The sequence below is a fragment of the Triticum aestivum genome, chromosome 3A, assembly GCF_018294505.1.
Source record: "Triticum aestivum cultivar Chinese Spring chromosome 3A, IWGSC CS RefSeq v2.1, whole genome shotgun sequence".
In the NCBI taxonomy this organism is placed as follows: Eukaryota; Viridiplantae; Streptophyta; class Magnoliopsida; order Poales; family Poaceae; genus Triticum; species Triticum aestivum.
Window position 1 is genome coordinate 12,601,454 of NC_057800.1, and position 144,179 is coordinate 12,745,632.

Here is a 144,179-nt window from a genome sequence, read left to right on the forward strand (position 1 = left end):
AGTGCTCGAGTGAAATAGTAGCATGTTCTGTGATCGTGGTTCATAACATCTATATCAGAGGCTTTTATCCTTGGATAAGCTGGCAATTCTCCTTCATATGAGTTAGAAAAATCTATAGCGTAGGGTTATGAATTAGTAACATGTAAGATTTTTTTGAGCAAAGGCTTGGTGAAGTGACCCACCTGTTCAAAATATGCCCTATATATAGGTAGTAATAAATGTTATCATTTATTTCCATGTTTGTAATTAATGTTTATATTTCTGTGCTAGAATTGGTATGGTTCTTGAATGTGAGATTCAAAGGAAAACTATTATGCATGTGTGAATACGTAATCAGAAAATAGGTTCCTAGTCTCGCATGTAAGACTAGATCATGTGTTGCATGATGATCCCGTTTTTCTGATCATAGCAACAATGATGTCAGCAACAAGGAGAGCACATTGTTGGTCGAACAATGGTATTGAACAAATCCAATTAAATGATATACTATGCAACGCGCAAAAGTAGGAAATGTTTACCCATAATCTAAATTGGTGGCGCGCCATTCTTAATCCAAGCCAACATTATTTTTGTTCACTTACTTCGAGCTGTAAGTCGAGCTTGCCTACAACAATGTGGTGAATGAGCCAGCCTGAGAAACATAGCTGCATGTGACGTTGCTTCATTCACTATCTTTCGATTGTTGTTTGTTTACGTTGTTTTACTTTTTATTTTTTACTTCTATTTTGAAATATTCTCAAATATAAATATTTACATTTATAATGTTTCTATAGTGTTTAATGTTTATGCGGTGTTCAAACCAGGTGGAAAACCGATCAAAAAACATCACTAAAACTGCTCCCCCATGAACCATATTGGACCGGCCCATCTGCCTCCGGGTACATAGCTGCCGTGACACGATATTCCAGCCGCTCTAATGGGCCAAAATCAAATAAAGCCTAACCCTGTGCCGGGCAGCGCAATCTATTAGTTCGGCAGGGGAAAGATAACCAGGCTAGCCAGGACCTCCTATATACCACTCGTTGCGGCAAGCAGTCGACATTTCACACAGAAGCAGCCCGTCTGGGCCGGCTCATGTTGCGGGTGCGCCACATTCATGAGGTTAAAAATCGCGAAAAGGAAAAATGACTGCCACTGGAATCAAACCCTCGTCTTCCTATTGATGCACGCGATGAGCTAGCCACCACAACTAGCTAGTTCTTATCCTAAATTGGCAGTGCAAAGCTAAAGAAACTAACTATAGTGACAAAACTTAAAATATGAATTCGCAAAATTACGATGAACCCAGGTGTGCGGGAGGGATCGAACATAAATATCCTATTATAAAAATCAAAACAATTGGGACTTTTCAGAGATTGGATGCAGTTACAAATTCATGATCTGGCAACGGCACCTTGCACTTATCAACACAAGTAGCTAGCCACTATAGTTTCAAAGATTTTGTGTCACAAAAGGTAGCCCGACATATATGAACTATAAGTCGCAACAAAGAAAGTATTTTAAAAAAATCAAATGTGACTTCCTTTTTGGAAAAAGTAAATAGTTTTTGTAGCGGAACCATTTTTTAATTTGTGAATTATTTTTTAAAAACTACTACCTCTGTCCCATAATGTAAGACGTTTTTGCAGATACGTCTTATATTATGGGACGGAAGGAGTAGAACACTGTAAGAAAATGGAACTTTTTTGGGAATAAAAAAGGAACAAAATTGAAATTGCGAACAATTCCAAATTTGTGCACATTTTTTTTTAAAATTAGCACATTTTCAGAATTTATTTTTTTAAAGCACAAATTAATTGAAAACCAGAACATTTTCTGAATTTTTGAACACATTTTTCAAAAATAAAACACAATTTAAAACCTGAATTTTTTTTCAAAAGCAAACACTTTCTGAAAACTTGGACTTTTTTTTTTGCAATGTGTGAACAATTTTGGAAAAGCAGGAACATTATTTTAATGCCAGAACATTTTTTGGAAAAAAAACAAGATTTTTCTGAAAATCAAGAACAAATTTTGAATTTTTTTTTTTGAAAAACGATCATTTTTGTGATTTTGAATATTTTTTCAAAGAAGTAACATTTTTTGAAATTTAAGAACAATTTTCTAACATGAACTTAATTTAAAAAATAAAAGAACCTTGAAAAGTAAAAAAGAAACAGAAAACAAAAAAATAAAAGAAGAAAAAGAAACAGAAACAGGAAAAAACCGGAAGAAGAAAAAAACCGGTTAAGGGAAAAACCGGCTGGCTAGGCGCTAGTGCACTGTATGCGCAAAAACTGGGCCGGCCCATCGCGTCCCTGCTCGCTCTCTATGCAAAGCGCTGGCAGTTTGACGCAGAGCGCATCAAATAGGATATACCGGGTTAGCTCACTGCTTCCTCTCCTTTTGGAAAACGAAAAAAAAAATATTCTGGCACTAAGAAAAGAACGTTTTTTATATAATGAAATCCAGAACCCCTCAAAAAAATATAATGAAATCCAGAAAAAGGATTTTGATCTAAAAAACTAGAAAATAGATTTAGTTATAAGAAAATAGAAAAATGTTTTTTACTGCCCCGCTCCAGCCCCAAAAAGGATGTACATAAAACGATTCGTTTCTTTTTTCAAAAGTACAAAGCTTTCTAGAGCTTACATTTTTAACAGCTTATTAGTCAGAAAGTATAAATACATGGTTAAGAATACAACTACGAAAAAAATAGTGGTTTTCGCGTGGTTTGCACATCCATATGTCTTCCTGCAACCACTAAACAGCCTAGGAGGCAGGTCGTACGTCGTCCGTCGGGAGAGATTCTTCTACTCCGTAATTTGGAGAAAATTTGCAATTTTACAAACCATATGTTTTCAGCTCAACAAAGGGACCACATGATGCTACATGGATATTTATGCTGCAAGGGGAGCCAAGCACAGCACAGCCGTAGTAGCTTTTGTTCTTTATTTTGTTTTGAGTTTGCAGTACAATACCACTTGAGTATTGTATCTTCTCCACAGTGATTTGTTGGTGCCGCGTCACTATCGGTCTCTCCTGTACAAGAAAGAATCAGCATCCATCGATCCATTATCACGACAGCGGTCGTGACAGACTAGAAACGATACGCCTGTCTGTCTTCCGCTGCCACGTGGACCTGCCATCGGGACCCATCAGTCAGGTTTTGTCTCAAACAGCTCTAATCGTTCGATCAGCGTTTTTTGAAAACTGTCATCCCAATGTTGATGGTTTTTTGAAAAAAAACCGAATGGTGGCGGTTTTGTAAATTAGGGTCCTCAATTGTGGTGGTTTTTTGCAATTTACTCCTATACAAATACAAAGGGCGGCATTTTCATCCATAATGCAGGATTCGGCCGAGTCACTGCTTTAGCAAACAAACAGAACTTTCTGCCGGCCTGGAAACAAGCCGGTGAACTGTGAGAGCGTGAGTCCATTAATGGCTTAAGATGGTAGTAGCAGTTAGATGCTCCGAGCTGCATGCATGGCTGCTAAAATGGAGGAGCTTGCTGGCTCCATGTGGGTTGTGGCTGCATTGGCCCCCCAAAACGTGAGCCACTTGGGGATTTCCACGTCCGGCCAAGCAAATCATCATCTGGGCACACTATTTCTTTTGGAATCATATTAGTATTAGTTTTCAGAGCTTTAATTTCTTTCCCTCTTGTGATCTGGATGTTTTGGAGGCTTCCGTCGTGCTGTCCTGTTGGTACATGATCACTTTTAACAGGCTGACATACGTATGAGCGCATTGTAGCCTAGTGCCGAAAAAGTAACTCTAGTTAGGCCTCCTTCGTTCATATAATAGAAATTTTATGGGAATAGAAAAACCATAAAAAATAAAATGGCATGTATTTCAAATTTTATAGGGAAAGAGACGTCATTTGGTCCATATGATATGATTTTTCTTTCATACGATACGATACTATATACTCCCTCCGTTCCTAAATATTTGTCTTTCTAGACATTTCAAATAACTACTACATACGGATGTATGTAGACATATTTTAGAGTGTAGATTCACTCATTTTGCTCCGTATGTAGTCACTTGTTGAAATGTCTAGAAAGACAAGTATTTAGGAACGGAGGGAGTAGTTAGGCCTCCTTCGTTCATATAATAGAAATTTTATAGGGAAAGAGATGTCATTTGATTTATACGATATGATTTTTCTTTCATTGAGTCTAGCCTGATTTGTTTTCCTTTCAATTACAAAGGACTCGTATACTATACAGAAATATGATTCTATTCCTATAAACCAAAGAGCTCCAAAGAAAATGTTCTTATAAAATTTATATGCTTTAGAATTCCTACAAAGTTCATGTGAACCAAGGGAGGCCTTAGTGTCGAAGTGTTCGAAGACCATTATTCATCGACAATTAAACATGCGTGCAGCGTGCCCTCCATTCTTGGGTACGAAATTGGAGAACGATGGTCTTCCACAACACAGATACATCGGAGCGGAGGTCCACTGAATTTAGAACATGACGGAGGGAGGAGAGAACATGGGTCATAGATGGGGCAAGTACCTTTAGTGGACACCCCTACCCATGTAACCCATGAACGGATGGATGGCCATGATTCATTTTTGTACGTCATCACTTTTTAAGCACCCTTAGCTATCTAGCTGATTGATTTGTGTGCTTTGTTTATCTTCGATGAAACTAATTTATATACTTTTAAGTTGTAACGGCACGCACATAACCCAAAATGTGGTCCGGTGCCTACTACACCACATCATGGCCTGGTCGCCTTCGCGAGGGAAAGACTGATAGAAACTTAGGTCACGATTGACACTGATCGCCAACCTAATCAATTAATCACTTCCGATCAGCAAAATCAACCCAATGAAAATGCAAGGACAAAAAACTGGTTAATGTAAACTTTACTATGCATTTCTTAATTAACATGTATTAGTTATCTAGAAACAATATGAGTAACTTGTTTTTGCGGGAAGAAACATTGTGCGTTAGTCTACAACGCAACCTATTAGCAACTCTACAAATATAACGAGCATGAAATACTCATGGTACAGACATGAATGTAGGATATATAAGTATATACAATAAAAACACATATAATCTCAAAAAGAATTATTTTGTAGTTAGACCATATAAAAAAATCCGGCACAAGAAACCTCCATGTTTCAAAATCAATCAATAACATGAGATTAGTAGAAGTACTAATTTAGCTTGAGAGTGACTCTTAGATTTTTTTTTGCCCCATCAATTTAAAGAGTAACTGTGATTATTATTGAAGAAAAATAAATGACAATGCATGTAAACTAGAATAAATATTGGATTTCTTCTTAATGGGGTAGCACATAATGACTTGGTTAGCGAGACAATGTTGGAGATCATCAATTACAATGTAGGCTGCAATACTAGGTATTAGTGTTAGTGATAGTAGTTAGTGATGTCCCAACTGTGGTGTGTCGGGCACTGGGATCCTAGCAAAATACAAAAGCGATGGAACACAAATATTACAGAGATAGACACGACCACATATAGTTCGATCACAAATAGAGAGAAAACATAATAAATAATATCAGATCCGGAATGTTTAATCCGTTCGAAGTTGATATTTGAAGCAAGGACGTACGTGGAGTGGAGGAAGTAGCCCTTTCATTGTCATGCCACTTTGTAAGCACCCTTTCTAGCTCGCTTAGCTAGCCGATTGGATTCGGTACTAGCTTGTTGGTCACTTTGTAAGCGCCCCTAGCTAGCTAACCGGCTGAATGATTGGTCAGAGTGCTCTGTGTGTCAAGCTGTTTCTGCACTTGTAACGGCACGCACGTAACCTAAAATGCGGTCCGACACGTCATGGCTCGATCGGTCGCCCTCACATGATATGACACTGATCGCCGACCTAAACCAATCATCATTTTCTCTCCTGCTAGCTACGACCTGTCTTCCTCTCACACCGCAGTCCGCCGGGCCACCAATCATAGCTGGGGAAGCTTCTCCCACAATGCATATTCAGATCTTGTTGATCAGTTTCGTGTTGGTTTGTCTTTGAGTTCGTAATGCATCATCAACTTGACTAATTAAATCCATGAATCGCGGTTCGAACAGCACAAGCTAGAAAGTAATGCATCATCACCTTGAATAATGGTGAACGAGCTAGCTAGCTAGCTCCGATGGAGTCAACGTGTGGCGCTTTTGCTCTCGCGCGCGCGAGTCTACACGATGCCGCCATGGCAACCACCGAGGGCGCTCGGCGTCGGCCAGTCTGCAGGTTCTACTTGTGCACACGCCTTTGTCATTTTCGGCTGAGCTTTGCAGCATGTTGCGAGAGGAGTTCGTCGGTTTGCCGTGCCGATCGTTCCTAGCTAGCTCTTGGACAACGCATTGGCACCTACTGCCTTTGCATCAGCAGCGGCGGCGGCGGCGGCAGTGCGGTAGATAGACGCTCTGCGTCAATGGATGTGAAAATTTAGGTCAGGCATGCGGTTCGTTATTTCGCTCTCTTTTCCATATTTGTTAGCCATCAAAGTGTGCAATCGTCACCACGCTGTAAGTAAGATCAGGAGAAGATCCGAGTACACTGAAATACTACTAAATCATAAGCCACAAACTGAACTGAATGAGATTCCAGCAACATTTTTCTTCTAGAGCACAAATCGCGTGTCCGCGTGTGTCGACTGATTACATGACAACAAGCTGCTCCTGCGTGCGTCGATGAATGCATCATGCATGCATGTATGTACGGTATAACATACGATGTGCCACGCAATCGGACGTCTCAACGAACAGTCGACAGATGCGCCTCTGCCAATCATCAGCAAGTACAATAAAAGTGTGGTAGGGTATATCTGACGACGCAATGTGGCATCAAAGTCACCAACCCGTGCACGATATCCGGAGACCGAATGTGCCCCGACATTGACGACCCACCTTCCAAAACCCCGTGACCGTAACGGCCAAGCTAACCACCAGATACATAGATCAGTGATCAGACCAACTGGCACATCACTATGCGAGCGTGTTCATCCTACCTACGCACGACCTTTCAACGTCGGCTAACTGCTGACGACGCTTGTGATATACACTACCAGCTCTTCTTTTAGAACAACAGGAAAGCAATATCTCTTGATCGATCTGGTGCGGCGTGTGTACAGTACTGTTTATTATACTCCTACATTATTTGGGAGTTCGAACCGGAGCAGCTAGAGCAAATATCGATTCTTGGTGACCGGCTCCCCCCCCCCCTCTCCCCTGGCCCCCGCGTCGCTCCCACAGGGGCGACTCGGGCGGCGCCAACTCTAGCCCACCGCCGGCCTCCCTCCCCCTTCTCCTCTACCTCGTCGCCATCGGAGGGGGTCGCCGGCACGCCGCGCGGCCGTCGGGGAAGGTGGCGGCGGGGATTTGCCTGCTCCGTCGCGCGGGGGGGTTCCGGAGCCGAGGCGGCGGCCTTGGGTGGTGGCGCGACGCTGTCCTCAGCCAACGGCGACCGCGGGTGCTGGCCAGCTGCCTTGGCCGCGCGGGCGGCAAGGCGGCGGCGGGTTGAGGCTGCTGGACGCCGGGCCATGGGGGCGCCCGTCCAGATCTGACGCCTTCGCCTCCAACGCTCGGGTCCCCTTTCAGATCCGGTTTTCGGTCGTCCCATGATGCCGGCCCCGGATTTGAAGATGGGGCTGGGGGCAATGAAGTACTCGGAGAAATCCAGGTCGATTCAACCGGCCACGACGGCGGCAACGCCCGTGGGCGCCGTCCCCTACCTGTAGGCGCCGTTATGGTACTCCCCTCCCCCTTTTGCCTTACTCCCCTGCTCGTTACCGGGCGAAAGCCAAAATCCTTCTGGATTGGGCGGCAGCGACGCCTGTGGCGTCATCACCTTCTTGAAGGTGCCGCCTTTGGTGAGTTTTGGGGCGTTGGCGAGCTCGCTCCGTTGGTAGGCGTTTGGCGGCTGCGTTCGGAGTCTGCGATGTTTGGGATTCCTCCATTGCAGCTTTGGCATCATCAGTCTCGCCGTGCATTTGCTTCTCATCGTGTGCATTTCCCTCTCAGTGCCCAGGTTCCCCTTTGTTGAGCTCGGAGCTGCATGTTGGCGGTGCTCTGGTTTGGTCTTCCGGTGGCAACGGTGGCTGAGGGAGTCCTGGATTAGGGGGTCTCCGGACAGCCGGACTATTGGACTATGAGATCCGCCGGTTTTGACACCGACATTGGTGCTTTCATTGAGAGTTTACTCAAAGATTACATCTTTCGTACATAGCGCATATGAACAGCCGAACAGAAGGTAATATTTTAAATTCAGACAAGCGTTGCATAGCGCATATGAACAAGTTTTCATAATACAGGATCACACGAGCAAGTTTACTCAAAGATTACATCTTTCGTACACTCGTCCGCTACGAGACGAGCACCCTTCAGGACACCTTCATAGTACATCTCGGGGTGGCGATGCTCCTTGCCCTGCGGTGGCCCTTCCTTCACCAGCTTCAAGGCGCCCATCTTAGCCCATTGCACCTTCACACGGGCGAAAGCCCGGCGTGCACCTTCGATGCAGACGGACCGCTTGATGACTTCAAGCCATGTGAAGGCATCCACAAGCCGCCTCACCAGGCCGAAGTAGCTGTTGGAAAGGGCGTCGCTAGGCCACATCCGGACTATAAAGCCCTTCATAGCCTGTTCGGCCGCCTTGTGCAGCTCGACCAATTGCTTCAGCTGGTCGCTCAGAGGCATCGGGTGTTCAGTCCCAGTATACTGAGACCAGAACAGCTTCTCTGTTGAGCTTCCCTCCTCGGCCTGGTAAAACTGGGCGGCATCCGACACGCTGCGGGGAAAATCTGCAAATGCTCCTAGAGAGCTCCGAATTCAGGTAAGTAACAAGTAGTTCACTTTCACATGCTTGCTTTGCATATAGAATGCCTTACCCGCCGCTATCTTCTTCATCGCATCAATCTCTTGGAGGGCCTTCTGTGCTTCGGCCTTGGCACTCTTTGCACTTTCAAGGGCGGTGGCAAGCTCGGACTCTCGCGTCTTCAAGTCAAACTCCAATGCCTCGTGCTTCGTCACGAGAGCGTGGAGCTCTTGCTGCACCTCGCCTACCCGTGCCTCATGCCTTTCCCGCTCGGTGCGCTCCTTGGACGCTTTGTCTTCGGCCTTGGATAGCGCTTGCTTCAGGGTCGCCACCTCGGTCGTGGCCCCTGGCAAATTTGCGATGATCCTGTCATTTTGCAATCGCATTCTTTTTATATATATCCATAGACTAGGTACTACTTACATTTGTTCTCCTCGAGCTGCCTCTTGGCAAGGCCGAGCTCTTCCTTGGACCCTCCGAGGTCCTGCTTCAGTGCAGCGGAGGCCAGCAGCGAAGCCTGCATATGCATATAGACATACTTATATTAGACTACTGCGATATTGTTTGATCCTCTGTTCAGCTTTTCTTTGTGAACACCGAACAGAGCATCAGGGGCTACTGTCTATGCGGTAATATTTTTCCTATACACTTAGCTCAAAGCCTGTCAGAAGGCTGGCACAGGCTTCAGTCAGTCCGCTCTTAGCGGACTGAACCTTCTGGATTACCGCACTCATAATAGTGCAGTGCTCTTCGTCGATGGAAGCGCTGCGAAGCGCTCCCAGCAGAGTGTCCGATGCCTCTGGATGGATAGAGGTCACCGGCACAGGTGTCTTGCCCCTCTTGGAAGGAGGCCGCCTGCCTAAGTCCGGAACCACTGGAGGTTCCGGCGCGGTGTTCGGCTGAGGGCCGAACTCGGAGCCCTCGGGAGCCTTGCTCCCTCTGCTCCTGGAATCTGGGAGGTCGCCTCGAGGTGCCTCCGGGAATGTCTCCCCTTGACCCGGTGCCTCTTGAGACAATACCTCGGCGTTGTCCGTAGGGCAAGGGGAGGTGGCGGTCGGAAGTGGATCGCTATCCATATCCGACGAGCCCAGGGAGCCGTCTGACGATACGTCGATACGGGCTCGTGGCGGTCTGCATAATCATAATTCGGCGTTAGGAGAAGCAGTGCGACAAAGGTATGATATGAATTACTCTGGCATCCGAATACTCATGACTTCGCCAGGGGCTTGGCCCTGAGCAGCCACTCGTCTTCGCCTTCGGCGGCGGTGGTGGAGTAGTCTGGAAGGAGGGTCCTTCCCTTCTTGGACCCTTCGCCCCCCCCCCCCGGTTGGGGCAGCCTTCCTTTTCTTGTCTCCCCCGACTGGAGGGGGAGCATCTTCATCTTCCTCCTCGTCTTCGGGGGAGGAGTGCGTCGTGGAGTTATCGTACGACAAGTCCGATAACACCTGGCGTCGGGAACTCTTTCGGGTTTCCTTGGCCTTCTTGGTCTTCTCCGGCACCTTGTAAGGAGCCGAAGTCAGCATCTCCGTCAGGAGAGCGTCCACAGTGTCTTAGGGCAGAGGGGCCGGACAGTTAATCTGCCCCGACGTCTCCACCCAATCCTGTCAAAGGGATGGAGCTCAGCCCCGCACATGATTAAGCTAGGGGAAATAAAATATCCTATCGGATGTATAGAACTCACCGAATGTGCTCGGCGCTTCGCGCTTAGCCCGTGGTCCTCGATGAGAGAGGGAGGGACCTCGGCGCCCTTGAACAGCACCCTCCAGACGTCTTTGTGCGTCGTGTCGAAGAGCTTGCTCAGAGTCTGGTGCTGGGCCAGGTCGAACTCCCACAAGTTGAAATCCCGTTGTTGACACGGGAGGATCCGGCGGATGAGCATGACCTGGACTATGTTGACAAGCTTGAGCTTCTTGCTTGCCATATTCTGGATACATTTCTGGAGTCCATCCAGCTCCACCGATGAACCCCAGGACAGGCCCTTCTCTTTCCAGGAGGTGAGCCGCGTGGGGATTCTGGATCGAAACTCGGGGGCAGCCACCCAGTTGGTGTCGCGCGGCTCGGTGATGTAGAACCACGCCGATTGCCACCCCTTTATGGTCTTCACGAAGGAGCCTTCGAGCCATATAACATTGGGCATCTTGCCCACCATGGCTCCGCCGCATTCTGCTTGTTGGCCTCCCACCACCTTCGGCTTGATATTGAAGGTCTTTAACCACAGGCCGAAGTGGGGCCGGATGCAGAGGAAAGCCTCACACACGACTATGAATGCCGAAATGTTGAGGATGAAGTTCGGGGCCAGATCGTGAAAGTTCAGCCCATAGTAGAACATGAGACCACGGATGAATGGATAGAGGAGAAACCCCAGTCCGCGGAGGAAGTGGTGGAGAAAACTACCCTCTCGTGAGGTTCAGGGGTAGGAACGATCTGCCCGGCAGCGGGCAGCCGATGCGCGATATTCGCGGTTAAGTATCCGGCTCCACGCAGCTTCTTGATGTGTCCCTCCGTAACGGAGGAAGCCATCCATTTGCCTCCCGCTCCGGACATGATTGGAGAAGGTTGAGGGGAAGGATGTGGACTTGGGCGTTGGAGCTCGAGTGCACAAGAATGGATGAGCAAGGAGGAAGAAGGTGTGGGTAGAAAAAGGTTAAACATTGTTCCTTTATAAGGGCGGCCGAAACTATGCGCCCCACTAGCCTGATAAAACTCGCTTATCCCCCAAGCGCCGTAATCGATGGCGCGGTTGGGTTACCCACACCTGTATTGATGGAAATTCCGTAATAAGGGGAACACGATCTCTGCTTTGACAAGACGTGTCAAGAAACTGCCTCGCGTTATGTGCGGGGCTGGTTAAAAAAAACGGTTCGAATAATCACCGGGCCATGGCATAATGTCATGTTGCCAAAAACAAGTCAGCTGATTAGATTTGTGGAAATATTATTCTCTCTACGATGGTATGTGGAACTTATTTTGCAGGGTCGGACACTATCCTTGTATTCAAATTCTTTTGTGGTGTATTCGGAGGAGGAACCCGCCTTGCAATGCCGAAAACAATACTGCGCGCCGGACTCATCGTCATTGAAGCCTGGTTCAGGGGCTACTGAGAGAGTCCTGGATTAGAGGGTCTCCGGACAGCCGGACTATATCCTTTGACTGGACTGTTGGATTATGAAGATACAAGATTGAAGACTTCGTCTCGTGTCTGGATAAGACTCTACTTGGCGTGGAAGGCAAGCCAGTCAATTCGGATATGTATATCTCCTCCTTTGTAACCGACCTTGTGTAACCCTAGCCCCCTCCGGTGTCTATATAAACCAGAGGGTTTTACTCCGTAGGACAACATACAATCATATCATAGGCTAGCTTCTAGGGTTTAATCTCTCCGATCTCGTGGTAGATCAACTCTTGTAATACTCATATCATCAAGAATAAATCAAGCAGGACGTAGGGTTTTACCTCCATCAAGAGGGCCCGAACCCGGGTAAAACATCGTGTCCTCTGCCTTCTGTTACCATCCGCCTTAGACGCACAGTTCGGGACCCCCTACCCGAGATCCGCCAGTTTTGACACCGACAGTGGTGGTTACTCATCTTAGCTCTTGGGAGAGCGGCTGTATCTTCCGATGGATCGGCGCCTCGTGCCAGGCGAGGGGGCAGGGAGCCCTTTTCAGGGATGGAGGAGGTCGTATCCGTTTCAACCGCAGCCATGGAGCTGACAATGTGTTACTCCCAATCTGCTAGTTGTGTCTCCTCAAGGCCCTCTTGGTGTCACTGAGCGGTGGACTGCGATCGGTGGTGAGCTTCATCCTCTTCAAGCTGTTCTTGTGCTTTAGTTTCTTCATCTTTGCTTGTAGGATGTATGAAGCTAGTTAGCTCTTGCAGAGCACTATGTATCTCTTAGCTGTTTTGTTTTTCTGTTTCTGTTAGTGGGTTAATGATGTAATCCTGACCAGTTGATGGCTTTATTAATTCAAAGCCGGGCTCGACTTGAGCCTTCGTTTTAAAAAAAACCGCAGCAGCTACACGTACGTACTGGTCCGAAATTATGGACACGAACCCCATCACCGTAACAGTGTGCGAGACGGCAACGTGTGAGCCAACCGCTGGGAAAAATCGAGCATCGGCTACGACGGAAAACGTGTGAGATACACCAGCCAACTTTGCCAGGCTTCAGACACGAAGCTACATATCAGCCTGTCAGGGGCTGCTCTTACTTCGTCCCGTTGCATGCACAAGTATGTTCATCCTATGTCATTTCAGCATCGGCTAACTGCTGACGAAGCTTGTGGTATAGCTATATTCGATTCGATGCAGTCGCGCAGGCTGGCAGCTCGGAGTAGGGCGAGTTTGGTTGCCTTCATCGAGTCCAACCAGATTCGTGTGGTACAGTATCTTTTTAAACTTTGGTTGTTTGGTTCCCCGCATACACTGTTGAGCCCGTATAGCATGATTTTTAAAGCACCTTAGGTCTGCCCCGTTGGGAACGGCTGAATCGACAGTTTGTCAAAAGCCAGGCCCGAGCGATGGTTCGAGGCGCACGTGCATGGCTCTCTGGAGACGTGTGTCTCGAGTTAATCCCTCTCTCTCTCCCTAATCCTCAATCCAACTCTGCAGCTCCTTGACGCTATCGCGCCCTCGCCGGAGCGGTCGAGCCGGCCCCGCCCCGAGCCGCCGGTCGTCGCCTCGACGCCAAGCCGTCTCCGCGACCGACGAAGTGGCCTCTGCCTCTCGCCGTTTGTACCACGAGTTGCGCCTCGCCGCCGCGGGCTTGCCTCTACCATGCCCTCAACTCGCCGGCTAAGCCGCCTCAGGCCGGCCACGCCGCTTCAGCTACCGACCCGAGCCAGTTGCGAGTCACCCGGCCAGCCGCCACCGCTGCGGCTTTACCCCCGCGCCGATGGAGGGACCTGGTTGTGGCCGCGCTGTTGGGGCAAGAGGCCGCCCGACCCGGACTGCGCGAGGCGGCTCGTCCGCTCCGCCATATGGCGCGCGCCGCTACTGGTGCCGCTCTTCGATCGGTGCTACCTGCCTTGCACCCCTTCCCTCACCGGGAACCCTGTCTTCTTCGTCATCGACGACCGCGTCCTCTACTGCGGCCTCGACGTCGTCCACTTCTTCACCCGGGAGTCGTCCTTCCAGCCAATGGACATCTCATCCCCACTCGCCGCGATGCCCTCTTCCGGCACGAGCACGCCGTGCACACACCGCAACCTCAACACGGCCTGCGGCGAGGCCCCGTGATGGATTGAGTTCTGGAGCGACGCCGCCTCCGACAGGTGCCGTCGCGACTCATCGTCCTCTGAAACCTCCACTGCTTCCACATCCTCATCAGGCTGCTGCTCGCCACCTCGGGGGTCGACGCCGCGCTGGGTCAATGACTACCTGGATTGCTGCCCCTAAAGATCGCCGCCAAGGTCCAGCACCTTGCACGTACGGTGGCAAGGTCGTGACCAGCTGATCCCGCAGGCGTCGGCGGCTAATATTTTTTATTTCTTTTCCCCTCGCGCGGACGGTTTTTCGCTGTCGCCGGCGACGACGAGGAGAGCGCGGGGGAGGCAGCGAAGACGAGGCATCCGACGAAGAGGCTCTCCGAGAGGTGACGGGCGCGGCAAAGTCCTCAATAACGGCCAGCTCAAACTCGTCCACAACCGCGGCGAGCCGGGCGCGGCCACGGTCGCCCGGGAGCTGGTGGTGGGCACGATGGGCGGTGGAAGCTCCGGCATGCTCAAAGTGTTCGACAAAACGAGATGCCAAACCTGATGGGTGTTAAGCTTTGTTGTTAACTCCTAATCATATGCATATATGCAAGCAAACATCGGGTAAAAATTGCATCTCGATAACAAGACCTCTAATGCAGGCAATCAATCAATTGGTCATCTACATTTTTGGCTCTATTTTTCCTTACCCAAACCCTGCCCAGCCTGGCTCATTTTTGCTCTCCTAGCCAGGCCCGATGGAGAAACTAACCAAACACGCCCGTATTATTTTGGGGGGAGCAACTACCTACACGCACAGGTCTGAAATTATGGACGTGAACTTCGTTACACTCTGCGAGATGGCAAACGTGCGAGGCGCCAATCGCTAGAGAAAGGCGAGCACTGGCTGGGATAGTATCGTCGTCGAGTCATTTTTTATTCGTGGAAACCCCTTTTTTTTCTTGAGAAAATCGTGGAAACCTGTTGTGTACCCATCCATGCAGGCCCAAGACCAACTGAACGGGTCCTGCGTAGTGTTTTAAATATCAGGCTATGGCATATAACGGCAACCTTTATAAACAGTTATAGCTGAGCTATAGCGACAAATTGTACATAAAATTATTTAACGACAATATACTCAAACAACTATAGCGGAGTGTGCTATAGCAGGCTATTTAAAACTATGATCCTGCCTGATTCGGCCTACCTTTGCTATTGAGGAAGATTGGAGCGGTGCCATCCTTCGAAATCACTAATGAAGAAGCACTATTTGTATCATCTCAAATAAAAAGCACTATTTTGGGGGGCAGAAATAAAAGGCACTATTTATAAAGGTCACTATCACCTTCTAAGGTTACAACAAGTGGCGCACTACATGTGCATCACTTGTCACAACCTGTGAGTTTTTTTTTTGTTTATTCAAAATATTTTATCTTTTAAATCACGCATTCAAATCTTAAACCATTTTCATTGTTGGATTCCTCGCATCGAGATCTTCAAATCTATATCCCATGTTGATAGGATTTGACGAAGTTTTTTTCATCAAAAAAACGGACAAAAAAATCGAACCAGGAACCTGTTCACTTTTTCGAAAAAGGCACAATTATGTGTCTCGCGGAAGAAAAATCCTTGCCTCCATCAGAAGTAAATCTTTGTCTTCCACAGAAGAGAAAAAAAAACACATTTTTTCGTTTTCGAGAGGCACGACCCTTGAAAGCAAATCTGTGCCTCTCGCTGAAGAAAAAACTTGTTTTTTCGTTTCATGTTTTTTTTTCTGAGAGGTCATGCCTCTTGCGGAAAAAAAATAGAAAACACATTTTTTGTTTCCAAATTTTTCTGATTATTTTTTGCAATATTTTTGTCCAAAAAGCTAAGAAAGTTCGGTGAAAAACCGAAAAGCCAAAAAAATCGTCTAAAAAACTGAAAACATGTGCGGAAAATATTAAAAAGTAAAATCGAAGGGAGTATCCAGAGCGCGACACGTGACGGCGATTGAGAGCGCACCAAGTGACGCGATCTGCCCACCAAGGTGACCCTTTGGGGGTTCCCTTATGAGTACTCCTTCCTTAGTTGCTCCCGCATCCCTTGCATTTGTTTTTTCCGATAGGATTTTTCTCTTTTTTTCTTTCTTTTTCCTTTTTTTCTTCTTGCAGGGCTCTTTTTTTTTTCCTTTTGCATGATGAACAGATGCTGATATGACCTATACACGGCAGGATAGGTCAAAAAGCTTGTTCATACACATGTATATATTGGACAAGGATACGAAGATCGTGCCGCGCACCGATGCACGTCATGCAACAGACACGTATAAAATACCAATGGAATACTAGCACCGCACACAGATTGCCAATTGATCTGGGCATGTTTTCTTCCCCCTCTCAGGGATAGGAGAAGCTTCCAAACAATGATATCTGGGTTTGCCACACGTACGTACGGTGTTGAAATTATTAGTTCCAAGCTGATAATTCGGTTGGTGCTGTATCAATGCATCATTGTGATCGATGATTATGTATGCTTCATGACATGATTGCAGAACAAAAAGAGAAAAGCGAGTGATGCGTGTATGGCTTGCACATCCATCCTTGTGTCTTTCTGCATTCCTCCAGCAACCGAAGAACGATAGTTAGTCCTGGGAGACAGCACAAGCACGTACGTTGGGAGATTCTTCTACTACGCTTTTTATAAAGCGGAATTTGGAACTACGTATGATGGATTTGGATCCTAATGGTTCCAGTCTTGCCAAACAAAAATGAAAATTGTTAATAGATATATGATGGCACATTCACTTATTCGTTTATATGGATTCATGCTGCTTGCCAAAGACACGCAGAGCAGCTGCACCTTTTGTTCCTTATTTTGTTCAGAGGCTCCGGCACAATAAGTATTATATCTTGTCCACGAGTCCACAGTAACTGGTTGGCGCTGCATCAACATCAGGCCTTGCCTGTACGTGCCTGAAAGTCTGAAACTGGCGGAGGAATCACAGCGTGGAGCCGTGGACCGATCCATCCATTACGGCCGGCAGCCACGCCAGACACCAGTAGAGACTAGAGAGAGACAAATCCGCATGTGTTTCTGAATGGGGAAGAGGCATTCTGCGCAACATTGGTTAACTAGATTCCATGGATTTACTGCAGGATTTCAGGACGCAGTTCCCCCGAAACGTGCCAAACAAATCGTCTTCCGCCTCATTTTTTGGTGCTAGTATCGTCTCCTATTAATTTCCAGAGCTTTCTTTCCCTTTTGTGATTTGGACGTGTTGGAAGCTTCCGCCGTTTGGCCCTTTGGTGCACGCCATTTGACTAGCTGACGTCCACATACGCATGGTATAGTTGTCTGCCAAATGAAGAAATTACTCGTAGGGGTGTGCGTTCTTAGAGATGAGTCTGCATATGTACTGTGTTTGTGTTGAAAAAAGAAGAAATAACAAATAAAAATGAGATATTAGTGTTTTGATTGAAGAGAAGGCCATGACCAGCAACTCAAGACGCGTGGCAAACTGATGAGAAGAGGAGCATGGTCCTCCACTATGTGCATACACCGGTAGCGTGCCCCGGGATTTACAAGGGAGGGAGGGAGGGGAGAACATGGCTGGGTCATGCTCTTGCATCAACCCCACACCCACATACACATGGAATCTTTAACTATACTAAACTTGGCAATAAAAAGGGAGGATGCACTATTTGTTTTTACAGTACTCCCTCCGTCCGAAAATACTTGTCATTAAAATAGATAAAAAGGGGATGTATCTAGAACTAATATACGTCTAGATACATCCCTTTTTACTTATTTTGATGACAAGTATTTCCGGACGGAGAGAGTACTTATTAAGTAGTTCATGATTTTTGTATTTTCCTACCGAATTTGTGAAAAAAAAACTTTGAACAAGGCGTTCTTACGAGTAGGGTACGCTACGATGATAAAATCATATGATATGTATTTTTATTTGTTCGTGGTCGAACTTGATGAAATTTTGACCACACGCTCTCTACCCGTTTTGGAACGGCTGTGGTGTAGATACGTATTCGTATCTGCTATTCTGCAGTAAATACTACTAGGAATAGTACTCTGCTACAAACTGAATATTGCGTTGTCGGTATTATTGGTGCTTGCCTTGCCTTGTTCCACGGGACAGCCGCACAAGCAGCAAGATAATACTTATAAGCAGCCACCCCATTTTCTTGCCAGACAAGAGGCTACCACGCTCGGCTACTTTCTTCTCCATCACCAAGCTGCATGCCCATAGAGGACCTAGCAGTTCACGGCAAGCCGTTTTGCTGTGACTGGCCGGCCCTTGCATGCCACGGACGGCGAGCTAGCTAGCCAGAGGAGCTGTCGTGAGCGGTGGTTGTCCACGTACGGCGGCATGAAGCAGCAGGGCTTCGGCGGCGTGCGGTTCGAGTCGCAGCGGTTCCGGCTGCTGTCCATCGTCGTCGGCTGCTTCCTCATCTCCGTCACCTTCCTCCTCTCCACCCGCCCCGAGTCCACCGTCTTCGACACACGTGAGTTGCCTTCTCTCTCGCCGGCATTGCATGCTGCTCCGGCCATATTTTTTCCATTGCCGGTTGCTCTGGATTCTGGAACTGAAGAAGACTATGGTGCGTGCAGTGAGCCCCAAGATGGCGTGGTTGGAGGAGACGCGGAGCACGCCGGTGAGGTCGGCCGTCAAGACCGTCAACCCCTCCTCCTCCTCCCTGCCCCGCGGCTTAGGCCGGGATTTCCTGGTGGACGTCGCGCCAAAGCAGGGAGACGCCCATGGACGGCAGCCGGAGCAGAGCGCCGGCGAGAAGACAGAGACGGAATGTACGTAGCCAGCAGTCGCAACTAGTATCATATTTTGCCGGCCACAAGTACTATTTTTGTCTGCATGAAGTTAATTTTCTAGGAGTACTTCTTGTCGCAGGGGTGAAGGACACGGTGATAATCCAGGAGAGCAGCGCCGTCGCCGCCGAGAGGGCAGAGCAGGAGGAGGCAGAGCAAGGCCACGGCGCCGACGCCGGCGCCGGCGAGGACGCTACACCAGGTACGTTCGTTCGTGCGCGGGACGAACTGAAAACATGGCATCGACACGAGCCCACGACGCGAGTGAAAATGACGCGAATAAATCATGGAGTGTGTAAGACGTTGACGTGGTAACCGAACTGGCATGGCATTGGCAATTTGGCAGGTGCGACGGAGGAGGTGGTCCGCGACGACGTCGTGCGGCCCACGGCGGCCGTGATCACCGCGCGTCCGGCCGTGGAGACGACGCCGACGCCTGCGACGACGACTCGGCACGACCAGGACCAGCTGCTGCCAATGCCAGGTAAGAAGAAACCAACTAACCGGCCAACCGAACCCATCGTGCACGCACGGCCGGTCGGCACGACGTGGAGAATTCCAAAGTCCATTTGACACCTTGACGTGACACGCGGCACGGTCTCTGCACGTTTTGTTTTTCCAGAGGGGGAGACCCGTAAGGCCGGCGGCCGGATGATGAAGCTCCATGCCGAGCCGGCGACGACGGAGCAGCACCAGCTGCCGACGCCGGGGAGGTTGGAGACGCCGGAACCGGAACGTACGTGGCAATCGCATTTAATTCGTAACATTAACTAACGTGGCCACATTATTTAACGAACTGATTAACTAACGTGGCGTGCGTCATGCTTGCACAGGTGCCGCCCGGGACCAACCGCAGCAGCCTCTGCCGCCGTTGTGCGACTTCTCCGACCGCCGCAGCGACGTGTGCGACTTCACCGGCGACATCCGCATGGACGCCAACGCGTCGTCGTTCGTCGTGGTCGTTGACGCCGCGACGGCCGCGCAGTCGCACAAGGTGCGGCCGTACCCGCGCAAGGGCGACCAGACGTGCATGGGCCGCGTGCCCGAGATCACCGTGCGCACGACGTCCTCGTCGTCGACGCCCCCACCGCCGCAGTGCACCAGGACGCACGGCGTGCCGGCGGTGACGTTCTCGATCGGCGGGTACACGGGCAACATCTTCCACGACTTCTCCGACGTGCTCGTCCCGCTCTACAACACGGTGCACCGGTACCGCGGCGACGTGCAGCTGGTGATGGCGAACGTGGCGCCCTGGTGGCTGCTCAAGTACGACAAGCTCCTCCGCGAGCTCTCCCGCCACGCGCCCCTCGACCTCGCCGCGGCCGCCGCCAAAGGGGAGACGCACTGCTTCCGGCACGCGGTGGTGAGCCTCCGCGCGCACCGGGAGCTGATCATCGAGCGCGACCGCAGCCCGGACGGCCTCGCCACGCCGGACTTCACCCGGTTCATACGGCGCGCGCTCTCCCTGCCCCGCGACGCGCCCACCCGGCTCGCCGACGGCACGGGCCGCAAGCCCCGGCTGCTCATCATCGCGCGGCACCGGACTCGCATCCTGCTCAACCTCGGCGACATGCTGCGCGTGGCGGAGGAGGCCGGGTTCGAGGCGGCGGTGAGCGAGTCGGACGTGGGCGACCCCATCTCGCGCGTCGGCGCGGAGATCAACTCCGCCGACGTGCTGGTGGGGGTGCACGGCGCCGGGCTGACCAACATGATGTTCCTGCCGCCGGGGGCGACGATGGTGCAGGTGGTGCCGTGGGGCGGGCTGCAGTGGATCGCGCGCATGGACTACGGCGACCCCGCCGAGGCCATGGGGCTCCGGTACGTGCAGTACGAGATCGGCGTGGAGGAGAGCTCGCTCAAGGACACGTACCCGAGGGGACACAAGATCTTCACCGACCCGACGTCGCTCCACAAGAAGGGCTTCGGCTTCATGCGCCACACGCTCATGGACGGCCAGAACATCACCCTCGACCTCGGCCGCTTCCGCGGCGTGCTCCAGCAGGCGCTCGGCAACTACCTCGCGCAGTAGACCGACATATATCATATAGTTTTTTTTGAGGGGGCGACATATATCATAGTATATAGTTAGAATGAATGAATACATCGTCCGTTATAGTATGCACCATGTATATGTATACGTATACACACACACATACTTCCAAATATTTCTCTCCATTTCTCGTTAATTGTTGACAGCAGACTACAGTATCCTCTTGCTACGTCTTAGGAGGTGAGTACATGAGAGCGTATGAGCATTGCGTCTGTACTCTGTTAAAAAATAAATCAAAAAGTTTAACAGATTTGATATTTATATGAAATAGTTACCTCACATCTAACTTTTTAACCACATGATTTAGACATTAAGATTACTCCTATGTGCTCGGAGGCTACGCTCTGGTTGCCACGCCCTGGAGGCCCCTCCTCGTCTTCCGTGGTGCACTTCCTTGTACGTCCGATGCCGAGTCCAGAGGAGCCGCTCGGTAATGCACTGGATGTTCTGGTTGAGCCTATGGTTGAGGTGTGCAATGTTCTTGCCAATGTGGCGCAAACTAAAGCGGTACCATTATCTCTGGAGGATTTTCTCAGCAAGGTTGCTTGTCCGCTCCCACAACCTCTGCTTGGGACCCCAGTGCCTTCGCATGGGGAGAAGAGTGGCGGGCGGCAGAGCGGGCGTCTGGATAAGAAGAACAAGGCGTGTAACATCCCGACATCCAAGCGTGCATAGTATAGGATGTTGGCGGCTTTTGATGAGCTGTCGGAGGTCAGCAAAGCAGAGGGTCCCGAGCAAAAGATGCAAGCATACCTGGACATGTCTAAAAAAACCGTTCTCACCGCAAGTGATCGAGGTGTTGAGCTCTTTGGTGAGGATCGCGGGGAAGTCAAAGTTGGACCTCTCGGGATGTTTTTCGCAAGATAATGTTAGCAAATGATTCTTTGTGGCCGAGACAAAAGAGTCATTCGATTTGAACAGTTTCCCTTCGGCGAGTGGCGGTCAGTTTGGTTGCACTTGACCCTCGCCTAACTACTTTGGGCCTAGGTGCTCGGCTATGGCGATGTTCCTTGACGCTGCATTTTTCTTGTCCCTGTCCCCAAGTTCTAGTGCCTCTTTTTTTCGTTTTGTTTTTTCTTTCTTTTTGGGTTTTTATTTGGTTTTCCCTATTTAGCTGAATATTAGGTTTTTGGGTCCAGTTTTTCTTATAAATTGGACCAACTCCCTTCTTCTTAATGAAATGCAGGAACTCCCTGCCCCTCTCGAGGTGTTCTCAAAAAAACCTATGCTCTTTTTTATCGATTGATGTTGTTCCCGTACGCGTCACTTGCGCGAGGGCCCGTTGTGGCCGTAGGTCGCTGTTTCTTTTTTCACATCCCACATCCCCTCGTGCGTTGTCTTCTCTCTTTTTTTCCTTTTTCTTTCATTTGTTTCAAATTCATATTTTTTTTCAAATTCATGACTTCTTTTGTTTTTTTCTATTTTTAATTTTTAAATTCATGATTGTTTTCCATCATTGTTAGTTGATTGTCCACCATCAAACATGGGCTGTCTTTCTTTATTCGAGTTGTAATTCTACCCTCAATTTGCAACTGGGGTCCGACCTTCTTTTGTCGCAGTTGCAACCCACCCTCGAATCGCAATTGGGTTTCAACATTTTTTTGGTCTCAATTGCATGTGCACCCCGACTCGCAATTGGGGCCCGCCCAGTTACAAGTCCAACCTCAGCTCACAACTGAGGTTCAACTTTGTTTGATCCAGTTGCAAATTCACCCTCAATTCGCAACTGGAGATCGGCGTCGAGGAGAGCTCCGGTACGTGCAATACGAGATCGGCGTCAAGGAGAGCTCGCTCAAGGACAAGTACCCGAGGGGCCACAAGATCTTCACTGGCCCGACGTCGCTGCACAAGAAAGGGTTCGGGTTCATGCGCCAGACGCTCATGGACGGCCAGAACATCACCCTAGACCTCGGCCGCTTCCGGGGCGTGCTTCAACAGGCGCTCAGCAACTACCTCGTGCAGTAGACCGACATAGCTAGAATGAATGAATATATTGTATATGCACAACGTATATGTATGCATACATACGCTCTGCAAGATTAAATGTTGACGGCCGACTACATTATCCTCTTACTACGTCTTAGGAGATGAGTACATGGAGCATACGAGCGTCTGCGTCTGTATTGTGTTAAAAAACAAATCAAAAAAATCATTATGACTGTGCGGGCACGTCATATATAGATGCAGTTGGAAAATAATGGAATTCCCCACTATTTTGAGGCAAAACACACATACACACACAATGCAATTAAGAAACACGCATTTTTTTTAGGAAATAGAAACATACTCCAAAAGCTAAAATTAGCCCCAGACAGCATCGTCTCGGAAGCCCGGCAAAGCTGGGTATCTCACATGTCACATGTTTTGCCGTCATATGCCAGCCAGCGCTTGAGTTTTGCTTCCGCAGCCATCTTGCGCACAGAAACGGAGTTCGCGTCCATAATTTCAGAAGCAGTACGTGTAGGGGTAGCTGGTCCTCGATCCATAGTACTAACACAGTAATATGTTCTTTACTACTCCATTCGTCCAGCGTTTTGGGCATTATACTGACTAGAAGTTGTCGCGTGCTTTGCTGCCCCATCCTTGTTTTATGGATTCTACTTTTTTTTAGATGTACCATGATTGGTTGCTGGGCTTCAGGCCTTAAGTATGCTAGGCTCGGTGTTTTTCCTTGCGATGGGACCGTCTTTGACTTTTGTTGGACGCGTAGTTTAAACGCAATGGGAAAGATATATACATGTATTTTCAAGGAAATTCACAAAAGCGCTGAGGAAATAAGTACCCATTGCTAATATCATTGCATGGTTTTATGTTCTAATCTCACTTTACGGTTGCTCAACTGTTGCACAGTACATACTTGTAAACTTATTTACAGTTTCGAGTGACGAGACGATCGAACAGTATATATGATGCTTGGCAAAAATAGAAAAGAGAGCGACATAACGGAACCGCCCGCCTGCACCGATTTTTCACCTACCGCGCTGCTGATGCAAATGCTGGTGGAAAATGCACTGTCAAAGAGAGCTAGGAACGCTCGGCACGGCAAGCCACCGAATGCACCGCTGATATATATGTGCCATCGATTCGTCAACCCTCCCTCGGCGGACCAACTCCATCGTCTCATCTCGCAAACCTGCAAAGTGCGGCTGAAAATGACAAGTCCATCGGTGGTTGCCATGGCGGCATCGAAAGTGCAGCTCGAACGAGAGCAAAAGCACGGCACGTTAACTCTGAGGTGTGAGCTAGCTCGCTCGTTCGTTCGACCCGGCGGCGAAGCCTCTACTTTGTACTAGTAGCTTCCGGTGGAACCGCAATGGATAGATTAATCAATCAATTTAATCAAGGTGCACGACGCATTACGAGCTCAGAGACAAACCAGCCAACGGGATCTTAATCTGAACTTGCATTGTGAGAGAAGCTACCATGCATACCTTTCTCCCTGCGGCTGTAGGGCAGGCCGACAGCCTTGTTGATAGCTTCCCTGGCTAGCTATAATCGGTACAATCCTTGTTTAATAGAACAATGTTTGTTATTGGAAACGGTGCTAGTACGCGCTTCTGGGAGGATACTTGGCTCGGCGAGACACCCTTGGCCATTCAATATCCGTCTTTGTATCGTATTGTTCAATGACGTGAGGTGTTCGTTGCAACGGTATTTCAATCTATCCCCCTTAATATTCAGTTTAGATGGTCGCTAGCGGGCAATCGTTGGAAAGAATGACTCCGTCTAGTTAGGAGATTGATGAAGGTTCAGCTTTCTCAACAACTCGATAAATTGCGCTGGAAACTGACTAGGTCGGGAGTATTCACAGTTAAATCAATGTACATTGATGTTATTAATTCGGACTCCATTCCTACCTCCAAGAATGTTTGGGATGTCAAAGTTCCTTTGAAAATAAAAGTGTTTGTGTGGTTTGTCCATAAATAAGTTATTTTAACCAAGGACAACTTGATAAAGCGTATTTGGACAGGACCTACTAAGTGTAGTTTCTGTGATCGGGATGAGACGATCAAACACCTCTTTCTTGATTGCCCGTTGGCCAAAGTCCTTTGACTGACGGTCCATATTGCTTTTAATATTACTCCACCGAATTCTGTCAACGCGTTATTTGGGACATGACTTAATGGGATTGAGCCTGACTTAGCGAGACACATTCGGGTTGGAGTTTGCGCTTTGATGTGGACTATCTGGAATTGCAGAAATGATTTGATTTTTAACAGAACATCACGTATTCATTTTTTGCAGGTTATTTTCCGGGCCACGGCACTGATCCGTTCGTGGTCGCTACTCACTCCAATGGGTGCATTTGGTTAATGGATCTACCCGCTGGGAGATGGTAGCTCGGGATATCTTCAACCGGTTTGAATGGCGGTCATGTAATAGGATAGGCAATTAGTTCACCTATCTATCTTTAGCCAGCCGGTTATGACGTCTTTTCTTGGCTAGTTTGTGTTTCTAGCCCTATTTGGCTCTGTGTGAGCTTGCTGTTCTTTTTTTTCTACAGTTGGAGACTTCGGAACCTTATTGGAACCTTTTTATTTGGTTAATAAAATGGCCGTATGCATTACTCTGATACAGAGGCCGAAGAGATCCCCTTTTCGAAAAAAAAGAAGCTATAATCGGTACGGTGGACCTGGAATGCGACGAGAGATTGATTGATTCAGGTCGGCGATCACAGTCATATCATCCTGATCACTGGCTTAGTACTACTTCATTCCATCTTTCTCTCGCCAAGGCGACTTTTAGCAGGTTGCATGCCTGCCGTTGGTTGCAAGTACATAAATTAGTTTGCTTCTAGAACACAGAATTACCGGGAAACTGATCAGCTAGTTAGCTAGCTTGCCAGGGGTGCTTAAAAAGTGACCCCGTTACCCAAATCAATCAACCAGCTACTTAACTACCAAGTGACCTGACACACGTAGGTACGTACTACTATCTCAACTTTGAATGGTGGGGATTGAACAAAAAGTATGAGTTCCACTTGGCGCGACATATTTGTCACACTTTGATAGTTCCGATGGGCAGTGCCCGTGCATTACAACCGGGATACACTGTTGGTTTGAAAGCTTGCTTCATATCAACGCGCTCAGAACAAGTACAGTAAGGTGACATAAAGCAGACAATATATAAAGACTAAAATATTACATCTTTGCTTAGTTGAAGGAGATATATAAGGAAAGAGAAGGAAAGCGAGCCATAGAATAAGAGTCGGCTTTAGCACGAGACCTAAGACGCTTTGGGAGATTGTAAAATGGACCTATTATTAGTAAAGTAGTACATATTTAAAACTTATTATTGTACAAGCCGACTATTAGGTTGGCTCTAGATAACATGAAAACTTCTTATAGCCGATTGTTAACTGTATTACTAACCATGCTCTCGGTATCCAAATTTGAAGGTGGCGACCCACTATTCGGAGCGTGATGCAGAAAACATGAAGGCCGATGCCGGTATGGCAAATCCGTTGGACCTGTTTTGGGGCCTCAAACATCACACAGGCGATTATTATGATGATCCGACTGATAATGGCAATACTACTAGAGTTGCTATAATACTTCCTTCGTTTCTTTTTAATTTGCATATCAACTTAATAAAATTTGACCAACTTTTTAAGAAAAATAACAACATTCACAACAGAAAATCAATATCATTAGGTGGTTGATGAAATTAATTTTCACACACACACACACACACACACACACACACACACACACACACACACACACACATATAAACTTAAATATTGTAGATGTTGATATTTTAAATATAATTTGATCAGACTTTGCACACTTTGACTTCAAACAAATCTTATATGTTGAGTAACAAAAAACAAAGGAAGACCCCAAAAATGTTCGGACGATGATTTTCTTGGCACGACAAGTCTAATTAGCCTCAGGACATGGACGTTTTAGGGGAACTGTGTCCGAAACCGAGCAGCAAATTCATCGAATCCAAGCTCCGCTGTGGAAAATGGCTCCTGCCGAAAAACATGTGGATTGTCTCCTCTAGTTCTGCGTGGCTGCCATGATGGATGGATCGGTCGACGCCAATTCCTCCCTCAGGTTCAGGTACAGGGTGAGACGATTAGTGTGGACTTGCGCAGAGGAGTATAGTATTTGAATGGACAGAAGGTGCGGCTGCTATGCGTGTCCTCGAATGCAGCATAATTCCATCTAGTAGTTGTATATAAGTACAGATATGGTACGATCCTATGGCGATCAAATTCATTTCATATTGGAGATTTTTGGAACCACGTGGATCCAAATCATTTAACACTTTGTTCCAAATTCAAACGGAGATGAAGAATCTCCCAGCGTACGAGCGGCCTCCCCTGATTTATCGTTCTTGGTTGGCCGGAGGAGTGCAGACAGACACACAGGCCGATCGATGTGCAAGGCGCACACGCATCGCTCGCTTTTCTCTTCTTGTTCCGACTCATGTCATGCAGCGAACCGAATCATGGATCACAAAGGTGCACTACCAATCAATCAGGTCATCCTGAATCGATCCTTGGGCATCTGGTGGCAAAGAGACCAACTTGGAATTAACAATTAGCAACAGTGTAAAGCACCTCTGAGATCGCCAAACTCGCCACAGACGCCTTTGTAGTCTATTTGTGACATTTGACCTGATCTATTGCACGACACAATCTTTTTTTGACGGGCAATGGCAGGTGCTCTGCCTTTTCATTTAGGAGAGGGAAAAACTGTACATATAACACCGAGAAGGTCGGAGTTTGGAAGAAAAAAAGAGGAGCCAGGTTACCAGGAGGCAACCAGACCCGGGGAAAAAGAACTAAAACTCCCAAGCCCCAGCAAAGAGGCCAATCTCATCTCTAATCATCCTATGTACTCCAAGCGCGGATGCCGTCTTCTGTTGGAAAACCCTTCTGTTTCTCTCATTCCAAAGATTCCAAGCGATGTATGCCGCCACGGTAGAAGCATGAAGATTATCATGCAAGATCTTGCAACTGATTGAAGTCGTCCACCATGATTTAATAGAAGTGGCATCAAGGGCAGCAGAAGCAACTTCAGGGTGGGAATAGTGAAAGGATTGCCAAATCTCCTTTGCAAAAGGGCAATCGATCAAGATGTGTCTCGCAGACTCCGGAAGCTGATCACAAGTGCTGCAGCGATCGTTATGTGGCCATCCTCGAGCCGCCAGGCGATCAGCAATCCACAACCTGTTTTGGAGCAAGGTCTAAATGAAGAATCTGATCTTAGGCTCGGCCTTGATTTTCCAAACCTGTTCAAGTTGCGGCATTGCAATCCGAGTGGTGAACTGTATATTGTAAGCGGATTTGGCGCTGTATCTTCCATTCAAGGAGTGAATCCAAGAAATTTCGTCCTCCTGGTCAGTGAGAAGGACCTGCTGTAGGGCCGTCCAGAGGTTCAGGAGGGAGTCTAGAGTCAGAGCGTCGTTGATCCTATGCAGCCCAGCCATCCATTGATTATCATGTAGGCCGTCCTGTACAAACAAAAGCTTTCGACGAGACAACTTGTACAGAGTAGGGGCAATATCCATCGGAGCCATTCCATTCAGCCATCTATCCGACCAGAAACACGCTTTCCTACCATCCCCAGATGAATACTAGTGCATGCAGCAAATAACTGGCGATCAGTGTGGTCACATGGGGTTGGGGTGCCTTTCCAAGGACGATCGACACAGTCCCACTCATACCATGGCCACCGCAGACGGAGGGCTCTGCTGTAAGCAGCGATTTCTTTGATACCAAGGCCCCCCACCGATTTTGGAGCACAAATGCGCTTCCAGTTAACCAAGCATTTCCCACCATAAGCCTCATCCTCAACATTCCAAAGGAATTTTCTTCGCAGCTTATCAATTTGCCTCTCAGCCCATTTATCCAGTGCAAACGCAGTGAGGTAGAATGTAAGTGTAGAGGTGAGGACCGAATTAACAAGGAGTAGTCGGCCAGGTCTGGTGAAGAACCTTCCTTTCCACGGTCGTAGGCATCCGACAATCTTATCCAGCAGTGGTTGTACCTCAACCCTTCTCGGCTTTCTAATTGAGAGCGGTAGCCCAAGGTAGCGACACGGTAAGGCCCCAATAGTTCCTCCAAAACCCTCCAGGAGAGAGGCGATGTCAATCCCTTCGCAACGGACAGGGTAAGACACACACTTTCCTTGGTTGATCTTGAGCCCGGACACGTCACCAAAGAAATCGAGAATTTGTAGCACGGCTTGAATGTCCAAACTAGACGGTTGAATGAAAAGAGCAGCATCATCAGCATAGAAACTTGCCCTTAGCCTAGCCGAGGGCGTCGACAGTGGGGAGAGGATCTCCAACTGCGTGGCTCTGTTCAAAATTCTTTGGAGGGGGTCCAGGGCTAGGATGAAAAGCATTGGCGACAGGGGGTCTCCCTGTCGGAATCCTCGTCGGTGCTGAAAAGGCAAGCTAGCAGCTCCATTGAGAAGCACCCTAGAAGTGGCCGAGGCCAGCAACATACAGATCATGTCCCTCCATTTTTGCCCAAACCCATATTGTTCCAAAACTTGCAACAAGTATCCCCAACCAATCAAGTCAAACGCCTTTGCGAAATGAAGCTTGAGGAATAGCAGCTTCTTCTTCTTCTGGTGGGCATCTTTGATTGCATTCTTGACATAGAGAAAGTTATCTTGGATGGATCTGCCTCGAATGAAAGCGCTTTGGGTGACCGAAATGATTTTGTGAAGCTCAGGCCCCAGCCGATTAGCAAGCACCTTACAGATGATTTTAGCAACACTATGCATCAAGCTGATCGGTCTATAATCAGAAGGTGTTGTCGCTCCCTCTTTCTTGGGTATCAGCACCAGGTTGGCATAGTTAAGAATCTTTCATTGGTTGCCCTTTAAAAGAAAAAGGCTCTCGAAAACCTTGATCAAGTCATCTTTGATTAGTAGCCAAAACCTCTTATAGAAAGCCCCAGTGAACCCGTCGGGTCCAGGTGACTTCTCAGCATGCCCATGAAAAACAGCAGCCTTGATCTCTTCTTCAGTGAAGGCCTGATCCAAGTGTTGCAGCTCAGCCCGCTGAATGCCTAGGGAGCCCCAATTCAGATGCGAACCATTGGGTGCAGCTTGGCCAATGAGATTCTTGAAGTGATCTAGGAGAATATTTTCCTTCTCCTTATGGTCAGAGGTCTCGCCGTGCTGCCCAATAAGAGTGGCAATATGATTTTTCCGGCGTCTGCCATTAGCCCTTAGGTGGAAGAATTTGGTACTAGCATCACCCAATCTGATCGTGGTTAGCCTGGATCTCTGTTTCCATTTATCCGTTCTAAGGCAGCAATTCCCAAAAGTTTGGACTTAAGGTTCCTCCTAAGGGCCCACTCCTCAGTAGTGAGCTCTCTATGCTCCATTGCCAGGTCCAGTTGGAATATCACCTCATTTGCAATGTCAGTGGACAAGCTAGCCTTCTTTCTCATATCCCTATTCCATTTCTTAAGGGTCGTGGCTGTTCTGGAGAGCTTAGCATTGGAAGTTTCTAATTGGGTCTGAGGAATGCAAAGGTTTTCTCCAAGCGTCAGCAACAATTTCATCCAGGCCCTGCAGCCCCAGCCAGAAGGACTCAAATCTGAAAGGCTTGCATCTTTTAAGCTCCATCTTCTTCATGATAAGCGGGCAGTGGTCAGAGATAGCCGTTGAAGCAGGAGACAGGTGGTACTGAGGGAACATAGTTTCCCAGTCGACAATGAAGAGCAGCTTGTCTATCCTGGCGAGAGTAGTTTGTTCTCTTTCATTGGACCAAGTAAAGCGTCTTCCGAACAGAGGCATTTCCCGAAGCTGCAAGGAGTCAATCAAGCTTCTGAACCGGCCAAGCATTGGGAGATTAATGAGGTTATTACTCTTGTCAGCAGCCCTTGCAATCAAATTAAAATCACCAATAATCAGCCACTCCTTCTTGACGTGTGGCTCAAGATCCCGAATTTCTTGGAGGAACACAATCTTGTCAGAATCAAGCTGGGGACCATAAACGGAGGTAATTGACCAGGACAGATTGCTGGATTTGTCAGTTATCGTCCCAGTGATGGAATGAACACCTTGAGCAGCCAGCTCTCTAGAGATGGTAAAATCATCTGAACAAGCAATCAAAATTCCACCCCTCGAGCCTGTAGCAGGTAAGCAGATGAAATTATCACAGAATTTGATACCAGCAGCTTCAGTAACAAAGGCCCTGTCAATCAGCTGAACTTTGATTTCTTGCAAACAAACAATGTTGCAGCGCTTCTCAGCAATCAATTTTGCAACCGCTCTTCGCTTGGCAGGGCAACCCAAGCCTCTCACGTTCCAATTAAAGATGGCAATATCCATGGGAAACTAGGAACACTCAGACACAGACAGAGAAGATAGAGGCAGGGGCTACAACTACAGATACAGGTGAGCAGAGTCGCTCGCAGACTCAGCCGCAACGGCCAAACTAACAAGCGGGGGAGGACTAACATGGTAAAACAAAGAGCACACTTCCAAACCCTAGAAACCAGGGCTAGACCATGGCCGCCGCCGGCAGCACCTTGCTTGTAGCCGCCTTCCTCTTGGCAGGCAGGCCTGCATCCACCAGGGCAGTGACCGCCTTCATGAATTCATCAGGCAGGGGCTTCTTGTACAAGTCCTTGTAGCGCTGGACTGCGTCAGGGGCATCTTTGGTACCCTCGGGGCAGTACCCACTCTTTTTGAGGAGGACGAAGAGGGCCTTCTCCATAGGAGGCAGGTCTTTGGTTGGCTTGGCTGCCAGCCTCCCACTGCATCTAGTGGCGCCGATCCCGACCGCACTCATGGCAGCGGGGGGAGCGTCTGCCGGAGTGGTCGGGCTCGGGTCTCGTGGCGACACCAAGGGGGCCGGCGGCGTCGCCGGCGGCGGATCATCTGGACGTGCAGGTTGAAGCAGGGGAGGAGGGGTGAAAGCAGAGAGCTCTTGGAGGAATGCAGCCAGCGGGCCGGCCTCCTGGGCTGTAAGGTCCTGGATCTGCTGCAGGCGTTGCGGAGAGGAGGCAACTTGGCCCAACTGCGAAGGGGGCGGCCCATTGAGGGGGAGCGCTTCACAAACGGCAGGAGACGCATGCAAGCAGATGGCGTCATCAGCCAAGTCGGCGGAAGGGGGCACGACGCACGCCATGGGCCCACCAGGAGCATCGCCACTGGACCGCAAGGGCTCGGTCCCACCGGATGCTGGTTCAGCAGCAGGGCCCAGCGCACCCATGCCCAGAAGACAGGAAGGATAAAGAGCCTCGGCCACAGCACCACTTTTTGCGAAGGAATGGCAATCTGTCGCCTGTCCCATCTTGGATCAGAGCTGAACAGGGCCATGCAAGTGCCCCAGGTCCATGCCCCGCTGGTCAGTCAGCACAGGCGCTTGAGCGGAGGTGTGGAACGGATCTGAGAGGCCACACTCTCCCACCGTTAGGGTAGCATCCAGCAACGGAACCAACTCAGAAGGCCGAGCCGCCGGCGTGTCCATTGGGGGGGATGCCGCAGCGGCGGCCGGGAGAGTGCGTCTATGGCCACCTCTAGCGCCGCCCGAGCTCGGCCCGGCAGGCTTCGGTTGTCGTAGGTTCGCTGAGACCATTGCGCACGTTCGCCACCATTGCTGCCATTCCGATCATGGCGTCTGCCATGGCCGCCGCCTGCGCCCCCCTCACCATCGTCATGGGGGAAGCGGAGCCACGAGAGAGCCGGCATCCTCGAGGGCGGTGGGGGGAAGTCGCCATCTTCAAAGTTAAGGTACCAACGGTATCCCCGCCGCGTCGGCCAAGGGGGGGTGGAGGAGATCTCGGAGGGCAGGCCGCTGATGTCGCTTCCGTCACTGCCAAAGCTCTCCGGGCTTGAAGAAGGGTGGCGAGTGAAATCTATCACTTTGTCAAGATGAATAAGAACGCTGTGGGCGAGGAGCTTGATCGATCCCCAGCGCGCGGGTGCCTCGTCAAACATGCTAAGGTCGGGGTAGTGCATGTCCGGCAAGCCCACCTCTCTTGGCTCCTCAAGGCGAAGGATGCCACGGGTGCGCAGCTTGGTGACATCTCCCATCCAAACCCAAAGCCTAACGCAGCCAGATTCTTCCTCGGAGCAGATCTCAGGGTCCAGCCCTTCGATGAGGTCGGCATGGTCGAACAGCGGCTTGACACTGTCGACGTCCCAGGCGTGCTCAGGGACGCCCTCGAGGCACACCCGGACCTTGTAGAGCATCTCCGCCCGAGAAGCCCTCCGGAAACGCGACCAAGCCGTGAGCAGGAAGGAGAGCCCACCCAGGTGCAACGGCCCTTGGATGGCCAAGGCGGCGTCGCGGTCAAGGGCGTCGTCGAACACGGCCAGGAACTCGTCCATGGCACGCAAGGAGACCTTCACCGCCTCAGCGTCCACCTGGAACCGCAACGCGATGGACCTCTTGAAATCTGCCAGCGGCAGCGTGAATGGCCGGTGACCAACAGCAGTGGCCACAACCGCCTTCCGGCAAAGGGAGCGCTCCGCATCAGCCAGCATGGCGGAGCGGGGAGCCGTAGCCACCACCAGGCCACCCCGGGATTGGACATCAGCAGCAGGAGCGTCCATGGCTCGAGGCGCAGATTCTTGGAGACGCACTGCGAACGGAGGAGGAGGGCCTGGAGGCGGCGGAGGGAGCGGCGCGTCGGCAGAGCGGGGGTGCAACGGGGAAGGAGCGGCCGGAGGGGGGCACAAGCGCGCCTTGTGACCCCAGCAGCCACACAGCAAACACCTGGCCTTAGAGTGGCAGTCGGCGATGCGGTGGCCCTTTCTCAAGCAGCGAAAACACTTGCCCCACGCTTTGCGGAGGAGGAGGGATTTGAGCTGCGAAGGCGGAGAAGGCTGGCGAGGACGAGAGGGCTTGGGGGGCTGAGGAAAAGGAACAGGCCGGCCTCCCTTCCCCACCAGCCGCCACCCACCGCCATCAATGCGCCTAGAGCGAGATGGGTTGGCATCAATGCCGCCAGACACCACAGAGGAATGGGGAGGCACAGAAACCACAGACCGAAGACGCGGGCACGCGACCTCCACGGCTGCGACAGCAGAACAGGGGATTGAAGGCGGAGCAGGAGGTGGCAGAAGGAGGACGTCGCGGAAGGAAGGGGAAGGCTTTGGTGCTGTGAGAGCGCCGGGGGCAGAGGGGAAAACGAGCAGATCCGACAAGGGGTCGCGAGATTGGGAGGAGGGGGAAGGGGCCGCCATGGACGCGAACCTCACGCTGTACATAAAGTTCTGCATACACCGCGAGTGCAAGCTGGACGACAAGCTTTACGAGGAGTGCGGCTGCTGCGCGCTGCTGTTCCCCTATCCCAAATGCTTCAAGACGCAGGAAGAGTGCCAGGCCAATTGCCCGGCCTGCCACCCACACTGCCCCCCCGAGAGCCCAGCCCCAGCCCCACCGCCACCACAATCCCTACCGCCACTCCCACCGCCTACCCCATCCCTATTCCCACCGCCACCGCCCATCGCATGAACACATATAGCTTTTGCAAATTGCAAATATGTACTACATAAGAGGTCATAAGGGAGCTGAATAGATCAGTGCTGCATCTAAGAATTAAGGCCGCCATGTAGTACTGATGATGATCTCACCAGTTATGTTTGGGAACTAGGTGGCATGCCGTCGTGAACGATTATTGCTACCTAACAGAGCTTTACTCAATTCCATTTCGGGTGATAAATAGCATAATTACTTTCTATTACCATGAGCCCAGTCAGTGCTAAACCACATGTAATCCAGACTCAGACTACGCGAAACTATCCAGTACATGCATGCACCCTATTTACCTCATCAGAAGAATAAAAGAGTCAAGGACACATGAACTTAAAATCTTGAAGAAGGTCCAGGGCACGTAGGAGAGTAGGCCTGAACCTGTCCAGATCGAGCCTCACGTCCTGCGTCATCACCACCTCTGCAAGCGCCTTCCACCCCTGTGCATGGATGGCCATGGGGTCCCTGAACACGGCATGGTCCCTCGGGTACCGTCGGGCCATGCCACGCGCTGGCTCACCGTAGAAGTTGGTGGCCATCCACTCCATCCTGCCCCACGGCACGATCTGTACCACCACGGCCGCGCCAGGAGGAACATCTGGTTGGTCAGGCCTGCGCCATGGACCGCCACCAGCATGTCGCACGAGTTCACCGTCGCCACGAACCTCCTGATGCTGTTGCGCCGTCACAAGAATGAACTCTTGACATGGTGATGTCCATAGGATGCTCCGCATCATCCCCTCCCCCTTGGGAAAGATCCGACCTCGGATCGAAATCCAAATCACCATAGGAAAGAGATGGCGTCGCCGTGTAGTAGTGGTCGATCACCAAGTTCTCGTCATCTTGAAGCTTGAAATGGGCACTCTCCAATGTTGCACCGCCTCGTGATTCCTTCAAAAGGAGCAAAGAGAACAAACACTTGGAAAAACAAATGCGGTTAGCGTTAGTGCAAAACCAAGCATTCAAGAGGTGATTCACCCAACAAGTGTTGTCATCAAGCATAGCATATGGTGTGACAAAGGATTGTGACATGGCATGTAAGCACATAAATTGAGCACAAAGAAGGACATCATGGAAACAAGCATGTAAATGTGAGGTAGTGATGCAAATATGTGTAACAAGAGAAGAAGCATCTACCTCAATTTCATAGCAAGCATTCATAAATTGCTCAATGAAAGGTCTATGGTAGGCATATGAATCATTCACAACACCGAGTAAAATAAAGTGTCTAAACACATGGGACAAGTGCAAGACAATCCAAGCATAATGTGCATAGGGTGTAGTGAAGATAGTATGTCACTCAACACAATAGAAAGAGCGAGTATTCATCATATATGAGGCAATCAAGGCAAGCATGTAGCAATCATTGGGACATGACATATGTGAAGAAACGGCATTGTTGCAACCAAACATGTGATAGGAGCAAGTAATCCAAGAATTGGATGCAACACACAAGACATATATATCATGATGCATGGAATGGTGAAAATGACAAGTCGAAGCAAGATCTCTAACAAGTGTGCAATCAAGTTGTCCAAGTATCATGGTGCAAGCAACACAAGTAGTATGATCCACAATATTCATGCTCATGGTTTTGGGATTCTCAAAAGAGAAGGATATCATCTTGAAAGCATGTCCTTGTGCGTCCTTCACAATGCCGAAGTACAAACAAGTGCGATGTAGAATCGTCGTGGTAGGAGGTGGTTCGCTCTCAAGAGCTCGGGTTGTCAACTCACGTGACGTGGAAGTTGACACAAGGTCCAAGCATCCTACACATGCACACAACAAAACAAAGAACGTATGCGCATGGTAGATAAACACATCATCCATCATGATGGTTCTCTTCTCTTGCACATAACCATTAGAAGCACAAGTGCGTGAATAATATAATGCAACAATGGCAATATTCATGGCACTAGGTATATGGTGCAAAGAGGTAAGACAAGTATGCTTCACAAGGGATATGTCAAAATCTCCAAACATATGTGAGAATGCTATGGGGGCAATCTCATTAGCAAGACTAAAATCATGGTTGCACTCAATACATGGAAAATCATCTAGCATGAGAGAGGCAACATATGGAGATATATGACGGCAAGCAATAACAATCATGTGCAAAGCATGTAGATGGTTGTCACCAACCGCATGAAGTGAACAGGTATGAATCATCGGTGATGCAACAAGGCAAGCAACCATAGTAATCAAGTCGTCCAAGCTAGTAGTGCGAATATGCAATATACTAGAGGAAATCATGGCAATCATGTCATGTGAGCAAATAATAGGCATAGACAATGCACATGACATAACGCAAGCACGAACACAAAGCAAGATCATAGTATAATCATAGGCATGGGGCACAAAGCAAATATGGCAATAACAAGTTATATCTCCACCAAGCTTGCAAATACACATACAAGTAGTAGAATCAATCATCATGTGTAATGCAAAGCATGGGTCACAAATGCATGGCAAAGGCATGGGAATGAGCATATCCCCTTGTGGTACATCTGCATCCACATCAGCACGGACGTCCCAAGAACTCGTCGCCCTGGTCCCGGGCTCGATCCCTGAACATATTGATACTAACACTATTCAGACCAAATAGATGGGAAATGCAGTGAGGAATCAAGGGAACTCGGGGACCTCAAGGATGGACGATTCTTGGTCGATCCGCCCCACCTTCGCCTCTTCGCCGGCGCGATTATTCCTCAGCACGGAGGAAACGCAGTATGGTCTGCAGGGGGTCTGTGATGATCGGTTACTTACAGGGGACCCGTGGCGAGAGCGGGGCGGAGAGAAGCTTGGCCATGCCGGCGCAAGCCACGAGGACGAGGAGACACGCCGCGAGCTGTCGGAATCGGAGGGCGAGCTGCCTGGGCTCCAGCTTGCCCAGGTTCTTGGCCATGACAATGTACTGCAGCCTTGTCTTCCTTTCTCTCGCACTAGCGGAAGGCTTCGCCGCAATGGCTCTGCTGCCCCTGCTGTGCTGCGGTTGGATGGCCATGGCTTGCCGAGCTCTGGTTCAGGGGGCAGTGGAGCGAGGAGTGTGTGCGGCGCCACGACATGTGTGGAGGTGGCACATGCTGGAAAGTGGCAATTATTATGCTTGTGTTGTACTCCCTCCTTTGCAAAATGAGGTAAATACATTACAGGTCCTACAACTTGCACACGCGTGACGGTCAGTTTAGTGCACAAACTTATAAAATACATATTTCTGGTATTCAAACTTGTGTGGGCGTGCAAATACGGTCACATTTCCCGTACGTGGGTGTATTTGTTGCCTACGTGGCATGCTAATGTGGCCAGGGCCCATTGTCAGTGGCTAGTACACGTGATGTTTTTTTTGCAGAAACACCCTTGACTTCTTTTACTTTGTACAAAAGCACAATAGTTGCCCATTGGGTCCCACCTGTCAGTATTTGCTGTAAATATATTGGGCTGGGAAAAATGGACAGATCAAAAAAGCAAACTGTTTGTAATGGCGCTAGCGGCCTAACCACCGCAACTGATCATGCTTGCTGTTTCATTTGGACTACTAAGGTGTATCACCTCTTGGATAAAAGTACACATTCTGAACATATTTTCTTTTCTCTAGATTTTCAAATTTAAAATTATTCAGTTTCAAAGAAAAATTCCGCTGATTTGTTGGAAACAAAATTACATACATTCCTTCAGCACGACATCTTCTTTTATCTAGATTTTTTATTTAAAATTATCTGAATTGAAACAAAAATTTATTTGATTTTCCCAGAAAAAATTACGTAAATTCATTCGGATTTATATTTTCTTTTATCTAGATTTCTGATTTAAATTTTTTTGAATTCAAACAAAATTTCTACTGATTTGTTCGAAAGAAATTTACATACATTCATTATGAACTATATTTCTTTTATATATAGATTATTCAAATTCAAGCAAAAATTAGATGATTTGTCCGAAAGAATTACTTACATTCATTCTGAACCATATTTCCTTTTCTCTAGATTTTCAGACTTTAAATTATTCGAATTCAAACAAAATTTATTTGATTTGTCCCAAGAAAATGTGTATATTCATTGTGCACTACATTAACGTTTATCCCTATTTTTAAATTTTCAATTAGTTTAATTCAAACAAATATTTAGTTGATTTCTCTGAAAAGTTTATGTACATTATTTTTTACATATAATTTTTTATCCAGATTTTTGAATTTATAATAAATTCTGTTTATTTGCCTGAAAGAAATTGACGCATATTCATTATGAACTATATTTTCTTTTATCTAGATTATTCAAATTCAATCAGAAAATTAGTTCAGTTGTCCAAAAAAAATTGCGTGCATTCATTCTCACCTATAATTTCTTTTATCTAAATTTTCGAATTTAAAATTATGTGAATTCAAACAAAAATTTCGTTGATTTGTCCAAAAGAATTTACATATATACATTCTGCACTATATTTTTATCTAAATTTTTAATTTAAAATTATTTGAATTCATACAAATATTTAGTTGATTTGTCTATAAAAATTATGTACACCTCATTCTGCACTATATTTGGTTTTGTCTGGATTTTTAAATTTAAAATTACACGGATTCAAAGAAAAATCTAGTTGATTTGTCCAAAATGTTTATCTAGAATATAAGTAATTTTCCTAAATAAAAAAATAAGAATACATAAGACAAATTGTGTTTATCTATTTAAATGTCATTGTGGCTGAGGTTTTTTTTCGAAACTCATTGTGGCCGGATGGTTGGTGCTCGCCCACTCGGCGAGCTTATGTGGTCATAGGTTCGAACCGGTGTCTTCCCCTTTTCTCGTTTTTGTTTCTATTTTAACTCTTACAGTCTGTCTTATATAAAGCTAATTGTATTCTATGAACGTGAACAATATGTCGGTCAAGTGGTAGGCGATTCGTAGCAGGTCTTCTGTTTCATATGAGGATTTTTTGCATAAATAAATAAAATGCAAGGGTGCTTTCTGAAGAAAAAACATGCACACGGATTATCCACTACTGATAGTGGGCCACTGTCACATTGGCACGCCATGTGTGCACATGATACGGGTGAATATGATAGAAAACACTGTATATGAACGGAGGGACAAGTTAGATTACCAGAAACACGTATTTTACAAGTTTATGCACCAAACTGATCGTCGCGTGCAAGTTTCATGACTTGCGGTGTATTTATCTCTTCCAAAATAGATGACCCAACTTTGTACTAAAGTTAATACAAAGTTGAGTCATCTATTTTGGAACGGAGGGAAGGTCATATATTAGTCGGGTATGAAGTTTACACTTATAGTAACCTAAGCAACTCCCATGCGTCGACCAAACAAACGGACACATGTTTTGTCCATTTTGTTTATCCATTTGGGTTGGTTGCCTGCTCGTCGTCCGGTCCTTTTGTGTTTGGGTCGGACGTGCACCCAATGCGCAGACTCATTTTCGTCCTCGCGACCGACCTGCCGTGTTTCTTTCCGTGTTGAAGAGCGGGTTGAGGGTCTCAAAATAGTCCTCCCACAGTTGGAAAATGGCCGTTCTCTCGGTTGGGATTCAATGCCGGAGTGTGCCTTGGGATCGAGCCCCGGAACATCGGTCGCTGCCTACTAAGGTGGTCATGGACGACCAACATAGCAGCCACAAGCTCATAATCGTCGGATGAGGAATCATCCGAGTCATAAATGAAATTATGAAAAAAAAGAACTCGCCGCCGGAGTCCACTTGTACTTGGCGGGCAAATCGTTGAACATTCTGCAGGCGTCGTCGAAGAAGCTGGCTGGCGAAGAGCCTCGCGCCTCCCCTGGACCTAGTAAGAGGCTCTGTTAGTGTCCGGAGACGAGCGAGGTTGCCGCGCCTTGTTTGCTTCAGGTAGGGCTAGGGCGCGGGGGCGAGGTGGTGCTAGCAGCGACATCGGGGAAGCTGCAGCGAGATAATGGTGGCGGCGACGTTTGAAGGTGGTGTGCTGCGGGGGTGGGGGGTATGTGTGTGCGGGGCTGGCCTGGGCACCGGAACTGGGCGGCGACGATGACGGGGTGACGCGGCCGGGTGTGCTGGCTGTCGATGGGAGGAAAAAAGAATGGTATGTGTGCCACGGACTAGCGGGTCTGGGGAGTAGTAGGCGGGCGTCGCGCGTGTCCGTTTTGCGCCCATCGACGCAAATGAGGCCCAAATTTTAGGCTGGAATGCATCGCCCGACGGACAAAAAGCGGACGCGCGTCCATTTGGGCCGGCACGTAAGGCCGACTTTTGTGTTCGTTTCGATTCAAACGGGCACATGCAGACGAAATGGGTTGACGCGCTGAAGTTGCTCTTACAGTAAGGGCATCTTCAAAGCGGACCTCAAACTGTCTGCATTCGTCCGGACCGTGCTACGTCTTGAGCTTGCGTTGGTTTTCCCCGAAGAGGAAGGGATGATGCAGCATAGTAGCGTAAGTATTTCCCTCAGTTTTTGAGAACCAAGGTATCAATCCAGTAGGAGCCCACGCTCAAGTTCCTCGTACCTGCACAAAGCGATAGCTACTCGCAACCAACACGATTAGGGTTTGTCAAGCCCTTCACGGTCACTTAAGAGAGTGAGATCTGATAGATAGAATATTTTTGATATTTTTGATATAAAGATGCAAAGTAAAAGTAAAGGCAAAGTAAATAGCAAAACAATATAAAAGTGATGAAGATTGATATGATGAGAATAGACCCGGGGGCCATAGGTTTCACTAGTGGCTTCTCTCAAGAGCATAAGTATTCTACGGTGGGTGAACAAATTACTGTTGAGCAATTGATAGAATTGAGCATAATTATGAGAATATCTAGGCATGATCATGTATATAGGCATCACGTCCGTGACAAGTAGATCGAAACGATTCTGCATCTATTACTATTACTCCACTCATCGACCGCTATCCAGCATGCATCTAGAGTATTAAGTTACAAACAGAGTAACGCCTTAAGCAAGATGACATGATGTAGAGAGATAAATTCATACAATATGAAGTAAACCTCATCTTGTTATCCTCGATGGCAACGATACAATATGTGCCTTGCTGCCCCTTCTGTCACTGGGTAAGGACACCGCAAGATCGGACCCAAAGCTAAGCACTTCTCCCATGGCAAAAACTACCAATCTAGTTGGCCAAACCAAACAGATAATTCGAAGAGACTTGCAAAGATAATCAATCATGCATAAAAGAATTCAGAGAAGATTCAAATATTATTCATAGATAGACTTGATCATAAACCCACAATTCATCGATCTCAACAAACACACCGCAAAAAGAAGATTATATCGAATAGATCTCCACAAGAGAGGGGGGGACTTTGTATTGAGATTTAAAGAAAGAGAAGAAGCCATCTAGCTACTAACTATGGACCCGAAGGTCTGAGGTAAACTACTCACACTTCATCGGAGGGGTTAGGATGATGTAGAAGCCCTCTGTGATGACGGCCCTCTTCCGGCGAAGCTCGTTTTTGCTCTCCTAGCCAGGCCCGGTGGAGAAACTAACCAAACACGCCCGTATCATTTTTGGGGGAGCAACTACCTACACGTACAGGTCTGAAATTATGGATGTGAACTTCGTTACACTCTGCGAGATGGCAAACGTGCGAGGCGCCAATCGCTAAAGAAAGGCGAGCACTGGCTGGGATAGTATCGTTGTCGAATCATTTTTTATTCGTGGAAACCCCTTTTTTTCTTGAGAAAATCGTGGAAACCTGTTGTGTACCCATCCATGCGGGCCCAAGACCAACTGAATGGGTCCTACGTAGTGTTTTAAATATCGGGCTATGGCATATAACAGCAACCTTTAAAAATAGTTATAGCTGAGCTATAGCGACAAATTATACATGAAATCATTTAACAGCAATATACTCAAACAACTATAGCGGAGTGTGCTATAGCAGGCTATTTAAAACTATGATCCTACCTAGTTCGGCCTACCTTTGCTATTGAGGAAGATTGGAGCGATGCCATCCTTCGAAATCACTAATGAAGAAGCACTATTTATATCATCTCAAATAAAAAGCACTATTTTGGGGGGGGGGGCAGAAATAAAAGACACTATTTATAAAGGTCACTATCACCTTCTAAGTTTACAACAAGTGGCGCACTACATGTGCATCACTTGTCACAACTTGTGAGTTTTTTTTCTTTTTTTTGTTTATTCAAAATATTTTATCTCTTAAATCACGCATTCAAATCTTAAACCATTTTTATTGTTGGATTCCTCGCATCGAGATCTTCAAATCTATATCCCATGTTGATAGGATTTGACGAAGTTTTTTTCATCAAAAAAACGGACGAAAAAATCGAACCAGGAACCTGTTCACTTTTTCGAAAAAGGCACATTTATGTCTCTCGCGGAAGAAAAATCCTTGCCTCCATCAGAAGTAAATCTTTGTCTTTCGCAGAAGAGAAAAAACACGTTTTTTTCGTTTCCAAGAGGCATAACACAGTATTATAGAACTACTAAACTCAGAAAAATCATAATACCAGCCAATGCATGTATAACTGAGGGGCATGTCAATTATGGGACTGAATGTGCGGCCCCAGATCAGAAAACTGCAAACCCAAACATGCACAACACAGTATTTGGTGGTGCCACACTCTGAATTTTGAAACATGCAACTGCAGCTGAACAGGGGAGATGATAAATGGAATGCCTCTTTTCCTCACCTAATCTTGGTGAACTTTCTGATGGATCACTGCCAGATCTTGCAAGAATCCGAGAGGCACTATCCCCTTGTGGTACATCTACATCCACATTAACGTCCCAAGAACTCGTCGCCCTGGTCCCGGGCTCGATCCCTGAACATACAGATACTAACACTATTCAGATCAAATAGATGGGAAATGCAGTGAGGAATCAAGGGAACTCGGGGACCTCAAGGATGGACGATTCTTGGTTGATCCGCCCCACCTTCGGCCTCGTCGCCGGCGCGATTATTCCCCAGCACGGAGGAAACGCAGTATGATCTGCAGGGGGTCTATGATGATCGGTTACTTACAGGGGACCCGTGGCGAGAGCGGGGCGGAGAGAAGCTTGGCCATGCCGGCGCAAGCCACGAGGACGAGGAGGCACGCCGCGAGCTGTCGGAATCGGAGGGCGAGCTGCCTGGGCTCCAGCTTGCCCAGGTTCTTGGCCGCGACAATGTAGTGCAGCCTTGTCTTCCTTTCTCTCGCACTAGCGGAAGGCTTCGCCGCAATCGCTCTGCTGCCCCTGCTGTGCTGCGACGGGATGGCCATGGCTTGCCGAGCTCTGGTTCAGGGGCAGGTGGAGCGACAAGTGTGTGTGTGTGTGTGGCGCCGCGACATGTGTGGAGGTGGCACATGGTGGAAAGTGGAGTGCATATCTGGTGATACGGTGGGTGATATGATCCCATGATACCGAACCATGTTGGCCGTTGGATCTGTACTAGAGGCACAGGATTGAGCAGCACCAGTTCGCATTGGAAAGTATGCCAAAGACCCCCCTGGGTTATTCTATAATTCACGAAGGAAGTGCAATCACTCTGTTTTGTTCCCTCTTCTTCGATACGATTCGTTCCCCACCGCCGCCGCCTAGATGAAGTCAACCATGGGAAAATCCCACCGCAGCCGCCAACTATGGGACTAGTCCCACCGTCGCGGGATGTGGCGTCCCGCCACCGCCGGTTTCCATAGCCGGTGTATCTCCGCCGGCAGTTGTGCCGGTCCTAGCGGTCAAAGCTCAACCCGCATCCTTCAATTGTGGCGTTGCCTCCAATGGCACGGCGGCCGCAGACTTGCCCCACTCCAAGTTTGACCGTGGCCCGTTCCCAAGGAAATGCAACACAGATATGAGAAGTCAACCTGGTTTGTTCATTCTCTAATCTCATAGCGTTCGGGCAAAACATCTAATTTTTGGAATATAATATTGTCTTGTGAAATTTTCTCCACAACGTAGTCCTTAATGATTGTAGAAGGCTGCCATGAATGACTCTGCAAATGTCTTGGTGTATTTGGATTCACACTAGCAAAAAAAAGGTTCTAAAATATGCATATTTTGCGGTGACAATCTGCAAGTAAAAAAACAGTACCTATCTCGCAATCCTAATAGGTTGTCACTAAGCCATTGATTTACAGAACTAATGTACGTCACAAAGCTTTCTTCATTATCATGGTGCAAGTTAGTGCCATCTCAATTTTCTGTCACTCCTGCATGTAACGTGAGATGTGTGTTAGTGTTATAGCTGATTGCCAGCATAGTTAAGCTTCACTTTTTTTTATATGTTCAAGCGGTGTTACCAACTGATATCTAAATAATTTTTTGTATATTTCAGTTGCGCCAAGTAGCCCATGATGCAGTCGACGGAGAGCATTGGTCAGAGCTGATCGACTACTCCAATTGTGCTTGAAGATGATGCCAATAGCATTTCACGGTACATAAGTTGGTGCATTCAATAATTGTGCCTTGTTGTATGTACCATATCATTTGTTTTTTTTTTCTGTACCAAAATTTACCTTACAATATATATATATTTAAAATATTACATTTAACGAGGATATATAACGGAAGAAAATAGATAAGAAGAAACCTAGTGTTTGAACAAAAAAACGATGGGAACGTAGAAATTTTACCTGCATACTTGACGAAGAACGAAGAAGCAATGTCTTGTGTAGCATTATTACATATGAGAAACATGGTAGCCCTTGAATGTACTCAAAGAATATTAGAATCCTCTGGCTTGTAAGAAGATAAGACATTGTGAAACAATGGGCTGATGAAGAGCTTTCCGCTGCTAACTTTGTCAAAGGAATTTGGGATTGAAACTCCTTTCTTGTAAATAGCTTTGACTGACAGTTAAAATTACAGTTGCACCAAATCATAGCTATTATGGTGATAAAGCGGGTGCTATCATTTAATTATTTCATGGTTTGTACTAGGTCAATAACTGATTTTTTTTACATGGTCTTATAAGGTCAAGAAACATCAAAGTCGATCAAGAGAGTTAGGTGGTGTGGCATGCATGACTGTCATTTGGCATCACAGAGGTGTTTAAACATTGAATGTATTTAACGTTGGAGTATCTTTTTCTAGGAAAAGAATGTGTTGCTCTAATTCTTTATTTTGTCATGTACTCCCTCTGTCCCGAAAGGTAAGACGTTTTTTAATACGGACAACGCTACACCTACGTAAATTCTTTTACGTATCTTACGAAAAGGCTTAGGTGGAGATATTTGATTGGAAAAGAAAATGGAGGGGGCCCCACCCCCTGAAAATCAGGGGGGGCTGATTAGTTAGCGATGGAAGGCTTACGTAGCTTTTCGTAAAGCCATACGTATGTCTAGCATTTTTGTTTTAATACTATCATAGTATCAAAAAATGTGCTGGAGGGAGTAGGTATGATTTTTTGTCCACCACCGGACGGCGCACAAGTACTCATCAAGTGATCTGGAGTGAAGTTGTTCCGTCTAGCCACGTAAATCTGTGAGCTATATGGTACTGTTGTAAATATATAGTATTTTGTAAGGTCATGCTAATTCCAAGAAAAAGAATTTTATTTGTTGAAGTGGTTTTGTTTCTAGTGATTTTTGGATGCTGTGAATGAATGAATGTGCCGTGTCTTGGAAATGTATGTTCCCAGTACTTTCACGTGATCAGATAGCGCTCATGACTATTGTGTTCCCAGAATTACCAAAAAAAAAAGATATTGTATTCCCAGTGCCTTGCTACAAGTCATTCTTATACTCCCTCCGTCCAAAAATACTTGTCATGAAAATGGATAAAAGAGGATATATCTAGACGTATTTTAGTTCTAGATACATCTATTTTTATCCATTTTGATGATAAGTATTTTTGGACGGAGGGAGTTGGAGAAAGTGAGCAATGCAAACTGAAGGCAATAGATTTTCTTCTGCTTGTACTTGTCAAGAAGCTCAGTTTTTGGAAAGATTTTGAGAAAAAGGCTTTCGTCCCGATCTCTTGGTCGCATTATAGCAAGTAAATATGTCACAAAAACAAACTCTACATGGGTACTTGCAGTGTCGTCCTAATAATTTGGTGTTAGTCTGATTAATCCATGCTTATTGGTTTGATACAAACTAGATCACCTGATGTGTGCCATGAGTCCATGACCCACTAGGATGCGGTGTTCAGGACAGGAGTTACTGGCGAGAACGTGATAACTGTTGGTATCTGAAGGAGAAAAGTGTAGATCTGCTGTGATTTTGCAAGGACAGACAAGGGGCTATATGTAAATTTATCAGTGAGTTGATCATGTCCCTTCGATGCAGATCCAAAGGACTACTCAATCGTGGAGCAGGGTATCATGTGAACGACCGTATCACTGGATATTTTCCCGTGGAGAGTGGCAATAATTATGCTTGCGTTGTAGGTCATATATTAGTCGGGTACAAAGTTTACACTTACAATAACTTAAGCAACTCCCACGCGTCGACCAAACGGACACGCTTTTTATCTGTTTTGTTTCATTTGGGTTAGTTGCCTGCTCGTCGTCCAGCCTTTTTGTGTTTGGGTCGGCCGTGCACCCAACACGCGGACGCATTTTCATCCTCGCGGCCGACCTGCCGTGTTTTTTTCCGTGGCGATGTTTGAGGAGCGGATTGGGGGTCTCGAAGTAGTCCTTCCACAGTAGGAACTAGATAGGAATTGCGGCTTGCCGCACCCCACCTGCCCAGCCACATCCAACCTGGTATGCGACGTTTTTTATTTCATACGTTTATAAGATGAAATGCAATAGTGTAACGGTTCAGTATGTTACAGCAAAAGTGCAAGGTTCAGTAGGTCACGACAATTTGTTTACAATATATATTACACAAGGCAACAAAAAAGGGAATAACTATGCACAGTCTCTATAGGCAAAGTGTATAAGAACATGTGTTACACAGAATTTTATTGTCTAACATTTTTGCAGTTGCACAGGTCACATGTTACAGATAGATAAGGAGACCACATGATAGAACAAAAAAAACTAATGAGCACACAAGCCTTTGTTTTCTCCCTAACAGACTGACTGCTTTACTTGCGATGATAGCATGCAGAACTTTGTGTTTGTTGATGGTGGAACTTGCACAAGTAACTCCACACTTAGTCTGACAAAATGATGGCGGCTGTCCGACAAAATGATGGCGGCTTCCATGTATCCATGGAGCCGCCAGACATGAGAAGCACAAAGAATGAAAACAGGAGTAAATTGGAGATGTCATGAATATAAATTTGTCAAAAAGTGCAGGATCAATGCACAATATTTATCAAACTGAAACGTGCTAATTGGTTTGAAAGTACAACATTCACTTAATTTTATGTGTAAAAAAGGAGTGCTTACATGATTGGTGGATGTAAGTGTAAATGAGGCAATGTAACTACAATCATCTATGATGATGCCTTCACAACAATAAAAAATACTCAGCAAGGCCTGGAGACTCACATAAGGACATAATCTCCATTAAAACTTGATTTTCAGTAGGAAGCGCCAAAACTCAGATCAATGCATAATATAGTAATAGTGGTTCAGTGTAAAGCAACAATTTAGGGGCAAGCACAATATAGATATGATTCAATACAAAGTACTCCCTCCGTCCCAAAATAAGTGTCTCCCTGAGATTTTAAATTGGGTTAACAGGTTAAGCATCTTTTAAGTTGAATGATAGTATGATGCCAAACAGAACATGCTTGTTAGAATGCATATTGAATAATACAAACTGAATTTCAACTTGGGACCATCCGATGTTAACACATATAATATTTTTCGACTTGCAATATAACTGTACCAAACCACAAGTGTTTTTCGATTTGGATATACATGGGACCAAAAAATGTAACTAAAACTGCAACATGATATGACAACTACCACAACCAAAAAGAGAGCACGGGCATGCTCATGTTTAAATCGGAAAGAGAGAAAGAAAAAAAATTAACTGCGCCTATAACAAAGAGGGAACAGAAGAGAGGAGGGAGAGGGGTAAGGGACCTTCCATGGCGTCAGCTCTAGCCGGGGAGGGCCGGGGCAGACAGGCGAATCATGAGAAGGAGGCTCCTCTCTACCGGTGGAGAAGGAGCAGACCTCGAGAACCCTTCCTTAGTTCCTTTTACTGTCGGCGTCGTCCCGGTACAGATCAGACATAATTTAAATTCCCTTGCATAGAAATGCATCAGGTTCAATCTCCTTGAATGAGGAAAAGTACAGGTGGTACAGTACACAGCAGCCTTGATAGCCCTTGTGTAGAAAAAAAATAAAGTCTCCCATCTTCCAACAAAATATAAATTGCAACCCTACAGTTTTGACATGTGCATCGACATTAATGTTTGACTTAACCAAGTAACTAGCAGCGCTACCCTTTCGGCGCAGGTCCATTTATTTGATTTTTTGGAACAGTTTCGACACACTGCATGAATATTTCACATCACTATGCTAGTTGAATCGTGGAGTTGATGTCAATCAACATAAGTGTTATATATCAAAGTAAGTAAGCTGGCCATTAATAAAGCATGGAGCTAAAGTAGATCAAGTGGGCTACCTTAACGCCTTCTTGATTCCAACAGATCTTGTATCCATTTTGAGGCCATCAAGTAATGAATCAAACTCCTACAGTTATAGCGCAACGTCGATCATAAAAAATGTAGATGCGGGATTCTAGTAAGTGCCAAATCATGATTCTTTATAGCTGCAAGTACCTCCAGCCAGCAAGCATGCGCGCAGCCAAATCATGAATCTTTATCACCTGTACTTGCAAAATCTGTGAAACAAGGATGTTTTCAGTTAGTTGAAGCTAGATATGGCATGCAACTTGGACGACTACCACACATACCATGCATCAAAGTATGAATTAGTATGAAACTGATCATCAACTTGGTCCGATTTCTTGGAAATCCTTTGATGCATTGATCATCAACTTCGTCACCCTGGGTGAGGAATAGTTATTCTTCACCCCCTCTATTTTACCATCAATGCATCGTAATTTTACGTTTCGTAAGTTGTCTTATTTTCGACGCAAAAAAAGACCGTAAGAAAATATATAATTACCGTAAAAAATATTTTATGTTATGTAAAATTACAAACGTAAAAACATAGTCTAAAATACACATAAACTGCAAAAATTTCTTGTTTTATGACATATATTTTTATTTTCTTATGTCAAATTTTACGTAGTGAATCAATAGGAATGTAACTATTTGAATTCGAAACGTAATTTAATTATGAAATGATCGTAATATTACCTCGGGTGAAGAATAACTTATTCTGCACCCTGGGTGATGAATAGTAACACTATATATATATATATATATATATATATATATATATATATATATATATATATATATATATATATATAGATATAGATAGACACTAAGAAAAAGCAACAAGTTTTACAATTCCTTTTTCATCATCCGTGTAAAACTCAAGATGCATGCCAAAGAAGCCCAACAGCTAGCTAGTTTATACTAACAAAAATAAATCCTTGAGATGTAGGAATCAGGCTATTGAGTAGTTGGAAAATCCATGAATGATGGATCCACAAACACTCGCAAGAGATTCTTTTCCTGATGGTCTCTTCAAGAGAGATTAACTTCACATCACCAGTGACATGTAATTTGGTATGTTCAACTACGTAGTAAGTATATAAGTGATATTTTCTGTTGGAAATTTATCACTCACTGCTTCATGTAGAGTAACTTGAGTTTGCCTGAATCAAAAAGTGACTTAATGAATCATAAAGAGGAAACTAAACATCCAAACCAGTTTCGGTCAATCAGGGGATGTACATGTAGATTTGGGGGGTAGGAGGGGCAGGCGGGTAGCTCACCACGTATGTCGCTCGTAATCCCCATCACGTGCAGCCGTGCAAGAAAGGAGGCAGGGGCTGACCGTCCTTGCTCCTCTGGCCGCTCTCCATGACTACGGTCCACTCCTGGGAGAAAAGAAGCACACGCGGGGCAAGCACTTGGTGGTGGAGAAGCAGCCTGAGGTGGACCAGCCGCGGATGTGCCGCCGTGGTCGCTAGGACCTCTCTGCTGCACCTCCTGCAGACTTCTGGCAATGCCCTCGAGTCTACCGTGTCTAAGCCGACGACGCCCTCGGTAGACTCGTGTCGAGTGCTTTTTTACCCAACCTGAAAAAAGAACATACCTAGCAGTGGCCTGGTTACACATTTCGTTTGGAATGATGGGGCAACATCTATCAGCATGAAAAATTAATTATCAGCATTCTATCGTATGAAAGTAGGACCAATCAGAACATAATAAACCACATCTGAAGCTTGAAATTTTATACTTTCAAAGGAAAATTAACTCTTGGTAAAAGAGCAACACTCAATGGAGTAGGACCATTAAGCAAGCAAAACTATAGAGGCAAGCATGATGCAAAACTAAACCCCATGGTTACATAGAATGACATTTTGAATATGAATCAACTATACGTACACACTAAAATTATGCCAATTGATTCCCTCAATGATGATAACAGGATATGCACATATTTTAGAAATTAAGTAATTCCTTAATATTCAGAACATCAAATATTCAGAAACCATATAGGAATCCAATGAAAATTAAGAACTATGACCGTCACCAGAGACGCATTTTTAGGATGGTACGGAACACCGATATATTGACTCAAATTAGCATTACTACTATAAAGGATAGCCATAATTCAGGAAAAAAAACTTCAGACATCCAAATATACTTCAAAAAAAGAAACATAACATCCGTTGCGAGTGACCAGAAGAGAAAGACCGTGATATTTTAGTCGAGGAAGACCAGTTAATAAAAATGCTTGACATCTTAAGATCAATATCAGTGCAATTTGAGTAGAGCATTAGCACCTAATCAAGTAATGGCCATTTATTAGCAACACCCTCTGCACCTAGCAACTACACAGTCATCAGGCTGCACTGGATATGGCAGGATTGTCATATGGTCCAAGTATGAATACCTGATCACATAATGGGCTTTTATTAACATAGCGTAACCTAAGGAATGCATGAACTCAAGAAATAAATAAAAAACACAGAAAGCTTATTGATGCATTTCCCTTCTGGTAAAACATATCAAGAGGCAACATGAATGATTGAAAGGACCTGCAGAATTTAAATGGAAGCACACCTTGGAGGATAGTAAAGTAGTGCCAGTAAAAAAATTGTAGCTTTTCACGGATAAGGAATAAAATTCACATCTACTGGATATCAGATGGGAACAAAATGGAGGAAAATAGCATATATTTGATTAGGGGGGGGGATTCTTACTGAGCTGAAGCCTAAATAATTGCCAGCTACCACAAATGAATCAAATAACAAATTCATATTACTGGCCCGTAAGAATAGAATGGAGGAAATCAAATACCAAAATTGGATTGTTGACCTACATGCAAGAAAAAAACTGGAGGCAATCAAATAAAAAAACTGAAGTTGATTTTGATAATGTCACTAAATAAGTAACTACTGACTGAAAAGAACAAGAAGTAGAAATTACCGGTAGCAGCACTTTGCACAAGAAACCATCTCAGTCTGCACTTCGCACAAAAAAGAGAACCCCAACTACATCAAACAATTATTCTGCAATGTTAAACCATGCCCAAGCACATGCTCGATGGCTAAATTTCCAAGTAACACATACATGGCAACGAAATTCAAGAAAAATGAACTATGCTCAATATCATAGGTAAATGTTTCAATGAAAAGAAGATCCCCTGCAGGCATCTAATTATCATGGCACTGCCACTTTGCAAGAGATGGCAATTCAGTCAAGTGGCTTTCAGGCCACTTCCATTCTCAAAATATCAATGCAAGACTAAAATAGATAGCCATGTCAAGTATTCATGTGCTATATTGATACGAATATGTTCATGTACCAAGATAAATACTCAAATAGACAGATGATCTTGCACTGATACTGAAATATTTAAACCACACAAATGCCCAATAACAACCAGCCACATGAATCAGTTCAGCACTTGGCACACTTATGCAAAAGAAATTATAAGTTCTGTCCAAAGCAAGAGGGTTATGGCTGTAACCTCAACAACATCAGTAGTTGAGGTTTTAGGGGCAACTGAGGGCCATACGGTAATCTAATATCTGATTAGGACATAGAAGCAGTAAGCACATGGAAAAAATCATTACCCAAATGATGGATGCATCATATATGAGAGAGAAAGATGGTACCTTGCCTGTTAATTACAAAGGGAGAGGGGAGCATCCTCTTGCAGACCAAACAGGTGGCCAGCAACGTCCGAGCCCAACTCGTTTGTCTCCTGCAGTTCCATCGCAATAGTCAGAGAGAGAGAGAGGGAACCTGGAGCAGCGGCGCAAGTAGAAGGCCACGCCCCTCCCGGCGATGGAGGAGGAGGAGCGACGGGAGAGCACCGAATCGAGCGCATGCAGCTGATGCAGGAGGAAGAGGGACGGGGGAGCGCCGCATCGAGCGTCTGCTTCTGCTCCGCTGCGACGTCTCCATCTCCGTCTCCGGACGGATCGAGAGCCGGCGCCGCGCTCGAGCAGCACGATCCAAGGGCCGACAGTGGGTGGCGCCATCGCCAAGTGCACGCAGATGAAGATGGCGACGCCGCGGGGACGCGGACAGCGGAGCTCGATGTAGGAGGCGGCGCAGGCTGCGGCGGGTCGGGCAGGTGATGGAGCTAGGGTTAGGGAAGGGGGCGCAGCGGCGCGCGACCCAAAGCAACACGGCCGCCTCGGCAGCGCTCCCCGGAGGCGAAGGAGTCGACGGGCCGGCGGCCGGCGGAGCGAGGGGGCGGGGAAGAGAGGAAGAGCGCGAGCTATGGAAGGGGAAGGGCGGGGCCGGGGGCGGCGGCAGCTCCTCCGTGAACAGGAAGAGGGAGGAAGACAATTGGGGAGAAAACCTATGGGCACTGGGCTTTTATACCCCCATAGTGAAATTACGAAAATGCCCTCGGCGGGGGACAGGAATTACGCGCGATGGCACGAGATCTTTACAGCGGGGTGAAACTGTTCATTGCTACAGTCGCCCCTCTCCGATCCGACGGGCAAGGTCATTCCAGGGCTCGATCCGACGGTCCAAGATCCATCAAGCAACCAGATCCGACGGCCAGGAAGCCCAAATCGCTGAGGAGGCTGGAGGATGACTGGAATCCTTATTTCACGATGGCCGCTCTCTTGGTTGCCATTCAATGCCGGAGTGTGCCTTGGGATCGAGCCCTGGAACATCAGTCGCTGCCTACTAAGGTGGTCATGGACGAGCAACAGAGCAGCCACAAGCTCCTCATCATCGGATGAGGAATCATCCAAGTCACAAATGAAATTGTGGAAAAAAATACTTGTAGTCGGAGTCTATTTGTACCTTGCAGGCAAACCGTCGAACAGTTTGCAGGCGTCGTCGAAGAAGTTGGCTGGCGAAGAGCGTCGCGCCTCCCCTGGACCTGGTAAGAGGCCCTATCGGTGTCCGGCAAGCGTGGCGGCGTCAGACGAGCGAGGTTGCCGCGCTTTGTTTGCTTCAGGTAGGGCTGGGGCGCAGGGGTGAGGTGGTGCTGGCAGCGACATCGGGGAAGCTGTGGCGAGGCGATGGAGGCGGTGAGGTTTGAATGTGACGTGCTGCGTCGGAGGTATGTGGGTGTGGGGCTGGCCTGGGCATCGGAACTGGCCGGCGGCGGCGACGGGGTGGGGCGACCGGGTGTGCTGGCTGTCTATGGGAGGGAAAATGGTATGTGTGCCACCGACTAGCGGGCCAGGGGGAGTAGTAGGCGAACATCACATGCATCCGTTTCTTGTCCGTCGGGTACAAAGTTTACACTTACAGTAACTTAAGCAACTCGCACACGTTGACCAAACGGACACGCATTTTGTCCTTTTTTTGTCCATTTGAGTCGGTTGCTTGCTCGTCGTCCGGCCCTTTTGTGTTTGGGTCGGCCGTGCACCCAACGCGCGGACGCATATTCGTCTTCGCGGCCGACCTACTGTGTTTTTTTTCGTGATGAAGAGCAGGTTGGGGGTCTTGAAATAGTCCTCCCACAGTAGAAAATGGCCGCTCTCTCGGTTGCGATTCAATGCCGGAGTGTGCCTCGGGATCGAGCCCTGGAACATCGGTCGCTGCCTACTAAGATGGTCATGTACGACCAACGTACCAACTACACGCTCCTAATCGGCGGATGAGGAATCATCCGAGTCACAAATGAAATTGTGAAAAAAAAACTCATCACCAAAGGTCATTTGTACTTTGTAGGAAAACCGTTGAACAGTTTGCAGGCGTTGTCGAAGAAGCTGGCTGGCGAAGAGCCTCGCACCTCCCTTGGACTTGGTAAGAGGCCCTGTCAGTGTCCGGCAAGCGTGGCGACGTCCGACGAACGAGGTTGCGCCCTTTGTTCGCTTCAGGTAGGGCCAGGGCGCGGGGGCGAGGTGGTGCTGGCAGCGACGTCGGGGAAGCTGCGGCGAGGCGATGGTGGCGGTGACGTTTGAAGGTGGCGTGCTGCGGGGGAGGTATGTGTGTGCGGGGCTGGCCTGGGCACCGGAACTGGGCGGCGGCGGCGACGGGGTGGTGCGGCCGGGTGTGCTGGCTGTCGATGGGAGGAAAAGAATGATCTGTGTGCCACGGACTAGCGGGCCAGGGGAGTAGTATGCGGGCATCGCGCACATCCGTTTTGTGTCCATCGACACAAATGAGGCCCAAATTTTGGCCCGGAATGGATCGCTCGGCGGACAAAGAGCGGACACGCGTCCATTTGAGCCGGCACGTAGGACCAATTTTTGTGTTCGTTTCAATTCAAATGGGCACATGCAGACGAAATGGGTCAACGCGCTGGAGTTGATATTACAGTAAAGGCATCCTAGAGTAAGGGCATCTTTAAAGCGGACCTCAAACCACATCCGTCCGGATCGCGCGGTTCAAATCCAATATGAGTTTGTATTAGTCTGCCGACTGGTGCCGCACACTTTTTCCCGCAATTGAAAGCAAAGTGGGTCGCAGGAGTCCGGAGAACAACCACATAAGAATCTATGTTTGAATCACAGTCGATGGTTATCATGCCAAAAAATTGGCTGGCCCACGAACTTTCGTAGTCGTTTGGACTGGTGCCAAAAATTTGGCTCGCCCGAGACGCCCGGCACCCGCCCATGCAATTCTAGCCAAAACGCAGGCGAGCCCACGGCGAGCAAAACGTTCGCCACATTTTGGCATCGTAACTTTTCCATCTTTTCCTCCGTGGGCTCCATCACTTTTTTCTTACCTTGTGATTTTTCAAGCGTTTTGTATTATCATCTGATGCATGCAGCATGTTAGTTCTGATTGTTATGACCGTTAATTAATTAGAGCATCTCTAGCAGAGCCCTCAAACCCCTAAGCCCTTATAAATAATTGTTTTTTTACAGTTTGCAAGTAAAAAATCACGTAGACTAGAACCCCTTAACTCTCAAACCCTTCAATTTTTCTAAGGGTCCAACCCTCAAATCATCTCCCAATCCTGAAAAGTAAGGGCTGAGGAGCAAAACCTACCCCAACCCTCATTTGGCAGTTATCCTCGCGCAGGAGGGAAAAATCCTGCGCCCACGCCCGCGTCCGCCGCTGCTAGTCGCTCCCGCCGCCATCGGCCGCCCCGTCGACCTCCCGCGCGCCCGTACCCGCCTCGCCCCCAGCCGCCGGCCTCTCCTCCACCTCCTCCTGGCCGCGGCCGCGCTCGCCCCGTCCCCGGCCGTCGCCATCCGTCCCGCCGCCCCGCCGGCTTCTACTCCCGCGCGCCCGCTCGCCGCCTCCGGCTCCCGCCCGCCGCCTCCGCCTCCTGCCCCCCGGCCTCTCCTTCTCCCGCGCCCCTCCGCCTCCGCGCCCTCTGCCTCGACCCGCCGCCACCGCCCTCCGGCTCGTGCCCGCTCCCGCGCCCTCCGCCTCCGCCTCCCACCCCCCGGCCACTGCCCTCCGCCCGCGCCCGCCCCGCCCTCCGCCCTCCGCCCGTCGTGCACGAGGTGCTCGACGGTATGCCCGCAACGACAACGTCGTTCATGGGAAATATTCCGTTATAAGGGTTGGGTTTGAGGGTTCTAATCTTTGCCCCTGTTTTTCAACCCGTAAAAGTGCATAAAAAGACCATTTTTGGACCCTTAAAACGCTAGTGAGGGTTTGAGGGTTCTACTAGACATGCTCTTACTGGGCCTTGTCGTGATTAAGGATGCAGTGCAATCCGGTTTCAGTAGCAACTTCCGCCTTTCCTTTTGCGATTTTATTTAACGATGATGTATAGTTTGCATCTTGGCATTTTCCTACCAAAATATGTGCATAAATATTTTCAGGATTACAATGGTTACAAGTCGTAGTTGGTAGCAAACCAAGCAAGATGTTCATTTTGCCAAAATTTTGGGCAGCTGCAATGGGCTAGTTGGTAGCAAACCAAACATCAAGAAGCTACCAAAAATTTGGTCATGCCCACACTTTGATCATACCAATTTTTTGATGGGGCTAGTTGGGGCTCAAACCAAACACACCCTAACACCCCCGGCCTACTAAAATTCCCCTCCCTGTCTCATTCTCTTCCACTCCATCCCACTCCCCATTACTTTGCATCCGCGACCTCCCCCTCCTCCTCTGATTGCCTACTTTCAAATGCAATTTTTTATTCAAATTCAAATTTTGTTGAATTTAAAATGCAAGGATTAAATTCGGATGAAAATTATGCTCTGCATGCCTTTAAACTGCACACGATTTTCAAAAGCAAAATGTCTGTGATCAAGCATAACATCAGATACGTTTCTCAGATTACAACATGTGTGAAGAATGTCTACCCCACACACACACGATTAGCCAAGAGAGAAAAACATGTGAGATGAACAAGAGCAGAACGCACAATTCCTCCTTGTTAAATGTTTGCGATAGTCTCTTTATCATACACGCTTTGCAAGGACAAACTGTTTATGATGACATGCGCATCGTAAACGTTGGGCACAAAAGAGCGTGTGTGATAGGTCTATCACCCCACACGGGTTTTACAGATGAAGCATTTGTGACATTTTATATATCGCAAATGCTTAAAGATATAGTAAACGTATCATGTCGTGCATGCCTGTGGTTTGAGATCAATCATATGGACCTATTTTCAGGATTAATTTTGCTCTCCTAATTGTATTCTTTTACAGTAAGTTGATGCCCATATTTTGCTTGGTCAGAATCTAGACGAGACTAGCAGAGTGCTTGTGGGTTGCAACAATTCAAACAAAATTTGACGAATTTACAAACATGGAAAATAAATGACCCTGGGTTATGTATACATCATTAAAACAAAATAAATGCTAAAATCCGTTATGTTTCACTAAAGTTTATTTCTTATATCTGTTTGGACTAGCAAGATGCCCATGTATTGCAGGGAACATCAAGATGCATTTTTTTACAAAATATCTATTGTGATTGACCCATGCGGGAGTAAGCCCATGTGTTGGTAAAACCTAATGATATCTCGAGAAAGAGGAGAGATAAGGTGAGGAGGAGTGAGAAGTGGTTGTGATTGGTGGTCGGACTGAACAGAGGCATTGGGGATGGACGACGCCGGCAACGGCCATCATGCCAGATTATTTAAGAGGCTTTTTTTTAATTGCTCAACAATACGGTTGTAGGAGATAAGGATGAATGAGGGATGCCTATCTGTAAATGTGGAGAGATGCGGGTATCTTTTTGTAAAATTATCAAAATTTGCTTTCTATCCATCAAATATAAATTAGACGGTCTATATTGCAAGATGTTTGACACACTATCATCATCAACTCGGTTTTTTATAAGAATAGAGATGGGTGCAGAAGGGACGGGCTGCCGAAAAAAGAAAGGATGATTTATGCAAATGTAGAGGAGAGTGATGGGAGCCATGGGGGGTCACCCTTACATCGTTCTCCAATCTCCGGAGAAAATGACCTGACCTCGGTGCTTCTCGATCCTCCGCGCACAAGATCCAACAAGCCAAAAAAGTCTTCCTCCAATTATTGATGTGGGGATTTCATGTGTAGTTTTTCACTGACGCGTGTAGCTAGCCGGCCTACTCATTGTGACACGTGTGGACAGGATGATCCCACGCGAACACAAACAGTACTGCCATCGTTAGTAATTGGTTCTGTTGCTGCAGCCACACCACAAAGCGAGCGGATCAGCTCAGCAGCAGAAGCTCTCCGCCCATGGCCTTCCTTGCCGTGCTCCTCCTCGTTCTCGCTGCTTTGCTGGTGGTTGCCGCCACGAGGCTGCTGGAGTACGGCGTCGTGCGCCTCGTATGGAGGCCGTACTCCATGAGCAAGTGGTTCGGACAGCAAGGGATCCATGGACCCTCCTACAGCTTCTTGAAAGGCTGCAACGAGGACGTGAGGAGCATGAAGGAGGAGACTGACCGTCTGGTGCTGGAGGTTGGCGACCACAAGTACCTCCCGCGGATCGCCCCACACTACCTCAAATGGAGGGCTCTCTACGGTATGTCTTGGAGATTCATTCTAGCTTCTGTTTCTTCCTTCACCCGTGGGAGTGCTCTGTATTTCCTTCTATTTTTTTAAAAAAAATGGAAAAAGATTCCACGCAGCCGACTAATTTATGGAAGAAACATATGTGCATCTGTGATGATAGTTCTTTGGAACATAAAGCAAGAGGTTTACCATACTGTAACCTATTAGGCGGTTTTCTTAGTTATACTCCGTATTACTTGTCGTATAAATGAATGTATCTAAATGTATTTTAATTTCAGGTACATTCGTTTTTATCCATTTCTTGCACAAGTAATTAGGGATGGAGGGAAAACCATATGTGACACAAATTATGTTGTTTCAATGCTTCACAGGAGAACCGTTTCTATACTGGCATGGGCCACAAGCCCGAATCTGCATATTTGACTATGAATTGGCAAGGCAAATCCTTTCAAGCAAGTCCGGACATTTCGTGAAGAACGATGCACACCCTACTCTCTTGGCTTTGGTTGGCAAGGGGCTCGGGTTTATGGAAGGCGCGGATTGGGTGCGCCATCGTAGGATAATCAACCCCGTTTTCACCATTGATAAGCTCAAGGTACGTAATGCCTAGATGTCTTGTGTGTCGTGTCTAAGCTAAAAACATGCGGTTACCTTAGCAGCAAGGGAAAAAAAAGGGCCCAACTCGAATTAAACTTCACTAGGCCATCAACTTTTGATTATCTTTCATAATGGCAGATGTGTGGGTCATTTATATGTATTTTTAGGGGGCTACTTCCTAATTGTAAAGGTGGTAACATCTTAGAAAACATAATAGATGCAACGACTATTATTGTTAGAGGGCTACATGGCCGGATGTTTCTTTTTTTGTTTGTCAATTTCTAGGATTTATCTCCTTTTTCTAGCACATCTCGTGAAGATTAACGTGGAGGCTCTGTTTCGGATTTCCAATTAGTATTAGTAAATTACTGTTAGAGACTACCTGATGGATGGCTGATGTCCTGATTTTTGTGAGAAATTCCAGGATTTAACTTTTTTTTTAATGCATCTCATTTTTTGAGCAAATTCTAATGCATCTTGAGGATTAATATGGAGACTTCATTATTATTTTTTTGCGGGAGAAAAGGAGATTGTCATCACTCACGGAGGCTTCTCAGCCAATGCCAAGTTTACAACAAAATCTAATCTCGAATGCAACTATACTGCAGTACGGGGAATGCAACCATCTTGAGGATTAATATGGACACTTCATTGGGGCCTCTAGTTAGTAGTTACTCCCTCCGTTCCGAATTACTCGTCGCAGAAATGGGTGTACCTAGATGTAGGGCCAGTTCTTTTGGGCGATTCTACCAGAATCGCCCCCCCTCCCCAGCTTCTCCCAGAATCGCCACTCCATATGTTTTTTACAATCCTAACTAATTAGACCTTAACTAGATAGGATTGTAAAAAATATATAGAGTGGCGATTCTGGGAGAAGTTGGGGAGGGGGGCGATTCTGGGAGAATCGCCGAAAAGAACTGGCCCGTATTTTAGTTCTAGATACATCCACTTCTGCGATGAGTAATTTAGAACGGAGGGAGTAGTTAGTAGGGCCACGGAAATAGGGAACGTGCTAAGTTTTTGCAGGAAATTATTAAATTCCAGTTTGTATTCATGACAGATGACGACAAAAACAATGATGGATTTTGCCGAAAGCATGGCTAAGGAGTTGGAAGATCAAGCGTCTCAAAAAGAGAAGCGAGAAACAAAAGTAGATATCAATAAGCTTTTCAGTGAGCTAACAGTTGATAATATATCCTATGCAATCTTTGGAAGCAGTTATAAATTAGGAAAGGAAGTCTTCCGAGCTCAAACTGACCTGCTGGGGATCACTATGGAAACTTTCCTTGACGTGCCGATACCAGGATTCAAGTAAAATTCTCACATTCCTCGAATTTATACCTTGTAGATAAAGAAAGTGCACCTCAAAATTTCCATATACTCTCAGTTTATTTCTTGAAACAACTTCCATACAGAGTTGCCCTTATGCATCTTCATTGTTTTTTGCTTCTGAATTCAGATATCTTCCCACTGAAAGGAATCGGCGCAAATGGATGCTTGAAAGAAACCTCAAGAGCCTACTCACACAAATCATACAACCACGATTAGCAACTAGTGAATACGGAAATGATCTGCTCGGTGTGATGCTCGACTCTTGCATTGAAACCAAGCAAGGAGGGAAGCAAGTGGATCTCAGCTTGAGCATGGAGGAGATCATACATGAGTGCAAGCTTTTCTTCTTCGCCGGTCATGAAAACACGTCTCTTCTACTCACATGGTCAGTGTATTTGCTGAGCATATACCCAGAATGGCAAGAAAGGCTCCGGAAGGAGGTCTTGAAGGAATTTGGGAGGGAATCTCCTAACCCCAATGCGCTCAATAAACTGAAAGAGGCAAGAAACAGATAACTATAGATTATTTTACTCTAATGTTTGTGCTTCTCTTATACAGTAGTGATCTACTGATCTTAGAACCTGTAGCTAACCACAACAATATACATATTGCAGATGACAATGGTGCTCTTCGAGACCTTGCGGCTCTACCCGCCTGCTCTTTTCATGCAAAGGAAAACCGTGGCCGATATCACAGTGGGATCAATAAAACTGCCCAAAGGCATGGCAATTGTCATACCTATTCCAATTATGCATCGAGACAAGGAGGTTTGGGGCGACGACGCAGATGAATTCAATCCGCTGAGATTTAAGAATGGGATCACGGGAGCAGCAAAGGTTCCACACGGCCTGCTAGCGTTTTCAATGGGACCAAGGTCTTGCATCGGTCAGAACTTCTCTATGTTGGAAGCCAAGTCGACGCTGGCCCTGATGCTCCAAAAGTTCTCATTCACTCTATCCCCTGACTATGTGCATGCGCCCGTGGATCTGTTTACCCTCAAACCTAAGTTTGGTCTTCCTGTATTTCTAAGGCCGCTGGATAAGTGTAACTAGACTACTAGTATTTGATTTGTAATATTGCCATACCTCCAAGAACTGATGAACCTGGGTTGTACTCCATGATACACAGTGTATGTATACAGTGAATGTATGACTACAAGAATAAAGAAAACAAGGGAGTATAGTAATATTATTACTACTCTTGGCCTTGTTCCAGAGTCATATATTTATTTAAAGAGTAAATTGCATCCACCATATAACAACTATGCAGGTGGATTTAGTTTTTTTTTTAGAAAAGGAGGATGACCCCCGGCCTCTGCATCTGGGCGATGCATGCAGCCACTTTATGAAAAGATGGATTTAGATTGGTCTAACAACTTGTAAAATGCTTAATTTGGTGCCATAATAATCTAGCAAACTGGTGCATATACGGCCCATACTCTGCCTTAGTGATATATTCAGGGGCGGTCGTTCGGTTTTTATCGTTAATTTGGTTTGGTTTATTTGGGTTCCTAGAATTTCGGTAAAAATTGCCACTGAACCTTATTAACCGAAATTTCTCTGTTCGGTTTCTTCAGTTAACCGGAAAACCGAAATACAGGTGTACTATCATCGGTCAAAAAAAGCAAGTCAAGTAGTGATTTGTTATACCTTGTTATACTTTGTACAGACAAGGCCGTCAATGATCTAAAAAAAAGATATAGCTGTGAATTAGTATTAGTATGGTACTGTACCGATGAATACAGTAACATGGTACTGTAGCACAATGCACTATAACTTTTTAAAATGTGATGGTTCCTTAAAAACTTAGGACCGCCGTGCTAATGTCGATGTAGATGTACCACAAGGGCATAGTGCCTCTCTGGTTCTTGCATGATCTGGCAGTGATCCATCGGAAAGTTCAGCTACAGCTACAGCAGCATGTTTCGAAATTCAGAGTGTGGCATCACCAAGTGTCTGTTTAGCATCCAGTGGCAGTGCAAGAGAAGTACTGTGTTGTGCATGTTTGGGTTTGGGGGTTTTCTGATCTGGGCCCCCACATTCAGTCCCATAATCGATATGTCCCTCAATTATACATGCATATGCTGGCATGATGATGATGAAGTGGAGTATGCTGGAGTCATTCTTCTAAGTTTGGTGCTTCTATAGTACTTGTACTGTTCTCAGATTGTGGCTGAGATCTGTAAGGATATTGGATTCAGTCATTGGAAGCAGTTGCCTATCCTAATTCTTATTTTTCTCTCAACAGAAACTGAAATGCAAGGCACTAATCTGAAAAGAAATAGTACAATAATTTTCTGTACCCCTTCTTCACATACTCAAGTTATCACCTCCCCTTTTCAGCCAGACTTGAATGTTTCAAAATTCAGAGTGACATTACCCAAGTTTCTTGGAGCACAACATACACCACTACACAGCTGCTGGTTAGTATTCGGTGGGAGTACAAGGAAAGTACTGTGTTGTGCATGTCTAAGTCTAAGGTTTGGGATTTTGTGATCCTGGGCCCCAGCTTGCAGCCACATAATTGATAGGTCCCTCAATTATGCATGCATTGGCTGTTATGACAACATAGGGAATTATTGTGGAGTCATTGTACTGAATTTTAGTCGTTCTAGAATGCTAGCACTGTTTTCAGATTCTGATTGAGATCTGTAAGGACCTTGGATTTCAGCCATTTGATTGCCTTCCTAATTCTTGTTGCCTCCTGACACTACTTTGAACAGAAACAGAATAACTTTATATTCCCCTCGCCATACTCTGGGTTATGAGTCTGGTTCTAATTATTCTAGATAAAATGGAATTGATAAACATTGGTCAATGAGAAACTAAATAGTGTGCTTGTCAAAAACATATAAATAATCACAATCTGGGATGTTGAGATTAGTTGGCAAAAACCACTAGAAGCATAGAACATATTACACAGTACACACTGACCATCAAAATGTACAAATTCATTGGTCTCTCTATTTATGATTCTCAAAGAAATGTCTCTATATGTGTATTCTCACTTTCTCAGTGACAATTATGAAATTTATTTGCCAACATTATCTGCGTGCATTGGCTGGTAAATACTGTATGATGTAGAGGAGTGCCTTTGTACCAGAGTAGCATGGAGTCATTTGTACTGAATTTAGTAGTTCTAGATTACTTCTCTAGGGAAATGAACAGCTCTAGGTTACTAGTGCTCTTTTGAGGTAGTGGTTGAGTTTTTAAGGACATAATTATTTCTTTTGAAGCAGTTGCCTCTTCTAATGCTGATTTCCTCTCAAACATAGGCTTTAAATTTGATAGAAACAGAATAATTTTCTGTTCCCCCTATCATTCTAGGTTATGAGTCTGTTTTTGTTTTTTGCTGGGATCTAGATCAAGAATCTGGTTCTAAGTGTTCTAAATAAAATGGAATTCATAATCATTGGCCAATGAGAAATTAATATAGTTGGCTCTTCTAACACAAGGAATTGGTATTGAGATTAGAATATGGGTAAGTGTTGGTTAATTAGGCCATATGCTTGGCATGATGATTCATTGCGGCCTCTTGTGCGAGAAGTGGCCATTAAAACAGTTGCAAATGGATGAGACGCTCCTGAATGCAGCATCAGACACGCGACATACCGGCGGTGGTCTTCTCGGTCGGCGGCTACACCGGAAACTTCTTCCACGACATCTCGGACGTATTGATCCCCCTGTACCTGACTTCATTCCAGTTTAAAGGCAGGGTGCAGTTATTCGTCACCGATTGCAAGCAGTGGTGGCTCAGGAAGTATAAACCGATTCTACGGAGGCTGTCGCGCTACGACATTGTCGATTTCGACTCGAACAATGATGTGCACTGCTTCCACCATGTGATCCTTGGTCTGGTGAGGGACAGGGACCTGATCATACGCCGGCATCCTACAAGAAACCCCAAGGGACACTCCATGGTAGGATTCACAAGATTCTTGCGCCACGCCTACGGTCTCTGACGTGACAGGCCATTTGTCCTTGGCAAAAACCCCGGCAAGAAGCCGAGGATGCTGATCATATCTCGTCGAGGGACACGAAGGCTCCTGAACCTACACGAGGTGGAGGCCATGGCGACAGCGCTAGGATTCGACGTGACGGTCTCCGAGGCCGGTGGCAACAGCATCAGGAGGTTCGCGGCGATGATGAACCCGTGCGACGTGCTGGTAGCGGTCCATGGCGCAGGCCTGACCAACCAGATGTTCCTCCCGGCGCGGGCCGTGGTGGTTCAGATTGTGCCGTGGGGCAGGATGGAGTGGATGGCCACCAACTTCTACGGTGAGCCAGCGCGTGGCATGGGCCTTCGGTACCTCGATTACCACGTCGCCGGAGAGGAGAGCAGCGTCGCCCGATGGTACCCGAGGGACCATGCCGTGTTCAGGGACCCCTTGGCCATCCATGCACAGGGGTGGAAGGCGCTTGCAGAGGTGGTGATGACGCAGGACGTGAGGCTCGATCTGGATAGGTTCAGGCCTACTCTCCTACGTGCCCTGGACCTTCTTCAAGATTTTAAGTTCATGTGTCCTTAACTCTTTTATTCTTCTGATGAGGTAAATAGGGTGCATGCATGTACTGGATAGTTTCGCGTAGTCTGAGTCTGGATTACATGTGGTTTAGCACTGACTGGGCTCATGGTAATAGAAAGTAATTATGCTATTTATCACCCGAAATGAAATTGAGTAAAGCTCTGTTAGGTAGCAATAATCGTTCACGACGGCATGCCACCTAGTTCCCAAACATAACTGGTGAGATCATCATCAGTACTACATGGCGGCCTTAATTCTTAGATGCAGCACTGATCTATTCAGCTCCCTTATGACCTCTTATGTAGTACGTATTTGCAATTTGCAAAAGCTATATGTGTTCATGCGATGGGCGGTGGCGGTGGGAATAGGGATGGGGTAGGCGGTGGGAGTGGCGGTAGGGATTGCGGTGGCGGTGGGGCTGGGGCTGGGCTCTCGGGGGGGCAGTGTGGGTGGCAGGCCGGGCAATTGGCCTGGCACTCTTCCTGCGTCTTGAAGCATTTGGGGTAGGGGAACAGCAGCGCGCAGCAGCCGCACTCCTCGTAAAGCTTGTCGTCCAGCTTGCACTCGCGGTGTATGCAGAACTTTATGTACAGCTTCCCCTCCTCCATCGCCGCCGTCTTGTTCCCGGACACCACCGCCGCCCTCGTCCTCCCAGCTGCCTGCGGACGACCTGACACAAACGAGAACAACACGTCGTCACCATGCATGCCCGTGGTGAAGATGACAACGGTGGTGGTGGTATTGATGATGATGTAATAAGAACGGAGAAGAGAAGATGCATGGTGGTCGCTTACTTTGCCCGGTGGTCACCAGGAATCCGACAAGCAAGATGGACATCATCGCGTGTTGCGCCGGCGTCTTCATCTTCATCTTGGAAGGTTGTTCACCTCTCTGCTGGATTGACTCATCTAGCTACTGGCTACTGTGCAGCAGGTCTTGATTTATAGTGCATATATGCAGAGTAATTGGTTCGGGGGTCGCGGAGTTACAGCAGTCCATACGTGCGATCCGTGGAAGCAGAAGAATTTGAATGCGCACGCAATCCGCGCCGGGCCCTCAAATTTGAAGTGCGGGAGCTAGCTAACCCATGACGTACGTACGGCCCCAAGTCTAACTGATGAACAGGCCTATGGGCTGTGGCCTGTGGAAGGAGCGGTGCTATTCAGCTTCCCCTTCGACGTGTTTTGCTTTTTCAGTAGACTTCCTTTTTGTTTTCTTCTTGTAAACATCACTGTGTTTTCCCTAAAAAACACACTATGGTTTCATAAGGCTTGCCAGCTGATGTTTACAAGAACGGTTAAACTATTTTACAACACAAACAGAGGCTGTTCTAGACAACAATATTTGTGTGAGCAAATGTTGGTGATAACATATATACCGTAGGTGAGATCAACGAGTGTGTTTTAAAGCACAAAATAAAGAAAAGTGTATCTATATACATGTATATATATATCTGTGAAAGATACGATGATGGTGTCATGCAACAGACATGGCAAATGCCAATGAAATACATAGACGGTAGACCGCCAACCGATCAGTTTCCACCAAGAACAATTGGGCGTGCTACACATCGACCGGCGGATCTTTTTTAACGGTCCGCCGCATCGGCAGCCGCCAGTTCTCATCAAATGGGCCTACTCCGTCTACATCATTATAAGAAAGGTAATGTCACAGAACCTTTTGCAACAAAGCTTATGTTGCAGAAATATTTGCAAAAGATGTTGTGTTGCAGAAAAAAACATCTTCACTTTTTTGCAAGGCTTTTTGCAACAAGGATGATGTTGCGGAATTTATTTGCGATGAAAGGTGATGTCGCAACACCATCGCCGTTGTTGTTGTGTCGCCGTTTGCAACTCTGTCCTTGCTGCAGAAACTCGTTAGTGCATGGCTGCACGGCTTGGCGGGCACATGTGAATTCTATTGCATGCATGTCGCAAGAGGCTAAGGCAGTTCAGGCTGAGGTCCGCATGGGGTCGCGGTGCTTGCGGACGTGAGACAAAGATGATGCGCGCGGAGGCGACACAGTGAAGGTCGATGACCGGCGGCGAAATTTGGTGATGGTGGTCAGCCATGGCATCTGTTGTTTCTGGATCCATACCTAGTTGAGTCGAGGAGGCCACCACCTGTGAAGACATAGTTTTCGTCACCACCGCAGGGAGACTCCGCCCGGCCATCCCGGTAGGCGTACGACGACAACGCTGCGGGATCCAAGCCGCCGTCACCCTCCCCAATCCCAACCGCTGCAGGATCTAGCTCCCCACCCGGATTGCAGCAACGGCCTAGTTGTGGTCTTGCATTACATGGGTGGAGCTGCAAGAATTTATGGTCGGTGGAGGTTGGCTTCCAATCGTCGGATAAGAATCAATCTGATGGACACGGGGATGGCGGACCCTCAACCTGAAATTGGTCGGTTGAAGGCAAATGTTTCCCAAGAACATCCTCTTTTTAGTTCCTCGGAAATTGAACAGAATATTCCAAACAATGATATTTTGATTGGACTCACCTACTTAGACATTACCTTTTTTTTGTGAGGTAGACAATACTTGCAGTGTTGGTGTCGTGTGATTGGCTGGAGCAGCACCACTAGACACCCTAACCGGAAAAGTAAAAATCCCTCAAAAGTTTGAAGTTTCAACGATGAAACTTGTTGTATTTGCATCTAAAACTGTCAAGTTTCAACTAGTTTCAGAGATATAATTTCAATCAATTTTTCCTGTCGGCCGTAGACAGAAAATAATTGCGTTTACCGGTCGCTCGTACTATGTTTCAACATTGATACTCGACATGTTTTTAAGTCATCAAAATATATTAAAAAGTGATCTTATTTGAAAACGCTGGTCACGAGAAACTCAAATATAAAAACAAAAGTTAATTTGAATTTTTCATTTAAAAGATATAAAACTTTAAAAATCAAAAGCCAAATAAAAAGCAGGCACCAGAGACATGCGTGCCCCCGCACTTGCGTGCCACAAATCCTCTCCCATACCGTTACTACGGTCTGTTACTACTAGAAATGTTTTTGGCAATACTTCCCTGCACTGCCGCTGAGTGCTCACCAGTAGTATGATCTGGTCCAGACACTTTGTAATGCTGCGATGAAATTTGAGACATGCAAGTTGATCTGGTGAAGCGCCTGGAAAGGATGGGGATGTTCCTTGAGTGGGGAACTTTGTGATGGATAACTGCCACTGCCAGACGTTGCAAGAAGCAGAGAAGCACTATGCCACACATCTCTCAGGCACGAGTTTATGTAAGCCTGGTGGCACGTGACTTGTAGTAAATAGCCTTTACAAGTGGAGGCGGCAATATTGGTGGACCTTTTTGTTGGTGGTGCTCCTTTGAGTATCAAGGCGTGATTTCCGGGGTGAAAACCCAAGGTCTGACCTTTATTGGTTCTGCCTGATAGTGATCTTGTTGAAGGTGTGTTTTGGGAACGCGGTCTTTCTTCATGTTGAAAACCTACGATCTTTGATCGGACAACTACAACACTTGTGCACTGTTTCATTCCTAGAGGCGTTGCTTTTGAAGAACCTTCTTTTTTGTCCGGGTGCTGCCTTAGGTGGTGGTTAGAGTGCTGCTACCGCAGATGATTGATCACCTTGGCAGAGTCGTTTTTCTTTTTTATTTACTTTTTTGGTTGTGTATATCATGGATGTTTTTAGACATCTTATTGGTGCAAGGGCCAGGTGTAATTGATATCTTCTTCATATTAATATATATTCCTCTTTTAAGAAAAATGCCGCACATCTCATTGTGGCGGCACTCCATGGGAATGCACTGTCCTGAGTAGGACTGTAGGTGCAGGATAAAGTAAACATGCAGGTGTACTATAACTTTTTTTTGAATAAAAAGGTAGAGCATTTTCTACCTTATGCATTCAAAACGGGCGAAGTACCCGGATGACTGCAGTCATTTACATGAAGGTGATGTTAACACCGTACAATTTGTACAGCAAGCCATCACCAGAGCTATGTTAAGATACAGAGAGCAGGAAAGAAAGAAAAAAGAGAGAGAGAACACACATCTTGCTAACTAGGAGCAAAAGCAGCTGCCCAATTCAAAAGGCTCTGTCTAGTATGTTGTGAGGCACGCTGACTCCATAGTCTGATCAAGTCAGTGACTCCATTGTAGACCTGGCGCTCTTGCCAAAATGATCCATCAAACACTTGAGCGTTCCTGGCATTCCAAAGTGTGACCGCGCATGCCGCGAAGAGAATATGCCATAGCTTGCCGTGCAGTGCCCTTGGTTGTTTCAAGCATAGAAAAACTTCAGGTTCTGTAGAAGACGTGGCTAGGTCCTGCAGGCCGAAGCTGGACCATAGAGCTTGTGCTAATTTACATCGGAGTAAGATGTGGCTCATCGTCTCCGCAGCTGGGCATATATCACATCCATTATGTGAAACAACTCTATCCCAATGCTTTCTTAACATATTATCTCTAGTGTTGTGTCTGTCCCGGAGCGCAATCCACAGGAAGATGCGGTGTTTATGGGGTATGATTCTGTCCCAAATGTAGCGGGCTGGCGTATAGTCTTTTCCTTCAAAGGTGAGCAGCCTGTAAAAGTAAGCAGTGCTAAGACTCTTTGCCTCCAGCAGTGGCATTCTGGTGTCGGGCGTACCATCTTGAGGCTGCAGGTTACTCAAAACTTCATTGAGGATCTCCAGCTCCTGTGCTGCCGTGGAGGAGAGGTTTGGGTGGAGCTGAAGGCTTCATAGCCCATCTCTGTACTGGGAAGCGACCGTGCAGAACTGAGACATAGAGAAAGTAAAAAGCGTAGGGAAGGCTGTCACGAGCCTACCACAGTCGAGCCAGAGGTCATACCAGAAGGCAATTCCCTAGCCATTCTTAATTTTGCATTTGGAAGCTTCCATAACCAGTTGTACGGTACTATAACTTATTCAAGATGAGTTTCCAATCGTATTTTTTTACTGTGACCTCCTGGCCAGCTAGACATGGAGGCCGGACTCCCTGAACCTGGCATGGGTGATGGCGTCAATCTTCCGTGTCGTCTCCGGCGACAGATGGTTCTCCCAGTCCCCAACCATGCCGCGCCGGAAGAACCAGTTGTTCTCCACCGTGCCGACCACGAGCTCCGTCTTGCCTTTCTTGGTGGCTCCGAGCCCGGTCATGTTCTCAAACGAGCATAGCCTGACGATGGCGTCCACCGTGCCGGCCTCCTCCTCCTCGGCGTCGAACGGGCGTCCGACAAACTCCGCCAGCTTACGCACATGTGCCGCGGGGTCCCGAATCATCTCTTCATACCGGAAGAAGATCACCCGGTCCGGGTGTGCCAAATGCGCGCACCAGTACCCTAGGACATGGTCCCAGTATGGCCCGCCCGGTGACAAGCCATCGCAGAAGAAATCGGCGGCGGCCTCGCCGGAGAGGGGCTCCAGCCCGTCCCTCATCCTGAACTTTTGGAGAACTTCCACTGCGAGACCAAGATGTCCTTGGGTCGCGGCACACGTACACGATTTTGCAGCCCGATCCTGGAACGGACCACGGCAGCGACACGAACGGGACGTGCGTCGCGAAGAGCCTCGGGTCAGGGAGCCGGCCGATGTCTGGGATCCTGCTCGCCGTGTAGAGCTGGTACTCCAGGAATTTGACGCATTCGTGTGGGCTGATGAAGGTGAACGGGTGGTCGCCGGAGTCCACCGGGTGCTCCTTCCTGTGCATGGTGGAGTAGAGAAGTGCTTTGATCCACGTCGTGCCGGACTTGGGCAGCGTGGCTACGACGATGTCGGAGGGGCGCGCGGTGAAGCATGCGTCAGCGACCATGGCGCCCACCATTGGAGCCAGGCTGGTGTACCAACCGTTTTCATGGCGGTAGATCTGGAAGCCGGAGAGGCCCGGGGAGACCGGCCAGGAGGACACCAAGTTGGTAGACCTCTTGGTTTGCTTCGGCGCCGTCTTCGTGTTCGCCGGAGGCATATATTTTGCCATTGTGTGGCTACTACTCGTAGGCAGGAGTTAAGGTCTTGAGGATCGAGGACAGGGTGCTACTGCATGAGTAGCATATATATAAATAGTGATTAACCATTGTACGCATCATATTCATGTTGATCGATACCCCCATCATCTTTTGTGGTGTGTGGTGGCTGTGCAACCAGGTGTACACAATATTCATCGGTCCATTTGTGAATGAATGTGATACCTATTTGGTGGATGTGGGTTCCCATGGAGAACAATAGCATATGCCGCTTGTTCGAATAGAATATAAGTGCCAATAACATAGCACATTTGTGCCAGCAAGAATATCATAGAGGACACACACTTGTGGGCGTGGATGCAACTATAGCCAAGTTGCACGACTCGAGATTCGAGTATGTCAAATTGTTCGCATTATGCCGAGTTCCCAAGATTTGGCTAGTTCTTTCGTCGGAAGCTCAGTTGTGGAAGATACACCGATCATTCAACTTGATAGTGAGCACCAACTCGGCGAACGACGTTTGCCCAGTGCCTAAAAAAATGAGGCTCGGCAATAAATAGAAACACGGCAAAACCCAACCTTTGTCGAGTTGCGTGGCAAAGAAACCGATGGTGTCTTTACAAGTGGGCCCCGCCAATGGCCCGGAGATGGTGTCATGACGGCTGTCTATTTTGCTGAGTATCCACGAATGGAAACTCGGCAATCTTTTGACCTTTTATTTTTATTAGTAGGGATGCCAGGGCTCACAACTTTGCCTAGAACCCACACATAAAAACTTGGCAAAGACCTGACAAGGTGGCCCACACGAGATGACGAAACGACGGTTTGACGGTTGGGCTTTCTATCCCGAAGTCTTTCTATATGAAGCTTCGCACAGCCCTGATCCTTCACCTGCCCGGCGTCACTATTAAATTAAACGTGGGAACAGGCTCAACAACCGCCCACCTCGTCTCCCCCGCGAGTTGGGATGGGCTCAGCTCAACTTGTACCAAAATTTGAGTGAGCATAAACTGATCGAAGCTCAAGGTCGAACTATAGAAAGTGGCTCGTCCTTAGCTTGTAACGATCTTGAGTCAATCCCGAGTTAGTTTCGAGTTAAATAAAATATATATATTCTAATAATCTAAGGCATTTTTCGTACAAGATAGACCGAACACACCATAAGAAACCATTATAAAATATTATTCCAATCAAAATGATGATAATATAAATTTTCTCAAGGTACTTTAACTTTGAGCATCACCAACAGCTCCTGTATGTCTAAAATAACCACCATTTACGGGAAGTTGGGGCAAATGAATCTCTTCAACAGTTTCGTAAATTGGCCATAACTTTACATACTCCCATAAAATTCGCCATATTTTCCACAGGTTTACGTGAAGATATTCTATGGGAAATGTTGGAAAGACTTTTTTTTGCCCCAACTTTCAGTAAATGCTTCCACCTCACACGCCACCTGCTGCCATGCCGTCCTGTGGCCGCAGCTGCCACACCGTCTCACACTGTCGGCCATCGCACCGCCCACCATCACGTGTCACCGACTTGCAGGTCCTAGGAAATTATCTATATTTTTAATTAAAAATAAAATAAAAATGGATTAAGGAAAGAAGTTTAACTTACAAAAGTTGCTCTCAGACAACTTCCCCTGAATTTGATGGTCATCCCGTAAACCAGCTTTATGAAAAAAATCAAGTGAGTGGTTGAAATTGATCTTATTCTCTCTCAACAGAAGACTAATACATATTTAATAGCAAGAGATCGCGGATGAACTAGCATGCAAAGAAATTGAAGTTGTGTCTGCTCTCAAACTTTGACCGAAAATTACAGGATGATTAACACACGGCTACAAAGTACCATGCATGGTCAAAATTTTCTCCGCTTTCAATTAAGCTTACATGTTTGCTAGTAAATAAAATGGAGAAAAACCATACACGACATATATGGTAATAAGTTATCCAATTTCCATTATATATGTTGGCTCAAGATGAACTCGTTTCACGATTGAGCTACATATATAAAACGCTCATACTCAGATCATTTTGTTTTGAGTCGATCTTGAGTCGAGCCTAAAGACAAGTCGATCTTCAGGGACTCGCGAGTCTCGAGCTTTTCTTGCAAAACCTAGCCCATCAATTATAGCCCTAAACCCGAGCAACTCTCTATTCGGATGCAGCTGCCCTCCAAGTAAGTTAATGAAAGTGAATCGTGGTTCTTCATTGAAAAGAAAATATAAATGAACGTATACATTGATGTGTAGTTTTGTTATTCCATATCAACAAGAGACGATGCCCTCTATATCTATATTATCACACAAATAGACAAACAAATACACGATAGACAACCACTGAAAAACGATACAAACCAGACAACTGGGATAAAATTAACACACGTACGCCCGCTTGTAGTAATTGATATTGTAGCCGATCGAGATGCTTTATTCGGTGGGTTCCGCGGCCGTTGTGTCGATCCACAACGGGTCACCCCCCGTGCCAGTGGAGACCGCGGAGGCGACCCTGGCGACGGCCACCGCAACCTTGCAGAAAAGCGAGACCTTGCTGATGCTGGATGACAACCCGCTGTCCCACGTCGTTGGCACGCTCTGCGGCGTGCCCACCTCCCATGTCGTCGGCGCGCTCTGCGGCATGCCCACCTCCCATGTCGTCGGCGTTCCCACCGCCCATGTCGCCTGCGCGCTCACTTGAGCGACCTGAGAGCGTTTGTAGCAAGCTTCCATCATGCACGCCACGTGCGTGTATGCAAGCTCTCGGTGACCATCGAGGTAGCTGTAGCACCAGAAGCTGTCGCGGCGGCCGCCTTGCCCTTGCCGGCACAACCCGCAGCTACCATGGGCAGGCGACTCCTTGAGGAGGTCGAACACGCCGTCGTGCTGGACCACGCGCTCGGCCAGGTTGGCGCACTGCGGGTGGAGGCCGATCTGGCGGTGGCCGTCGTGGAACAAGAAGCCGAGCACCTGGTCTCCGCAGGCGCCGCAGAAGCTGCCGAGGCCGGCCAGGGCGCCGCCGGGAGGGCTGTAGCGAAAGTCGAACGTGCAGCCCTTGAAGAAAGCATGCGTGAGCGTCAGGTCCTCCACCTTGAAGGGGACGCAGCAGACGTGAAGATCGAAGTCGCACGGGTCGCACCGGTACCTGCGGTCGTCCTCGCCGTAGTGCCGGCAGCCGTCGCACTGGAACAGCACGCCGCCGGTGGCGTACAGCGTGAGCACGTGCCCTGGGTGGGAGGGGTGGGTTATCCGTAATGGAGGACCCGTAGGGGGCGTCACCATGGTTGTCTTTGGAGCTCCCTCTCTCTCCCGAAGAAACTGGCAAGGCGCTTTGCCTTGCAAAGCTAACAAGAGACCAACATGTATTTGTAGAGTAGCAGGTCAGAATACGTGGTGGCATGACCCTGTCAAATGTCTTCTGCTTCACCCATGAAAGGCCAGCGCTTCTGCCGGTTCCTCAGAAATAAAGTACCTTCACACTATGGGTCGACAACAATAGAAAAAACTTCTGGCTGTCTTAAGACTTTTCTGCTTGCATTTACCGGATCTAGCCTGCTTGTTGATTGGTTCGGAAGCAAGAATGCTAAGGCCCTCCTTTGGTTTGGAGGAATTGTATAGGATATGATTCTTATAGAATTTTTCTAAGTCTTTTGGTTTATAGAAACGGATTTCTATTCCTATATAGGATTGGCATATGTCCTTCACATTTCAAAGAAAAACAAACATGAGCCTAGACTCAATGAAAAAATTTCTATGATGTGAAACAAATGACATTTTTTCCCCTATTCTTACTTATAGTGTTATCTAATTTTCTATAAGTTTCGTATTTCTATGATAATCCTATCTTATGAATCGAAGGAGGCCTAAACTTACGGATGAAACCTACGGATCACTCTTCACCGCACTAATCCTTTTTCCCATCATTTCCAATCAGATAAGGGCGTGTCATCCTGCAAGTTAATTTCGTCTGTAGCTGTGGCATTGTTGATTTTGGAAGGGTCCTGCGTATATGCTTCACAGCTTCACAAGCTTTCTCGATCCTTCTATCGGATATATATGTGCTTGGTCTTTTTGTCCATTTGGATATTTTATTTGCAACAGTGGCAAGTTGAGTACGAGTTGGCATGTTCCGTGCTATACAACTTGCCAACAAACATTTTGATATTTTGATACACCGTTTCTTCATCATTCACGACATTCCCAATGAATATTTATTTGTTGTCAAAATTTGACATGGGAGCAACTACTTGGTCCGTTCCCAGGTTTTTTATTTTATTCGGCACTACTTGGTGCACGTCAACTCCAAAGGCAAAAACTGCATTTGGCACAACAATTTGCCATACGTTGTGGCTGCTCTTACATACTTGTTGTGACTTCCAATTTACCTCGTGTTTCTTCAGTGACCTCTGTTAGTTTAAAGCATCTACAACCGGGTACATCAAATCCGACACTCTACATCATCGCAAACGCGTCCGCAAGCAGTGACCGTTCTCAACTCGTCGTGTGTACCTTGTATCGGGTATCCAAAATTAATACTATGCATGAAAGATGAAAGAAACTCCGTAGCTGATCAAAGACATTCCGGAACATAGAATAGACGACATAAAACAAACCGCATATCCACATAATCTGGACCATATTCGAGTAGGGATGTGCGCATTAATTTGGGCTATATGGAACAACCGAAATGATGTGATTTTTAACAAATAAATTGTCATAAACTTTTTGTAGGTTATATATAGAGCAACTGACTGGATCCGTACGTGGTCTTCACTCAGCCATGCAGAAGCCAAGGAGCATGTGGCTTTTGGGTGCAACCATTGAGAGACGGTAGCGATACTTACAACAAGTTTGGATGCGGTCCAACAATAAGATAGGTGTCCGGTCATCTGGTCCTATTTATGCCGGTTGTGGCGATTTTTGTTTCATTACTGTTCTTTTTGAGACCTTGTACCGAATTACGTACTTGTTGACCTCCCGCTTTAATAATATAGCTGCATGCATCATTCTGATGCAGAGACGAGGGGCAATCTTCTTTTTATAAAAAAAAACACAATCCTGACCAAAAGACAGAGTTTAAACATCATGGTACTAAAAATGCAAATGGGTTCAGGACCGACGGCATGATGTTGGCGCTGCCTTCACCGTGGGTGGTTGTGTACCATGTGGGAGTGGTGTTTGCTTTTGTCCTAAACATTGCCTTGTTGACCAAACGATGTGAAGCATGTCATTCCTTCTAGGCCAGTTAATTTGCGAACCCACACGTGGCAGATGAAGATAAGGTGGTTACAATCCTCATGTACCCTAGTTGGGCATAGAAAAAAAACCAATATTCTCTGCCACTCACCGTGACGATGATGAAGCATATCTTCTATGCTTAACGATCCATGACATAAGCCATGAAAATACCTTGATGTTCAGCTTGCAACAACTCCAAACCCAATTTAAGAGAGGATTGGCAAATATAGGCTGGTATATCAGAGAATAAAAGTGTTTAGCACAATAGAAATCATCACCTCCTAGCCACTTCCACACATTCGATAGTCCCAGGGAATAATCCTGTTTCAACAAAAAATCCTCCAAGCAGTGGAAATTTTTCTCGATACTTGTTTTTGGCGTTTCTGCAGGGCAATCTGGTGCCCCCCCCCCCCCCCACTTCGCTGCCCGACTCAAGGTTTCGTGGGGGGCACAGGGGCCCCCTCTGTTGGCTCATGTGGTGGCTGGCTTCTTCCCAATGCAAAACTTTGTAAAAGTGTTTTTTTCACTGAAACATTATTTTTTGTAAAGTATAAGATCAACAAGAAAACAACAACTGACACTAGGCACTGAATTAACAGATTACCCAGATGAATCAATCAAAAGTTGTAGCAAGCTGATGCAATAATGATATAAAAGTAGCATCATGCACAAAGCAAAAATTATAAATATGTTTGAGACTTACCATGGAGCGCACCCTGAGGTTTGTCGTTGCCGACCGACCTAGTCGTAGACACATGTTTTCCATAGCGGTTTGGAGGAGCTTGACCGAAGCCCGAGTGTAGTTGATGTCGATATTCTCGACATTGGCGAGCACCCCCAAAGTGGTGGCGATGGAGCAGGGGTCCGATGCGGCGCTTCGGGCTGACGGGATGGAGGTCCCTTTTCATGAGATTGCCCTCTATTTTTATGCTCAGCACCATGGTAACCTCAGTGTGGCTAGCGGTCTGGACAAGGCCAAAGGTAGCATATGCGGTTTTTGGTGCGGAGCTCCCTGTCGCGTGACTGCCCTCTGTTTTTGGGCTCGGCACAACATTAACCTTGATGTGGGTCACGGTGCCGACAAGGCCGAAGGTGGGATGCGAGGTATTTTGGGCGGCGATCCTTCCTACGAGAGAACAGTGCTAGGGATGTTACCTTCTTCATGGCTGACTTCCGCAACGTCTGTGTCACCCGTCGTTCCACCCCGGGCTAGGGCGGGAGATTCAGACTCCGCCTTTGAGGGGGCATCCTTTTTCTTCGAGCTTGTAGTTAAGGCATTTTCCTTCGATGCTTCAGCATGTGTCGACGACCATTACCATCTAGCGCTTCCATGGTTTGGGTGACTACTCACACGATGAGGTCTCCCCACGGTTGGCATGAATGTGGATGGTCAAGAACAAACTATCGAAATGGGTTCGGTACGGCGACCTTATTTCGAAGTTCTCCGAACACGTGACACATCGATGTTTTTTTTAATAGGGTCGGTTGCCTCGTCGGAGCACGATCTACGTCCTATAAGGACAGTTGTCGATAGTGATGGTCGGAGCATGGCACACTTGGCGGATACCCGCTTCCGAAGTCCCACGACTCCGGGCTAGTCTAGGACTTATTAGGTCCCTCAAACTCCGGTTCCCAATCTCCTGTTGAGCCAGGCTTATGGAGGGCGTGCAAAAGTCCGGCCGCCGCTTTTTTTCTACTTTGAAAATGGTTGTGAAATAAAAACAATCATGCTTTTAAAAACATTCAAACATTCAAAGAAGTTCACAAAATTGAAAAGATTTGTGAATTAAAAAATCATGAATTTAGGAAAAATAACTAAATTCAATAAAACTTCGCAAATTCCAAAAATCTTTTATGAATTAGAATTTTTTTAAAAGGCAACATCTATGAAAACATTTCGAATTCAACTTAACTTCGGGAAATTACTTTAATAAGTTCAAGGATTTTACAAGGTCCACGAAAATAAAATAAATCATGAATTTAAAAACCTAATTCACGAATAATAAAAATAATAGAAATCAAAAAGCAAAAACGTTTACTTGAATACCAAAAACGTTCAGAAATTTCCAAAAAAATATATTTTTTTTGGAAAAGGTAACTAGTGTGCAAAAAAGTTCATGGACTTGAAAAAAGGTCAAGAAATTGAAAAGAAAAATCCAAGTAATAAGAAAGTGCGTGAAACTTGAAAAACAACTTTTTGGAATTTAAGAGAAGTTCATGTTGTAAAAGTTAACGAATTTTGCATAAAAGTTCACAAATTATGGGGAAAATTGTGAATTTGAGTAAAATTCATGAATTTGGAAAAGCTTCACGTACTTTTAAAAAATCATGAATTTCCAAAAGCTTCAAGAAATATGGAAAACAGTTTCGGGGATCTGAGAAAATTTCAAGAATTTAACAAAAGTTCACGCGTTTGGAAAATGTTTTGTGAACTTGCAAAAAGTCAATTTCACAAAAAGTTCAAGAATTTGTAAAACATATGAATTCCAAAATAAAAAATATCATGAAAAACAAAAAACAAAATAGACAAAATTTTAAAACCCGAACAAAAAACAGATAGAAAAAACACATAAAAGAACCAGCCACAAAAAAATGGTAGATAAACCGCACCAACTATACAGTGCTAAGTGCGCTGGTCCGATCCAATCGGGGTGTGCACACCCCGTAGGATTAGCCTCTATTCTACATAGGAAACACGAAATAGGGTTTGGGGGCGACTATGTCTCACCGATATCAAGATGTAGTGCACGCGTTAAGCAAGTGCGAAAATCGGACTGCTCAAAATCGGCTGATAATTCTAAATAATTTGAGTATATTGTAAAAACCAATTTACATACCAAATTGAGAAATGTTAATTGCACATTTGTATAAAAATGTTTCTAATGTGTATGCAATGTGTATAATGTGTGGTTCAAAATGTAGACATCAAACACATATATTTTAAGAAATTAATCATGTATTTAAAAATATTAAACATGTATAAAAGAATGACCAATCATTTCCAAAAAAGAAGACATCAAGACAAGTAAGCAAAAAATATTAATCATGTATTTAGAAAATATTACACAGGACAAAAACCTTCCTAATGTATGCAGAAAATGTACAAAAGTTAATCATGTATGAAATTAAATATGTTAATCATGTACCCCCTCTGTCCCATAATATAAGATCTTATTACATTCAATATGTGGGTATATTTGATCTAATAATATCTTATATTATGGAATGGAGGGAGTATACAAAGAATGTAAAAAAGTGTATAAAAACAAGTACTAATGTACACAAAAACTGTACAAAGTGTATGCAAAAAATTAGAGATCAATAATATATGTATTTAATAGGTTAATCATGTATTTATAAAAGTTAGGCTGGTACATAAAAATATTTCCAAAGTAGACAAAATATCTACAATGTGTATGCAACAAACAAGACATCAAAAATATATTTTTCAAAAATATTAATCATTTATTTAATATAAGTCAAAAACACCCTTATATTTTGAGTGGGGCAGGGAGTATTTGGATAATCTTAAACATGTGTATAAAAAATGAACATTGTGTATGAAGAAAATTTGACCTAAAATATACGTCATAAATACATTAATCGTATATAAGAGAAAATGTTCAAAGTGTACACACAAAATATTTCATGTATTTGAATAAAATATTAAACGTGTATAAAAAAGTTGACATTCTAGAGAAAAAGAGAGGGAGAAAACCGATGAAAACAAAAAAAAACAAAGAAAAACGAAGAAAATCATTGAAAACCAAAAAAAGAAAGAAAAATAAAAATAAAATAGAACCTGTAAAAAATTAAAAATAAAAGGAAAATTAAAACCCGTGAGAAAAGATAGAAAGCCATATAACAAAGAACAAACCCAAAGAAACCGGTGAAGAAATAAAAAAACCTAGAAAGACAAAACAAAACTAAGAAAACCCGACCATATCAGTGAAAATAAGACTATGAAAACTCACACTGGAAAAAAGTCTGAATAACTGGTCAAAAAAGTAAAAAGGTAGAAAACCATGCTTACTACTACAGGACTGAACCAGGTCGGTCGCGCCAGCCCTGAGGACAGGGGAGCGTACATCTCACTATAAACGCGGCGTAGCATCCATGTCATAAGAGCTCCCCTTTTTTTGGACCCCAAACCCTATTTGGCAATTCAGCTGTCATACGTACACCACTAACCGAGACGGGCCGGCCCACTTAGCAATGTACACGTGGTACCATTTACTAGGGATTTTTTTGTACTCGGTTATTTTGTGTGTGATTTTTTTTTCGTTTTTTTCTCTTTTATTATTATTTTGGTTCTTCATTCTTTCCCCTTTTGTTTTTTCCTTTTAATTTTTCTTAGTTTCCTTTTCAAATTCGCATTTTTAATTCTTTATTTCTTTTTGAAATTCTCTTTTTTCGAATTTTCTTTGTAAACTTATTTAACTTTTTTGAAATTCGCAAATTATAGAAAAAAGCTAGAATTTTTTCCAAAAACATGAACTTTTGACGAATTCCTGAAACTTTTTTCCAAAATTATCTCTTTTCTCTCCAAATCCATGAACTTTTTTCAAATTTATGTACAATTCGTATTCAAGATTTATTTTTCTTTTTCATTTTCTTTTTGCCTTTTTTCTAGATGTTTTTAAAATTTGTGAACTAAGTTTTTCAGATTCATGAACAATTTTCAAAGTCGCAAAACTCTTATTAATTCATCAACATTTTTAAAATCCATGGTCTTTTCCAGATTTGTGATTTTTTTGAATTAGATCATTTTCCTTATGTGTTGGCATTTTTAAAACCTGTCATTTGTTTTATATTCTTGAAATTTTGGGAATGCTCGAAGCTTTTTCAAATTTACAACCTTTAGCAAATCCATTTTTTTTTTAATCCATGAACCTTTTCAATTCCATGAATTTTCTAAATATTTGAACTTTTTAAATTCAGGATTTTTATATTACACGATAAGTTTTTGAAATAGCAAAAACAGGCCGGCGGACTTTTTTTTCCATGGGCTAGTAGCACAACATAGCTGAGAGGGAAAAAACAAGAGCAAGCGAGCGAGTGAACTAGGGAACAAAACGAGCAAGCGAAGTCTAATGTGTCGTGGCCCGCTACTCCATCTACATGGGCGCGCGTTCCCAGACCAGCACTATAGACGCGGTTGTTTGAAAATCATGAACATTTTTTTAATTTATGAATCTTTTGCCAAATTCATGAACTTTTTCAAATCTATGAACTTTTCTCAAATTAGATATTTATTATTTGCATCGTTGATCTCGCTAAATAAACTTTTGATCTTTCTAAATTTATGGCTACTTCAAACTTTCGATATTCATTGTCTTCCTATGAACCTTATCATTGATCAATAAATTGGAGAATGTTTCCTAAAAGATATTATTACTACAAAAATACCGGAACAGGACTTCCGTCTTTTACTAGGAGGTAAGCGATGTGTTTTTTTGGACGATTTGAGACGCATGGAGTTGATTACGAGTTGAAGATTATGATGTCACGACGATGACGACCATGTGTCATGCATGTAAGAGCATGTACAACCCGACCTGGCAAATTCAGCTCCCTAAATGTTCGCAGACAGTAATCGATCATCCTTCGAATGTCCACTTCCACAATCATGTACCTCATATCTGACCCCTCAAATCCATGCTATCCATGCAACATGAGAAACTACGTTGATCAACATACGAAACATAGCAATAGATAGACATAGACCAACATAATTTCCATATGGGCATACAAACATGGTCATCAAGCCAAAAGACGTAATTAATCGTTGGCATACAGACATAGATTCAAACTAAATTAACTAAAAGCTAAAACGAAGATTGACATGGGCGTCAGGAATCACCATTTGCTTGCCGGGTCGTTACCCTTGCGATCAGGTTGTGCTATAGATTTACGAATGAAACTATTGCAAGGAGTAACAAAGCTTTCAAGATTACGAGTCAAGGTAATCTTTTTGGGTTTTCTACTCACAAGACTTGCAACAAAAAGTAAGCTAAAAGAATAAATAAAAACTGAAACAAAAACTCTAAACACAAATACTAGGCACAATGCCTCCTGGCAACAACGCTAAATAAAAGGTTTGATTACTTTAGTGATCCGGAAATGGAGGAGAAATGATTCTTGCCTTTTTTTTTTTCCTCCAAAGGCAACCGTTAGTTATCGTACCCACAAGAGGAAGGTGCCATTTAAGCTAGGGTCTCAAACAAGCTTTTGCTAGAGAATTAAATTACAACTTTTGATCGGATCGTAAATCAAGCTGACACTAAAAACACTTATAATAAAAATAGGTATGGATATGATGACTTATACTTACAACCATATTTTTGTGTCGGGACCATGATGATCTTAATTTATACTTTGGAAGTCATCCATCAAGATGTGTTTGTCACACACCGAAGTATGTGATGTGTCTAAATTACGTCTTGACGGGCACTCGTCCTTCATCAAGAGTAAGTTGTCCAACCGAAGGCCATATCTTGCATAAAGATGCTGGCAGTGAGGGCCCACCCCTCTTTCTTAGATATTTTGTAACATGGGAGATCCAAGTATAAGGCCTCTCAGGAGCCCTCCTAGGGGGTCGGCTCATTCTTTCCACCACGCACACACACACATTCGAAGGAGAGAGCAGATCTAGAGCCCTCTTTTTCCTCCTCTGAAACAGCTCTATGAGCAACGATGTACACCTTGTGTTCATCTTGGTGATATTTGCAGGACTAGGGGTGTTACTTTCATCGGAGGGCCCTGAACCTAGGTACGTCTCTGTGTTTGTCGGTGCTCGTGCCTAATCCCGCACTCGGATGCCGTCCACGCTCATCGGTCCCTAATCCCGCATTGGTCAAACTTTGTGGAACTCGTCACTAGAGTAGTATCCCCGTGTCCATTCCGATCCCAGTTTATACCACGTACGTACACCCACTAGTATTCATGAATGCGTGCGAACCAACCTATGGTTGCATGGTTAGGAGGACAGTGATATCCCCAGCCCATTAGTGTTTAAGTCTTGGTGCTCGCATTTATCCTGGATTTATTTTAGAATTTTCGGCGATGCGCATTCAGCGAGAGGAGACGTTCCCGTCGACTACGAGGCGCCTGCGATGACTTCGTAAAATCGCAAGATGATATGCCGGCTCAGTCTCTCCGAGATGCTCATTGGAGATATGGTGTGCGTGTGTGTGTTCATAGGGATGGGTGTGTCTGCATGTATATGAGCGCTTACTTCTATACTGTGTTAAAAAAAGCATCCTACATATATGTACCTTCTTAGTACTATGATTAATTCTGATGTGCACTACAATTCATTGATGTACGTGATGTATGTAGCTAGCCCCGGTTAATGTTCCAATTCACGTGCTGCCTTTCTGTAGCGTCGAGAGCTTGGATATAGCCACGTAAGGCAACTCCAACGCGTGCGTCAAAACGCTTGCAAATGTTCAGACCTTGTTGTCTGGACACGTTGGATCAACGTTGATCCAACGTTGTGTATTAAACGTCCACGGCATGCTCTGGACGTCCAAAGTCTCATAAACGGAAAGAAAGCTAGGAAAAGTTTGGGGCATCAAAACCTCTGTCACCTAGGCCTTTGACACACACAACCTACACAAAACCCTCATCCGAAATCTCAATTTTCTCTCCCCGTTTCACCCTCTTGCACTGTATCCTCGTAGTACAAGATCGACGCAACCGTTGTACCACCCACTCCGCGGCCAGGCCTTGTCATCGGGTAATGGTTGAGAATTTTATCAAAATGCATCAACAGATTTGCCATCGAGCAACTCATGACCAAATTCAGAATGATCTAGTTGAGCATTTGTAATAAGTTAATTTAAATTTGAACTAATTTATTGAAACTTCGTATTTGAATTGTTGTTGCAATGGAATATTTGCAAAACATGATTATGGACAGATGATGATATTTATCTTTAATTATTTTGCATGCTCCAGACATAGGAAAGAAATATGGACGAATATTTGGTGCACCGGGTTGAATGACTGCCCCTATCGGCTGTACCTGTCCGCTCATGTTTAGTGTGTCCAATTTAATGCACGCAGTTTTAGTTACGCTAACGAGCAGGACAAATGATTCATGACACCTAAAAACGGCCGGCCAACAAGTTCGCAAGTCCACGCAAAAAGAAACAAGCTCGCAAGCCAATTACAAAATGATCCATTCATTCTTCATTCATTCACTCCCTGACGCATGTTACCAACAAGTTCCATAACTATTAAGGCCTTGTTAGTGCTAATAGTATACTTGTAGAATGTATTATATAGTTTGTGTTATGTGGTCGCTAGCTAACGTATTACACGAGTACTTAGCTTTAGCATGTGCATGGTTTATATGTGTGTGCCTTCTAGCAAACAAATATATAGCTAACATACCTCTTTTTCCTTTTGATACGACCCGTTGTAATATAAATACCAAGGTCGTTGATGTTTCGGCTGAAGCCTGTGTTCTCCGGAAAAACGTTGCAGATACAGTGGAGCACCTTCGGCCAAGTTCTACGGCTGTACACACTGATGTGTTGGAGAGCATGTGCATATGCAAAAAGGAGAGACATGCTAAATTTGAGATGCCATCTGCTTATGGATTAGACGTGCATGCTTCAAGAGGAAATCTAGGAAAAAAATACTTCAATTATTTTAGCAAGACACGTTCAGGAGGAGGCATCAAGGAGTCCACAACTCATCTTGAGTATTTCCTTAGGATTTACTACGTGAAGATGAAAACAAGAAGATTATTGTTTCTTTTCCTGCCGCCGGGCAAGGAAACTATCAACGTAAGGAGCCAGTTTATCTGCGAGTTATTTAGTTTGAAGGATGTTGGCTGGGGTCCACCAACAGAAAAATAAATCAAGCCGTCGCATGCATGCACGAGAGCTATATACCAAGTCGGTTTAGATACGCCTAGGTGTTACGTTTACGTGAGGGCTTGCCTAACAAGTTAGGTAGGGTGTGCGGCTGCAATATAAAGCCAATGGATTGTATTTTGTGAGGTTAGGTTATATTTTGATAATAAACACGATGTGTTTTTAGGGTAGACACCCGCATCGAATTTTAGGGGAAGCTGTCTAAAAATCCCTAAGTTTTGGAGGAAACTTTAGAAAACCTCTTTGTTGCGATTTCTCTTCGTGGAAATTGTTTTGCGCGTGAGTGCCGTCGTCGAGATTGGTTTTCTCGTGCTGAACTGTAAGGTTCAATCCCTCTATTTCGCGTAAATCGTGTGCGCAGGCGGGAGGTTACTACTGCTGAAGGTGGAGTGTCGTGAAAGGTCGGGCCGCAACAACGGATCGGATCTCGCCACGAGGTTCGGTCCACATTACCTTTTTAAGACAGCCATATATATCTCTATGTGATACTAAATCCCATTTTTAATCCGACATAATGAACTAATCGATAGAAATATAGTAATGCTAACTGGTGAATGTTTATTGGGAAGAAGCTCCCAGCGAACGCCCTCGCAGCCGTTGGATCGAGATCAAACGCTGGCCTTTATTTTTGAAAAAAAAATGCTTTCTCTATGAAGGAATTGCCATGCTAGTCCAAAGAAATTGCCACCCCTATAACTAAAATTACGATGAATATGGTTTGCAAATACTATCCCCCAGCGAACGTTTGCCGGTGGACTTACGTAGCTATAAATATTAGTAAAGCAGTTTCCTTTTGATTTGTCTTTCGTTTGGAACTTAAGTAGCTATAGCAGCTCAAATTTTACATACATAATACATGTATAGTAATTCAAATATTAATTCATTTGGTGTCGGTCCGCACCCCAGCATGGAGGTGTGGTATGCATCTTATATGTGTCCACTTAAGCTACCTGCACAGACGTGGACGTTGCATGATGTTTAGCAGGTTGGGTCGCTCACATGGATCAACTACTACAACCGCTTGCCAACCCACACACCTTTGAAAAGCTGATAATGATTGAACGGTTGATTTTTATTTAGCTATAGTAAAGTACTCCAGGAGGAGTACGTTCTACTTACTTCCAGAATAATCCGTGCAACATGCGCACGAAGGAACCTAGCTGGTGCAACTATGCCCCGTCAACCTAATAACTAAGGCGTGGATCTGCCCATTTTAGGACCCAACACATGCGTGTACAATTTATATTCTGAAACAAAAATAATACATATCATTGCAGTCAACTACTGTTCTTACGTCATTGAAAAAAAAACTTTTGTCCTTACGGTATATAAGTACTACCTACGTCGTAAAATACAAGGTATGTTTTTTTTTTCTGTAATCAACCCTATCTATATTTGATCAAATTTATAGGGGGAAACAGCAGGATTTATGATAACAAATAATGAATAAATATAAAAATACATTTCGTGATGAATATATGGTTGTGATCTCTTATTGGAGACAGTTATACTTTTCCCTAGCTTGATCATAGGAAATATTGATATTTTTCCTTTATAATATCATTGAACAAAGTGGTTTTCTTCAAACCATGCATGACAGTTGCATTCAAATTTTTTTTTTGACGTAAGAGTTGCATTCAATTAATACAGAAGGAAGAGAGGAGAACAAAGCCTTCAGGTATAGAACCTATACAGAGTGATTAATATTTAATTCGTGTGGGACTAACGGTAACTAAATTTCTTGTATATTCTCCCTTAAAAACCAGTAACCTAGATACTAAGTTGGTAATCAACAGGTCTCGATTGATAACTGTAACCAAGCAATGGATTAGCAGCCCACGTTACGTTTCCGCTGGCTGTTGGCGCTGACCGTTCAACACGTACATATGCGCCCCACGTCGGCGCTCCTTTGCACATGCACATATACTCCTACTCTACATGCATGCATGTTCTACCAACCTAAGTATAGTACGTTCTACGCGTTGAGTATAAACCTTGCTAGGCTTATTATACGTGTATATTCTCGACCTGTAATTCCAAGATTAGTTTAATTACGCCTAGATGTGATTTATTCTACGCCCTAGGTTGGTCGAAGATGATTGCAACTAGTACCCGTACTTCTCGTTGGAAAAGTCCCAAGTGGAAGATCATGTGAGTACGCCATCGCTATCTCGTTTACGTCTCCTGCCTGCCTACTACTCCCATCCGTTCTCAAATATAAGTCTTCCTAGAGATTTCAACAAGTGACTACATATAAAGCAAAATAAGTAAATCTACGCTTTAAAATATGTCTACATACATTCATATATTGTACACCCTTCGTTTTTAAATATAAGTCTTTCTAGAGATTCCACTAAGGACTACATCGGAGCAAAATGAGTGAATCTATACTCTAAGTTGTGTCTATATACATCCGTATGTAGTCCTCATTGAAATCTCTAAAAAGACTTATATTTAGAAACAAAGGGAGTAGTTCATTTGAAATATCTAGAAAAAATTATATTTAGGAACGGATGGAGTAGCTAGCTAGCAGCCATTCATGCACGGCAGGGTTCCATCCAAAACCGCCGGGTGGCTTGGCTTGGCTTGTGATGGATGTGACCACAAGCTTGTCACATGCCATGCTGCTTTCAGCAAACCAAGCAGAACCCTACGTGTCCGATTATATTAATTAAATTTTCGCTCATCGATGGATCACAACTCACAACCGACAGTGCATAATACAACTCGGTCAACATCGATCATTGTAAAGAAAGTCAAAAGCAGCATTTGAAAATCTTAGAAAACTTCTTCTTTTTCAGTACGTGTAGATGTGAACTAGTATGTGCTAAAAGATTCATGAATTCATGCAGATTCCAGAAATTAGAATCTGATTAGCTGAGTGCATGTGCAAAACGAGAGCTAGCATGTGAGGTAAGGTAAGGTAGGAGAGAAAGTTTGGATTCCCCATCCAAACCTCTTCATTGGCCACAAATATGTGCATACATACGGAGGGGAGTATCAGTAAACACGCGCGACTGAGACTACATAGACCGAAAATTTGCATCAATATGTCCAAGAACTGGTGTGCAGGGCAATTCTTTGCAGTAGGTGCTCATGGCTCACTGTCCATGATCAATGGGAAATCGGCGACGTTGCATCGGGCGTCCATCTTACTTGAAAACGTTTCTGTCATGTACTGAATGATGGTGTTTTCCTGTCACAGAAATACAACTTATGAAAAACAATCTGTTTTGAAGAAAATAATACTAAAAGATATGTATGGCTGCTCCAGTAAACCACCAAAAACAGGCAAGAGATAAATGTTTATAAAACTACATGTGTGCCAAGTTTTTCTACGTGAGTAAAATCAATCAAATATGTATACCTTTTCAACATGTAATTTTAAAAATGTGCGTAACACTGCAGTATGTAAATATCTAAAAACAAGTGGACATCAACGGCGGGTACTTGAGTTTAGGGATTAGGTACTTGTGCGTTTTCAGAAATTCTCAAAATGTTCACGGAGGTGACCATTTTCAAACACGAGCACCTGCAAAATTGATGCAAAATATGATCAAAATAAAATTAATCTACTGGACTGAAAATGCTACTAGGCCATAACTAATATGCATGGGGACAGGCACTTTTGCAGCAGGAGGTCACTTCTCATGGGCAAAGGGAAATAAATGGCATGACCTCAGAGTCTTGCTTGGAAAGCCAAGTCTAGAACCGTCTTTTTCATGAGTGATAATGATATTTTTCTGGAAAATGCGCCGACCAATCTGTCGGTGTGCTATCGACCAGCCTGGTATTATTTGAAGAAAAAAAGGTGGCCAAATTTCTCAGTGTTATGTACTACATGAAAAGAAACAAATCTCGATTTTTTTAGCCAAATTTTGTCAAATTAGAAGGTGTGAAATCAAGTTAGGCTCAAAACAAGATTTTGATATCCGAGGCCGCCGATGACATAAATTGCCCTGATTGTTTTTTTACGGGGCACAATATATCAAAATATAGATAAATGCACCTACAGATGGTACAAAAAGAATGAAATGGAGGAAGAAAGAAAAGGAAGTATGTGCCCGCAAGAAACGCATATTGTAATGCTTTGCAAGTTATGAATTAGGCAGGGGGTGGGCCCTGGATGGCATACCCTGACAACTCATGACTGAAACATCCAAATTCTTCCAATCAGATATTCCACGGGTTTGACCACCTCACGTTCACATAATCATATTCAATCAATCAATCAATCAGTTCCTTAGGGATGATTGGAACATGACCTCGTTTTTCTTCCACCCCCTCTCCTATGCCACCCCCATGCCCCACTCAATCATGAGCCAAACCGCTCCCATAATGCCTAGCCAAAACAGTTTGATCTGGAAGAACTTTCTGCCAACTTCTGATTATTTAACTGTACTACTTGTTATTACTTCTTACAGACTCGTATTCAAACATTGGTTGCAGTTATACAACTCAGAGCATATATACTCGAATGAAAGCACAGCTAATATATGTACTGCACTGCATAATTAATGAATCAATTTGCAGACGTAGCAATCAGGAGGAGGAGGAGGAGAAGGGAGAGTTGCTTGGGCAATTTGGCGAGGTCTTCTTCCCTTCCCCTGACGTGGGCGGCCATAAAGTCCATTATATTCCTCACAAAGGCAGAGAGAGCGAACTGGTCCGTGTGGAGGTGTTCTTGGAAGGTTCTCCCGCGTCAGGGAGTAGTTGGCGCCATCGCCCTTACCTTCTTTAGCTAGCTAGCTAAGCTAGGACAACCGCCCACGCGCATACACACACGAGAAAGAGAAAGGATTCACTCGCGGGAGGAGGAAGAGATAGGGGGAGAGAGATCGACCGATGGGGGACGACCATGGCGCCAAGCTGGTGAAGAGCCTGCGGGGCGCCGCGCACAAGTACGTCGGCGTCGGCTTCTTCCTCGGCTTCTTCCTCGTCCTCCTCACCTACTTCACCCTCTCCGAGCAGTTCGCCATCGCCGCGCCCAACGGTGCGTCTCGTCCGTTCTCTCCGAGCAGTCCCTTCTTTATCGGGGCAAGCAAGCATATGTGATTCGCCTCAAAAGCTGCGATTTGGTTAGGCCCAAAGAATTGTTGTGTTAGTATTGTAGTCCTTTATTTGAACAACTTTTGAACGCAAGACTTGGTCAGTATGGACATGTTCTTCCATGTTCTTGGTTATCTCAATTTAAGGACATAGTCAGAGCACCAGTCACCAACCTGAAACTGAAACTGATGAGAATTTGGCTACAAATTGCAGCTATCCGAAGGACCTCGGCGGCGCACCCGACGCCGACCGCCCCGGCCGTGGCAGAGAAGACGGTGCAGAAGCAGCAACAGCTCCCCGTCATAAGTAAGTAAACCAGGTGCCCGAGCTCCTGATCAACGAAATTCAACCGGAAATTCTTGTTCTTCTGAGTTCTGACCATGTATGTGTTGTCTTGTGTTGCATGGAACAGAGGAGGAAGCACCTCTGCCAGAGCATGAGCAAGTACAAGAGAAGCCACCGCCTGTCGACGAGGAGCCCCACAGGGAAACAGAGGAGCCCAACTCAGAAACAGAGGAGGACCCCAAGCCCAGCGGTACGTAGCTGCTAACCTCTTCCAAATACATCCATGTCAAGAGAAAAGTCGACAAGTTTCGATTGGAACTCCGGCCAATCAATCCAAAGAAAGAACTTTTTCTTTTTCGGGGACCAAAGAAAGAACTTTGCTCCGTCAGAATTCCACTAAACCTGAACTGAAAGAAAAAAAATGCTCAAGTTTGATGCCTATCCATGCAGATGACGCTACCAAGATCGTGACGACGGCGGAGGAGAGCGCGCCGGCGAAGAAGCCGGCGTGCGACATCCAGGGCCCCTGGGCGTCCGACGTCTGCGACCTCGCCGGCGGCAGCGGCGGCGTGCGCATCCACGGCTCCACCCACACGGTGCTCGTCCCGCCCACCATCGAGTCCGGCGGCAGCAACCCCAACCCGCAGGAGTGGCGCGTGCTGCCCTACTCCCGGAAGCACATGTCCGGCATCAAGGAGATCACCGTGCGCGAGCTGCCCTCGGCCGCCGACGCGCCCCGCTGCGCCGTCACCTCGCAGGTCCCCGCGCTCGTCTTCGCCATGGGCGGCCTCACGGGCAACTACTGGCACGACTTCAGCGACGTCATGATCCCGCTCTACCTCCAGGCCTCCCGCTTCGACGGCGAGGTGCAGCTCGTGGTCACCAACATCCAGCCCTGGTACGCCGGCAAGTACCGCCACATCATCGCGCGCCTGTCGAGGTACGACGTGGTGGACATGGACAAGGACGACCAGGTGCGCTGCTTCCCGTCCGCCGTCGTCGGCATCCGCATGCACAAGGAGTTCAGCATCGACCCGGAAAAGGAGCCCACGGGCCACTCCATGCCGGAGTTCACCAAGTTCCTCCGCAACGTCTTCGCGCTCCCGCGCGCCGCGCCCATGCGGGTCACCGCCAGACTTATAAGCGACAAGAAGCCGAGGATGATGATCATCTCGCGGCGCCACCCGAGGAAGCTGGTGAACATCGCGGAGGTGGTGGCGCTCGCCAAGCGGATCGGGTTCGAGGTGGTGATTGGGGACCCGCCGTTCAACGTGGACGTGGGCGACTTCGCGCGCGAGGTGAACGCCGCCGACGTGCTCATGGGGGTGCACGGCGCCGGCCTCACCAACTCGCTCTTCCTGCCGACTGGGGCCGTGTTCATCCAGGTGAACCCCTTCGGCAAGATGGAGCACATCGGGGAGGTGGACTTCGGGACGCCGGCGGTGGACATGGGGCTCAAGTACATGGCCTACTCGTGCGGCATGGAGGAGAGCACGCTGGTGGACACGCTGGGGCGCGACCACCCGGCCGTCAAGGACCCGGAGTCGATCCACCGCAGCGGGTGGAGCAAGGTGGCGGAGTACTACCTCGGCAAGCAGGACGTGAAGCTCGACCTCCAGCGGTTCGAGCCCGTGCTCATCAAGGCCATGGCCATGCTCAGAGAGTAGCCGCTCCCTCCGATCCAGCTTGCAGCCCACACACATTGTGGTAGAGCTGATACGCACTAGCATAGAGCAGTTCCATTTCTTCTAATTTATTCCTATTAATTTACATATTTTTGTGGATGAACTGATCAAAAGGTTTATACAGCAAGTATATATGTGTTCCACTGATCCATCGAGAGAGCAACACGAATCATTGATTATAGTGGCATCATCAACAATCTCTCCTAGTAATAAAAAGAAAGAAATTTTAAGACAGTCCAAAGTAACATGAACAGTTCTCTTTCCCGTATAAAAACTGATTTATATGGAGTTGGGCCAGAAAATGTTCCAACAGGTCCCGTAAACGCTAATTATGTGGAAAACGTTATACGGCGAACGTTTGCTTGGAGCGACTTCCCAGTGCACACCCAAACTTGCCGTTTTATTGCCAAAGTAACATGAATGCTGCAATGTAATATTTGATATGTGGATACAGACAAGCAATATGTTTGTGCAGGGAACAAAAATATATACAATTTTGATTCAAATCTTCAAACATAAATTATAGTGCAGTATCTAGTTGTACAGTTGTTTTTTTGTTGTATCTACTTGCACAACTACATAGTTTGAAGTAAGCAGAAAGTTCTTTCAGATCAAATTTTCTTTGCACTGCATATTAAACTAATTACATTAATACTGGGTCATGCCCTGTTTGGGCTAGCCACTATAGGAGCAGTTTGGATCATTATTGAGTAGGGCATGGGGTGACATCGGAGAGAAAGATGGAAGAAAACGAGGCCATGTTACATTCCTTTTTTGATTCAAGGTGAAATTGAGATTGTTGATGGCTTGATGCAACTAGGTCAAACCCGTGGACTATCTTATGGAAAGAATTTAGATGTTTCAGTAGAGAACTAGGTCATGAGTTGGCTGGGATGTCATCCAGGGCCCATCTCCAGCCTAATACAAAAACCTACCCCCCCCCCCCCCTTTCTTTACTCCGCACATAAGATTTGGTCAAAGTCAAACTACACAAAGTTTGACCAAATTTATATAGAAAAATATGAACGTCTACAATACTAAAACTATATAGTATGAAAATACGTTTCATGGTGCAGCTGATAATATTGATTTCATATTGTGAATGTTTATACTTTTTAATATAACCTTAGTCAAACTCTACAAAGCTTGACTTTGACCAAATCTTATATGCGGACTAAAAAGAAACGGAGGGAGTACAAAGTGCAATATGCTTTTCTTGTAGGCACACACTTCCTTTTCCGTCTCTTTATTTCTTTTTGTACTATTTGTAAACCAACTCATTTATATTCCATATATTGTGGGTGATTTATGTTGTCAAGCAGCCTCAGAAATTAACTCATACTAATGTTTCACTAGTAGAAAAAGGGTCATTTGTCCCGATTCGTAAGGGCCATTTGTCCCGGTTGCTGAACCGAGACTAAAGGGTCGTTACTAAAGCCCTACACCTTTAGTCCCGGTTCTTACACGAACCGGGACAGATGGGCCTCCACGTGGCCGGTGAGGCGAGCCCAGACAGGAGGCCCTTTCGTCCCGGTTGGTGGCACCAACCGGGATCAATATGCATCCGTGCGTCAGCAGCTTGCAGGAGCTGAGGTTTTTGTTTTTTTAAGGGGTGGGTTTTGGGGGGTTAATTTAGATGTTTCATATATTGTGTTAGTTAGCTAATTAATAGAGAAAAGTGTCCTCTCTTATCTCCGTGCTTGGTCGACGCTACATACTATAAGTATAGAGAGGACTCGACACGCTAACTAGTAAGTAAAAATGAAGGAAACAGAAGATCGTCATGAACATATGCATACAGAGAGAAGTGATATCGACCTCTCCTTCTCCGAGAGATTGGTCGAACAACAAGTTTTCGTTATCTATCCGACGCTATTGGCTACATATATATAATATAAGATCTCTTACAATATAATCCCCTAATTATATATGAACTCAGGGTCCACATGGTATTCTCCGTCTTTATCGATCACGTGGTCAAGAAAGAATGCCGTCAATTCCTCTTGAATTGCTCGCATGCGATCTGGTGCTAGGAGTTCATCCCGCATCCGAAACATCTAATTTGAAGAAGGGGGTCAATACATATATATGAATGAATGAAACTCAACACAAATGATGGTAATAAAATAAAATTCTGAATATTATTGCTTACGCACTTCATATTGGTTTTTAGTGTAGCCCGCTCACAGGTCCTGTGGCGGATGGACTCGGAAACGTAGATCCACAGTAATTATTCCCGGCTTCCCGCCACAACCACTTTACAAGAAATAGAGGTCAATCAAACTGATAAGCAAGCATGCTAAATGGTATTGATGAAACTAGCGCTTGAATCACTAGGAGATGCGCGGAACATGCTAGTAGTACTTACTTTCGGGTGTTTAAATTGCAGCTTCTTCGACAGTCCCGGAGCTTTTGAGATGATTTTTTTTCCAAACCCTGCCAGACAAAGAAAACAATTACTTTATTATTTCTTCTTCTTCTTCTTCACCACACATGTGTGGGTTTAGTTAATTCTTTCAAGCTTCTTGTTGAAGAGATTGATTGGATAGGAAGCTCCTCCTCGTTACCCGATTCATCATAATAAACACTAGGAGGGTATTGGGAAATATTTTCCCTTTCATTAATACTCTATCCATATTCAATTTATTTTCTTGTCTTTGGGTAGTTGATAATATAAGAATTCTCAATGCAATTTACCGCACAAAACATATAAATTTCCACTAGATCAAAATCAAGAAATCTCTCGGGATTTGGAAAACCCTTAGTTATACGTTTCATTTCTTCATATCCCAAAAGAAGACTAAGCTCTTTATGATGCTCAAGGGAAATCAAGTTATCACTATTTTTGGACATGATTTGATCATGAAACAATTTGCATTGGAGATTTAAATGACCACGTTCATTGCAAAGTTCACAAGGATGGCGAAAAAAATTACATCTTTCAGCACAATCATCTAGCCTCTCTTGCAACTTTTTCGTTTCTAAATATTTATGCTTCTTACAAAATCTATCTTCCCTTCTTGGTGTGCAATTACACTCCCAATTGACTCCGCAAAAATTGACATGTTTATAAGAAACATTTTTGTCATGACTTGTGCAATCATCATTAGCATTTTGGATATTCAAAGAATTCATACTAACAACATTGCAATCATGCTCATCATTCAAATATTTTGTGCCAAACATTTTATTGACTTCTTCTTCTAACAATTGAGCACAATTTTCCGAACCATTATTTTCAAGAAAGATATTATAAAGATGATCAATAATATGATGCAACCTCAATTCCATTTTTAGTTTTCTTTTATAAATCAAAATAGTGATAAACAAGAAACTAAAAGATTCAATTGCAAGATCTAAAGATATACCTTCAAGCACTCACCTCCCTGTCAACGGCGCCAGAAAAGAGCTTGATGTCTACTACACAACTTTATTCTTATAGACACGTGTTGGGACTCCAAGCGCAGAGTTTTCTAGGACAGTAGCAATTTTCCATCAAGTGGATGACCTAAGGTTTATCTATCCGTGAGAGGTGTAGGATGAAGATGGTCTCTCTCAAATGACCCTGCAACCAGGTACAAGAAATCTCTTATGTCCCCAACACACCCAATACAATGGAAAATTGTATAGGTGCACTAGTTCGGCGAAGAGATGGTAATAAAAGTGTAATATGAATGGTAGAAATATAATTTTTATAATCTGAATAAATAAAAGCAGCAAGGTAGCAAATAGTAAACGGGCACAAAAACGGTATTGCAATGCTTAAAAACAAGGCCTAGGGTTCGTACTTTCACTAGTGCAACCTCTCAACAGTGCTAATATGATTGGATCATATAATCGTCCCTCAACGTGCAACGAAGAATCACTCCAAAGTTCCTATCTAGCGGATAACATAAGACAGAATTGTTTGTAGGGTACGAAACCACCTCAAAGCTATTCTTTCCAATCAATCTATCCTAGAGTTCGTACTAAAATAACACGAAGCTATTCCTTCCGATCGATCTAACCAAGAGTTCATACTAAAATAACACCAAAGCAAATTCAGATTCATAATATTCAATCCAACACAAAGAACTTCAAAGAGTGCCCCAAGATTTCTACCGGAGAAACAAAGACAAGAACGTGCATCAACCCCTATGAATAGATTACCCAATGTCACCTCGGGAATCCGTGAGTTGAGTGCCAAAACATATATCAAGCAAATCAATAGGATACCCCATTGTCACCACGAGTATTCAATTGCAAGACATATATCAAGTGTTCTCAAATCCATAAAAATATTCAATCCGATAACCACAAAATCTCAAAAGGAAAAACTCAATTCATCACAACAAGATAGAGAGGGGAAAACACCATTTGATCCGACTATATTAACAAAGCCCGTGATACATCAATGTCATGACATTTCAAGAACACGAGTGAGAGAGAGATTAAACACATAGCTACTGGTACAAACCCTCAGCCCCGAAGGTGGGCTACTACCTCCTCATCGTGGTGGCCGCCGGGATGATGAAGATGGCCACCGGAGATGATTCCCCCCTTCGGCAGGGTGACAGAAAGGGTCTAGCTTGGTTTTCGGTGGCTACAGAGCCTTGTGGTGGCGGAACTTCTGATCTAGGTTAACCCCGAAGGGTTTTGGAATATTTGTGAATTTATAGGGTAAAGAGGGGGTGCGGGAGGCCACCGAGGTGGGAACAACCCACCTGGGCGCGCCAAGTGCTGCTCTGGCCCATCCTGGGTGTTCTGGTCCATCAAAATTCTCCAAAATGTTTCATGGTGTTTGGACTTTGTTTGATATTGATTTTCTGCGATGTAAAAAATAAGCAAAAAACAGCAACTGGCACTGGGCACTAGGTCAATAGGTTAGTACCAAAAAATGATATAAAGTTGCTATAAAATGATTCTAAAACATCCAAGAATGATAATATATTGGCATGAATACTTCATAAACTATAGATACGTTGGAGACGTATCAAGTACCACCCGCAGCGGAATCTAAAAGATCTCTAGAAACAAAATCCAATCTAGCAGAAAATTTTTGTATGATCATCCAAGGATTGAAACCATGAGTAGGACAATTTCTTAGCATCAACTTCATTCTTTCCCAAGATTGTGCAACAAGTTCATTCTCAGGTTGCTTAAAATTCATGATTTGAGTTCTAAGGGAAATAATTTTTGCTGGTGAAAAATACTTAGTGATAAAAGCATCCTTGCACTTTTTCCCAAGAATCGACACTATTGCGAGGCAAAGAAGAAAACAATTTTTTTGCATGATCCTACAAGGAGAAAGGAAACAATTTCAACTTCACAATACCATTGTACACATCTTTTTTCTTTTGCATATCACACAATTCTACGAATGTGTTTTGATGGGGCGTGGCATCCTCATTAGGAGTACCGGAAAATTGATCTTTCATAACAAGATTCAACAAAGCGGCATTAATATCACAAGACTCCGCACTAGTGGTGGGAGGAGCAATCGGAGTACTAATAAAATCATTATTATTAGTATTGGAAAAATCACACAACTTGGTGTTTTCTTGAGGCACCGTGAACACGCAAACAATAGATCCGACGGGAAAAAGGCAAATGGAAAGAAGGCAAATGAAAAGGCAATCTTTTGTGAAGTGGGGGAGATGAAAACGAGAGGGAAATGGCAAATAATGTAAAATTGCAAGGAGATGAGATTTGTGATTAGGAACCCGATAGATGTTGATGATGTCTCCCCGGCAATAGCGCCAACAATTCCTTTGACATGGCATAGATCTGCGTTGGTAGATCCTCAAAGACGAAGGGATGATGCAGCATAGCTATGGCAAGTATTTCCCTCAGTTATGAAACTAAGGTTATTAATCCAGTAGGAGAACCAAGCAACACTATGTAAACGGTACTTACACACAAAGAACAAATCCTCGCAACCCAACGCGTAAGAGGGGTTGTCAATCCCTCCTCGATAAAAAGATAGATTAAATCGTATGTGTTTGGATAAATAGATATGAATAAAACACGAAATAAAATAAGTAAAGAAAAAGTGCAGCAACGTATTTTTGGGGTTTTGGAATAATATATCTAAAAACAATATGATAAAAGATAGATCTGAAAGCAATATGATAAAGGATAGACCCGGGGCCATAGGTTTCACTAGTGGCTTCCCTCGAAAAAATAACATACGTGGGTAAACAAATTACTGTTGGGCAATTGATAGAAGAACAAATAATTATGACGATATTCAAGGCCTCGCTACCCCTTCTTTCAGCAACGATACATGCATGCCTCGCTACCCCTTCTGTCACTAGGTGAGGACACCACAAGATCGAACCCATCACAAAGCACCTCTTCCCATTGTAAGAAAATTCAATCTAGTTGGCCTAACTAAACCAAAGATCCAGAGAAGATATACGAGGCTATAACAATCATGCATATAATAGATCAAAAAAACTCAAATAATATTCATGGATAGATCTAATGATAAATTCGAACTTCATTGGATCCCAACAAACACACCACAAAAAGTCATTACATCAAATAGATATTCAAGAACATTGTATTAAGAATCAAAAACGGGGAAGAAGCCATCTAGCTACTGCCTACGGACCCATAGGTCTATGATGAACTACTCACGCATCATTGGAGAAGCACCAATGAGGATGATGAACCTCTCTGTGATCGTGTTCCCCTCCGGCGAAGTGCCGGAATAGGGATCTCGATTGTATCTCATGGTTCTGGAACTTGCGGCGGCTGGAATTGTGTTTTGTCGACTCCCCTAGGGTTTCTGAAATATTTGGGTATTTATAGAGTTGAGAGGCGGTGGAGGAGACCCCTGTCAGTCCCACAACCCATCAGGGCGCGTCAGGGGCCTCTATCACGCCCTGGTGTCTTATGGGCCCCACGGACCTCCCCTCTGGTGCTTCCTTGGCTCCCAAATTGTCTTCTGGTCTAAAGAAAAAATCTCCAAAAAGTTTTGCTGCGTTTGGACTCCCTTCGATAGGGATATTCTGTGAAGTACAAAATAAGCAAAAAAACAGCAACTGGCGTTGGGCACTATGTTAATAGGTTAGTCCCAAAAAATAATATAAAATTGCTATAAAATGATTGTAAAACATTTAAGAATGATAACATAACAACATGGAACAATAAAAAATTATAGATACATTGGAGACGTATCAGACGACACGGTGGACGCGTCCCCGGAGGCCATCCGGCACGACGACGACGACGACTCCACGGCACACCTGTGGTCGGTCGGTGTCTTGTTGAGAAGAATGACGGAAAGATGATTCATGTTTGATTGACTAAATAGACTTCCATAACCGGACCCGTTCCTCCACTCACAAGTAAGAAGAAGGTGGTCCTACAAGTACTTCGCTCTAATAAGATATAACCACAAGCCCCCTTCATCCCTAAGAATCCTCCAAACCCATATCAACATATATAAGGGCCATATTTATTTTGTGGGACATGAGAATACCCAGACCTCCCAAAGGTACTTGACCACATGGTACTTCTGGCACCCATTGACCACCTCCCATAAGGAATGCGTACATCCTTGTCAAAAGGAGCTATGTTCCACTTATACAACCCTATTATATACACGAGGAGGCTAGAGAGACACGAGTCGGTAAACACGAACTTACTCACTTGGGAGGTGAAGCTCCCATAGCCCCGTCTTGGACGCAACCAGCCCTGTTAGTGGGTCAAAACCCCATATCTATACCCAAGAATCAGACAACGGCATCCTCAGGTATGCAATGGGGAAGGAGGACAACCTACAATTCAGGTTGTCCACAATTTGTTACTCCTAATCCTCCTCCGAATCCCCCATGATCACAACCTTACCCCGAGCCTCACCCTATGTACTCTACCGACCGGAACGGCAATTTCCGTGAGAATCACTAAATACTTTTTATTTCAAAATAAGAATGTTAAATGCATGTGAGGCATCATAAAATGTGCAGATGCTCATCCAGATGATAAAGAAGATTCACGGAGCACATATGCACCAGCTAGGTCCGCTCGTGTGCATGCTCCTGGAGTACTTGCACTTTACTAGCTAAATCGACCGTTCAATCATCAGAAGCTTTTCAAAGTTGGGGAAAAAATTCAAAATAAACCTTGAACATGTAGATGAAAGCTAATTCAAACCCTAAACTCTTTATCCCGGAAATCAGCACACTGAACTCTTCAATCCCGGTCTATTTTCAACCTTGAGCGTGTTCCCAAACAGGGATTGTCGAAGTGGCATGTCGAATCCCGGGATAGTTCAGTGCGCCTGTAACTGGGCCGGCCCAACATACTCGAACAGATTTTTCTTTTTCTGTTTCGTAACACGGAAGTAAAAATACCCAAAAATTTATTAAAGTCTGGAGTAAGCGAATTTGCGCCCATGAGCTTCAAACTCCACCCGCTAGCCACTAGAAGCATTGGCTGTTAGTGCTATAATTAGTGCCCGAGCAATTTAACCACAGACCTATTCGCAAAAAAAAAAACCACAGATAGTGTCCAGATTTGAAAATATCTTTTAGGGTCAAGCGAATATTGGAAACGTGCAGGCCTGAATGACTTTTTAAATCTCTGATTTTCTAAATTGCAAACACTTTGTGAAAATTCTGAATACTTTTTTTAAACGAACATTTTTTTGAAAACACAATAAAATTTTAAAAAGCGAACACTATTTGGAACATAAACATTTTGTTGCAAAAATGCAACAAATAATGAAACCTGAACAAATTTTAAGTTTTTTAAACAATGTAAACAACGTTTGTATAGTTTTATGAAATTTAAAATGTATATATGGCAAAATGTTATCCTGTCACATTTTCGGAAAATGATTTTGGAATTTTGAAAATTATTTGCTTTAAAAATATTCGTTATTTAAAAAAATCAGATTTTTTAAAGAAATATTTCGAAGGTTTTAAAAAATGTGTACGTACATAAACGTTCCTGCCTATTCTTATATGCGACGCGCAATTTATAATGACTAGCAGCTGTCATGGCGATTGGCTATGTCGGGCCGCCGCGAGTTCTAGGTCCTTAGCTAGTTTGAGACCTCTCACAAGCTCACTGCTGCTTCTACTTTTGTCGCTCCTAATATATGAAAAGTGGGCTCGTGTATATTTTAAAATAATGTTTAGTTTCGTTATAAAAATGTAAATGATTTTTTCATCATTACGAAAATGTAAAGCAAAGGGAAAAAAACAGAGCATAACAAAGGCGCGAGCGACCGCGCTAATGGGCCGGCCCGATTTATCCTAATGTCCAGCCAGCCCGGTCAACGATCCTTGCCATGTCAGCAAATACTAGCTAAACGCCTCAAGGTTTAAAATAGACCGGGATCAAGAAGTTCGGTGTGCTTATTTCTGGAATTGAAAGTTTAGGCTTCGATTTAACTTTTGTATACAAGTTCAAGGTTTGTTTTAGACTTTTTCCTCAAAGTTGGGCGCCGGTTGGCAGGCTGTTGTAGTAGTTGATGCATGTTAGCAACCCAACGTCCGACACCAAATGCAAACCATACCTCCATGCTAGGGTGCAATAGTGTAGCGACTTTTCGTGCGGACCGACACCAAATGAATTAATATCAGAAACCATGTTAGTTAGCGACCATAACACAAACTATATAGTACCGTACTAGCTTAGCCCGCGCGGCGACACGCCGCGCCTGTCGATAAGTCGCAACTATGTATACTATGGTCTAAACAATAGAACAATGAATAGTTATAAATTAAAAAGTATGTACGATAATTTTGTGTGTATCTTTTGCTATCAATTAAAGAGAAGGACAACAATATATGTAAAAGTTGAAGATGACAAAGAAGTAGATTTATTACAACCATGCATAATGCATTGCCACCTGGAGTAAATCATATTATTAGTGCGCTCTTTTGCCATTAAGCAAGCAGCCCAGTCAACTAACCCTAATTTATCTACACCTAAAGCAATCACATGTTCATCAGATGATGATAGGCATGGATCATCTTCCAAAAATATATGCAGAAACATTCTTTGCATATCTTTTTCTGTTCTTAAAAATAATTATACTGCTGTAGGTATGATACAAAATTAATAATATGCATGATAGCACCCCCTCTGGTGACCACATCATCGAGATAGTGAAACTTCATGAAAAGATAAATTTGCAAAAACCTTAAACGCTAAAGGTAGTATTATCTCAAGAATGACTGATACACATTTTGCACTCAAACAAACAATACGTGAGTGATTCCAGATTTCAGATTCAGACTGACATTATCTCAGGCCTGCTATAAAGAAAGAAGCTAGATTTGTAGATCGGGATTGCAACTAAATCTCAGTCGATGCTATATTAGTAGGATCTTACATTGAGATCAAATTTTTCTGTCTACTTTTTTTTTCTTACATGTTATATCACTTGACATAGACTTGTTAAGTCTTAGTCGACCGAGACCTAGACACACTCTTTATAGATAGCCAGTAGCTTAGTCCTGTTAAAGAGAGAAGCTAGATTGACCATTCGCTATTAAACATTGAACTTAATTAGTTTTTTAATAATAATCTTAATTAGTTCATACCTTTTACTTGAATAATGCCACCTGAGAGCGCAGTTGATCTCCTCACTCCAATGAGTTTGCTTTTCCTGCTTCAATGCTCAATTTCTCATTCATTAGATTGAGCTCTGCATGTTGTTGACTAATATGGGTACTTGCTTATATGGAAGTATACACAGATACTACACAGAAACACAAATACTGCTGAACGACAAAATTGGAAACTAATGAGCAGGAATTAGATTTCTCCCACTTCAGAAAGGAGAACTCAAAAAAGAGTAGCATGTCATCTGGAAGCACAACCACAAACCAAATAAGCACATTAGAGAGAGAGAGAGAGAGAGAGAGAGAGAGAGAGAGAGAGAGAGAGAGCAATTTCTACCTAGCCAAAAATGAATATATCCATCAAATTCATCACAATACCTTCTCAATCTCTCTCCGTCTCTCACATATAGCCCACACGACACCAGACGGGAGGCAGGCAACACCCCACGCCCGTCGGTACTGTCCAGTTATTCGGAACTAAAGGAATTTATTCACGATTATTGTACATACATTGTGTGACTAAAAAGGGAAATAAACACCCTAGTTTCTAAGGCACTTCACCCTAGTTTTTGTATTATCCTATTAGAATCGAAGAATAACCTCTCTGTAAACTATATTTCTAGTCTCAGAAGTTGGACATCCACGATCATCCTCGATCAAAAATTTAAGCCCACTGCATGAAGTAACCCGGGACACTACCACATATAATTGTCCATGCGAAAACACCGGCTCCTGCAAGTATACGCATAACTTAGACAAAGTTTGCCCCTGGCTCTTGCTGATAGTCAAGGCATAACACAGCCTTATTGGGAACTGACATCGTCGGAGTGTGAAAGGCCATTTAGAACCTGCTGAATTTAAAACTATACGTGGAATGCATACGCGCTCCCCTTTATGTGATCCAGTAATAATTTCTCCTTCCAAAACTCTATCACCCAATCGCATAATAATTAGCCATGTCCCATTACATAAACCCAGAGATTGATTGATGTTCCTAAGAAGCATAACTGGAACTCCAACCTTGAGTGATATCTTGTGATGAGGAAAATTGTTTATTGTGATAGAATTCAACAATTCTGGAGGATAAAACAATTCCACTTCATCAACAGGATCAGTAGATCTTGATATGGAATCATAGCTCAAACAGTCAGCACAAACACCGGGCACGCGCTTGAAGACGACATCATTTAATTTGTCGACAATAGAATTTGTTGGGCAAACAATAGCACGGCGTGACAAATAGTCAGCATCATTATACTTCAAAAAGAACACATCATATACATAATCAACCGCAGCTTCCATGTGATCAATTGTTGGAAATAGTAACATATCCTCGGGAATAGAAACCCACGAAGGAGAGGACTCATCACCTTTTTGCACTGCATCTCAACAGATCCATCGCCAATACTCTGTACCCAACTTGAAAACATAGCTAACTCCAACTGTGCTTCACAGGACAACTCAGGATTACAAAGCCGCATGTTAGTATGCAACTTAAGGATCTTAACATAATGCCAAAGTGGGGAAGTAACCAAGGACGCATCAATGATATCTTCCTTTGTGCCACCTTGCACGACCGGCAAAATCTGTCTGAAATCACCACCCAACACCATAACTTTACCCCCTGAAATCATAAATTTGTCGCCTCCTGCGTTCACGGACACGGTTGGAGCTGCCACATGGGATCGTCCATGAGTCGGCTGCTGGGTTGTCGTGTGTATAGCAGCGCTGCCCCTGCCCGCCACCGTTAGCGTCCTTGGCGACACCATCACGCCAACCGCATCACCAGACAGATTCAACGTCTTGAGCCCGCCGCAGGAGCCGGCGAGCGCGGCCACATCGACGACGGAGCCGCGCAGCATGGAATTTCCAGTGTGGTCGAGCAACTCGAGCTTGCTGCCGCACCTGCCGCCGGAGCACATCACTGACGTTGGCCCCCCGGAGGCTGAGAGCGAGAGCGAGAGCTCACGGCGACAGCGCGGAAGTCGGTATTGAGCAGGACGTCGGAGAGTGAGAGCGACGTCAGGCGCCCGCCCCTGCACACCGTGCCAGGGAACCTGCAGGTGCCGTCGAGCGATGTCTGGTTGGGCAGCGCCGCCTTGAAGTCGTCCAGCAGCTGCGCGTCATCGTCGGCCGTTGATACGTCTTCAACGTATATATAATTTTTTATTGTTTTATGCTATATTATATCTTGTTTTGCACATTATTGGACTTTATTATATACTTTTATACTTATTTTTGGAACTAATCCATTAACCGGGGCCCAATCCAGAATTACTGTTTTTTTGCCTATTTCAGATTTTCGCAGAAAAAAAAATTAAACGGAGTCCAAACGAAATGAAACCTTCCGGAACGTGATTTTCGGAACGAATATGATTCAGAGGACTTGGACCCTACGTAAAAAAGCAACCAGGAGCGCATGAGGTAGGGGGACGTGCCTAACCCACAGGCGCACCCTCCACCCTCGTGGGGCCCACGTTGCTCCACCGACGTACTTCTTCCTCCTATATATACCTACGTACCCCCAAACTAGTAAATACGGAGCCAAAACCCTAATTCCACCGTCATAACTTTCTGTATCCGTGAGATCCCATCTTGGGGCCTTTTCCGAAGCTCCACCGGAGGGGGCATCGATCACGGAGGGCTTCTACATCAACACTATAGCCTCTCCGATGAACTGTGAGTAGTTTATTTCAGACCTTCGGGTCCATAGTTATTAGCTAGATGGCTTCTTCTCTCTTTTTGGATCTCAATACAAAGTTCTCCCCCACTTTTGTGAAGATCTATTCGATGTAATCTTCTTTTGCGGTGTGTTTGTTGAGACCGATGAATTGTGGGTTTATGATCAAGTTTATCTATGAGCAATATTTGAATCTTCTCTGAATTGTTTTATGTATGATTGATTATCTTTGCAAGTCTTTTCGAATTATCAGTTTGGTTTGGCCTACTAGATTGATCTTTCTTGCAATGGGAGAAGTGCTTAGCTTTGGGTTCAATCTTGCGGTGTTTCCTTTCCCAGTGACAGTAGGGGCAGCAAGGTACGTATTATATTGTTGCCATCGAGGATAACAAGATAGGGTTTATTTCATATTGCATGAGTTTATCCCTCTACATCATGTCATCTTGCTTAAAGCGTTACTCTGTTCTTTTGAACTTAATACTCTAGATGCATGCTGGATAACGGTCGATGTGTGGAGTAATAGCAGTAGATGCAGGCAGGAGTCGGTCTACTTGTCTCGGACGTGATGCCCATATACATGATCATACGTAGATATTCTCATAACTATGCTCAATTCTGTCAATTGCTCAACAGTAATTTGTTTACCCGCCGTAATACTTATGCTCTCGAGAGAAGCCACTAGTGAAACCTATGGCCCCCGGGTCTATTTTCCATCATATTAATCTTTCGTCAACAAGCTATTTCCTTTTCCGTTTATTTTGCTTTGCATCTTTATCATAAAAATACCAAAAATATTATCTTATCATATGTATCAGATCTCACTTTCGTAAGTGACCGTGAAGGGATTGACAACCCCTTTATTGCGTTGGTTGCGAGGATTTTTATTTGTTTGTGTAGGTGCGAGGGATTCGTGCGTGGCCTCCTACTGGATTGATACCTTCGTTCTCAAAAACTGAGGGAAATACTTACGCTACTTTGCTGCATCACCCTTTCCTCTTCAAGGGAAAACCAACGCATTGCTCAAGAGGTAGCAAGAAGGATTTCTGGCGCCGTTGCCGGGGAGTCTACGCAAAAGTCAACATACCAAGTACCCATCACAAACCCTTATCTCCCGCATTACAGTATTTGCCATTTGCCTCTCGTTTTCCTCTCCCCCACTTCACCCTTGCCTTTTTATTCGCCCTCTCTCTCCGTCCTCCTTCTCTTTCCCTATTTGCCTCTTCTTTTGTTTGCCTTCTTCCCGTATGTATCCTTGTTTGTGTTTCTATGTGCCTTCTATTTGCTTGCATCTTTGCTTGCTAAAAATCTATTGATATGGATCCACTTAAAGTGTTCTACTTAGATCATCTTCGATCCTTATGCGCTCGTGCTGATACCCCAACTAGCCTAGTTGATGGGAAATCTTTAGATGAGCATGCTCATTTTGTGCGTCACCGTTTGTCTGAAAAAGGGAGACTCTTATGGAATCAAATAAACAGATTACTGTGCTATGCTTGGAATCTTTGTGAAATTTGTGATTTTACTTGTTGCTCTAAGAACTCTAAAAAACACCTCCCCTACCTATGTGAGTTTAATGATATTGAAATCTTATCTTCTTATGCGAAGGGTGTTTATAGTTACTACGATATCGAATGAATTGAAGAATTTTTTGCCTTTAAGGGTGCTTATGAAGTTGCTTCTTTGATTGAAAAATATGATATTACTCTCTACGAATCTGAAAATTTTGACATACTTAAATATTGCTATGAAAACTATGCTCATAATGTCTATGTCAAAGAATTTATTGAAAGAACGACTGTTGCTTCGGAAGAAAATAATGATATGCATGAATCTATAGATAATTATGATTCCGATGATTTGATTGAAATATCCCTTGATGGACATGATGCTTTCTATTCTTCTGACCATGATGCCAATATTTATGAAGATGGATTTGCTATAGTTCCTTATGTTAAACATGAGATCATTGCTATTGCACCCATATTTAATAGTTCCATCGATGAAAAGCATGATTGCAATGATGTTATTATAAATTCTCTTAATGTCAATTGTGTTAATGATATGCAAAATCCTAAGCTTGGGGATGCTAGTTTTGCTATGACTACTATTTGTTGCAATGATCATGATTGGGGTGATTCTTTTTTTGATCTTGAAAATTTATTTAAGCCCCATGATGAATATGAGATTGATAATAGTGTTTGCAATATTATTGAAAGTGGGTTTGGAAGAGTGTCAAATTTAGATCCCACATATTTGGAGAATGTTCAATCTTATGAAGTTTTTGATAAAAGTGGGTTTGGAGAGGTCGTGACTTTAGTTAATGTTAATACCACTATTTTGGAAGAGTGTCAACTTTGCATAGATGTGGATCTTATTAAGAATATGTTTTGTGATAGATACATTGTTGAATTTGCTTATGACCCTACATGTAATTATTATGAGAGAGGAAAATATGGTTGTAGAAATTTTCATGTTACTAGATTACCTCTCATTATGTTGAGATTGCTATTGTTTCTTTCCGCTTTCTTGCATATGTTAGTTTTTGCTTTCCTTGATAATTTGTTTGCCTATAAGATGCCTATGCATAGGAAGTATGTTAGACTTAGATGTGTTTGTCACGTGTACTATGATGCTTTCTTTGTACTTCAATTCTTGTCTTTCATGTGAGCATCATTGAAATATTATGCCTAGCTATAAGGCTTTAAAGAAAAGCGCTTGTTGGGAGACAACCCAATATTTTTCCTTTCTATTATTCAATAAATAATTTATCTAGCCTCTATTTTGGTTGTGTTTTTTGTGTTTAATTAGTGTTTGTGCCAAGTAGAACCATTGGGAAGAGGGAAAGTCTTTTTAATCTTGCTGTAAAAAAAGAAACTTTAGCGCTCACGAGAATTGCTGCCATTTTTATTTGGAAAGTTCTATTTAGTTAATTATTTTTCAAGATGATTAATAGATAAATTCCTCACTTCCAGCAATTTATTTTAGAATTTTTGGGGTTCCAGAACTTGCGTTAGCTACAGATTACTACAGACTGTTCTGTTTTTGACAGATTCTATTTTTCGTGTGTTGTTTGCTTATTTTGATGAATCTATGACTAGTAAAATAGTTTATAAACCATAGAGAAGTTGGAATATAGTAGGCTTAACACCAATATAAATAAAGAATGAGTTCATTACAGTACCTTGAAGTTTTGTTTTCTTTCGCCAACGGAGCTCACGAGATTTTCTACTTTAAGTTTTGTGTTGTGAAGTTTTCAAGTTTTGGGTGAAAGATTTGATGGATTATGGAACAAGGAGAGTCAAGAGCCTAAGCTTGAGGATGCCCATGGAACCCCAAGATAATCTAAGGACACCTAAAAGCCCAAGCTTGGGGATGCCTCGGACCACATGATATGTGTTTTGCTTGGAGCGTCTTATATTATTTGAGTCTTTATTTGTTAGTTTTCCACAATCATCCTTTCTGTACACACCTTTTGAGAGAGACACACATGATTCAGAAATTGTTAGAATACTCTATGTGCTTCACTTATATCTTTTGAGTTATATAGTTTTTGCTCTAGTGCTTCACTTATATCTTTTAGGGCACGGTGGTGGATTTGTTTTATAGAAACTATTGTTCTCTCATGCTTCACTTAGATTATTTTGAGAGTCCTACAAAACAGCATGGTAATTTGCTTTAATTATGTTAGGCATTCAAGATTAATATTATTTTTCTTATGAGTGTATTGAATACTATGAGAAGTTTGATACTTAATAATTGTTTTGAGATATGGAGATGGTGATATTAGAGTCGTGCTAGTTGAGTAGTTGTGAATTTGAGAAATGCTTGTGTTGAAGTTTGTGATTCCTGTAGCATGCACGTATGGTGAACCGTTATGTGAAGAAGTTGGAGCATGAACTATTTATTGTTTGTCTTCCTTATGAGTGGCGGTCGGGGACGAGCGATGGTCTTTTCCTACCAATCTATCCCCTAGGAGCATGCACGTAGTACTTTGCTTCGATAACTAATAGATTTTTGCAATAAGTATGTGAGTTCTTTATAAATAATGTTGAGTCCATGGATTATACGCACTCTCATCCTTCCACCATTGCTAGCCTCTCTAATACCGTGCACCTTTCGCCGGTATCATACACCCACCATATACCTTCCTCAAAACAGCCACCATACCTACCTATCATGGCATTTCCATAGCCATTCCGAGATATATTGCCATGCAACTTTTCATCGTTCCGTTTACTATGACACGCTCCATCATTGTCATATTGCTTTGCATGATCATGTAGTTGACATTTTAGTTGTGGCAAAGCCACCGTTCATAATTCTTTCATACAAGTCACTCATGCATCATTGCTATCCCGATATACCACCGGAGGCATTCATATAGAGTCATACTTTGTTCTAGTATCGAGTTGTAATCATTGAGTTGTAAATAAATAGAAGTGTGATGATCATCATTCATAGAGTATAGGCCCAAAAAAATATAAAAAGGGACAATACTACTATCCTTGTTTCCACACTTGTGCTTCAAAGTAGCACCATGATATTCATGATAGAGAGTCTCCTATGTTACCACTTTCATATACTAGTGGAAATTTTTCATTATAGAACTTAGCTTGTATATTCCAATGATGGGCTTCCTCAAAATGCCATAGGTCTTCGTGAGCAAGCGAGTTGGATGCACACCCATTTAGTTCTTTTTGTTGAGCTTTCATATACTTATAGCTCTAGTGCATTCGTTGCATGGCAATCCCTACTCACTCACATTGATATCTATTAATGGGCATCTCCATAGCCTGTTGATACGTATAGTTGATGTGAGACTATCTTCTCCCTTTTTGTCTTCATGTATTGCGTGAAGATTGAAAAAGTTTGAGAACACCAAAAGTATGAAACAGTTGCTTGGCTTGTCATCGGGGTTGTGCATGATTTAAATACTTTGTGTGGTGAAGATGGAGCATAGCCAGACTATATGATTTTGTAGGGATAACTTTCTTTGGCCATGTTATTTTGAAGAGACATAATTGCTTAATTAGTATGCTTGAAGTATTATTATTTTTATGTCAATACTGAACTTTTGTCTTGAATCTTTCGGATGTGAATATTCATACCACAATTAAGAGAATTACATTGAAATTATGCCAAATAGCATTCCACATCAAAAATTCTGTTTTTATCATTTACCTACTCGAGGACGAGCAGGAATTAAGCTTGGGATGCTTGATACGTCTCCAACGTATCTATATTTTTTTATTGTTCCATGCTATATTATATCCTGTTTTGGACATTATTGGGCTTTGTTATACACTTTTATATTATTTTTGAGACTAACCTATTAACTGGAGGCCCAGACCAGAAATTGTTGTTTTTTTGCCTATTTCCGACTTTCGTATAAAAAGAATATCAAACGGAGTCCAAATGGAATGAAACCTTCCGGAACGTGATTTTTGGAACGAACATGATCCAGAGGACTTGGACCCTACATCAAGAAAGCAACCAGGAGGGCACGAGGTACGGGGTGCGCCTACCCCCCAGGCGCGCCCTCCACCCTCGTGGGGCCCACGTTGCTCCACCGACGTACTTCTTCCTCCTATATATACCTACGTACCCCCAAACTTCTAGATACGGAGCCAAAACCCTAATTCCACCGTCGTAACTTTCTGTATCCGTGAGATCCCATCTTGGGGCCTTTTCCGGAGCTCCGCCGGAGGAGGCATCGATCACGGAGGGCTTCTACATCAACACCATAGCCTCTCCCGTGAAGTGTGAGTAGTTTACTTCAGACCTTCGGGTCCATAGTTATTAGCTAGATGACTTCTTCTCTCTTTTTGGATCTCAATACAAAGTTCTCCCCCTCTCTTGTGGAGAGCTATTCGATGTAATCTCCTTCTGCGGTGTGTTTGTTGAGACTGATGAATTGTGAGTTTATGATCAAGTTTATCTATGAACAATATTTGAATCTTCTCTGAATTTTTTTATGTATGATTGGTTATCTTTGCAAGTCTCTTCGAATTATCGGTTTGGTTTGGCCTACTAGATTGATCTTTCTTGCAATGGGAGAAGTGCTTAGTTTTGGGTTCAATCTTGCGGTGTCCTTTCCTAGTGACAGTAGGGGCAGCAAGACACGTATTGTATTGTTGTCATCGTGGATAACAAGATGGGATTTATTTCATATTGCATGAGTCTATCCCTCTACATCATGTCATCTTGCTTAAGGCGTCACTCTGTTTTTAATTTAATACACTAGATGCATGCTGGATAGCGGTCGATGAGTGGAGTAATAGTAGTAGATGCAGGCAGGAGTCGGTCTACTTGTCTCGGACGTGATGCCTATATACATGATCATACATAGATATTCTCTTAACTATACTCAATTCTTTCAATTGCTCAACAGTAATTTGTTTACCCGCCGTAATACTTATGCTCTCGAGAGAAGCCGCTAGTGAAACATATGGCCCCGGGGTCTATTTTCCATCATATTAATCTTTCGTCAACAAACTATTTCCTTTTTCGTTTATTTTGCTTTGCATCTTTATCATAAATATACCAAAAATATTATCTTATCATATCTATCAAATCTCACTTTCGTAAGTGACCGTGAAGGGATTGACAACCCTTTATTGCGTTGGTTGCGAAGATTTTATTTGTTTGTGTAAGTGCAAGGGACTCGTACGTGGCCTCCTACTGGATTGATAACTTGGTTCTCAAAAACTGAGAGAAATACTTACGCTACTTTACTGCATCACTCTTTCCTTTTTAAAAAAAAACCAACGCAGTGCTTAAGAAGTAGCAACCATCGCCGTGAGCGACGCCAGAAAGAGTGCCGGCGCTATATCGCCAACCGCACGGGATCCATGTAGGAGCACGCTTTACCTTGAGACCATAAGAGCAGAAGCCGCCGAGCTCACCTTGCAGAATATCGTTGCATCCCTGAAAGAACAGTTGCACGGCCGCTCCCGCCGCCATTATGTGCATGCGCCTCTCTCCGCCATCCCTCCGCGAGCGTCCTCATGCACGACTCGTCGACAGAACGCAGCCGGGGGATCCCCTGTTTCTTCTTTGATGGAGCGGTCTTTCCACGGGAGCCGAGATAGTGAGACGACACCGACGGCTCCAGCCGAGGATGAGACGAACAATAATGTCGGGAGGGAGGTGGGAGTGTTCTCGAGACGATGAGGATTTATACACCCGTAAGCGGCGGCCCACCTATCATCGTCCAGAAAGTGCTTGACCTATCAATCTATCATCGCTCCTGAAATAGAACAACCCAATAACCTTGTATGAAAAAACAACCCAGAAATCCAGCACGCCAATAAGAAAACGAATCAACGACGTGGCCGCAACAGAACAAAACAGCATGGCAGGCATGCACATGCATCCATCCAGAAACGTCCATAAGAATTTACGCAGGCTAGTCAAACCGCCCGTGCAGAAAAGGACACGAAGACAAAGCAAATCAACTTCTGGATACGAACCATGCATGGAGACCAATAGGAACTGCCGGCCGTGCCGGCCGTGCATGCCCATGCAGTCAACGGGATACGCTCGCCCACATATAGTCGATTTCGCTACGCACACCAACACAGCCCATACACACGTTAAGAAAATTTTCATCAACGATCTACGTTCACTATGTAAGTCTACACATTAAAATCCCAAAATAATACACGTGTCTATAAACTCAGAACCAAGAAGTCCCTTTCGAACAGTTGGGTAAACCTCAATGCGTAATCTTTTCGTGATATGGTGGCTTGGATACTAGTAGTACATTCTACAAGGGTACTGTTAGCACTAGCAACCCCTTAATAGTTCCCGAAACTTGTTGGTGACATGCACATAGAACTAGTAGAATGCCCATGCGTTGCTACGGGCTACAATGCATATAAATAAATCAAACAAATAATTAAGGTCGTCTTTAAGGTCGAAGCTCGTTTTTCCCTCGTACGTCCGGGTTTGTTCGGACATCAAACGGGCGTCCAGTAGGCTCTCCAAAATTCAACCGTTTGGACAGTCCGAGCTCCCCAAATCAAGCCCATATGTGGGGGAGAAATGTGGTTGTCTGAACTATCCCTCGTGTTATCACCCACACACAGTCCCAATACAAAAACCCCACCCCATGACGCACCCTTTTGTTTTCCTGTGGAACCCTTACCTTCCCGCTCGATTTCATGCCATAATGGGACATTTCTCACTGAAGTCTTCTCTAAAACCGGATGACGTCCACCTCACCTTGGCCACGGCGCCTTCTCTCCTTGCACCATACTTCCTCACTGACCTAAAAGAGTGATAAGTATGTACGTATAACTCAAAGGAGTTGATAAAAAACTTAAATAAATGATGCTATCCGGACGAAGCTCCGTGTTGATCGCAGGTTGGTCGTTGGATCTGGCTTGATCCAATAGACCACACGTCCTCCGCTGGTCCATGGGCCATGGGACCCGCACACCAGTTAACCCTGTTCCTCCTTATCTTCTTCCTCGATGCGGATCCCCTTGTATCCATTGTCTTTCTCATTGTTGAGGCCATCCCTTCAGCATCGATATCCCCAAATCCCCCATGACTCCCTCTCATGAATAGGCCGACGACCTCCCTCATCCTTTCTCTATCACTCGCTAATCCCATGGCGCCCTCTCCTTTACCATGCCAGGGAACTCCCGCATGCATCTCCTGCAAATCCCCATCCCCCCCCCCCTCAGGTGGAGGATAGTCACCTGTGCTGCAAAAAGCCGTGGAAAAGTTGTATCCGGCTCCTTCGGAACCTGCGAACAGCACCTGCAGAAGCTGCAATGCGTGGAGGTGAGGTCCTGGCGAAACCGGTGAGATGTTGAAACAGGCAGTCGACAAGATTCAACCGTTGTTAAGTTTTGCTGGAACATGTGCTCATGTTTGTTGTGTAGGCAGACCACATGAAGTAGATGCTTGCGACGTTGATGCTACAGCCGATGACGTTTTGCTGGAACCATTGGCAAGTTTTGCTGGGACCGATGCTTGATTTTGTTGCATAGGCAGACCCCGCAACGTGAATGCTATAACCGGCAAAGCAATTTGCTAGAATCAGCGGCAAAAATTTTTAGACAGGCAATTTGGGCAACTGCGACGACATGAGGGTCCTCGGCGAGCCGTCGGAGTCAAATGCCCCTCGGTGTGCCATGGTCGACATTGTTCCTTCCTCGAACCGGCTCTACGGCTGATGGCAAGCTGCAACATGGTGACACCATGCTACAAGCCAGGAGAGATCGACGGCGACCACCAGGGGCGGTTCAATGATGTCGACATGATGCTCCGAGGTAGCCGATGGTGTTGCAAGGGGACAGAGCTATGGTGCGAGGTGTCGAGTCCCATCCCTCCACGAATCACCCATGGTGAGCTGCAACGAGGCTTCATGTAGGGGCGGAAGAAAAACTTAAATCGAATGGCTATTAGCGTCCAGATCAAATGATAGTGCGTAAATCGTATGACCCGGTAACTGCAGCGCCGCAAATTTGGGCCAGTCAACCGATGCCTAGCTGCCACCAAACCTAAAGTTAGCAAATGTGTTGTCACATCTTGATTAAGCATTAACTAAGTTTTTGGTATAAAAAGGTGAAAGTTTGTTCATCATTTTACCCAAATATAGTAGTATTTATAAAGTATGGTAACCCATTTCTTGGGATCGATTGTAGTCAATGGCCCATCCTGCTGCTCTACACCTCTACTGATGAAGCCTCGATAATACACTTGTTTCTCAAAGTTCTAGGGAGTAGAAGCATTTCCATGTTTGCTTCTCTCTAGTGAAGCTGAAGGTAATGGCCTGTCGGTCAATATTCAAACACCTAAAGTTTTTCATGCCCACAAATACCCGATGATATTCTTATTTTCATACAACATCATTCACATTTTTGCACCTAGCAACCCTAGCAATGGGTCTCGGCAACAACGATGAAAATGGTGGGAGAATCAGATATTTTATTCACCCGGTCTGACAGTCATGCAAACATACTGAAAGAATGATTCACCATTAGAATGAACCATAAATGTCATAAGCGCGAGGAAGAATAGGAAATGATGCTTACACATACAAAAGGATTTAAAATTTAAACCAAATTTACACCATTTTCTAATTGTTGTCACATTTGAGACAAACCAAAATAATACTGAAAACACATATGAAATTATGAACTGATTTAGACCATTTTTTATAAGCAAAGGTAAAATAGAGTCATAGGCTATCATATTGTTGAAAGAACACTTTCTGGAAATCAAAATGAAATGAAATAATCATACATTTGTCTCCGCGAGTCTCACATAGACCATCTCATATATCCCAATTTCGTGTGAAATAATGAGATCATCGTCAAGATACATCTTCCTGAGTACAGTGCAAAGTAATGCTATATCACAAATGGTTGTAAATCAATAGTATTTATGTATAAGCATGCATGAGATCAATACTCAGGTTCTAGTAGAAATTAGTGATAAATAAATAAATAAAATATGTATACGCATGTAAGAAATTTAGAAGTGCATCTAAGCATAACATGTGCAGGTTACATACCAATAATATAGACATAGTTAGCGTCAGGGGAACCCACCAGATCTTTAACCAACATAAAGAAAGCTACCCTCATCCTCAAGCCCGCTGCCATCCATTTATGTAGGTCAAAATGTTCCATTACCAAAAAAACTGGACACTGAAGATTTGCAATACCAGTGTCATATTAATTACTGACATTCATGTGGGATTGGAAGAAAATTCAAATTGCCTTTATTTAAATTACCTAAATAGCCCCAGTAGACGCAGCGACCATAGTTCACGATGTAGCGTATATGTGTACTGGGCCTTTGGTGCATGACTACGTCGGCTGGGGCCTCACATGCTACCCAGCACAGTCCTGCACTAACGAACTTTTGATGTTTCCCTCCTCCAAGGTTGTGAACATGAGTCCAAGTTTTTTGTTCTTCGACCACCAATCAAGTTTAGAACTGGTCCAACAATTTCATGTTGAGATCTGAATAGAAAAAGACATGATGCCCTATGAGAAATATCATGGCCACCAAAGTGTAGCGCTTATGAGTTCATGAAACAACTTTGGTGAAGGAAAAGAAGAAGAAGAATACTGCATATACATAAGAATACTGCTTATGAGTACATGAAGTAGCAAACATAATTCAAACAACTACAGTCATGCTTAGAATTAGGGAGCCAAGATGACTTCAAGAATAAAAGCAACAATTAACTCAACAGTGCTCACATTAGTGGTGTTGTCCTGCGTTATGGATGAGCTGCGGAAAGGGATAGGTGTTGCAATCGCCAGCTAGAGGCGGACGTAAGTGAAGGGCACCATGGCAGCAAAACATGGGCTGAGAGGACGAGCGCATGCCACCGCCTCATCGCTGATCTCAGGCATCCCTAATTTCTCCATTACTCAACCAGGGATAAGTTATGTCAAATTACATATCACTATGGCTGGGAGCTGGTGTCACCATGGCTTGTCCAAATCAAGCGCTTACTTCTTTTGGATTGGAAAGACAACAAACTGAAGAATTAGTGCAGCATCACCCTGCAAATCAAACATGTTTCTTGTTTCTTCGTGCAACATCTGCTCTGCAAATCAAACATGTCAGCAGTAGATAATCTATCAGGATCGAGGCCCCTCATCATTGGTGACATTGCCCCAGCCACAAAACTTCTCCAACAAAACAGCTCCATCTGACAACAACAATTGGGTTCACAAAACCAACATAAAAAATCAGTTCTGAATTGATAAACTAAATGATAGCTAAAATTTATACCGGGTCATAGGAGAATTCACACAGTTTGGCAAATATACAGGCTATAGTACATACACAAAATAACAGCTCTAGGCACAATAAACTTGCAACTTAATTCTGTTGAACACGGCGAACAAGAAAGAAGCATACAACTGCATCCATTCACCATCGCATCCAGTTGTTCCCTTCAAACCTCCAAGAGTGATGGCGGCACCGACATGACCACACCTGCACCAGTTCACCGAACCAATGAACCAAATCAATTGTTCACACTATGCTGTGATGAACAAATTCTAAGACATCACATCAGTGTAGCAGTCCAAATAAAGCGGTACATTAGCTTTGAACAAATACTCACATAGATCGAGTTTCTAGCTCAGGGTTGTGTACGTGCACAAGTCTTACTTATTGGCTATTGCCTCACGCAGCGGTCTGCATCACCACTTGATCCCATTGACCGATTTACTACTGCCATGAACTGCTGCTGATGAGTTTGATTTGGGTGCCGTCTGGCCAGCAAGTCGCATGGAAGAGAGGTATAAGGGAGAGACAAAGCGTATATGCATGAGATAGATTACTTCACATCGCGATGGTGGCGGACACCCGGCCGACAGCAAGTTGGTAAGGCATATAAAAATTAAGGCGCTCTAACCGAAGCAGAGGAGAGTGGAGCGGCAATTACCAGATGGAAGAAGATGCACACACAAGGGGAGAGGAAGAGCGGCATGGCAGAGTAACCCACCGACGGCCGTGCCTCCAGTCTGCTTCCCCTGCGCCCCTCAGTTCGTCTCCACCGCACTCGCTCGAGGGCGCGATCGCCCAGCCGCGCCGCTGTCTTGCTTCGACGCCGCCGCACGTCATTCCTAGAGAGAGACCAAGATGGGAGAGATGAGTAGGCTCAGGTAGAGAGGGAAAAATCTGTACCTCACGTCCTCACGCCCGTCTTCTACCATCATCCTAAGCCCAATGCCGATGCTGCCCTGAGCGCCGTTGTTTCATCTATCTAGCCGCCACAGGAGAAAAACGAGATGGGAAGGGCTCATAGGGTTTGGCTGTCGTGGGTGAGAAGGATATGATCTGGGCCGGATTGGATTGTCCGTGGCCATAAAAGGAAGATTAATAAAGTGTCTAAAAAAGGAAGATTACAAACGCAGGAAGGTAGGGAATCGGTCTGCCAACAAAATTGATCGACCAGGTGGACTTTGAAGGGGAGAAAAAAAAACATGTGGGATCGATGGGAGGGGATGTCGAACGAACGAACGAACCAACGACGTACAGACTGCTCCTTTAGGAGTAGAGATGAATGAATCGTACTAGTATTGTACAGGCATGCATGTGATGTGCTTAATTAAACTGTGCTGCACTTGGTTGATTGTACTTGGCCGGCGAACTTATTAACCGGCCGTTGCGATGTCATGCATCATCGACTCATCCTGCTCGTTACATTTTTTTTTTGAGTGGTAAACCAATTTTTATTACTCAGCTGCAAGGTTTACAGGGATAATGAGGGGGTCATGAGGAGCCTCAGCCACACATGGCGACCAAACTCTAAAGTACTAGAAAACTTAGCTAAGTTGTGAGCATCCCAATTCATAGCTCGCCCCTCAAAAACAAAAACACAACTATTAAACTATTTTGCCCTAGCAATGATCTCTTTGATGATTACAGAATATCTTCCTTCGGTGCCTCTCTGAATGTCCGACACCACTGCCTTGGAGTCGCATATGATTATCAGTCTGTCCACCGCTAGATCTAAAGCAAGGGATAGGGCCTCCCGACACGCAAGGGCTTCGAGAGTAGCAGGATCTGCGATGTCCGGTAAAACCATAGCAGACGAGCCCAAGAACACCCCGTTTTAGTCCCTACAGACAGCCGAAGAAGCGCCCTTCTGCCTGTTTCTGGGTAGTGCGCCGTCAACATGAATCTTAACTTGACCCTCTCCAGGAGGTCTCCAAGTCCGCCGGATACTAGAGGGCCCGCTAGTGTTACTTCTTATTGCCCGTGCAGGATTTGTTTCTGTGTTCTGTAGCACTTCCAGCTCATCTATAGAGTTGTTCACGAAGGAATGAGTAGCGTGTGGACTTTGAAGAATTCCATCGTGTATCGCCTTTCGCCTAGCAGTCTAGATTACCCAAAGTGTGACTACCATCTCAATCAGTTTCTTGTGTGGTAAGCTGTCAATCATCTCAAAAATCCATTTCTTCGCGTTCGGATCTGTCGTGGCCTGGATGTGATCGACAATATCCAAATCAGCTAACGCCCATACACATCTGGACATAGAGCATTCAAGGAAAGAGTGTCACCAAGAATCTTGGGAACCACATAACTGACATTTATCGTCATCCGCCATGTTTCTGTTGTGTCGCACATCCTCAGTTGGGATCGAGAATTTTGCTAACCTCCATAAGAAGTTTCTTATCTTTCCGGGCACCTCAATAGACCACAACGATGACCAAGACTTTGCCTCGTCCTCATAATTTGATCTCCCAGAATTGTTTTCAAGCCACTCCTCTCTCCTTCTCTTGGTGTCAACAAGCATTCGATATGCCGATCTTACCGTAAAGATACCATTCTTCTCTGCATTCCAAGCCCAAAAGTCCTCCATGTTCCTTGTGCATAAAGGGATACTCATAATAGTATTTGCATCTGATGTAAGAAAGGCTTGGTTTATCAAAACACGCCTCCATGTTGCACTAGTAGCATCAATAAGCTCACTCACCCTCGTTGGAGGATTATTCATCAAACATGCTATTGGTATCATCATCACATTATTAGGCAGCCAATTTTGCTCCCATATCAGTGTTGTAGCTCCATTCCCTATCTTCCGAATGAGTCCCTAACAGAGCACATCTCTCCCCTCCAGTATGGCGTGCCAAACCTGGGAAGGTTGGCTTCCCAGCTCGGTTGAAAGAATGTCACTGTTTGGGAAATAAATAGCTTTGAGCAACCGCGTACACGGGGACTCTGTATTATGAAGCAGGCTCCAAGACTGTTTCGCTAACAATGCCAAATTGAAAAGCTCGAAATATCGAAAACCAAGACCAACCATAAACTTTGGTTGAGTCATAGATTTCCATGAAACCCAGCTCGGTTTGCGTTTGCCTCCCCCCCCCCCCCCCCCCCCACCACCACCACCACCAAAACTGCCTGATAAGTTTGTTCAAATGTTCACAAAGTTCCTTTGGTAACTTGAAGCAAGACATCGAAAAAAACAGGCATTGCCTGAGCAACTGATTTCACTCAAACTTCCTTCTCCACCGAAGAAATTATCCACTCCATCCATCACTACACTTTTCTCCACATTCCACAATATATCTTTGAAGTACTTGAAGGCACCAAATTTCAACCTGCCCACATCAGAAGGCATACCAAGGTATTTTTCATTCAAAGTTTCTTTTGGAACATTCAGTACTCCCCTGATCTCCTATTTAACATTTGCTGGGCATCCCTTGCTGGAAAAGATAGATGATTTCATAGGGTTTACTCTCTGACCGGAAGCTTGACAATATCTTTCCAACAGGTTTGAAACCTCACTTGCCCCAACACCATTGGCTTTGAAAAATAGCAGGCGATCATCCGCGAACAAATGGTGATTAACAGGTGGTGCCGTGGGCGCCACTTGTATCCCACCCAGCTGAGATGATTGATCTAAGTTTTTTAGGAGGAACGAAAGGCCCTCTGCTACCAACAAAACTAGGTACGGGGATATAGAATCTCGCTGCCGAAGTCCTCTGCTCGGCTTGAACTCCTCTAACTTCTTCCCATTAAACAACACAGAGTAAGAAACTGAAGAAACCAAGTTCATGACATTATTTACCCACCTCTGTGAAAACCCCAACTTGAACATAATTGCTCTTAAATAGTCCCACTCGACCCTATCATAGGCCTTCATCATGTCGAGCTTGAGTGCACAGTGACGATGTTTCAAAGACTTGTTCCGCTTCATAAAACGTAGGCACTCATACGCAACAATGATATTATATGTGATCAAACGTCCAGGGACAAAGGCTGGCTATTCTACTGATATGATATCTGGAAGCACCATCTTCAGACGATTGGCGACAACCTTTGAAGCAATCTTGTACAGCAAGTTACATAAGCTAATGTGGCAAAATTATGAGAGGAATGTTGAATTTTTTACCTTTGGGATCAACACCAAAAAAGTTTGATTAATACCTTCAGCACTCTCTTGCCCCTCTACTATTTTGAGAACAGCCGTTGTCACCTCAGCTCCACATACCCCCAATGTTTCTGAAAAAAGTGGGCAGGGAAACCGTCCGGCCCCAGCGCCTTCATCGGATACATTTGATATAATGCAGTTTTGACTTCCGCCTCTGTATATGTTGCGTCAGGGAGGGCTTGCATGTCGCCTGTAATTTTTCTAGGGACCGCATCCAAAACCTCATGCATATTAGAACAACCCTCCGAGGTAAAAAGTTTTTTTATAGTACTCGCTTGTCATCTCCTGAAGCTCAGTCACATCCTCTGTGATTTGACCGTCAGGCCTAGTCAGGGCCTTGATTCTATTCTTCCTTCTCCGCATTGATGATTTCATCTAAAAATATTTATTATTTTTATTGCCATATGTCAACCAGTCCACCCTTGATTTCTGTTTATATAATATTTCTTCACTTTGGTACAACTCAACAAGGCGATTAGTAACCTTGATCTCTAGCCGGCTTGGCCCAGTCCGGCCTTGTATGTTTTTTCAATGCCTCAAGCTGCCTTTTCCATTGTTTTATCTCAACCTTTACACTTCCAAATGTGTACCGATCCCAGTTGTGCAGATTTTCGCCTAGCGCTTTGTGCTTCACTTGGACCTCATTCACAGACAACGCCGCTGGCTTACTCCCTCATTCTGATTGTACAAAAGAATCAAGCTCTGGGTGATGTTCCACATCATCTCATACCTGAAACGGCCCCTGGATAGGCCCTCATTCGCATCTGAAGAAAGTTTTAAGACAATAGGTCCATGGTCCGAACAAGCTGTCGATAGGTCCCCGCGGGCGACCCGGGCGCCCAACCCTAGCCGCCGCCGAACCCAACCCCCACCTCCTTCCTCTTCTCCCGCCGCCGCCGGGCAAAGCTCGAGCGGTGCCGGCGGCGGCGGGATCTCGTTTGACCTCGCCTGGAACAGGGGCCGCGGGGGGCTGCTTCTTCGGGCGCGGAGGCGGAGCTCGGCGGCCGGTGCGTCGGATGGAGCGCGCTGGTGGTCGGTGCGGGGCGGCACGGCCTGCTGTCCGGTGGCGGCACGTCACGGTGGAGCGCGCCGGCCGGTGGCGGCGCAGTGTTCTTCACGGCGGTGCTTGTTCTGGTCAGATCCGCGCCGGCTGATCTGAGGCGGCAGCCTCGCTGGGGCGGACGACGCTCCTCCGGCGGCGGGGAGTGCTCGTCGGTGAGGTAGACCGGATCTCCTCGGCTGCACGGGCAGCGAGGTCCCGGTGGGTGCTGGTCATGGCGCGGGGAGGCCCCGGGCTCCCCTCGTCAGATCGGAGGCGATCTGGTCCGCTCGTGTTGCATGACCTCCGGCCAGCCTGGATCTCCGGCGTGCATGCGCCTGCTGATGTTGTGTCTGGTTCGGAGGTGTGGCGGCAGGGTGCTTGGCCGGAGGAAACCCTTGGCCGCCGGTGGCGGTCACGGCGTCGATGGCGTCCCGGACGCCATTCCCTCCTTGGTGGCGGCGCCGAGGCTAAACCTCCTGTCGGTGTCAAAACCGGCGGATCTCAGGTAGGGGGTCCCGAACTGTGCGTCTAGGCCGAATGGTAACAGGAGGCAAGGGACACGAAGTTTTACCCAGGTTCGGGCCCTCTTGATGGAGGTAAAACCCTATGTCCTGCTTGATTACTATTGATGATATGGGTAGTACAAGAGTAGATCTACCACGAGATCGGAGAGGCTAAACCCTAGAAGCTAGCCTATGGTATGATTGTTGTTCTGTATGTTGTCCTACGGACTAAAACCCTCCGGTTTATATAGACACCGAAGAGGGTTAGGGTTACAGAAAGTCGGTTACAATGGTAGGAGGTCTACATATCCGTATCGCCAAGCTTGCCTTCCACGCCAAGGAAAGTCCCTTCTGAACATGGGACGAAGTCTTCAATCTTGTATCTTCATAGTCCAGGAGTCCGGCTGAAGGTATAGTCCGGCCATCCGGACACCCCCTAATCCAGGACTCCCTCACCTCCCCTGCCTCTCCCCTTCCCCTGCGCCCGGGTGAAAACCCTAGCCCCGGTGGCTAAGCGGCAGCGGTGCCACATCGTCGTCACCTTCTTGAAGGCGCCGACTTGGGCATGGGGATGCTGGGTGTGCATGGCGAGCTTATCTGGTTCCTGGTGGCGGCCTGTCTGATCTACCGCGTCGCTGCTCTGGGCATGTCTCGTGACTGCGATGCTTATCTTCCAGCCGTGTTTCCGATGGCGTCCTCGCCCTTCCTCACCTTGTACTTGCCGTGGTGGAGCGGTTCTTCATCTCACTCATTGATGGCGGCGGAGATTGGCGGCATGGCGCTGTCGAGGCTCAGCGTCCGATGCGCGGAGATGGACTCGCGCAGGAGGAGGTAGCTATCTGGCGTCATGGTGACGTCGATGGCAGAAGTGACCTTCACAAAGTAGAAGACTCAATATAATCTGAAGACGGACTTGTGAAAGATGGCGGCGACGACATAAGAGTGTGTCTGACCGGATTGTGCCCCAGACCCGGTATGTGGCTCGGTTGGGGCTTCCGGCTTTTGATGTTAGGTTTAGGTGAGTGATTTGAGTAGTGGCCCAGCTAGCATCCCTTCGTCATATGGATAAGAGTAGCGGCATATGTTGCCAAGACGATGGATTCAGGTATATTATTTGTAATACTTTGTAAGGTCCTTGAGAATAATTAATAAAATGGTTGTATGCATCTCCTAGATGCAGAGGCCGGGGGTCATCCTCCTTTTCTAAAAATAAAAAAAATAAAAAAGCTGTCGATAGGTTCTCAAGCTCCGCTCCAGGAAAAACAGAATTCCAATTTGCATCTGCCACTGCACGATCAAGGCGGACTCGAGTAAAAGATCCACCAGAAACCCTCTTCTCAAAAGTCCAACTTCTACCTTTGTAGCCTAGGTCCGCCAATCCACATACGTCAAGAGCGTCTCTGAAGCCTTGCATTTGTCCTTGGGCTCTAGGATTAACTCCATCATGTTCAGATTGTGTGAGTACTTCATTAAAATCACCGAGAACCACCCATAGTAAGCTTGAGCCCGCTGCAGTAGAACAAAGAGTGTCTCATGTTTTATATCTCTCGGTGACCTGAGATTCTCCGTATATGCATGTCAATCTCCAAGGCGCTCGACCTAGATCCTGGATCGAACAGTCTATATGATACCTAGAGTAACCAACAACTTCCAGATTTATTTCATTGTTCCAAAAAATGACAAGACCTCCACTTCTACTAGAACTATCCACTGCAAAAGAATTATTCATAACCAAACGAATGAGCTAAAATCTCGGCCCATGCTCTGGGAAGTTGTGTTTCGACAAGACACAGCGCGGCCGGGGTAAATTTGGCATTGAACTCACGGACCTCTCGTCTCTCGAACTGTCGCGGGATTACCCAAACCACAAAAGTTCCAACAGAAAGTATCATTGGGATCGGCGGTCCTCCACAAGGGAGGTCGCCTCAGTCATTAGGTCCATCTCACGATCTTATCCATGTGCTCCTTACCTCCTTCTCTCGACAATAGGAACTTTCCCCAGTGTCGTAGCTGGATCATCTGAAGACCAAGCTGACGCTCCACCTTCAATTAGCATAACAGTTCCTGCAACCTTGCCTGCCAGATTAGGGACCGGCTGCCCCCTGACGATAAGTGATCCATCAGCGGCCACCAAACGTGTGTGTATGTTCTTTTCTCCCCTTGCATTCCGATCATCTTGCGTGTAGTCCATATCCACATGAGCTCTGTCCTCGTCCGCAACATTACTTTCTCTCCTTGCTGCCCCATCCTACCTCTTCCACCCATCCTGCCTCGTATGCCACCCGCCTACCTGCACCGCGGGAGTGAATTGCGAAAAATCACCACATTAAAGTGTAGGTTTGCATGGAAGACTCTTCTACGAATTTGTGCCAGAAAACACTGATTTTAGTCCTAATATTTTGCAAAAAACACTGATCAACCATTTTATGCATTTTAACCTCGATTCTGACATGTGGGGCCCTGGTATTTTTGCATAGTCACCCTTCGGTTAAAAGTACAAAACGCAATCAGCTCCTCGTCGCCGGCATGCAGCAGAGGCATCGGTGCTCATGGTCCTCGTTGCCAGCCATGGCCACACCGTCCAGAGGGGGGGGGGAGAGGTTGGCTCGTCGCCGTTGGCTGGTGGTGCCGCATCTGGCGGTGGTGGGACGAGCACCAGAGGACGAGACGGTGGCTCGTTCATGCACGCGGCAGCGCTGCTGGCTTGGAGTCTCCATGCGCTTGGTACCGTCGGACACCACGCGCTCATCGCCGAGGTCGCTGCTTGCTGCAGCTTGCGCGCCGCCGTCGCTGCTTGTGCCGAGCTGCGCGGCGCCGCTGGTGTTTGCTCCCCTAGGAGGTCGGGGTCAAGGGCGCCGCCACCGCTGCTTCCTCTGCTGGGAGGGCGGCGTTAAGCACGCCGCCGCTTGTGCCTGAGCTGTGCGTCGTCGGCGCCGCTTGCTCCGTCGGGAGGCAGGGGTCGGGCCCGAGCTGCCTGCCGCCGCGCGGCCGCCGCTTGCTGCGCTTGCACCCGAGCTCCGCGTCGGGGTCGTAGCCGGGAAGGGAGGTGGCGGCGCTGGGAGGGCGGGGGCGCGCCGAGAGGGAGGTGGCGGCGCTGGGAGGCGGGGGCGCGCTGAGAGGGAGGTGGCGGCGCTGGGAGGCGGGGGCGTGTCAGAGGGAGGTGGCGGCGCTGGGAGGCGGGGGCGCGCCGGAGGGAGGTGGAGGAGCAGGGAGAGGGTAGTTTTTTAGGGAAGAATTTTTTAGGGAGGGGATGACGTTTTGGCAAAAACACTGTTAGCCACATCAGCAAATGGTGGGCTCCATCTGTCATAATCGTCATCAGATGGGCTAAAGTCATCAACTAGTGTTTTCGGGCATAAATTCGTAGAAGAGTCTTTTCTGCAAACCTACGCTTCAATGTGATGGTTTTTTGCAATTCACTCGCACCGCGGCCCTCAAACGGCCGGCTGGGTAAATAAGGTTCTGAATTCCACATAAGTCACTCTCTTGCTCGTTACGTGGTTATCTCCGAACGAGCTCTCGACAAAAAAGGCAGGATGTTAAATACAGTACGAAATAGTAAGCGGGGCTAGCTAGATCGATACCATCAGTTCGTACGGTAACGACGAATTGCAGTGCACATCAGAATTATATCATTAGTATAGTACTACTAGTAAGACATGTACTACCATACCATATAATAAGAGGGTATCTCAATTATAAATCACCTCCAATTTAGAGTTGAGTTGAGGTGCGAGTAACAAGCATGCATGCAAGCACCGATCTATACTCCCTCCTTCGTCGACCAGAAATACTTGTCGATGAAATGAATAAAAATAAATATATTTAAAACTAAAACATGTCTAGATGCATTGATTTCTTCGACAAATATTTCTGAAAGGAGGTATGTACATATATATGTACGAATGCTAGCGAAACGAGCAACGTTCGCGGTTACCAATCTAGCCGTGAGTTCCAAGGAGGTGTGACGAAAACCAAAAATGGGATGGAGGGCCACCAACGGCGGCCAACTACTCCCACCCGGACAACACTGCCGCGTTCGATCCTCACATTACACACGAATGAACCCTCGGTCGATCAGCTCAAGACTCCAAAGTAGATCGTGAATATGATCGGATTGACAGCTGAATCCAATCTAGGGTACTCCCTCCGGCCGAAATTACTTGTCGCGAAAATGATAGAAATGAATGTATTTAAAACTAAAATATATTTAGATACGTCCATTCTTGCGACAAGTAATTCCGGACGAAGGGAGTACTTTCTTGAAAGACGTTTGCCGTGCCTTTTCTGCGAGGACACTTACACCAAGCACCGGATGCAGCACCTGCGAACTTACTGGTACTTACTACTACGACATGTATATTAGTTACATGCATGGCCTTCATGACACGGCTGTAGTCAGCTACACATGCATAAAACATGCATCTATTGCACACTCATCCAGAGCCTCATACTCCGATGCTACACACCGGCCAACCCGTCGCTAAGAACATTCACAGCCGGACGCTCCAAATTCAACTTAAACGCCTAGATGGACAGTTCGGTTAGTGACCAGTCTTTAAAAATCGATTTAGACAGACTCTTTAAACATGCCTTAAATGCTCCGGCTAACCGGCACCTCTCATATCTAGCCCAAATTTAGAGCGGATACAAGGGCACCCGCGCGTGTTCACCACGTCAGACCCGGCAGCCCTAGCCCACCACAAATTGTACCAAATCCACCCCTTCGACCTACCAGATCCATTTGTTTTCTTCTCACTTCTTCCTCCTCCGCGATGGACATCTCGTAGCTCCGCCGCCCCCATTGCTCCGTAGCCGTTCCGAGCCTCTCCGCCGCCAGCACCAGCACAACAGTCCCGTCTCCCGTCCTCGTCGCCAGGGACGTCCTCGCCGGACCACCACGGTACGTCCGGCAACTCTCGAGTTGCGCTATGTATGATGGACGTGCATGGATGTGAGAGCCTGGATTTGAGATATGTGGATGGCGGACACGAGATATGAGGGGTCGTCTGGATGCGTCCGCGGACGTGCCCGAGCACGTCTAGGGTGGTGGATTCGCCTCTTTTTTTGAGATGCTGGGTGGCGTATCTGCCATGTCCGGCATTAGATACTCTAAGCGTAGCCAAATGATCATGTCCGTCATCGGCAAGGCCCATGTGACATGATGTGGAAGTTTTATGTACAACAAAGAAACCCGTGGGTGGAGCCTATAGACGTGGGTAATGCAGGATGCCGCAAGTATAAATTTGCAACAATTCATGTTGTACTCGTCGTCAAGGGTGCTCCAAATCGGTGCCTCGATCACCCGATACGGAACTGGCGCACACACAGAATACTTGTGGGCGGTGGCCCATTAGTATGCAGCGCGCAGCTCGGTCAACGGCTGACTAGTTAACCGGTCAAATGTTGACTTTCAGGCAATAAGAATTAAAAATATAAATAAAAGAACAAAAAAATGTGAACTAAAAAGCGTTCAATATTTAAAAAAGTTCATGGGATTTAAAAAAATCATTGGAAAAATGTTCGCAAATTTGAAAAAAAATCATTGATTTTCATAGAAAATCACAACTTTTTCGAAAAGTTCATGAATTTGAAAAAAAGTTCACCAAATTATAAAATGTTTCACGAATTTGAAAAGAAATTCATCGATATTGAAAAAAAGTGCGTGCATTTTGAAAAAAGAAAAATAAGAAAAAAATAGAAATAACATATAATATATAAAGGAAAAGAATAAACAAAACAAAAACCATCATCAAAAAAATCTTATTGAAAAAAGAAAGAAATGGTTGGGAAGCTTCTGGAAATGCCCGTCGTCAGGTCCCCTATATGACACTCGCCAAAATGTACTCCATGCGGTTTACGGTATGGGCTGACCCAGTCAGTATGTCTGTGGTTACCAAGCGCACTGTTTTCCAGCGGGTTTTCAATTTTCTTTTAGGTTTTCATATTTTCAGTTTTCAGTCAAAATATATTACTTCAAGAAAAAAATGTTCACAAAGTTTAATAAAGTTAGGAATTTCCAAATATGTCCATATTTTTTAATATCCATGAAAGAAAATGTTCCAAAAGATTAAAAAATCCTAAATTTTGAAAGATGTTATAAAAAAATTAAAAGTAAAAAATTAAAAATGTATTCATAAAATTTAAAAAGCTATTCTTGAATTTTGAAAAGTGACTGTGAATTTCAAATGATTCTTGAATTTTATGAAATGTTCACATATTTTTAAAAGCATTCACATATTTAAAAAATATTCTCAAAATTTAGAAATTGTTCATGTATTTTAAATATATTCCTGATTTAAAAAAATGTTTACAGACTCAAAAATGATCGTTAGATGGAAAAAGGTTTTAGAATGGAAATAAAAAGGTAAAGAAAAGAAAGAGATAAATGATGAAAAAGAAAAGGTAAAACTATTCGAATGATTTTTTTGTCTCATTCACTTTTGTGGCCGCCGGATCAACACGCTCCGCGATTCGTTTTTCTGAGCGACGCGAGCGTGCACTGCTCGTCTCATACGAGGAGCAGCTCATGTGCGTGAGGTTTACCCAGGCTTTTTGCTTGCTTATTTGCCCGAGCTGGGCTAAGTGGGCTTTTTGTGTTCCTTTTTCCCCGACCAAACAAGAAAGATGGGGGGGTCGAAGGATGTGAACGCTGCGTAGCTTTTTGCATGTTTTGTCATTTGTTTACTGTAGCTTTCAGGGGTAAGCTCTTTGTAAGGACTTTTTAAACTTTTTTCTCATGATTAATTGTTCTTTTAGTTTTTTGTTTTTTTCTTCTTTCACTATATTTAATAGAATTTTGTTTCACTCTTTTCTTATTTTTGTTATATTCATTTTATTTTAAGTATAATATTCATTTGTTACCCAAGGTTGCAAATTGATTGTTTTGGTTTTATTTTTACAAAATTATCCTATTATTATTATTATTATTATTATTATTATTACTATTATTATTATTATTATTATTATTATTATTATTATTATTATTTTAAAAGCATCACCGTGCCAACACATTAATGAAGTTTTGATTGAAAAATAGGGTGTCGGTGGGACAGGAGCCAGTTACATGTCTACCACTAGACATGCAACTACAAGCAATGTAACCCGATTGCAATTGCGCCGGCACAAAGCAATTGCAACTGGGGTTGGGAGGGGAAGTTGTCGGGGCCAGTTGCATGTCCGTATTAGAAATGCAACTGCAAGTGTTGTAATCCGACTGCAACTGCACGGGGCTCAAAGCGACTGCAACTGGGTTCCGGAAAGGAGTGGTCAGGATACTTGTATGTCCAGCACTAGACATGCAACTGCAAGTGTTATAACCCGACTGCAGCTTCAAGCGTTGTTACCCGACTGCAACTGCAGGGGGCACAAAACACTTCAACTAGGGTTGGGAAAGAACTTGTCGAGGCCAGTTGCATGTCCACCACTAGACATGCAACTGCAAGTGTTGTAACCTGACTGCAACTGCACGGTGCACAAAGTGACTGCAACTTGGGCTAGGAGAAGTGTTGTCGAGGCCAATTGCATGTACATCACTAGACATGCAACTACAAGTGTTGTAACCCGGCTGCAGCTTCAAGCGTTGTTACCCGACTGCAACTGCAGGGGGCACAATACACTGCGACTGGGGCTGGGAAAGAAGTTGTTGAGGCCAGTTGCATGTCCACCACTAGACATGCAGCTGCAAGTGTTGTAACCCGAATGCAACTGCACGGGACACAAAGTGACTGCAACTTGGGCTAGGAGAAGTGTTGTCAAGGCCAATTGCATGTACATCACTAGACATATAATTACAAGTGTTGTAATCCGATTGCAACTGCACGAGCACAAAGTGACTGCAACTGGATCAAGCGAGAGTTATCAGGATCAATTACATGTACATCACTAAACATGCAATTTGCAAGCATTTGTCTGTTCTTAAATATTTTTACTACTAAAAAAGGTGTAGTATATGTATATACATGGCGTGTTTTCTGTATGTACATGCGTGCCCGTTTGAAAGCATGTACGTGCAACCGGCCGGGATACGAAAAGAGAAAAAATACAAACGCGGAGAAGACGAATGAAGACATACGCACGCAACAAAACTCACTCCACTCAACGTCACGTCACACCCAGCTCACATGTACGAGCCATACATGCAGCCGAGGGAAGGACGTACGTGGAACAAACAACAACAGCGTGGCAGATACGATCGAATACAAAATGTTTTCTCTTATTTTCCTCTTCGCTTTCTATACAAGCCCAAATAATTTTTGATCAAAGCCCGCTGCTAGAAGGGACAACAACAATCAAAAAGAAGTCCAGCAACCCATATAGGATGAACGAGATCAAATGATTCTAGGGAAAAAAAGATGAATGAGACCAAATTATATCTCAGTTAGATGAGTTCTAGGCACTCCCAAAACTAAACTAAAATTGTAAATGTATGCCCGCTTTCCAAGACGCTTTTTTCTGTTGCATGCCCGCTTTTTAAATGTATTCATCAGTGATGGCGTCTCAATGTAGTGGAAACAGTGGTTTTAGCACCATATTCCGACACACATGCATATAAAATGTACTAGAGCATTCTGAGTAACCAAACATGCAGTAATTAAAAGGACACCGGGAGCACTAGTAGATGATCTCATCCCTGTTCTTGATCCAATTGCCCTTGGCCCTCATCAGATGGATGGAGAAGGAGAATTAATGGAAATGGGATAAAGAACTGCTGCCCATGTTTCAACGGATATCAAAAGGTCCTTCCTCCATGAACCTCGTCCCCGCCTCTTCCTGTTCTTTTGTTTCTATTTTTCCTCGTTTGAAGTACTCCACTAGAATGGCAGCGACGGTGATGAGCTCACCGCCGTCGCTGAGCTGCTTGGCATGAAAAAGTGCACTGCACCGCTGGCCCGCGTAGCATAGCGTCTCCACCCACACCTGGGCGAGCAGCTCCAGCGTGCCCATTGCGTCATCTTGGACCTCCTTGCTGACGACGATCTTGGCACCAAGCTCGCATCCTTTATCCAACATGGATACGAGATGGTCTTGTGTTGTGTGATCAACACGTAGTAGCGGATAACGGCTGTTCCTCCCTGTATCCCCATAGGTCTTGAGAAATCTGGCCACCTCCTCGGGTGAGCTGTAAGGCGTAGCAGCAGCATCACGCGGACCACGCGTGATGAGGCCAAAGCACACCTCGATGTAGGAATTGTGGTTGGCAGTGGGACCGAGCATGTAGGGGCGTGAGGCGAGGAGGTAGAGCATGTAGTTGGAGAGCGCCCGGCGAGAGCATACGGATGCAGAGGCCGTACCAAGTGTGCATCACCTCAGCCTTGGTGTACAGGACATCGTGCATCAGGGACAGCTGCATCTCAACCACCTTGTACAAACGGCCCTCCTCCCGGAGATACGAAGCATGTCCGTATCCTGCTTCGTTGATCAGCCCCTTGATCATTTCCTTGGGAACCCCAAGCGTTCGGTGAGCCATCAGTAGGCAGTCTTCAGTGTCCCATGGACGCTTGTCTAGTATGTCTTCCAGATTGTTGCGTGAGAAAACGAAGGCCGAATGCTGTAAAGCTTGGTAGTTCTTCCCCACCGGGTTGCTGCCAGCGCACCGGAGAGCCCAGACCCTCTCCGCGTACTTGACGACACCCACCACAAACATGAGGATGCCGGCCCACCGGAGCAAGGCCGAGCCACCAACGACAACGGAGGTGTAGAAGAGGACGTAGCCGGCGGCGGTCACCTGCACGGCAAGCGTCTGCAAGTGCCGCAGCCAGAGCCGGTTGTCCTCGACGGCGTAGGCGGTGATGTTGTCCTGCCCGCCCAGATGGAGCAGCAGGAACGGCGCCCAGAAGGCCATAAGCTCGTGGTCGAGAGACCGGCTGGCGGCGGACAGGTGGCCCAGCACGTAGATGGCCGTGCCGTCGGCCAGCATGTACGCCGACCAAGCCAAGAACCTTACCGCGCCGGAGTCAACGCGCCGCCGGAATTCCGCCAGCGTGAGCAGCGCCACCTGGAGCGTCAAGCTGAGCAGCACCAACGCCTGGATACCCCATTCTTTCCATGTTGCGATACCCCATTCTTTCCATGCTGTTCCTCCGGCCATATCGATGTCGATCTGCAGCTCAACCCTGCTTCTGAAATCACCACAAGTACAAATTACAGACCCGCCATTTGATTAAGGGGGAAATTGGAAATATAACACATGGAATCTAGGTTTGACACTTAATTCGTCCAACTTTCAAATAATGACACTGCAGCAACGAATTTTTTCAACATTTGACATTTTCCCCTCTTTTCTTATTTCCCAGGCCATATCCCTCACCTTTTCTATTTATAGAGACCTAAAGTGACCATTATGTCCCTGAACCCACTTGGAAGATTACTGTGGAGTAATACTCTTGTAATTAATCAAGGCAGGAGCTACTACGAGCCCGAAAGAATGCAGCTGCTGCCGCTACGCCGGTGAGCTGCTAGTCCGGCTAGGTCCGTGGCTGATTCTACCATACGTTGCCACGGGGTACGAGGTAGACGACGCGCGGGCGCTCACCACGTCGGGAAAATATGTTTTATTAGAGCACCTGCACCTAGACCCGTCTATTTTACCATTCATTTTTCGCATAACAATCCGGGCAAGCACATTTCTCTTTTTTGTTTCTCTCACATAAAACATGTTTTGAACTTCAAACTTCCACAGCACAGCAAAGCTTTCTATCTAGAATCTGGGATAAAACTTTTAGATTTTTTTCGTCCAATATAAATATACGAATTAAGAATCTTTTGGTTAAAAAATCTTATTTTTAGAATTTATGTCGGACCAAAAAATATGAAAGTTTTATCTCACGTTCTAGTTAGGAAGCTTTATTGTGCTGCAAAGTTTGAGATTCAAGACATGTTCTATATGAGAGAAACAAAAAGAGAAATTTACATGTAAATTGTTAGTTGTGTTGCACAAATCTCAAAACAATATTGGAGAGTTAAGATAGATGGGCCTGGGTGCAGATGCTCAAATAATCTGCATCCACCACGCCGGCGTTGCTCAGCCGGAATCCGGGAGCGATAGCGAAGCCAACGACCATGCCTCCTGCACCGGCACCCATGTACTCCGGGTGGAACTCGGCGCGGCGGCCGGCCTCGAAGTGGCTGGGCAGCTGGTTGTTGGAAATATGCCCTAGAGGCAATAATAAATTGATTATTATTATATTTCCTTGTTCATGATAATCGTTTATTATCCATGCTAGAATTGTATTGATAGGAAACTCAGATACATGTGTGGATACATAGACAACACCATGTCCCTAGTAAGCCTCTAGTTGACTAGCTCGTTGATCAATAGATGGTTACGGTTTCCTGACCATGGACATTGGATATCGTTGATAACGGGATCACATCATTAGGAGAATGATGTAATGGACAAGACCCAATCCTAAGCCTAGCACAAGATCATGTAGTTCGTATGCTAAAGCTTTTCTAATGTCAAGTATCATTTCCTTAGACCATGAGATTGTGCAATTCCCGGATATCGTAGGAGTGCTTTGGGTGTGCCAAACGTCACAACGTAACTGGGTGGCTATAAAGATACACTACAGGTATCTCCGAAAGTGTCTGTTGGGTTGGCACGAATCGAGACTGGGATTTGTCACTCCGTGTAAACGGAGAGGTATCTCTGGGCCCACTCGGTAGGACATCATCATAATGTGCACAATGTGATCAAGGAGTTGATCACGGGATGATGTGTTACGGAACGAATAAAGAGACTTGCCGGTAACGAGATTGAACAAGGTATCGGGATACCGACGATCGAATCTCGGGCAAGTATCGTACCGCTAGACAAAGGGAATTGTATACGGGATTGATTAAGTCATTGACATCGTGGTTCATCTGATGAGATCATCATGGAACATGTGGGAGCCAACATGGGTATCCAGATCCCGTTGTTGGTTATTAACCGGGGAGTTATCTCGGTCATGTCTGCATGGTTCCCGAACCCGTAGGGTCTACACACTTAAGGTTCGATGACGCTAGGGTTATAGGGAATAGATATACGTGGTTACTGAATGTTGTTCGGAGTCCCGGATGAGATCCCGGACGTCACTAGGAGTTCCGGAATGGTCCGGAGGTAAAGATTTATATATGGGAAGTCCTGTTTTGGTCACCGGAAAAGTTTCGGGGTTTATCGGTAACGTACCGGGACCACCGGGAGGGTCCCGGGCTGCATGGGCCAAGTGTGGGAGGCGACCAGCCCCAGGTGGGCTGGTGCGCCCCCCCACAAGGGCCCAAGGCGCCTAAGGGGAGGAGGGGGGGCAAACCCTAGGGCAGATGAGCCTTAGGGCCCATGCCTGGTGCGCCTCCCTCTCCCCCTCCACCTGGCCGCCACCCAGATGGGATCTGGGGGCTGCCTCCACCCCTAGGGAGGGAACCCTAGGTGGGCGCGCAGCCCCTCCCCTTCCCCTATATATACTTGAGGTTTGGGCTGCCCAAGACACATGAGTTCCTCTCCTTCTTGGCGCAGCCCTACCCCTCTCCCTCCTCGTCTCTTGCGGTGCTTGGCGAAGCCCTGCTGGAGTACCATGCTCCTCCACCACCACCACGCCGTTGTGCTGCTGCTGGATGGAGTCTTCCTCAACCTCTCCCTCTCTCCTTGCTGGATCAAGGCATGGGAGACGTCACCGGGCTGTACATGTGTTGAACGCGGAGGTGCCGTCCGTTCGGCACTAGGATCTCCGGTGATTTGGATCACGACGTGTACGACTCCTTCAACCCCGTTCTCTTGAACGCTTCCGCTTAGCGATCTACAAGGGTATGTAGATGCACTCTCCTTCCCCTCGTTGCTGGTTTCTCCATAGATAGATCTTGGTGACACGTAGGAAAATTTTGAATTTCTGCTACATTCCCCAATAGCGGTATCAGAGCTAGGTCTATGCGTAGGTTCTATGCACGAGTAGAACACAAGTTGTTGTGAGCGTCGATTTTGTCAATTTGCTTGCCGTTACTAGTCTTATCTTGATTCGGCGGCATCGTGGGATGAAGCGGCCCGGACCGACCTTACACGTACTCTTACGTGAGACTGGTTCCACCGACTGACATGCACTAGTTGCATAAGGTGTCTAGTGGGTGTCTGTCTCTCCCACTTTAGTCGAATCGGATTCGATGAAAAGGGTCCTTATGAAGCGTAAATAGCAATTGGCATATCACGTTGCGGTTTTTCGTAGGTAAGAAACGTTCTTGCTAGAAACCCTTAGCAGCCACGTAAAACATGCAAACAACAATTAGAGGACGTCTAACTTGTTTTTGCAGAGTATGCTATGTGATGTGATATGGCCAAGAAGAATGTGATGAATGATATGTGATGTATGGCATTGATCATGTTCTTGTAATAGGAATCACGACTTGCATGTCGATGAGTATGACAACCGGCAGGAGCCATAGGAGTTGTCTTTATTTATTGTATGACCTGCGTGTCATTGAACAACGCCATGTAATTACTTTACTTTATTGCTAACCGGTAGCATAGTAGTAGAAGTAATAAGTTGGCGAGACAACTTCATGAAGACACGATGATGGAGATGATGGTGTCATTGTTGGGGAACGTAGCCGAAATTCAAAATTTTCCTACGTGTCACCAAGATCTATCTATGGAGAGACCAGCAACGAGTAGAAAGGAGAGTGCATCTACATACCCTTGTAGATCGCTAAGCGGAAGCGTTCAAGTGAACGGGGTTGATGGAGTCGTACTCGTCGTGATTCAAATCACCGATGATCAAGTGCCGAACGCACGACACCTCCGCGTTCAACACACATACAGCCCGGTGACGTCTCCCAAGCCTTGATCCAGCAAGGAGAGAGGGAGAGGTTGAGGAAGACTCCATCCAGCAGCAGCACAACGGCGTGGTGGTGGTGGAGGAGCGTGGCAATCCTGCAGGGCTTCGCCAAGCACCGCGGGAGAGGAGGAGTACTTGTGAGAGGGGGAGGGCTGCGCCAGAACTTCATCTATAGCTCCCATGCGCCTCCCCACTATATATAGGGGTGGAGGGGCTGGTTTCTTGCCCTCCAAGTCCATTGGGGCATTGGCCAAGGTGGGAGGAAAGAAATCTCATTATTTCCTTCCCCACCGATTGTTATCCCCCCTTTTTAGGGATCTTGATCTTATCCCTTCGGGATATGATCTTATTCCTTCTAAGGGGGGATCTTGGTGCGCCTTGACCAGGGGTGTGGGGCCTTGCCCCCACTACCCACGTCCATGTGGGTCCCCCCATGCAGGTGGGTCCCACTCCGGAACCTTCTAGAACCTTCCCGGTACAATACTGAAAAATCCCGAACATTTTCCGGTGGCCAAAATAGGACTTCCCATATATAAGTCTTTACCTCCGGACCATTTCGGAACTCCTCGTGACGTCCGGGATCTCATCCGGGACTCCAAACAACATTCGGTAACCACATACAAACTTCCTTTATAACCCTAGCGTCATCGAACCTTAAGTGTGTAGACCCTACGGGTTCGGGAGACATGTAGACATGACCGAGACGTTCTCCGGTCAATAACCAACAGCGGGATCTGGATACCCATGATGGCTCCCACATGTTCCACGATGATGTCATCGGATGAACCACGATGTCAAGGACTTAATCAATCCCGTATTCAATTCCCTTTGTCTATCGGTATGTTACTTGCCCGAGATTCGATCGTCGGTATCCAATACCTTGTTCAATCTCGTTACCGGCAAGTCACTTTACTCGTTCCGTAACACATCATCCCGTGATCAACTCCTTGGTCACATTGCGCATATGATGATGTCCTACCGAGTGGGCCCAGAGATACCTCTCCGTTTACACGGAGTGACAAATCCCAGTCTCGATCCGCATAAAACAATAGATACTTTCGGAGATACCTGTAGTGCACCTTTATAGTCACCCAGTTACGTTGTGACGTTTGATACACCCAAAGCACTCCTACGGTATCCAGGAGTTACACGCTCTCATGGTCGAAGGAAGAGATACTTGACATTGGCAAAGCTCTAGCAAATGAACTACACGATCTTTTGTGCTAGTCTTAGGATTGGGTCTTGTCCATCACATCATTCTCCTAATGATGTGATCCCGTTATCAACGACATCCAATGTCCATAGCCAGGAAACCATGACTATCTGTTGATCACAACGAGCTAGTCAACTAGAGGCTCACTAGGGACATATTGTGGTCTATGTATTCACACGCGTATTACGATTTCCGGATAATACAGTTATAGCATGAATAAAAGACAATTATCATGAACAAGGAAATATAATAATAATACTTTTATTATTGCCTCTAGGGCATATTTCCAACAGTCTCCCACTTGCACTAGAGTCAATAATCTAGTTCACATCGCCATGTGATTAACACTCACAGGTCACATTGCCATGTGACTAATACCCAAGAGTTTACTAGAGTCAGTAGTCTAGTTCACATCACTATGTGATTAACACTCAATGAGTTTTATGTTTGATCATGTTGCTTGTGAGAGAGGTTTTAGTCAACGGGTCTGAACCTTTCAGATCCGTGTGTGCTTTACAAATCTCTATGTCATCTCCTAGATGCAGCTACCACGCTCTATTTGGAGCTATTCCAAACAACCGTTCTACTTGGAGCTATTCTAAATTATTGCTCCATTATATGTATCCGGTCTCTCTACTCAGAGCTATCCGGATAGGTGTCAATCTTGCATCGTCGTAACCTTTACGATGAACTCTTTTACCACCTCCATAATCGAGAAAATTCCTTAGTCCACTAGTTACTAAGGATAACTTTGACCGCTATCCTGTGAGCCATTCTTGGATCACTCTTGTACCCCTTGACTGACTCATGGCAAGGCACACTTCAGGTGCGGTACACAGCATAGCATACTGAAGAGCCTACGTCTTAAGCATAGGGGACGACCTTCGTCCTTTCTCTCTATTCTGCCGTGGTCGAGCTTTAAGTCTTAACTTCGTACCTTACAACTCAGGCAAGAACTCCTTCTTTGACTGGTCCATCTTGAACACCTTCAAGATCATGTCAAGGTATGTGCTCATTTGAAAGTATTATTAAGCATTTTGATCTATCCTTATAGATCTTGATGCTCAATGTTCAAGTAGCTTAATCCAGGCTTTCCATTGAAAAACACTTTCAAAATAACCCTATATGCTTTCCAGAAATTCTACGTCATTTCTGATCAACAATATGTCAACAACATATACTCATCACAAATTCTATAGTGCTCCCACTCACTTCTTTGGAAATACAAGTTTCTCATAAACTTTGTACAAACCCAAATTTTTTTGATCATCATCAAAGCATACATTCCAACTCCGAGATGCTCACTCCAGTCCTTAGAAGGATTGCTGGAGCTTTGCATACTTATTAGCATCTTTCGGGATTGACAAAACCTTCCGGTTGTATCACATACAACCTTTCCTCATTAAAATCGTCGAGGAAACAATGTTTTGACATCCTATCTGCAAGATTTCATAAATAATGCAGTAATCGCTAATATAATTCCAACAGACTCTTAGCATCGCTACGAGTGAGAAAATCTCATCGTAGTCAACTCCTTGAACTTGTCGGAAAACATCTTAACGACAAGTCGAGCTTTCTTAATGGTGACATTTACCATCATTGTCCGTCTTCCTTTTGAAATCCATCTGTACTCATTAGCCTTACGACCATCGAGCCGTTCTGCCAAAGTCTACACTTTGTTTTCATACATGGATCCTCTCTCGGATTTTATGGCCTCAAGCCATTTATCGGAATCCGGGCCCACCATCGCTTCTCCATAGCTCGTAGGTTCATTGTTGTCTAGCAACATGACCTTCAAGACAGGATTACGTACCACTCTGAAGTAGTACGCATCCTTGTCATCCTACGAGGTTTGGAAGTGACTTGATCCGAAGTTTCATGATCAATATCATAAGCTTCCACTTCAATTGGTGTAGGTGCCACAGGAACAACTCCCTGTGCCCTGTCACACACTAGTTGAAGAGACGGTTCAATAACCTCATCAAGTCTCCACCATCCTCCCACTCAATTCTTTCGAGAGAAACTTTTCCTCGAGAAAGGACCCGATTCTAGAAACAATCCATATTGCTTTCGGATCTGAATTAGGAGGTATACCCAACTGTTTTGGGTTTCCTATGAAGATGCATTTTATCCGCTTTGGGTTCGAGCTTATCAACCTGAAACTTTTTCATATAAGCGTCGCAGCCCCAAACTTTTAAGAAACGACAACTTAGGTTTCTCTAAACCATAATTCATACGGTGTCATCTCAATGACGCCCTCGCGCCCGTGACGCGCGCAGAGAGAGGAGAGGAGGAGGCGTTCCCCGGCGAGGCCGACCTCGTCGGCGCAGACGGCCACGCAGTGGAGGAGGTCCCTGCGAAGAGCTCCTCGACAGTGCCGGTCGGGTCGGGCCCGTGCGCCGTCGTGCGGTTGGAGCCGGGCGGTTGCTCGGCCATGGCCTCGACCGTGCTTGGAGAGAAGCAGGGGATATAGGCCGTCGCGGATTCCGACGCCGTCGACATGGCCGTGGCTGCCAACGGCTGGGCTAGGTAGGGGCGAGGTGCGGGTCGTCCCAGAGGAGAAGGAGAGAAAATGGGAGGAGGATGGCGGGGTAGCGGTGGTCGCAGGCGTGCTTGTCGGCTGCGGCGAGGTCGCCGGCCCTCCGCCCAGCGCGTCGCTCCAGCGTCGCCGGCCAAGCAGCGCGGCGGAGGCCATGAACCCGACGCCCAGCGCGCCTCTGCCCGAGGGGTGGGGGCTGATTGCTTTTCTGTTTTAGATCAAGGGGTGTGTGTGTCAATTTTTTGCTCTTATAATCTGACCCCACTTGTCAGAAAGTGATCAAACGGGCCAGATCACCTCATCGGTGCTATTTGCAACAAGTTTACCGAATCCGCGGTGCGTTTTGCAAATAATTAGGGACTAGGTACTTTTCCGCAAAGCTAACCCCAAATGTGGTGGTTTTCTGCAATTCACTCGGCCGCCCGCACGGTGCCCTGCTCCTGTTCGTCCTACTCCTGGCCGGCGCGGTGGCCGCCAAGACGGCGCCGTAGGAACCCACATTGCCCTCCACAACTCCCCTTCGCCGCGTCAACCGACACTGGGGCAGCTGCGGTCGCCGGGGTGGGGGTCAAATCCAACTCGGTGCTGGTGGCATTGCTGGACTTGCACTACGCGGAGCTGGCGGAGCTGGTGGAGAAGGCCCTGCTGATCCAGACGCTAGAGGACGCCGTCGGGAGGCACAACGTCACCATCTTCGCGCCGCGGAATAAGACGCTGGAGCGGGACCTCGACCCGGAGTTCAAGCACTTCCTGCTCGAGCCCCGGAACCTCAAGTCGGTCTAGTCGCTGCTCCTCTTCCACGTCCTCCCCTCCCGCCACCCCGCGGGGTCATGGCCCGCGGCCCACCACCTCACCCTCTCCGGTGAGGAGATCGAGCTCGCCATGGGCACCAATGGCGTCGCGCACGCCGCCATCACGCGCCCAGACGCGGTGCTCAGGCCAGGCGGGGTTATCCACGGCATCAAGCGCCTTCTTGTGCGGCGGTTGAAGTCCCAGTTAGGCGATTAATTAAAACAGATCTGATCACATGTACTCCCTCCGTTCCAAAATACTTCCTCTGTCCCATAATATAAGAACGTTTTTAACACTACACTAGTGTTAAAAACGTTCTTATATTATGGAACGGAGAGAGTACTTGACTTCCATTTGTTAAAAAATGGATGTATCTACATACTAAAACATGTCTAGATACATCTATATTTTGACAAATGAAAGTCATGTGTTGTGGAACGGAGGGAGTAGAGTGGAGTGATCTGCCAGCTAGCTAGCGTGGTTCCCCACTAATTGAGATGATTGATTACTGGTGCAGTTTCCCCGCTAGAGATGGGATGGAGGGGCTGTTTTTTGGGAAGTCCCAAAAAAAAAATTTGGGAGTGAGAGGGCTTTTGGGCACGGGCTAACAACGGAGATTTACGGGGTGCCTTAACACTAATTAACCTCTCCTTCTTGATTTTCAGGAAGTGGGGCCCTTCCTCTTTCTAACCCCATTCAAACTATGCCACATGTGCCAGTCCGTAAACCCTGTAAATTTCTGCCCGTGTGTGTAGCATCGCCGATCGGTTAGATAGGTGTTTTTTCCTCAAACTGCTACTTTTTGGAACTTGAGTTTTTTTGGTCTTAGGACTGAAATGAGAATGTTGAAAAAGGAGTGAACGAATGAGTATCAACCCAGATCTTCACAAGTAGAATATAAAAGCTGAGTGCAGAACTAATTAAGCACAAGAGAACCCCAGCCTTTGGATATTGGGTTTGACGGCTACCATCTCACAGATGGTTGACTGTGTGACTCTAGTAAGAACTCTGAACAAACATGGCGGATGTGATGGAAAAAAGAGCAAACAAACAAACCCCTCCCATAAACCCCGACACTAATTTGAGATCGAGGGAGGATGGAGACGGTCAGGTTGGGAACTTCTGAGAGGCCGGCCGGTAAGATCTAGATCTTCTGAGCAGCTAGCGTAACAAGTTGAGCAGCATAACAAGTGAGATCTAAAATGAATTCAAGGCAGCAAAATCACGCATGCGACAAGAGCATTTGCAACTGGAAAAAAATCTTTATGGAAACTAATTACCAGACGAGGCTTGCCTGCTCCGCCCATATGCACCGATCCGTGCTTCCGCTCCACTCGTTTTCAATCCAACTGCCTCGCGTAATTTTTCCTCCCACTTGTCTATTTTTTAGCCAAAAATAGGAAAACCAACCCCGTATTTCTGTTTGCCTTCTCCCTCCCGTAATACTCGCACCGGCCGCATTAAATCTCGATGGAAATTTATGCTAATCTCACAATATAGCACGCCAACATACAAAGGCCTGCTCGCCAAAGTTTAGACTAGCCACAATGGAGAGTAACATACACATATCCTTAGGCTATACTACTACCTTCATAATGGGTAGTAACATAATTGTGGTGTCATGCAAAGATTTATTTATTAGGTTATAAACTCATATTGCATTGGGACATGTGATGTTACAGTAACTAGTTAAGGCCCTGTTTGGTTCATAAGTCCTAGGACTTTTTTTAGTCCCAACTTATAAGTCTCAAGTCTCTAAAAAGTCCCTATATGTTTGGTTTGTGGGACTTAACATGGACTAAAAGGCCATACTACAACTATAAGTCCCTATAAGTCCCTCCTTGAAAGTCTTATTTCATAAGTCTCAAATGCCCACTTTAAGTCCCTATAAGTCCCTTCTGTTTGGTTTAGATGGGACTTATAGAGACTTTTTTAAGTCCCTACATCAATATGTCTCCGTAAACAAACAACCTCTAAGTTACTCAAACTATCCCTCTTCGCATTAACTAATTGCCATATAAGCAAATTTGCTGAGTTAAACTCGATGTTACTGCTAAAGTTACTTTCACTGTGGCTAGTCTTAGAGTTCTTCCCGGCGGTCATGGCGTTGTATTGAAAACGGTACATGCATCGGAGCATATGGGGGGCGTTGTATTGAAAACGGTACATGCATCCGAGCATATGGTGGGCGTTGTAACGAGGAATCCTCCTTGAATGATGAATCCACTCGTTTTCAATCCACCGTTGTAATGATAAATCTTGTCTCGTATGGTACATGCATCCCTCCGTCCACAAGTACTTCCCTGCGGTCAACGTTGGGGAGGTAGAGCCAGGTGGTCGTGCTCGGCATCGCCGACGCCCACGGTCGGCCGTGCCGAGGACGCCGTCTCCTACAACCTCACCCCACCACTGTCCACAGTCGTTTTTCTTGATTTCTTGCGCCATGGCGTGCAGCACTCGAGAAGACCAGAAGCTCCGCTCAGCGTGCAGCATCGGCGAAGCTCAGCACGGTGTCGACCTCACACTCAATCGAGGTGCTCATCAACGACGTGTTGCGCGTCCCTCGGGGTGTGCGTTCGGTTAATACGGTTATTCGGGTTACGAATAAATACGGTATGAAATACCAGTACGGTTTGGTTTCGATAAATTCCAAAGTACTCCCTCCGTTTTAAAATAGATAACTTAATTTTGTACTAACTTTAATACAAAGTTAGTATAATCAACGTGTGGTTGAGTTGGTTAGGTGGACAGTGGTATCCCCAACCCACCAGGGCTCAAATCCTGGTGCTCGCATTATTCCTGGATTTATTTCAGGATTTCCGGCGATGCGCTTTCAGTGGGAGGAGACGTTTCCGTCGACGACGAGGCGCCTACGGTGACTTCGTAAGTCTCAAGATGAAATGCCGGCTCAGTCTCTCGGAGGTGCTCATAGGGG

At 45.5% G+C, this 144,179-nt stretch overlaps 3 protein-coding genes, 1 long non-coding RNA gene and 3 pseudogenes across 4 annotated transcripts; 4 read left to right on the plus strand and 3 right to left on the minus strand.

Annotated features, from left to right (window-relative positions):
* Nucleotides 1-18,125: 18,125 nt before the first annotated feature.
* Nucleotides 18,126-20,994, plus strand: LOC123059829 (alpha-1,3-arabinosyltransferase XAT3). The gene is made up of 6 exons (XM_044482344.1): nucleotides 18,126-18,472; nucleotides 18,579-18,773; nucleotides 18,874-18,993; nucleotides 19,138-19,275; nucleotides 19,414-19,527; nucleotides 19,625-20,994. The coding sequence occupies exons 1-6, from the start codon at nucleotides 18,337-18,339 to the stop codon at nucleotides 20,818-20,820; spliced, it is 1,899 nt and encodes a 632-aa protein (XP_044338279.1). The 5' UTR covers nucleotides 18,126-18,336; the 3' UTR covers nucleotides 20,821-20,994.
* A 27,243-nt stretch (nucleotides 20,995-48,237) lies between these two features.
* LOC123057545 (uncharacterized) lies at nucleotides 48,238-48,998 on the minus strand. The gene is made up of 3 exons (XR_006426881.1): nucleotides 48,936-48,998; nucleotides 48,779-48,846; nucleotides 48,238-48,396 (listed from the first exon to the last, which is right to left on the minus strand). It is a non-coding gene; the product is annotated as an uncharacterized lncRNA (long non-coding RNA).
* A 9,252-nt stretch (nucleotides 48,999-58,250) lies between these two features.
* On the plus strand, nucleotides 58,251-61,771 carry LOC123057546 (cytochrome P450 709B1). The gene is made up of 5 exons (XM_044480493.1): nucleotides 58,251-58,655; nucleotides 59,017-59,240; nucleotides 60,303-60,553; nucleotides 60,702-61,074; nucleotides 61,189-61,771. Exons 1-5 carry the CDS (start codon nucleotides 58,370-58,372, stop codon nucleotides 61,624-61,626), a joined length of 1,572 nt encoding a protein of 523 aa, XP_044336428.1. The 5' UTR covers nucleotides 58,251-58,369; the 3' UTR covers nucleotides 61,627-61,771.
* Nucleotides 61,772-64,050: 2,279 nt separating this feature from the next.
* On the plus strand, nucleotides 64,051-65,102 carry LOC123056607 (beta-1,2-xylosyltransferease XAX1-like; annotated as a pseudogene).
* Nucleotides 65,103-69,127: 4,025 nt separating this feature from the next.
* Nucleotides 69,128-69,942, minus strand: LOC123056608 (uncharacterized; annotated as a pseudogene).
* LOC123057547 (cytosolic sulfotransferase 5-like) lies at nucleotides 69,802-71,056 on the minus strand (annotated as a pseudogene).
* Nucleotides 71,057-89,794: 18,738 nt separating this feature from the next.
* LOC123059831 (beta-1,2-xylosyltransferase XYXT1) lies at nucleotides 89,795-92,328 on the plus strand. Its single transcript, XM_044482345.1, has 4 exons — nucleotides 89,795-90,151; nucleotides 90,421-90,513; nucleotides 90,620-90,742; nucleotides 90,943-92,328. Exons 1-4 carry the CDS (start codon nucleotides 90,004-90,006, stop codon nucleotides 92,157-92,159), a joined length of 1,581 nt encoding a protein of 526 aa, XP_044338280.1. The 5' UTR covers nucleotides 89,795-90,003; the 3' UTR covers nucleotides 92,160-92,328.
* The last annotated feature ends 51,851 nt before the right edge of the window (nucleotides 92,329-144,179 follow it).

Excerpts from the sequence above, each read along its gene's own strand:
- LOC123059829 (XM_044482344.1), top strand. The coding sequence starts at position 18,337 with ATGAAGCAGCAGGGCTTCGGCGGCGTGCGGTTCGAGTCGCAGCGGTTC. Across the intron at positions 18,774-18,873 it reads CGAGAAGACAGAGACGGAAT|GGGTGAAGGACACGGTGATA; the intron begins GTACGTAGCCAG and ends TTCTTGTCGCAG. Across the intron at positions 19,276-19,413 it reads CCAGCTGCTGCCAATGCCAG|AGGGGGAGACCCGTAAGGCC; the intron begins GTAAGAAGAAAC and ends TTGTTTTTCCAG.
- LOC123059831 (XM_044482345.1), top strand. The coding sequence starts at position 90,004 with ATGGGGGACGACCATGGCGCCAAGCTGGTGAAGAGCCTGCGGGGCGCC. Across the intron at positions 90,152-90,420 it reads CGCCATCGCCGCGCCCAACG|CTATCCGAAGGACCTCGGCG; the intron begins GTGCGTCTCGTC and ends TACAAATTGCAG. Across the intron at positions 90,743-90,942 it reads GGAGGACCCCAAGCCCAGCG|ATGACGCTACCAAGATCGTG; the intron begins GTACGTAGCTGC and ends CTATCCATGCAG.
- LOC123057546 (XM_044480493.1), top strand. The coding sequence starts at position 58,370 with ATGGCCTTCCTTGCCGTGCTCCTCCTCGTTCTCGCTGCTTTGCTGGTG. Across the intron at positions 59,241-60,302 it reads TCACCATTGATAAGCTCAAG|ATGACGACAAAAACAATGAT; the intron begins GTACGTAATGCC and ends TATTCATGACAG. Across the intron at positions 61,075-61,188 it reads CGCTCAATAAACTGAAAGAG|ATGACAATGGTGCTCTTCGA; the intron begins GCAAGAAACAGA and ends TACATATTGCAG.